Here is a 144,179-nt window from a genome sequence, read left to right on the forward strand (position 1 = left end):
GAAAATCTGTGAATTGAAATTAGTAATGAGAAAGGAATGATCCCCTTGATGGGATTGCACTACAAGCCTTCCCTTAAACATAAGGAATTTCAGACAAAAATATGTTCAGACAGCTTAGAAAATTGGACAATGCCACATTTTACCTGCATACAAGAGTCATTTTCAAGAATTGATTGGCACAGACTGTTTGCAGATAAACGTCGTCTGAGAAGTGGGGTCGTTCAGAAGTGTGACAATGAGCGTTTTGAATAATTATGTCTATGTTAGACTGAAAGGTAAACCTGGATAAGATTAGGTGATAATGAGTGAAATAAAAGATATTGAGGTTCTATACAAGGCGAAGAAAATGATCAAATATTAGACATAGAGAACTGGTGTCAAGCGAATCACTTGAACACATCAAGAATGTAGGGGCAATAAAAAGAGAGAAATCTGGAAAGCAAATAGGACATCTGAGACATCACTGGCAAGTAAGATTCAGGATAATCCAAAGAGATTCTATAAATACATTATGAGCAACAGGGCAAGTAAAGAAAGAGTATGGCCCCTTCAAGATGAAAGAGGTCACCTTTGCCTTGAATCCCATGAGTTAGGAGAGATATTTAATGATTTTTTCCCCATCAGTTCTTTTCTCACGTGGAGAAATAAATGGAAGTTAGAGACTGCCGACAAGATGTTACTGATATTTTGTAAACAGTTCACATTACAGACGAGGGACTACTGGGGGTCTCAGAAAATATAAATGTAGATAAACCTTAGCAACTGAAACATTCAGGACCCATTGCAGAAATATATGCACCATGTATAAAAGATGACTGGGTGCTGGCTTTAGTCAAGAAAGAGAAACTAAGGAATTACAGATACGAAATCGAGCCCAGGTCCCTGGCACTGTGAGGCAGCAGTGCTCATCAATTAGATACTGTGCCAACCCTTGTATAGAACCACAACATGTTCATGTGCGTATGTCCTTGGTGGTGGGTGAGTAGTTGGAGGTGTTTCTTAAAGATAGCATTCATACACATTTGGAGAGATAAGGTTTGACTATGGGAAATGAATGTGGTTTTCCGCGACGAAAATCATGTCTGACAAACTTTGTTGACTTTTTTTGAGGAAGTAGCTATATTGATTGATAAGGGCAGACTCTAGGCCTTATTTACTTGGACGTTAGTGAAGAGTTTGAAAACGTTTCATATGGTAGACTAATTCGGGAAGATAGATCATATGGGATTTCAGGTTGGCTTACCAACTGGATATAAAATTGGCTTAACAGGAGGCAGACAGTGGTGATGGAGCGTCGTCATTTCAGACTGGAGGACTGTTACCAGCGGTGTTATTTGAATGAGAATATAGAAGGCACTGTGAATACGTTTTCAGATGACACCAAAATTGCAAGCTGAGTAGACAGGAAAAATGTTATTCTCAGATCACCAAGCAGTCTTATTCAAATGGATCAATGAGCTGAAAATAACGGAGATGAACTTCAAATGGGATGAATGTGGAGTATTTTTTTTGTAAAATGAATTAGAGCAGGAATTATTCAATTAAAGTGGTGCCTGTGTGGTAATGCAGATAAGATAGGCCAGGATTTTGCTGCGTAATTCTTTGAGGTTTGCATCACATGCAGACAGCATGGTTAACAAAGAGTTGTTCATGCTTGCCTTAATTGCTCAGACGTTTGGGAATAGGAGTTGGGAAGCTTTCTTGAACTTTTACAAAACTTTGCTGAGGCCTCTTCTGGGGTATTCTTGTCCATTCCTATTCAATCTTGTTACAAGAAAGGTGTTAGTGATATAGAGAGAGTTCAGTCGATTTTTACCAAGATTTTGTATGGTATGGAATGTTTAAGGCATATGGAGTGGCTCGAAATGCGAGGCTGTATTATTTTTACCACTCTAGAGTTGGAGTTTGAAAACTGACCTTGTAGAAGTTTACAACATCGTGAGAGTTATAGATAAGGTTAACAGTAGGTATTCTTTCTGTTGAGAGGGTTATTTCAAGAATGTGGGTATAAATTTAAGATGAGAGAAAAGATTCTAAAATGGATGATGGACAACAATTTTCCACAGTGTGGTTCATGTGTCGAATGAACTGCCAAAGGAAGTCATGGGTGCTGGCTCTATTGCAACATTTCAATTGCTTTCTGTGTAATAGAAGCAGGGCAATGCATTGGCCAGAGTGTGATAAGGATGACAGGTCTACAGACAGTGATCCTTCTGAATCAGAGCATTCTCCAGATTGAATAACCATTGATAGCATTGCTAACCAATGAACCAGATAAATTAGCTCATACTGCAGTCTACATACTGCTTCCTCGTGATAAATGAAGTGACAGAATTTAATGCATCCAAGTTTCACCACCCACATACAATTCTAGTTTATTGAATTATCAGCAAAAGCAAGTGACCAATGTTTTTATTTTATTTGATTTACTATTATCACATATACCAAGATACACTGCAAAGTGTTTTGTGTGAAACACGGGCAAATCCTATCATAGAATATGCATCAAGGTTGTGGAAAGAGTGAGATCAATATGAACATTTCAGATATCCATTCAAAAGGCTGATTGCAGGTTGGAAACAGAGGGGCAGAAACAGAGTGTATAAAACAGAGGGTGAGAAACAGAGTGTGAGAAACAAAGGGAACAAAACAGAGGGGCAGAAAGAGAGTCTCTGAGAGTGCTTGTACGGATAATGAAACTGGTATCTCTTCTGCCCGACAGAAGAGGGAGAAAGCAATTATAACTAGGATGAGATTAAATTTTGATTATGCCAATTGCTTTCTCAACGTAGTGGGAAGAATGGATGGGGTCAAAAGATGGAGGGCTGGTTTGCGTGATGGCCTGGATCACGGTCACGAATCTTTCCAGTCTTGGGAACCGCAGTTGCCATACCACACTTTGGTGCATTCAACTAGGATGTTTGCATTGATGCATCAGTAATAAAATACGCTCAGAGTCTTTATAGACATGCCAAATTTCCTTAGCCACCTGAGGACTAAGGGCATTGAAGTCCTTCACCATGCAATCGACATGCGTGTACTGGGGAGATTGGTGGTGATCAACACTACGAGCACCTGGCCATCTCGACCATTTACAACTCAGCATGGTTGATGTAGACAGGGATGGGTCCTCCACTCTTTTCTCTGAATTCAATCACCATCCCCTTGATTTTCTTGACAAATATAGAGAAATTGTTGTCAATGCTGACCCCTGAGGAAAACGTTTGGAAGCAAATTTCCAATTAAGCAAATATTGTTGGTGCATTTTAATTTTGTCAGTGTATCGGTGCTACATGGCATCAGTAGCATTTAGCTCAGTTGACTGAATAGTTCGTTTGTGAAGCAATGTGATTGGAAAAAACATGTATTCAATCCTTACACCATGAAGGGCACTCATTCTCAACTTCTCACCCCTCACCTCGGATATGGTGGCCCTCTGGATATATCACCACCTGATGTCTCTCTCTACTGCCAGAACAGCTCAATAATCTGGTAAGGCTATGGTGATGACTTGAAAACCGAGCAGATTTCTTTATTCCTCTTTATTGATGAGACTGTCCTCTCACACCAGGTAATTCAAGAATGCTTACAACACAGAAAGAAGCCATTTGGTCAACTGTGTTCATAGAGGCATTAGTGGTGTTCTTTCACGGATCAGAGTGTGTCACAGAAGATGAGAAAATGGTTAATGTAACACCTCTGTTGAAGAAGGTTGGGAGGCAGAAGACAAGATGAGGGATTTCATCAGCCAGAAAGTGATGAATATATGGCACTCATTTGCCATAGTTGACCGCGAACATCAATTCATTTAGAATGTTTAAGACAGAGGTAGATGGGCTCAGAGATAAGAGGAACTGCATATGCTGGAGAATCCAAGATAACAAGATGTGGAGCTGGATGAACACAGCAGGCCAAGCAACATCTAGGAGCAGAAAAGCTGATGTTTTGAGCCTAGACCAACTACAGGCTCAATAGTCTGACATTGGTCATTGGTAAGATTTTAGCATCCACTCTGAAAGATAACATTGTGGAGTTCTTGGATACACATTCTGAGAAAATCCGTTAGATTTTGTTGAGGAGGTAACGAGCAGATTAGACAAAGCAGAAACTGTGGATATGATTTATTTGGGTTTTGGAAGCCTTTTGACAAGGTGTCACTCAGAAGACTTCTGAATAAGATATTAGAGAGCACATGGTGTTAGGGACAAGGTACGGGCAATGGAAATAGGATTAGATGGCCAACAGAGGTAGATAGTAGAGATAAAGGAGGCTTTCTCAGTTTGAATCCATTGAGTAGTGGAGTTCTGCGATGGACAGTGTTGGGACTGCAACTATTCACGTTACACATTAACAACCTGGATGAAGGAACTGATGACAGTGTTGCTCATTTTGCAGATGGCACAAACATAGGAAGAGGGACAGGTCGTGTAGAGGAAACAACATAATTGCTGAAGGACAAGGGCAATTCATGGGGGTTGAAAAGAATTTGCAGATGAAAATCAATGTGGAAAAGTGTGAAGTAATGCATTTTGGTCAAACAAATAGAGTTCAGAAATCTTCACTACAAAGGGACTTGGAAGTTGTCATTCAAAATTTTCATAAGGATAATAGGCAAATCCACTTGACAGTTCGGAAAACAAATGTATTGCTGGCATTCGTTTAAAGAGAGCTAAAATAGAAGAGGGGAGATGTGCTGTTGAGGCTGTTTAAGACTCTTGTCAAACAGTATTTGGAATATGGTAAGCAGTTTTGGTTCAAGTATCTGAATAAAGATGTGTTGGCATTGAAGTGAGCCGAGAGCACGTTTACATAAATAATCCCAGAGATTCAGGGCTTATTATATGAAGAGCTAATGAGGACTCTGTGTCTGTGCTCAATGGAATTTAAAAGGTTGAGGGAGAGATCCGATGTAAACTTCCAGAATGCTGAGAGGCCTTGAGGGTGAGGACCTGGAAAAGATGTACCCACTACGAGAGATTTGAACTTGAGGATACAGCCTCAAATGAAGGATGACAATTTAGAACTGAGATGATGAGGGATTTCATCAGCCAGAAAGTGGTGTATCTATGACACTCATTTGCCACAGTTGACTGTGAACATCAATTCATTTAGAATATTTAAGACAGAGGTAGGTGGGCTCAGAGATAAGAAGAGCTGCAGATGCTGGAGAAGCCAAGATAACAGGATGTGGAGCTGGATGAACAGAGCAGACCAAGCTGCATCTTAGGAGCAGGAAAGCTGCTGTTTCAGGCCCAGTGCCTTCATCAGAAATGAGGTATGGTAAGAGGGTTCTGAAATAAACAGGGAGAGAGGGGACGGCAGGTCGACGATGGATAGAGGAGAAGATATGTGGAGAGGAGACAGAAAAGTTAAAAAGGCGGGGATGGAGCCAGTAAATTTGAGTGTAGCTGGAGAGGTAGGGAGGAGATAGGTCAGTCCAGGGAGGATGGACAGGTCAAGGGGGCGGGTTGAGGTTAGTAGGTTGGAAATGGAGGTGCGGCTTGAGGTGAGAGTGGGGGCATAGGTGAGAGGAAGGACAGGTTACGGAGGCAGAGACGAGCTTGGCTCGATTTGGGATGCGGTAGGGGGAGGGACGATTTTGAAGCTTGTGAAATCCACATTGATACCATTGGGCTGCTGGGTTCCCAAGCGGAATATGATTTGCTCCTCTGGCAAAATTTAGTTGGCATCATTGTGACACGGCAGGAGGCCCAGGATGGACATGTCATCTGAGGAATGGGAGAGGGAGTTCAAATGGTTCGCAACCGGGAGTTGCAGTTGTTTATTGTGATCTGAGCGCAGGTGTTCTGCAAAGCAATCCCCAAGACTCCGCTTGGTATCCCCAATGGAGAGGAGGCCACAATGAGTACTGCGGCTGCAGTATAACACGTTAGCAGATGTTCAGGTGAACATCTGTTTGAAGTGGAAAGTCTTCTTGGGACCTGGAATGGACGTGAGGGAGGAGGTGTGGGGACAGGTGTAGAAATTCATGCAGTTATAGGGAAAGGCGTCGGATGTGGTGGGACTGGAGGGGAGTATGAAGCCGACAAGGGAGTCACATAGAGAGTAGTCCCTCCAGAAAGCAGACAAGGGTTGGGAAGGAAAAATGTCTTTGGTGCTGGGGTCGGTTTGCAGATGGCAGAAGTGTTGGAGGATGATGCGTTGGATCTGGAATTTGGTGGAGACGTACGTGAGGATAAGGGTGATTATTTTTTGGTTGTTGTTGCAAATACAGGGTGTCAGGGATGAGTTGCGGGAAATGCAGGAGACACAGTCAAGGGCATTCTCAACCATTGCCGGGGGCAGTTGCAGTCCTTGAACAACGAGGATATCTGAGACGTATGGGAGTGGAATGCCTCATCCTGGGAGCAGATGCAGTACATTCAAAGGAAATGGGAATGGGGATGGCATTTTTGCAGGAAGGTGGGTAGGAGGAGTTGATTTCTAGCTAGCTTTGGGAGTCAGTGGGTTTGAAATAGAAATCGATTTCTTCCGTGACTTCCAATTCCATGGTCCCCAGCACCACATTTTTAAATGATGGACATTCAGTCACCATACAGCTGCGTTCCCCATGCAGATGGCCCAAAGGCCCTCCACTTCTTCCTGTCCTGTAGGCCTGGCCAGTCCCGCACAACTCACACCCTCTTCTGCCGAGTCAAACTCATGCTTCCCCTCAACAAATTCTCTTTAAATTCCTGCCACTTCCTACAGACAATGGGGGTGGCCATGGGTAGCTGCATGGGCCCAAGCTATGCCTGAATCTTTTTAGGTTACGTGGAACATTCCCTCTTCAGTACCATACTGGCCCTAAACCCCACCTCTTCCTCCGTTACATTGATGACTCTATCGGCGCTGCCTTGTGCTCCCATGAGCAGCTTGAACAGTTCAGCCAGTTCACCAACACCTTCCACGCCAAACGTAAGATCGACTGGACTATCACCAAGACCTCTCTCACCTTCCTGGACCTCTCTGTCTCCATTTGAGGCAACCACCTAGAAACTGATATCCATTTCAAACCTACTGACTCCCACAGCTACCTAGAATACACACCTCCCACACATGGTCCTGCAAAAATGCAATCACTTATTCCCAATGCCGTCGCCTCTGCCGCTTCTGTACACAGGATGAGACATTCCACTCCAGTACATCTCAGATGTACTCGTTTTTCAAGGACAACAACTTGACCCCTGCAGTGGTCAAGAAAAACCTTGACCGTGTCTCCTGCATTTCCCACAACTAATCCCTCACACCCCAACCCGGCATTAACAACCAAAAAAGAATCCCACTCGTCCTCATGTACCACCTCACCAACATTCGGATCCAATGCATCATCCTCCAACACTTCTGCCATCTGCCATTCGACCTCACCACCTTGTCTACTTCGGGGAAACCAAGCACAGGCTTCAGGATCGCTTTGCAGAACATCTACGCTCAGTTCACAATAAACAACTGAACTTCCCAGTGGCAAACCATTTCAACTACCCCTCCCATTTCCCAGGTGACATGTCCATCCTGGGCCTCTTGCAGTGCCACAATGAAGCCAACTGAAGGTTGTGGGAACAGCAACTCATATTCCACTTGGGAACTCTGCAGCCCAATTGTTTCAATGTGAATTTCCAAGCCTCAAAATCTCCCCTCCCGCTACTGCATCCCAAAACCTGCCCAGCTCTTCCCTCCTCCCTAATCTGGTCTTCCTCTCACTATCCCCTCCTCCCACTTCAAGCCGCACCCCCTTTCCTACCTACTAACCTCATCCCGCCTCTTGACCTGTCCGTCCTCCCTGGACTGACCTATCTCCTCCCTACCTCCCCACCTAAACTCAACTTTACTAGTTCCATCCCCACCTCTTTAACTTGTCTGTCTCCTCTCCACTGATCTTCTCCTGAATCCATCTTTGATCCCCTTCCTCATCTCTCCCTATTTATTTCAGAACCCTCTGCTCCTCCCCCATTTCTGATGAAGGGTTTAGGCCAGAAACCTGCTCCTCTGATGCTGCTTGGCCTGCTGTGTTCATCCAGCCTCACACTGTGTTATCTCAGATTCTCCAGCATCGGCAGTTCCGACGATCTCTGAAGGCTAATACACATGGGTTACGACATGCATCAGTATTTGTTCCACAGGTATTCACAAGGCACATATATGATTTTTATGTGGACAATAAGTAATATTCTTCTCATTTATACTTAGTGAATGGTGGAAGGTTGGCAAGTACAGTTGTCCTAAAGGACATGTATGTCCCCTGTTATGTACAATTCATAAGAGGCAGCAAATAATATGGACAGTAAATGCTGCGTTGTCCTTCATTGCAAAGTATTTCAAGTACAGGAGTAAAAATGGCAGACTCTTACAGAAACAGCATTTGTGTTATTGATAAAACTTTCTCCTTTGTCAGGAAATACATTTTTAAAATTCTGACAACCAACTGAAACACAAGTTGATCAGTTCCAGCTCCGTATAGAGAGGAGAGGGCTCTTTCGTACCAAATATCTACTTGAATGAGTTTCAGCAGATGAATCCCTACCGTGAGGAGAGTGTAGTGAGTGTGTGGTTAATGCGTGGCACGGTGAAAGAATAACACATAATTGCAATGAAAATTAAGGGTTGCAAAAGATCAGTCAATATGCCCAAAACAAACACTGCTGATAATTTCAACGCTATTATATTCCAGGATAGATGATCCCCAATAGTCTCTGTCCCTCTACAGAGCCGACATGGTAATTGTGAGATGGGTGCAAGCTCTGAATGATCTCTTCCCATATTAATGTGCAGTTGCTGTCTGACATTGTACTGAACAGCATGTCGTTCACAATCTCCATAACAGTCGGAATACCTTCAGTCTGAAACAATTAGCCATTGGCACCAGTTTCTGTCCCTCATAAAGAACATTCGTCTGTCTTCTCGTCAATGAAGAATGCCCCTTTGGGACTTGGCACATGCCATTCACTTTCCCAACCCACTATCAGCAAATTATATGATGATAACGATAATTCATGTGTTAAGGTTAACGTGGCACTGAGGTAATGACCCTACATCTGGACCAAGGAAGCTTGGGCTTGCCTTCTCAACCTCTTTCTCCCGTTTGAATGCTGTGTCATAACATCTCAGAACACGATGATTAGAACATATACAAAGTGACACGGGTATACCACAAACAACAAAGTTATGAGAATTAAGTGAAGCAATCTATCTGTGCAGTCTCTGCTCTATTTGTTTGCCATATTGGAGAATTAATTACTTGTTCCTCCATAATTAACTTCAGGAGGCTGAATGGCCATCTCCTATTCCTATGTAGCAGCTGGAGTTGCTGAAACAGGTTTAAGGACCTGACAGGGTCCCCATTCTGTTTTAATAGTTTGCCATACTGACGAAGCACAATATTTTCCCATGTAATAGGCTGGCAGGGCTGAATGCACAATCCCTCTTCTTGTCAAGTTTTTTGAATGGGATGAAATGTGTTTCTCAGATTCCTGTAAAACCAGTTTGAGATGCTAAATTAACTCTTCTTTTTACTGTCGATATGGAGTGTCTAGCCTTGCTGTTGCATAAATATTACTCTCACTTTAACAGCACAATGTTGTTCAAATGATCCTGCACACAGGCAAAAAATGTTCCACCACTGATGGTAACACATTGTTCTGAACGCTATGTATTCCTTAGAGAAGATCCACATTTCAACATCTCAAATTAAGTCAGGGTCGGCATTAGGAAGTAGGCATGCAGCTTCCTTTTATCTGCAAAGAAAAATTTACAAAGTTGCACAAGCTAGGATGGAAAGATCAATAACAAGTTGGCCTTGATCCTTGTGAATGTGCAAAATTTCCAACTATGGTATTCAATATTCACTTTTCACATGTGCACACGCAATGAAATACACATGTCTGAAGACAAATATAGAAATAAAAACACTGCAGAATTCATCTTGAAAGTAATTTGTACAAATTATAGTTAAATCTATGAGATGAACAGTTGGGTATGGCTGAATTCCCCTTCTTACAGGAAAGGGGGTGATTCCAAGGAATTCTTCTCAGGAATCCATGCGTGGCAAAGGTGACATATGCTTTCAGCTGTCATACTTTGTTGACAGGAGAAACAAAGAAAGGAAGCAGGCTACATTTACTCCCTGAGTTGAAATGTACAATACTGCTATCCGAACAACAAACAGGACCATATGAGGTCTTCTGGAACAATCTCTAAACTGTATGACTCCAGCCCAGTTCCCTGCTCTATTTAGGTGCATCACTGCTATTGTTGTGCTTTTCTCCTCAACAAAAAAGTGTCCTCTGTTGACAATTTGAAGATATGTTTATATGTATCGACGTGTTTTCTACTTTAATCTTTACAATATCTGTTTTCCGATGAATAGATCCTATTCTTAGAATTGATGGTCACATTTCAGTCTCTCTTAAAAACGTAAACATCAATTAGGTTTGCTTCTGGCACACTTTCCTCAAAGGCTTTTACGGTTCAATTAGAACATCTCTAATTCTCAGGCCTAAACTGTTAATCCTTCATATTTGAATGCTTTAATCACAGCAACGAGCGCCGCAAAACATGTTAGAAAAGCTTCTAAAGTGAAACAAGTCTTCTCTTTTCTCAGTTTAGTAGTTCAGTTCATCAGATTTCACTTCAGCAATGTCCTCTCCAGATGAAACAAAACATACAGACGATTATACTCTGTACTGCTTGCAAGAAACAGTTTAGTTCAATTCATGTTCCTTATCAGTTGCTGTATCTGAGGCTAATTTTCTCTAATTCATGTTCCAGGGCAGGCAAATCTCTCTGTATCACTGACTTCTCAATCACTCCCGTATTTAAATAGTTTATTGTTTTATCCTTCTGCCAAAAGACAAACGCCCCATAATCGACTCTATGTGGTTTCTGTGGAAGGTTTGTTCAATACCCACCTCTGTTTGTATCCCCATACAGACTCTCTACTCCAATTTACAAATTAGTGAATGACTATCTTGTTGTATCAACTATTTCAGATCCAATCCATTCACTGTCCTCATTCAAATCAATGAATGACATTGCAAATCAGTGATGTCATAACACGGAGCCGCTCCAACAGGTACGGTTTCAGTCTGAAAATAAACATTTATCTCAATTCCATATTTGCTTTTAGCAGCCTTTCATGGCAATGAGAGAGTAAATGGAGTCTATCAAAGGGAGTTTGGTTTTGTGGTGGTCTGGGTTGTGCATACAAAGATCTGTGAGTTCTGACAGTCCTGGGCAGAGCAGTTACCCTTCAGGCCATTATGATCCCGGTTAGCATGGTTTCTATGATTTTATATCTTTAATAGTTGGCCTTGATCCTTGTGAATGTGCAAAATTTCCAAAGCTGCTTGATGAAGAAGAGGCGTAGTTGGGCCTTCTTGATGATCACTTCTATGTGGGAAGTCCAGGACAGATTGTCAGTTATTATTACAACCAGGTACGTAATAATTTCATTCCTCTCCACACAGCTCTGTTGATGTAGATGTTGGTATATCCTCCCCCTTGCTTCCTTCAGTCAATGATCAGTTCATTTGTTTTGCCAACATTGACAGACAGCTTGTTCACTTGCGACTCAAAAACAAGCCCTCCGTCTATTTTCTGTATTTTGACACATTGTTGTTTAGTATCTGTCTGACCACGGTGCTGTCATCAGCAAACATTCTTATGGGATCTGACTAGATAGTTGTGAGTGCACAGAGAGTACATTCGGGGACTGAGAACACATCTTGGGGGGATGCAGTGTTGAGGGCTATCATGGTGGAGGTGCAGTTATCTATCTTCACTGATTTTGGTCTCTGGGTCGGAAGCTGAGGATCCAGCTGAATAGGGTGTAACCAAGTCCTAAATCTGAGAGTTTTGCAATTAGGGATAATGGAGTTGAGGGCAGAGCTGTAATTGATATGTATGAGCCTGATGTTAATGTCCTTCTCGTCCAGATGTTCCAGGACTGAGTGTAGGTCCAGAGAAATTGTGTCTGCTGTCGACATGTTTCATCAGTTTGCAAATTGCATGGGCTCTGGGCATGGTGGGAGGCTAGAATTAGCGTGGGAAAGCCAACCTCCCAAAGCATTTTGTGATTATGGAGGTCTGAGCCATTGGTTGGTTGTCATTAAGGCTATACATGCTTTCTTAAAAGAAACTTTAAAGCCGCTTGATCACATGTAATTGATACCATTATGTGCTTTTTTTAAACACTTTATGCATGTCCATTCCAGTGTACTCACTGTGTTTTTCCTCTACATTCTGAGTGTTAATTACACAGAGCGTTAATGCCCAGGTGCTCCTTACAATCAGGAAGGTCCAAGAAGTGTCAGCCATCATTGCAAATGATTCGTTATCATCAATAAAGAGTTCTTGTTGTGACTGTTTTACTGAGAAAACTTCAGGAATCTTGTGAACCACTTACATCCACAGACTGTCTATAAACAGCTTTAGCAAAGAAAAAAATCACATTTTCAAGAGGACAGTTTCAATGAAAACAGCTATTGATGTGTTTCTGCAGGGGAAGCCCTGAGACCTTTCGGGATAATATCTTCAGGAGGACATCAAACTGAGAGGAACATGGAAACCACGAGCAGGAATACGACATTGGGCCCTTCCAGCCTTATTCTCAATCAGTATGTTCATTGCTGATCCTTTATCTTGACGCCATAACACTAGTCTCTCTCTGTACCCTGTGATGCCTTCAGAACTGCGCAAAATGTTCCAGCCTGTATCCTGAGGCCTGCGACCTTTGGTTCCACACGGCTTACCAGGGGGAGAAACATCTTCCTTGCATCTAGTCAGCAGCTTGGTCAGATTTGGATTCTTTTCAGTAAGTTAATATCTCCTGCTATTCTTCTAAATAGGGGCCAATGAAAACCAACTGTCCTCATGGGACAACAACGTGTAGAGCTGGATGCACAGAGCAGGCCAATCACCTTCAGAGCAGCAGGAAAGCTGACATTTCGGGTTTGGACACTTCTTCGTTTTCTGAAGAAGTGTCTCGACCTGAAATGTCTGCCTTCCTGCTCCGCTGATGCTGCTTGGCCTGCTGTGTTCATCCAACTCTGCACCGTGTTATCTCAGATTGTCAAGCATCTGCAGTTCCTACTATCTCTGAAACAATTTTGTCCTCATGGGTCAGTCATGTCACCCCTTGTTTCAGCCTGGTGAACCTCCACTCCACTCACTGTATGTCAAAGATATCCTCTGTTACGAAGGAAGGCCCAAACTGCACATAATCCTCCATGTCTGGTCTCATCAATCCTCTTGTATCACTGCAGTCAGAATCCCTACTTCTGAAATCAAATCATATTGCAATGAAGGGCACTGTTGCATTTGCCTTGTGAAATGCTTCCTGCAGCTGTCAATTTCCTTTCAGACTAGTTTACAAGGACACCCAGACTGGTGGGATGTGAGCACATTCATGGGGATCTTGGTAGTCTGATGAAATGGACAGGCACACAGCAACTCGCAGAAACATAGAGAAAGGTCCAGTGATTCATTACGGATGGGAATCTGAGGTGAGGTGGTTTCAACTGAATGGTTGAAATGGGGACATGGTCAGAGGGTCCTAGGGTTTCAACTTGTTGTTGAATTTTTAAGAGTCAGTTATGGTGTCAGGATTTTCCAGTTATCATTAAATTTTACAACCTGAAAACAAATGGAAAATTGCATGGTACTTGAATCTGGATATTATGATGTAATTCAGGAACATATTCAACTCAGTGAGCAATCACAACTCACTCTCTCACTCCCTGTCTGTGGTTTTCTGTCTCACTCTGTCCTGCTCTCTTGCTGTCTTGCACCATCCCATTTCTGATAGTTCTCTGACTGTATGTTATAACATTGTAATGTTAAGGTAGACTGTGCAAGTATTATAAAGGCATTTGTGGTGCCCTGGAGGGTTTACAATTGGCTGGTGAGCAGTAAACGGGATCATTTCCAACTTGGTGAACTGGTACTAGCGAGTGTGCTGGTAGTGTCACTGCTGAAGCCACAGTCATTTATGAATGGTATCAGGTGTTTTTTAGATGGAGGAAAGAGTTGTAATATCTGTTGTTTCACTGACAAGACCATTATCGATGGAAGGGTAAGTGGTGGGGACAACAGATATGGACAGGTTCACTGAATAGGCAAGTGATTGGCAGATGGAATACTACATGGAGAAGTTTCCATATGCAGCAGAGATTCACAAACTAACTCAGTGGCAGATTAAAATACCTGTTTCCTGCCCACTCAATACTTCCAGACCCAATAAGGATTATTCCTGTGGGAGGGCAGTTTTCTGACTTGATATTAACACATAACAGGTTTTGCTACATCTCATCACATCATTTAGTTTGCTGTCTGTATCTTTGTGAATTATATTGGAAAAATATCAGTGGAAATATAATGTGGTCAAATATGATTCACGTTTATGGGAAGAATAGAAATAGAATATTTCTGTTTAAAGGGGTGAAACATTATAAAACATTGTTGTCCTGATGGATTTATGGCATCAGAAATTTAACATGATAGTGCAGCCACTGAGGAGGGCAAATGATCCATTCCCAGTTATTTCCAGCAAGTTCTATGAGAAACATGGGGATGTCTTGCTATGAATATCTTGATGTGAAATTTTCCCTCTTACTGAAGATATTAATACCCCTTTGGAGTTCCTCCTTCAGATAGTCGTTCTGTGGCACATTTTGCATACACACCTGATGTCTCATACAAATTCAAATCCACACAGACACTGACACGCAGACACACACTCATTGAATCGCACACAAACCCTTACAGCTGAATGCAACAATACTCAGCCATGGACACACATTCTGTCAGTCACTCACAAAAGCATACACACACACATATATACTCTTAAGTAACATCTTCCCATGCTGACACATGCGCACACCCACAAACACGGGCACACACACACACACACACACACACACACACACACACACACACACACACACACACACACACACACACACACACACACACACACACACACACACACAGCTGAAGGGCGAATCATTCCACCCAGGAGGTTTGCTTGGCTGCAGTGAGTATTATTTTCATGCAACGCACAATTTGAATCACTGGTACGACAATGTCACATCTGATAAATTCTTGTGTTCAGGATCAAAATACTCAGACTCTACAGTAAAACTTACAAATTCTGAACAAAAGACAGTAGGAACTGCAGATGCTGGAGAATCTGAGATATACAAGGTGTGGAGCTGGATGAACACAGCAGGCCAAGCAGCATCAGAGGAGCAGGAAGGCTGGTGTTTCGGGCCTACACCCTTCTTCAGAAATAGGAGAGTGTTCGGGGGTTCTGAACTAAATAGGGAGAGAGGGGGAGGCGAATAGAAGATGGATAGAGGAGAAGATTGGTGGAGAGGAGACAGATAGGTCAAAGAGGCGGGGATGGAGCCAGTAAAGGTGAAAATAGGTGGTGAGGTTGGGAGGAGATAGGAGGTACCTATTCTATTTTGCAATGGTGCGACAGTCAGCAACATGTTAGTGGTCATTCGAATCCGTACATGACTGAAGTGTCAGAACAAGAGAGCCTCTGAAACTGAGAGCAGAATGAAGTCTACTATTTTGCTCTTAACAATATCTTTCATACTTTTGTGGTTCATCAACGTTACATATTTTTTCACTGCTTGTGATTTACTGGCTGCTCCATCTCTTTATGGATTTGAAATCTTTGAATACTTGCTACATAACTTAAGTTGCTGCACAAACACATTTCTTCATGTGATAACTCAACCTAAGTTCAGAAAACCACTAAAAGGGACAATAAACTATCCCCTGACATTAATTATTGCAGTGAATAATAAATTTAAAAAATTGACATCATTCCAACATAAATGAAGATAACGGGCAAAAGGTGAACAAATACAGTATATTCTGCAATATCATGCTTTCTTTTGTTCTGTCTCCTTCTCAAGCAGATATATCTCTTGCTAACGCTATAGTCTCCCCTACATCGATAAGCTCTGTCCCTGCTCCACCACAATCTAGTCCTGTTGTACAAGTGATTGCTACGTATTCCCCCTCCATCACATCTATAGATTTCTGAATCTTCTCCACAAATTTCAAGCATCCTGCCCTCTTTAAAATCTGTCACTTACACTTCCATTAACTCTACATGATTCTTCAGTCCCGACAGGTCAACATTATTCCCCAAACTATCAGGCATCTCCTGCATTTCCTCGATCATTTCTAACTCTCTCCTCCTCTGCAGGTCTAAAATTTTCCATAAATCTGTTTCATACATTTGCCCTACAACACTCCACAACCTCTAAAAACGTCTGACCGGAAAGGTTATTGACACGTGAAATGTGCTTGAAACGCCTGACCTCTCTCAACTTAATTCACACTTCTTTTTTCAATTCCCAGGTTCTCCATACATTTCCAATGATGTTGCATTGCATTTCTATACACATACATTGTACGTCCAGCAATATGGATGAGGAGAAGGCTTATACCACGTGCCCCTGGAGCCTCCTCTGCTATTCATGAAGATCATTCGTGATCTGACTATTCGACATGCCTCCCTATTCTGATAAAACAAAAATTACCATATGTTAGAAACATTCCATGTCACTGTTTTCACTTTTTTTAGAGAAGCCAATCTCCAAAAGTGCAATGTGCAAAGTACTACTATCCTTCTCGCTGTCTCCACTGGGAGAATATATATTTTTAGATAGTTTCTAGTTCCATACACTTCTCCAAAAATGTAATATGATTTCCACATTCACTCTGTCAAATCTCAAGGTTGTATACATTTTCATTTGGTCACACCTTCTAAACTTTCGCGGAACTAAACCTTGAACATACAAAATTTCCGAACACATGTTCCAGATGTTAGTTGAGTGAATCAGTTCTGAAACATCATCACATTTATAAGTTTCTTCAAGGAAGAAGTTTAATGACTTCGAAAATAACCCACATCTGATTTTATAAAGTCCTGTATAACTTAAGTATGACCTGTCTATTTTTGTTTTGAGTTCAGCACGTAATAATTGGCACAATTGTATCAGATTTCCTAATGACTTTCTGTGTTTATACATTAAATGAGATTCAACCACCAATACATTAGGGTAGAACTGTTGCACTGAGCTTCGAAATTTCGAAACAATTTAGGTAATGTCATTCTGACTCGCATGTAATCTTCTTGCACTCTCTTGCTTCACTCACACTTTCATTTTCTTCCATTAATTCTCTTGATCTTGACTTCTATTTTGCTCAGTTCAAGTGTTGCATTTTTCCCTCAGTTTTCACTGACTCCCTCTTTCTCGTTCTCCCTCAACTTCTTTCTCTCACTCAGATTTAGATCATTTAATTTGCATTCCTTGCACCTGTAAATGTCTGTTACCGTATTTTTGACTGTGATCGGACATGAGAAAATATCTGTGTTAAAATGCAGGATTGTCTAAGGGGTTACTCTATTTTTTTTAGAAGTAAAAACATAGCAAAAATAATCATTCCTTATGTGACATTCATTGCTGCTTTCTTCCAGGAATAAGACAGGTTTACTGTTGCTAGGCTGAAAGCGGCAAGCACATTCACAATGAGAACTGCTGAAACTATAGAGTTGATTGATTTGTGTCATTATGAGCAGTTGTGCGTTACTGAGACAAACAACTTTGTGGTTGTCACCAGTGCACATCTTCTGGATGTGAATGATATTTCCGAAGCATTTCCACATCAAAAAAGAGATACAAAATATGTGAATCCTCAATAAAGCCAGTTCATTCCAGACACCATTTGCTGCAGGGTGCTACATTTGACCAGTAAGTCACTCCCTTTCTAATGTTTTAACCTCTCGCTCTGTTTGGTCATTCTATTGGAAGAGTCAATAAAGAGAATTTGGGCAAGAGAGTGCTGTGGAGCAAGACTACTAATTTGAATGATAAATAAGGATGATTTTGAGATTGGCTTCTCTAAATTAATTAGTCAAGGCAGGCGAGGGAATCTCAGAGAATGAAGTATCTCAGATAAATTAAACTGCAAATTTTTTTAAACGAAAGAGGTTTTAGATGTTCGGCTGATGATCTCAGTGAATGTTGGGCAACACGGGATTGAGACCTTATAGGTATTGGAGAAACTTGGCAGAGAGATATTCAGGAGTGGAAGCTTCATTTTCCATCATTTATATACGATTGGAAGGATGCACTGGGAGGCAAGAGAAGAGGGTCAGTCGTGATTTTCATTCATGTAAACATTGCCGCTGTAATTCGAGATAATATTTCTGAAAAAGATTCAAATGAATATATGTGTTTGAAATTACTGATGAGAGAGGAATGATCACCTTGATGGGATTGCACTTCTGTAAGTATAGTAATCATAGGGAATTTTAGGAACAACTGTGCCCAGACAACTTGGATAATTGCAGAAAGGCACATTTTATTGGCATGCAAGAATAATTGTCAAGAAATGATTAGCAGAGACTATTTTCTGGTGAAAGACATCTGAGAAGCAGGGAACTTTCAAAAGTGTGATGACGAGAGTTTTGTATAATTATATTGACGTTAGGGTCAAGGGGAAATCTGGTAAGATTAGGCAACAATGAATAAATAAAGATATTGAGCTTCTATTCAAGGATAAACAAATAATGATATATTAGACATAGAGAACTGGTTTTAAGTTAATTTCTTGAATGATATAAAATGTGCAGGGACAATGTTAGGTGCAAAATTGGACAAACACAGATGGTACATGAGATAGCACTGGCAACTAAGACTAAGGATAATCCAAAGAGATTCTAAAATGCTTTATGAACAATAGAGCAAATAAAGAATTAGTATGACACTTTAAAGATCGAAGAAGTCATCATTGCCTTGAACCACAGGTCATCGTAGAGATTGTAACTTAATATTTTCCTCCAGTCCTTTTCTTCCGGTGGAGAAATAAATGTATGTTAGAGAATGCAGAGAAATGAATACTGATGTTTTATAAACAGTTCACATTACAGGCAAGGAAGTGCTGGAGGTCTCAAAAAACATAAAGGTGAATAAACCTCACTGACCTGATCTAGTGAATTCCAGAAACTTTCGGGTATTTCAGGAGAATTTGCAAGGACCCTTGCAGAAATATATCCATCATTTATAACAGATGAAAGGAGGGTGGCTTTATTCAAGAAGAGAAACCAAGGAATTACAGGTATGTGGCCTGTCTTTAGTGACGGCTGAGTGGCTGGAGGTGATGCTTAAAGATAAGATATCTGCACAATTGGAGAGATAGGAATTGATTATGGTCAGTGAACTTTGTGAGGTAAATCGTTGATTCACATTTTTTGAGGAAGTAGCCAAATGATTGATAAGGGCAGGCAGCAGATGTTGTTCACTTGGACTTTAGTAAATGGTTTATCAATGTTTCACATGGTAGACAAATTAGTAAATTTAGATCGCATTGGATGTGACTTGCCAAATGGATGAAAATTTGGCTTAACAACAGGAGACAGAGAGTCATGGCTTTGGGTTGGCTTTTCAGACTGTAGGCCTGTAAGCAGACGTGTCATACAAGGATCGCTCCTGGACACACTTTTTAACATCATTTATACAAATAATTTGGATTTGAATATAGACGCCTCTGTGAATTAGCTATCAAATGACACCAAAATATCTGGCACAGTGAACACGAGAGGTGGCTTTCTCTGATCACTAAGCAGTCTTTTTCAAATGGGTCGATGGTCTAGCAAAAAATAGCAGGTGGCCATCAACCTGGATGAATGTGAAAAAAGTATTGCATTTTTGTAAAACAAACAAGGGCAGGACTTATTTGGTCAAAATGGCGCCTGGATGGTCTTGTAGATAACATGGACCAAGGCATTTGGGTTTATAATTCAATGAAATTGGCATCACATGTAGACATGATGATTAACAAAGAGTTTTTCACGCTTGCCTTCATTCCTCTGAAGTTTGGAAATAGGAGTTTGGACGTTATCTTGAATTTTTACGGAACATTGTCGGGGCCTCTTTTGGATTATTGATGTCCATTCCTGTTCAATCTGTCATAAGATGGGTGTTATTGATTTAGAGAGCATTCATGAGATTTTTCTTTTAATCAGGATTCTGTAAGTTCTGGAAAGCTTAAATTATATGGAGAGGCTGTAAAGTCTGAATCAGTTTTCTTTTGCCACTAGAGCAGAGGAGGTTGAAACCTTATAAAGTTTTACAAAATCATGAGAGTTAAAAATAAGGTTAATGGTAGATATTCTTTCTCTTGATTGGAGGATTAAAAGACTGCAGATATAAGATGAGAGGACAGATTTAAAAAGGGATGAGGCATAACATCTTTTACATAGAGTCTGGTCCGTGTGTCGAATGAACTGCCAGAGGGAGTCATAGATGCTGGGTCCATTGCAACATTCAAAAGACACTTGGATAAGTGTACTGGTATGAAAGGTTTGGAACCATATGGCCCAGGCGTGAGATGGCAAGGCTAGTTCAGTTTGCAATTATAGATTGAGAGTAGACATTGGCAGAATTCAACTGAATTGTCCTTTTCCTTTCTCTGTCTCCTACAAGATTAGATTCCCGACAGTGTGGAAACAGGCCCTTTGGCCCAACAAGGCCACACCACACCCTGAAGCATCCCACCCACAACCATCTCACTATAACCCACACACCCCTGATCAGAACGGGCAATTTAGCACCGCCAATCCACATAGCCTGCACATCTTTGGACTGTGGGAGGAAACCAGAGCACCCGGAGGAAACCCACATAGGCACACAGAGAATGTGCAAACTCCACGCAGACAGTTACCTGAGGCTGGAATCGAACCTCGGTCCCTGGCGCTGTGAGGCTGCAGTGCTAACCACTGAGCCAGTGAGCCACCCCCAAAAGAAACAAGCAAACAAAAAGTATCTGCAGAAGACATGCTCAAGACCAGCAAAGTACTGGTACAAAAAGTCATTGTCTCAGCACGTTATGTGTATCTCCTGAGATCACAAGGTGTCGAGCTGGATGAACACAGCAAGCCAAGTATCTTCAAAGGAGCAGGAAGGCTGATGATTTGGGCCGAGACACTTATTCATTTTCTGAGGAAGTGCTTAGGCCTGAAACATCAGCCTTCCTGCTCCTCTGATGCTGCTTGGCTTGCTGTGTTCATCCAGCTCTGCTCCTTGTTTTCTCAGATTCTCTAGCATCTTCAGTTCCTACTATCTCTGAAACAATTGTATCGCCTTCCTGTTTAATTTCTCTCTGTTCCAAAATACTCACAATGCATTTTGTCTCCCTGCATCTATGTCTATGCTTATTTGGAACATTGTTTTGAAGTGGGCTCCAGAAGAACATAATATAATTACAGGCTATGATTTCGTAGTAATTTTCTTGCAGCTAGAATTTATTGCTTTGCATTAAATAGTAATCAGTTTAAGTACAGAAATGTGGTCTTGTTTTAGTACACCTCTGTCTCAACAGCGAGAAAATTTCTGAATTAATCAGCTGAAAACATTAACCAATGCTTTAACAATTTCAAAGCTCTGGCGACAGCTCTTCATGGTTTCTAACTTACTATTAGACTGAGTGCTGAAAGATTTTGTGTCCTTTTGTTGAAATTGATTTCCATGTATGGATGTGTTATGTGTGACTAATACAGCTGTAGAAAATGCCAAGTTTTGCACAACATTAAGATATATAACAGGATAGGCAATGTATATCTTATCGGCCGTGATGGCATGAAGGGGATTTTGAAAGTCCACACCAATTCACTTAGCAGCTTACCACGCCAAACCACTGCCTGACTGGGCTGTGGATACAAAAAAGAAGAATTGAGGTTTCAACACAATAGATAAAGTGAAGTTCGTAAATATTTTAAATGCACCTACATGTATTTTTTACAAAAAAAACAAAATCCAACCATCAACAAAGAAGATTGTGTTTGCAACTTCCAATGAACAACTTAGGCCTGACAACTTGACCATTTCAATTCCAGACTGAACAAAGGCACGGATGAAGGTTTCAGCAGAAGATGAGCTGAGGCACTGTTGGTGGTCAGCGAAATTCAGCATGTGGCAAATAGTGTTTTCATCTGTAAATATGCCGCCTTTAACATCAGTCAGTTTAATCGGAGACAACGGAATCAAATAAATGCAGTTACCATGATAATCATTTAAAATTAGCATGTTACTCTATCTGTATATTTGGAAAAGTACATCAGGAGACACACTTCTTGTATTTCACTGACCCAGAAGCTGAACAAATGTTACAGATTGGCATAAAGGATTGAGATCTGTTCCAGAGGAGGTTTGTCACTGAGTGAAACGCCATTTGAATCACTCCTGTGGGATATTTACTGCTTGTCAGCCTGTTGAGAAGAATCATTCCTGACATAAATTTGTACGGAGAAATGAACAGTCAGTGAACAGAACGGAGTGTCACACTTATTGCTTTCCTGACCTCCCAGCTGCTTTTTTTTAATGAGCACTTCAATACCGGAAACAAGAAAGAATGTCTCCAATTCTGGATGATTCTCAGCATTTATTCTTGGATGAACAAGTGGCTGATGATGCTCGTCTAATATTGGGTTTCTGATGAGATCACAGCTGGATGATGCCACATTTGGGGAAGCATTCATTTTTTTTACGTTTATGCTCAGTTATGCTACCGTTTCAGACCCAAAAAAGGAGTTGAAATGCTCTAATATATAGAAGAACTAAAAATAGGAGCAGGACCACGACATTCACCACATAGAAGCTAATCCAGCATTCATCATGATAATGGCCAATCACCCAGTCCAATTCCCAGTTGCAGCCATGAACTCATATCCATTGATCTGTTCAGCCAAAAGGCCTATATTTAGCCACTTCTTTCAAACATGTAACGTTTTGGCCAATCATTGGGTGAAGAAAATTCTCCTCATTTCACTCTGAACATGTTCATTCTCATGGTGGATATTTTATTGTGATCCACGTTCATTTTTCTAAACTCTAATTAATGCAATCCCTATTATCTCAATCATTTCTCATAGACCAGTCCTTCAATCCAAGGAATCAATTTGGAAAATAAAAACTTTGCTGCATTCCCTCTGTTTCAAAAATATCCGACCTCCTTTGGAGAGAAGAACTGCTCAACAGTGTCCTGTATTACTGGCGCAAGATGTCCTTGTTACTGTATTTGAATCATCTCTATGAATGTCAAAAACACACGTTGGTTATTATACTGCCTAATGCAACTGCATACCTACTTGCAGTGACTGATGTGCAGTAATACAGATCCAGGTAAATATTTGCTTCTGTTAATATGATTTGTTTGAAATAATCGGCCTTTCATTTTTTTCCCTGCCAAACTGAATAATCTCGTATTTGACACAATTTAACAAGCTTTAGCGTGGAATTGCCCTCTAAGATTGCCCAAATCACACTGGAACAAAACTCTCCTCTTCACAGCTCATCCTTCCACCCATGTTTGTATCATTGAAACCATTCAGCTATTCTGTTTCATTCATTTATTTTACGCAGGAGCATTTATTGGGAATAGCTGGGGTGCCAATACCAATCTCTGAAGTACCCCATTAATCACATTTTCACTAAATGTTTTGTGGTTATCATAAGGTTTTGAACATTCAGTCCTTCAAAAAACAAGAGAAAGATGCACAAACACGATATGGCCATTCAACCTGTCACGCCACAACATACTACTTAAAGACTGGCACATTCACTGTGGACCTGTCATCTCCCAACATCAAGTATTTACTCAAATTCACCCCCAAAATTAGAACGTAACTTTCATTAAACGCTCTTTAAGGCAACAAATTTGAGATCAACATAATTCTCTGAAAACAAAAACAATATTCTCGTTTTCCTATTAACTGATTTATCACTTCTCCATCCTTTGGTTTCCAACCTTCTCTAAAAGTATTCTATTCAAATTCATTCCAGAATTTCTTCAGCACTTTGAAGAGTTCCATAAAACTTTATCTTAACTCCACTGCCCCCGCCATAGGGACAGCATTCCAGTTTCCAGATCTTCCCATGCAATTCCATCGCCAAAGATCTGAGACCATTCTGGTCATTGTCTTCTGTGCTGTCTTTAATAATTGGTTTCTTTGTCTAAGTGTGGTGCCCAGAATAGACTGTAATTATTCATTGGGTTCGAATCAGTTATTTGGAGTAAATTATCAGATCTTTCTGGCTTCTGTTTTGCAATGCTGCTTCGAACTCGACGTGGGCCCCAATCTCTGAAGCCAGCAGTCTGAGTATTGCTGCCGAACGAGGGGCTCAGTAACTCGGATGGGAATTCCTGCAATTCGAAAAACCTCTTACAATGTGGGCAAGTAAACTTATTTTTCTCCAGACTGCAATTGAAACACAATGTGTTCACTCAGAGAAGGTTCCTCGTTATTTTCCCAATGTCCCTTCAGAAGAACCACATACAGTCTGCACTTTTTCCAGTCTCAGATTGCCTGGCTTATTCAGAATGTTCTGTGCCAGGCCATAATTTCAACATGAATGAGGCAATGCCTGATGTAAACAGAAGAATGCTTAAATTTTACTGTCTAAGTGTAGCGTGTTGAATAGTGTCCTAATTTGAAATGTAAATTTTTAAGATCCATTTCCGGCTGGAAAATGTATTGATACTCTTCAAGGAATAACATGTGCATTTGGAAGCGGGTACTCAAATTGAAATTAATTGTACAAAATTCATCATGACAAAAAAAAACACATTCCATATCGATGAAGAATGAAAGCAGTGCGTTCTCTATATATTCAGAGATCCTCGGACATACGAGCATTGTGAACTTCTATGTTGCATAATTCTGCCACTGTTTGAGTTATTCATTTTCAGAAACCTTAAAATAACCACAAAGGGTGTATCAAATCAGTTAATCAGGTTGAAATGTGAAACAATTACTGAAATCCGTGTGGAATGATTCTCAAATACTTCTCACTTGGGGCAGAATTTCTCTGTGTTCTAATCATGAACCAGACATCGGATTTTGAATTGTCAGTTGTTACTTTATCCAGGAAGAAAGAGCAGGAATCATGGGGAATCAGGCACAGCCCATCTCCCGGACACTGGGTCCTCAGTAACGGAGGGAGAGATTCAGACTCAGGAACAGAACAACTGGGAGATTCTGCCTGCTTCACTCACTCTACACCTCTATAATTTCAGTATCAGGAATTACTGACACTAATGGTTCCAAAAACAACAAATATGTCACAGGGTGGCATTGGGAGCTGAGGAGGAGGGTCAAGGTTGTGCTGGGATACATTGCCTCCCAAAAGGTAGCGAATATATACGTGGTCACGGCATGCTGGTGGAGGTGATGGAAACAGCGGCTCACAATCTATTAAACGTGGATGTTGGTGGGCTGTGAGGATGGGCTTGGGGGACATTTCCTTCTGTTGCTGTGTGTGGGAGGGAAAAGAGTGAGAGCAGAAACATGTGACATGAGTCAGACACGGCTAAGAGCCTCTGCACCACGCCAATGAAAAATCTTGAAATCACAGGGATTTTGCACCACCGTTTGATACGAAAATGATATACGACCTCAATGATTATTCAGCTATTTTGCCAGTTTTTCCAAACCTTCAATCCAGTGCTGATTAAAAATCTCTGTATTCCCTCCGTAGTATGATTCAATGTGTCTGCATCTGCCCCGGTCTACAGCAGTGAGATCCACATATTCACAATTCTTTCTCTGTTTTAAAACTACTAACAAATATTCGTTATCCTCAACACTTTTTGAAATCTGAAGAACCATACTCTGAACTTATCAAGTCCCTTTCACATTGCATCATATGAGGAAACATCGATTCTGCATCTACTTGCCAATATCCTTCAGCATCTTATATCCCCAACTTCTTACAGCTTTCATGTTTTTAACCTGCAGGCAATATGGGCCTGAACTGTTCAACCCCTCCTTAGAACATAACTCTTGATCTCTGGATCATTTCAGGTGTCCCCTCACTGAACCGCGCCCATGAAGAATATATCCTTCAACTAAGAGGAACCAAACTGCATGCAATAATCCAGGCAATTTCTCATGAATGTCTCGTAGAGTTGCCCGGAGCGTTGTGGGTTTATTAGCTGCTATAACCGCATACCTAAGAAGTGGATTTTGATGTGACATTGAGGATTTGTTATTTGACACGACTAACTTCGTGGTACCAATTAGGGCACATAGAATCGACATGAGTTTGCAGTTATTAGGCATTTTGCAGATGGAGGGAATTGAGTCATTTGTTTAATACGTTCATTCCCCAAGGAAAATCACCAAACCGGCATGTTCACAAAAGCATGCAGATTTGCGTTAGTCGGAGTTGAGGTGTGTCGTGCTGCTACATGACTCATTCATAAGGCACTTGCCTGAAGAGCGTGCCTGAAACATGTGAGTCCATGAGACGAGTACATGGAATCAGAAAACTATGCAGTGTGCATTACACGTTAGAAAACTACTCAAATGGCACAGACAAGCAGTTGATGTTTTGCCAATTATTGGATATTTAACAATGCAGAAGTCTGACCAGTTCAAGGATGACTAATGACAGAGGGAACTCAGATGAGGGAGTGGCGGGGGACGGCTTAGTTTGTACCAAGAGAAGTAGCCTTTATATGCAAGTGACATTCACTGTGAATCACAGATTTTCACCAAAAAGGAAAACCTTCAAGAAACATGTCTTATGGGGACGGTTCATGGTTTATTGATGAATCCTCAGGGAAATTGATCAAACTATGCAAATGCTGGTGAAACTGCAAGGAATACATCAATATATCTCTGGAACAGACCCATAGGGACGTATAGACTGGCTCAGTCACTAGTGTAAATCAAGCGGGAGACAGGTATTGTTGGAATGTGTCTGGATTTGCAGGAAAGTGTGGAAGAGAGCAGTGGCCAAACATTAACGTGATAAAAGGGTGTAAAGCTGCATGAAAAGAGCAGGCCAAGTAGCATCCAAGAGGCAGGAAGACTGACGTTTCGGGTCTAGACCCTTCACCGAAACATCAGCTTTCCTGCTCCTAGGATGCTGTTTGGCCTGCGGTGTTCATCCAGCTCTGCACCTTCTTATGTCGGATTCTCCAGCATCTGCAGTTCCAATTATCGCCGAACATAACATGTTGTCACCAGAGATGTGCAACTGAATTCCCTGTCCCGAACATTCCAATGTATAAATTATTCTCTGTTTTTAAAAGGGAAAAGGAAGAACAAAACAGAAGTTCATACCAACAGAGATAGTAGGAACGGCAGATGCTGGAGAATCTGAGACAACAAGGTGTAGAGCTGGATAAACACAGCAGGCCAAGCAGCATCAGAGGAGCAGGAAAGCTGACATTTCGGGCCGAGACACTACGTCAGAAACAGCTGTGTGTTTTAGGAATCGTCAGAACATCTGGCTGACTTGCTGCCTGAAAGATTAGAATAAGTCTCCTCATTATTATTTAGGCCCTTTGAGTAAATATAACAGCCAAAAAAGGAGCAATATCACCTGAAATACTGTCAGTGGCAGAATATGAAACACCTGATTAACAGAAAGAAACAACCAGAAAAAAGGGAACTCAACTGACAAAGAAAACACTTGATAATTTATCAGAAGAGAAATTGCTCGTGAAACACACCAGGCTTGGCACCACCTGTGAAGGGAAAGCACAGACAATGTTTCGACTTCACTACCCCTTCATAAAAATGACTGCCGAGCATAGGCTTGTGAAAATCAATGAAAACACTGCACAAATATCATTTGTTCCAGTATGGGGACCCAGTGAGTTGGAAGAGCTAAAGTTCATCAAACAGAATGCATGACCCAACATTTCCAGTGCAATTTAAAGCAAGCTTTAACGTCATTTTGTTTTTCGAAGGGATTTGCGTTGGCTTTCAAGAGGGCAGGGTGGTTGAGTACAATTAAGTCAGCACCAAAATTACATTTACATCTTGGAATTAACACGTCATCAGTAAATTGCTTATTCAAGGAATAATTTTAAAACACGAATCATTTTGCATCCACAAATTCCCAGTAGACGTGTGTGAATATTTAAAGACAATGTATTATGAATACATTAGCTCAGAGCTTAATTCATAATTGGTCCAGAGCAGACAAGGACAAGAAACTTCACGCAAAAACAATGCATCTTCCAATTCAAATTGTTCGGAAAATATACTATCTAATTCTTGCCGTTATTGGAGTTCTTGGTGAGTTACTGAAGCAGTTATTCACAAACTACGTATTGCTTTCTGGGTACTAATCTTACAAATTAGGGCTTGTTTGTTTAAAACAAAAAATCAGAAAGGGAGGCAATAGTACCGGTAAATACTTTTATATTTGAAGACCATGTGCACACATTATGAACTGAAGAGTCTCCTTTCGCTTCATAAAATCTCTACGCTGTTGCGATTCGATAGATGGCCGTTCTGCACAAACTGTGCGTACCACTCAATGAATAGCAATACTTTGAGTGTACGTTGAAAGTCTGTTGTACCAACTATTCCAATTTTGCATGCACCTTCAGTTGTAAAGTCGTCGCATTTTGTGAAATGTTGGTCACTGTTGAAGAGGAGCAACATTTGCTCGGAGGGAAGTGATTACTAAAATAAGAATGGACATTGCCGGATAACATCAGTAAGACTGACAGTGACTGTGGCTGTCCAGTTAACTCCATTTTCACTCCACAGATGCTCATAAGCTTGCTGAACATTTCCAGCAATGCGTATTTTTTTCTAATTCCAGTAAGCATCCGTTTTCACCGGTATGTGCTTGATGTGATGACGGGTCCGTCGCTGGTAAAATGTAGTAATAGGGGACATTGTTTATCCTGAGAATCAATGGATTTTAAACATGTCATTGCATATAATGCACATTTATTACGATTAAAAATGCATCTAAGGTAGTGCTGTTCTGCTCAAATCCCAGAATTGAGAGCACAGGAATGATATACTCGGTGCAAGTCGGTCATATGTGACTACCTGATCCACGTTAACTTTCATCTATTTCAGCTCATCTAAGGCAATTAACATATCCTGCCATTGTTGCCAAATTTACTCCCTATCACTCTAATTCGAAAACATACCTGATCACAACTATACTCTGTGTTAGCAACTCCATAAACTAACCACTCCGGATTGTCACAAGCATTATTTCACACATTGGCAGTTTTTTTTTAAGGAGAGAACTTGGGATTGGGAAAGCTGTTCTAATAAGCCAAGCTATTTTACTGACTCGAGATGGATTGGATTTCGGACATTTGAAAAGATTTTAACACCTTTGATACCATTTGGTTTAATTCTATTTCTCAATGGTGTGACAGTCAGGAACATTTTATTGGTCAGTCGAATTCGCAAACGACTCAAGTGTAACAGCAAGATAGACTCTGAAACTGAGAGCAGAAGGAAGTCTATCATTTTGCTCTTTACAATATCCGGTAGCTTCATACTTCTGTGGTTCATCTACGTTTTGTATTTTTTCGATGTTGATGATAGTCGCGCGTATCTTCTCAATAACTCCAGTTGTAGAAATCTTACATTTTCAAGGGTCCATATTGTGGATTTTCTGCATTTGTGTATCCTAGAATAGAACGAAAAATTTGTTTCTTATGACCTGAAATCTGATAATGAACGCTCAACCGTAAGAGCAGGCATAGAAGGAACATATTATTCAATCATTTTGCTTTAATTGAAAGTATGCAAAACGAAACTAAATATAGTATGTTATAGGGTCATGCCAATACTACTGGATGTGATTAATTTCCCAGGAAGGTTTAATAAAATCAATGGCTCTTTCATGCATCTTCAACATGTCGTCATACTGTTAGGAGTAATCTTTTATCGGCTGCCATCTTAAACATAAAATCTTGGAAGTGTGTCGATTTCAGTCAGACCGAGTTCATTGCTGAGTCTATTCATCCTCTCCTATTGTATTTATGCATATATATACCAGAAATAAAGTCTTTACTGTTTAGAAATGGAGAATTATAGTCAGCAATTATGAATCAAATTTCCAATCTCTCACAGTTGACTCCACCTCCTTTTCTTTAAATTTGGTGATGAAACCAAGCACATATATTGCTGGAGGTAAAATTCTTAATCATGGCTTAGGAACAGAAAATGTCTTTCAACACTTACGAAATGCATTTTGCTTATCTCGATTACAGTTAATTTAGTTGCAGTCCTCATCCTGTCACGGGGAAAATGTGGACTATCCACCTGCACCACTTGCTACCTCGTGGCCATGGCAACTGCAGATCTCCTCGTCATCATCACTGAGGTCGTACTGAATCGAATCAATGATTATTATTTCCCATTAAATTTCCTGAAAATCACTCCTGTGTGCAGTGTTCGCTATGTACTGCTCCGTGCTGCCACAGACTGTTCTGTCTGGTTCACTGTCGCTTTCACTTTTGATCGATGCATTGCCATTTGTAGCCCAAAGCTGAAATCTAAATATTGCACCAAGAAAGCTGCCACAGCGATTCTCCTAATAACCGGGATACTTCTCTGTTTGAAAAACATTCCAATATACTTTAGGTTTAAACCTCGAAGGATAATCAACAACGTACCTTGGCGCTGTTCTAATAAGCCAAGCTATTTTACTGACTCGAGATGGATCGGATTTCGGAAGTTTGAAAAGATTTTAACACCTTTGATACCATTTGGTTTAATTCTATTTCTCAATGGTGTGACAGTCAGGAACATTTTATTGGTCAGTCGAATTCGCAAACGGCTCAAGTGTAACAGCAAGAGAGACTCTGAAACTGAGAGCAGAAGGAAGTCTATCATTTTGCTCTTCACAATATCCGGCAGCTTTATACTTCTGTGGTTCACCTACATTTTATATTTTTTCAATGTTGATGATTTATTAAATCGCCAATCAGCTTATGTATTTGAAAACTTTGCATACATGCTACGTAACTTAAGTTGCTGCACAAACACATTTATTTACGTGATAACTCAGTCTATGTTCAGAAAACAACTAAAGGATACACTGAGATATCCACTGACATTAGTTATTGCATTGATTAAAAGACAAATAAATTGACATCATTCCAAAGTAAATGAAAATAATGTTCAAAAGTTGAACCAGACAGGCGATTTTCCCAATTCATCATTTTTTTTTCGATACTGTCACATCCTCTAACAGATATATCTCTCCCCAACAGCAATAAGTTGTGTCTCCACTCTGCTCCTGTTCGACAAATGATTGCTGTGAATTCCCTCATCCATCACGCCCTACAGCTTTCACAGTATCCCTACCATGTGGAAACAGGCCCTTCGGCCCAATAAGTCCACATCAAACTTCAGAGGGTCCCACGCAGGCACATTCCCCGATAACCCAACTAATGCATACCTTCCTGAACACTACAGGCAATTTAGCATAGCCAAAACAACCTAACCGGCATATCCTTGGACTGTGGGAAGAAAGCCACGCAAACATGGGGAGAACGTGCAAACCCCACACAGACATTCGCCAGAGGCTGGAAGCAAACCCACATCTGTAGCATTGTGAGTTAGCAGTGCTAACCACTGTGCTACCGTGCGGCTTCATCTTTGCCACCAATTACAGTTATCCGTCCCTCTTTAAGCGCTATCACTTTTAATTTTCCTTTACTCTGCATGTTTCTCCAAACCCTACAAGTGTAACCCCAACTTATGCCACATCTCCTGCTCGTCCTGGACCATTTCAACCTTTGTAATCTTCTCCAGATCTAAAATATTCCCTCATTCTGTAACATACATTTTCTCTACGACATTCCACAACGCTTCAAAATTCTCTGTCCAAAATCATTACATATAAGTGTAAACTGCTGGAAATATTTTAGTTGTCTTAACATTGTTAACATGTCTTTTTTTCAATTCCCAGGTTATCCACACATTTCCCGTTATGTTGTTTTACATTTTTATACACATACACGTGTACATCCAGTCATATAGCTGAGGAGCATATACCATGTGCCCTACGTTTCCTCCCCTGCTTTGAATAAGATCATGATTGATCAGACGATTCGACATGTCTACGTATCATGATTAAAAAATGCTTACCATACATTAGAAACATTCCAAGTCTCGGTTTCCACCGGTTTTAGAGAAGGAAAATTCCAATAAAAACGCCGTGCAAAACACTTCTCCTGTCACTATCACAATTGGGAAAACAGGTATATTTTTGGACAGTCTCTGATTCCATACAGTTCTCCATAAAATATGTTTTCCACATTCGCTGTGTCTAGTCTCAAGAATGCTTGCATTTACATTAGTTCACATCTTTGACATAATTGAGCCTTGTATTTAAAAAATTTCCAAACACACGTTCCAGGTGTTAATTGAGTAAATCATCTCTGATTTGTTTTCATCACATTTATAAGTTCCCTTAAGTAAGAAAGTTAATGGCTTTTACAATACTCCACGTCTGATTTTACAATGTACTACACAACTGAACCATTACCTGCCGATTTTTGCTTTGAGTTCAGCATGTAATAATTGGTACCATTTTGCCAGTTTTCTTATTTTTTAAAAAAATTATATATTAACCTGCTATTCAAACACTAATAGGTTCAGTTTAATCCACTGCGCTGAGTTTTGTAATTTCATCATATCCATAGGTGTTGCATATATGTTTCTTGCACTCTCTTGCTCGACACACTTTCATTTTCTCCTAATAATTCTCTTGATCTTGACTTATATTTTGCTCAGTTCCAACTTTGCAATGTTCCCTCAGTTTTCACTGACTCCCTCTTTCTTGCTCTCCCACGTTTGTTATCTTCTTTCTCTCACTCACTTGCATTCCTTGCCCTTGTAAATGCCAATGTGATTGCATTTTTGATTGTGAACATGAATGGGAAAGTGACTGTCTTAAAATGAAGGATTGCAAAAGAGGTTGCTGTAATGTTCAGAAATTAAATTCATCGCAAAAACGATCATTGTCGCTGGTACTTAGACTGCAGCTTTCTTCAAGAAATAGGGCAGATTTGATGTTGATAGGCTGTAATTAGCAAGTGCATTCACAATTAGAATTGCTGAAATTTTAGTGTTGATTTGTGTCAGTGTGACTAGTTGTGGGTGACAAAAGCAAACAACTCAGTGGTTGTCACCAGTGTACATTTTCTGCATGTGAACAACATTTCCGAAGTGTTATGGCATCAAGAAAGAGTTACAAAGTACACGAGGCCTCAATAAAGCAATTGTAATCCAGACATCATTTGCTGTAGGGTCTTACATTTCACCAAAAAGTCACAGACTTTTCTAATTTGTTCACCTCTCGCTCTGTTTGCTCCTTCTATGAAGGGAATCTGTAAAGTGTTTTTGGAGAGCAATGGGAGGTGGTGCAAGACTAAGTAGAAGTGTGAACTGAAAGACAAATAGCGACGGTTTTGTGTCTGAAAAGAACAAGTTAATTCGAAAAGTGAGACAAGGGACTGTCAGAGAATGACGGATCTCTGAAGAATTAAACTGCATTTTTTTTTAAACAAAAGAGGGTTTTAGAGGTTAGGCTGATGATCTCCGGGAATGTTAGGGAAGATGTGAATGGGACCTTGTAGATATTACAGAAACTTGGGTGAGAGATATTCAGGAGAGGCAGCTCAATGTTCCATTCTTTAAATACTATAGAAAGGATAGAATGGGAGGCAATAGAAGGTGAAAAGGTGTTTTTCATGAAGGAAAACATTCCTGCTGTAATTACAAAGGATATTTCTGAAAAATGTTAGTGTCAAAATATATCATTTGAAATCGGTAATAAGAAAGGAATAATCACCTTGAGGGGATTATATAATAAGCCTCCCAGTAATCATAGGGAAGCTGAGGAACAAGTATGTTCTAACATCTTGGATAATTGGACAAAGGCACATTTCAATGGGATTCGAGAATAACTTTCAAGAATTGACTGGTGTAGAATGTTTGCAGGTAAAGTATGTCTGAGAAGTGGGTGTCTTTCAAAAGTGTGATGATGAGAGTTTTGAATAATTATTTTTATGTTAGACTGAAAGATGAGCGTGGTGAGATTTGGCAACAATCAATGAATAAAGGTATTGAGTTTCTATTCAAGGATAAGAAAATAATGATATATTAGACATAGAGAATTGGTTTCAAGTTAATCTCCTGAACAATATAAAAAGTGTAGAGGCAATCTTAAGAAGGAAATTGGGAAAACAAAAAAAAGGGACAATCCAAAGAGATTATATAAATACATTACGAGCAACTGGACAAATAGAGAAAGAGTATGGGCCCCTAAATATCAAAGAGGTCGCCTTTGCCTTGAGCCTCAGAACATGGCAGAGACATAAAAGGGAATTATTCCTCCAGTTCTTTTCTTCCTGTGATGAAATAAATGGAATTTAGAGAATGCAGGGAAATAAATACTGATGATTTGTGAACGGTTCACATTACAGATGAGGAAGCTTTGGAGGTATTAGAAAATATAAAGATGGGTAAACCTCAGTGACATGATCTAGTGAATTCTAGAACTGTTAGGGAAGAAATTACAAGACCCCTTGCAGAAATAAATGAATCATTTCTAACAGATGAAGGGGGCAGCTTTATTCAAGAACGAGAAACCAAGAAATTACAGATATGAGTGTCGGTTTCTTTGGTGATGGGTGCGTTATTCACGGTGATTTTTTAAAAATGGGATATAAATGTACTTGGAGAGGTAGGGATTGATTAGGGGCAGTGAATGTGGTTTTCTGCGAGGGAAATCATGCCTGAAAAGCTTGATTGGTGTTAATGAGGAAGTAGCTAAAAAGATTGATAAGGGCAGGCAGTTGTTGTTCACTTGGACTTTAATAAAGAGGTTGACAAAAGGTTCACATGGTAGACTAATTCGTAAATTTAGATCACATGGGATTTAGGGGTGCCTTGCCAATTGGATATAAAATTGGCTTAATAACAGGAAACAGAGGTGAGGGTGTAGGATTGTTATTTCAGATTGGAGACCTGTTATCAAATGTGTTCTCCAGTGATCACTGTTGGATACACATTTTAATATCATTTGCACAAATGATTAGGATGAGAATATAGAATGCACTGTTAATAAGTTTTCAGATGATACCAAAAATTCAGGCATAATGGACAGTAAATAGAGATAATGGGAACTGCAGATGCTGCAGAATCCAAGATAATAAAGTGTGAAGCTGGATGAACACAGCAGGCCAAGCAGCATCTCAGGAGCACAAAAGCTGACGTTTCGGGCCTAGACCCTTCATCAGAGCCTCTGATGAAGGATCTAGGCCCGAAACATCAGCTTTCGTGCACCTAAGATGCTGCTTGGCCTGCTGTGTTCATCCAGCTTCACACTTTGTTATCTTTTAGTGGACAGTAAAGATGGCTTTCTGAGATCACCAAGCAGGTTCCTTCAAATTGTTAAATGGTTTTAAAAATGGCAGATGGACTTTAAACTGATGAATATGAAATATTGCCTTTTTGTAAAACTAAGAAAGGCAGGACTTAATTAATGTGTAGCCTGGATGGGAAGCACCAAAGAGATTGGGTACATAATTCTTTGAAGTTTGCATCACATGCAGACAAAACTAAACCTGATTGTGGGAGGATGCAGGGGGATGGTTGCATTCAAGGACCAGAAGTGAAGCCAAAGAAATAATATATGTTTACCAAAAAGAAGGAAGCAGAGAAAATAATCCAGAGTCTGGTAACTAAGGGAGAGCTTCAATGAGTCGCTACCACTTGTATCTCCCTAATTTTGCCAGTTAAAAAGCCAAGTGGAACCATTTACTAGAGAACGAAATATTACCAGCTTGTGAATGAGCTGTTGTAAATGATAAAGGAGCTTGGGTTGAAAGTGAACCCGAAAAAGTGCAGATAAGGAAGCAGAAAGTGAGTTACTTAAGAATGGTGTAAATACGAATATAAAGAGAGATGGACAAATGATGAATTGAAAAAGTGAATAGTTTGACTCATGAGGAAAATATCAGAATCTTTATGAGGAATGTGATAACTACACGCTGGTGAGGAATGATATAATTTGTGAGTCAAACTTGATTCAGAAAATGGAAATCATCTTTCATAAACCTGATGGAGATTGTGGAGGATGTTAATTGTGATATCGACAAATGACAGTGAGCAGTATATCTGAATTTTCAGAAGACCTTTGATATGACTGCGCCCAGGTCAGTGAAAAATGTTGGAGCCCATGGGTAAGCAGGTGGCGGGTACAGTGTGGTGGTTGACAAGGCAGAGTTTACTGCATGTTTTGAGAATTGAAATATTGAGGGAATAGACAGCAGCATAATTCTCTGAACTCAAGGCTAATATGCATGGAGTGCCATTTGCATCAGTTATTTGTTCCACAGGTTTCGCATGGCACACAGACGATTTCGATGTGGATTAAAAGTACAATCCTTCTCATTTACCGTTATTGAATCGTGGAAGGTTGGCAAGTACTGTTGTCCTAAAGGACATGTATGTCCCTTGTTATGAACAATTCATAAGAGGCAGCAAATAATTTGGACAGTAAATGCTGCGTTGTCCTTCATTGTAAAGTATTTCAAGTACAGGGATAAAAATGGTAGGCTCTTACAGAAACAGCATTTGTGTTATTGAATAAAAATTTCTCCTTTGTGAGAAAATACATTAATAAAATTGTGATGACCAATTGAAACACAAGTTGCAGAGTGAAAGCTCCATAAAAATAAATGAGGGGGCTCTTTCGTACCAAATATCTACTTGAATGAGTTTCACCAGATGAATCCCTAACATGAGGAGAGTGTAGTGAGTGTGTTTAATCTGTGGCACTGTGAAAGAATAACATATAATTGCAATGAAAATTAAGGGTTACAAAAGATCAGTCAATATGCGCAAAACAAACACTGCTGATAAGTTCAATGCTATTATTTCCCAGGATAGGTGATCCCCAATAATCTCTGTCCCTCTGCAGAGCCTACATGTCAATTGAGAGATGGGTGCAAGCTCTGAATGAACTCTCTCCACAATAATGTGCAGTTACTGTCTGACACTGTATTTCTTGACAATCATTTCTTCAGAAACATTTCTTGACATTCTCCACAGCAGGTGGAATACCTTCACTCTGAAACAGTTAACCATTTGCACCACTTTCTGCCCTTCATAAAGAACATTAGTCTGTATTCTCATGAATGAAAAATGCCCCTTTGGGACTTGGCACCTGCCACTCACTTTCCCATCTCACCACCAGCAAATTATTTCACGGTAACGTGTGTTAAGGCTAACGTGGCACTGAGGTAATGACCCTACATCTGGGCCAAGGAGGCTTGGGCTTGCCTTCCCAACCTCTTTCTCCCGTTTGAATGCTGTGTCATAACATCTCAGAACACGATGATTAGAACATATACAAAGTGACACGGGTATACCACAAACAACAAAGTTATGAGAATTAAGTGAAGCAATCTATCTGTGCAGTCTCTGCTCAATTTGGAGAATTATTTGTTCCTTCATAACTGACTTCAGGAGGTTTAATGGCCATCTCCTATTCCTACGTAGCAGCTGGAGTTGCTAAATGCCTTCCCCTAGGTCCCATGAAACAGGCTTAAGGACCTGATAGGATTCCCACTGCACTACTTTAATAGTTTGTCATGCTGACAAAACACATTCTCTTGCCGTGTAACAGGCTGGCAGGACTGAATGTACAATCCCTCTTCTTGCCAAGTAGTTTGGATGGGTGGAATGGGTTTCTCATATTCCTGTGAAACTAGTTTGAGATGCTAAATTAACTTTTTTTTAACTGTGGATATGCTGTTGCATAAATATTATCGTCACTTTAACAGCAGAATGTTGTTCAGGTCTTCCTGCACACTGCCTCATTACTTGGATGAGGGGCTAGAAAATACTATAGCTAAACTTTTAGATGACACTAAATATATATGAAAATATATTGCGAAGAAGACACAAGAAATTTACAAATGGATATGCATAACTTAGGTAAATGGGTCAACATTCGGCAGATGCAATTTAAAAAAGGATGAGTATGAAATCCATTTTAGTCAGAGGAATAGAAAGGATTTATTTTCTAGATGGAGAGAAACTTCAAAGTACTTAACTACAGAGGGATCTGGGTGTCCTCAGGTATATCACAGGAAACTCATTAAACCTGACAATCCTGCATGAGAAAGGCAAACGGAATTTTGTGTTTATTTCTGAGTATAAAAGTAAGGAAGTATGATGCAACTGTGCAAGACATTACTGAGACCACAACTGGAATACTGTGTATAGCTTCGGTGCCCTGGTGCGAGTAGGGACATAGTTGCATTGGAAGCAGTTCAGAGCTGCTTCACTACATTGATTCCACTGGAGAAGTTTGCCTTATGAAGAGAGATTGAGCAGTTCAGGTCTATACTCTTATGTAGCTCAGATGAATGAGATGAAATCGCCCTGGGGTGCATGAGATGCTAAAGGTGATTGACAATGTAGATGTGGAGTGGATATTTCCTCATGTGAGGCAACCTAGACAAATAATCATAGCTTTATGTTAAGGCGGAGCAGATTTAAAACAGGAGTGGGGAGAAATTACTTCTCTTAATGGGTTGCTAACCTGTGGAAATTACTATCACCACGTTGTGTTAAAGGAGGTAACATCTTACTGTGAACATCTCCTTTTGATTCAACGTCACTTCACCTCTGCTCCTGGGTTTAGTGTAGTGTAGTAAGCTGCTGTTGGAAAAGGCGGGTGGATATAACAGAACCCTTTCCACATGCACGCGCACACACACTTTATGTTCTTCTTCTCTCTACAGCCTCTGCTCCATTTGTTGTTCAGACTGCAGACTCAGATGCTCTGTAACTATAGGCCATGCATCATTCAGAATTGGGTTACCAAATCCTCAGTTCTCCCTAAATGTGTGCAGCAGATCACTGCACAACCTCCAGCAAATCCAGCACCTCCAACTAGCTTTTCATAACAGGAGTTGGTCAGAAACCCATTGACAAGTTATATGCCTCATCTTTTTCAGCAATACTTCTCTGGGTTCACTGATGAGGGAGGCAATGGCCTTGTGGTATTATCATGAGACTGTTAATCCAGAGACCCAGATAACGCTCTGGGGACCCGGGTTCGAATCCAGCCATTGAAGATAGTGGAATCTGAAATTCAATAAATATCTGGAATTAAGAATCTAATGACGACTGTAAATCCAATGTCAATTATCAAAAAACCAATCTGATTCACTAATGTCCTTTAGGGAAGGAAACTTCCATCTTTACCTGGTCTAGCCTACATGTGACTCCAGACCCACAGCAATGTAGCTGACTCTTAACTGCCCTCTGGGCAATTAGAGATGGGCTATAAACGCTGACTGGCCAGCAACACCATCATCTTATGAACGAATTGAAGGCTTGAGGGACTTTCTCCCGTTGCTGAACACATGATCAGCTGAAAATGAGAAACACAGCTGTTCAGTGGACAGGCACAGACCATGTTTCAAGGACATGACTTAAAGCTGCTGAAATCCCCATCCAAAAATGGTACACCACATTGGATCCAAGGAGAAAATGAATGACAGCCTGAAGGACACAATTTCACGTCAGCGCTTGACAATGCCAGCGCTTGATACACGAGGAAGCCAAACAAAACTAGAGGAATGTAAGATACTGAGGAACATAAATTCACCGCAAAAATTAGATACTTGAACAGGAACAAGTTGGAGAAATATAAGCAACAGAGGGGAATGGAACTAACTAGATGAGTGAAACATTGGAGGGTTTAATCACAAGAATGAGAATAGCCTGATAGGTTGAAATTGTTGGGTATATCACATTCTCAGTTCATGTCTCAGAATCAGCCCATACACCATAAAATGGGCAATACACCAGTTCAGCAGGGTGTCTCTAAGGTTACTATTAGCTATTCAGGCTGCATTTAGTGTACTGCTCAGTAAACTGGAGTATCTACCCAGCATTCAGAGCATTGCTCTGTTTAGCTGCACTAGATAGTTGCCTCGCATGGGGAAATTCATAACAAATGCTGACAGTGGCTGTAAGTGGCGTTCCGTACCAGAGTACATCTCCATTGCAACAATACAAGACAAAGGATTTTTTTCTGGGTGGGGTTAAGGAGTACATGAGTGTTGGTGGAGGGTTGTAGATGTGAAAATCACCGTTAGGCATAGAATTGGTTAGGGAATCAGTTTAGATACTAACAACAGCCAGGGGTCTGGGTAACAGACAGAAACAGGGGAACATGGCGTGGACAAGTGTGATCACACATTTCAGAATATTAGAGCGAAGGGATTGCCACAGCCATAGCAATGTAGGTTACTGCTTACAGGAAGGATGGGTGAAATTGATTTTGGTGAGAGTTAGGATACATGCCGAAGAAGTTTGACTGAAATTTGCAGCTTTGAAGCTGGAAGAAGCGTAGCCAGCAAATTCTTGAGATTGTTAAGACTGGATTTCACAGTTCAGGGTTTAAATAGAAGATTGGGTTGATCCACTGAATTATATTTACACTCTCTTTCAAAATGGAGTTAGGAACACAGTCAGGATGAGGTCAGAAATCAACTCAGTGTCAAAGGGATCTTCAGAGTTATGGCCACACTGACTTACCTCAGATGTTGACAAGGATTGGGATGGAGTCAGAAGTCAGTTTATGATCAGAACAGATGTTTGAACTGTGTTGCCAATATTTAAATAACAAGAGCAAAAATATAATTAATCATGTTTTGTGACAGAAACAAAGCAGCTGAACTTAAGAGCTAATAAGATGTGGAGCTGGATGAACACAGCAGGCCAAGCAGCATCTTAGGAGCAGGAAAAAGAAACCCACCAAGGATACTGCCTGAAGCAAAGGCAGAGTGAATGAACTAATTCACTATTACAGTCAGTAATGGTTTAGAGAGTGAATAATTGACTTGAGTCTGAGCTGAACTGCAGCAGCAAGAACACGTTAGATAAGGACAGTAATGAACATGATTTATAGAAATAATTGGGTGGTGAGGCTTACCAGAGATACCAATAATAGCCAGGATGGGATAGTAAGAACATTGCGTAACGTAACAAGCATATTCTATTTGATATAACGGCTTCCAATCATATGTAGAAAAAAGCCACAGATACAAGGATAAACTCCTGTCCACTGCTGGAACATTCAAGTCTGTTGCTCTCAGATTGATTCATTGTCAGAACATGGCTCTCAGATTCTAGCCCAATGTTGGAACATCCCAGTCTGTCATTCTGAGATTCTGATCTCTCCTCTCCCCTTTTTTTCCTGGAGCTGCTGATCTCTGTTAGCGTCGCACTGATGCTATGGGATAACACATTGAAAGGAGCCTATTAGGAGGCAAACCCTCTCCTAAGTCAACCATGATCTTAATCTCAGTCAATAAACAGGTTCAGGTAACCCCTTTCAAAACAGAACTTTTCAAATCACAACAGATGAGAACATTTGAGATAGCAAGGTGTAGAGCTGGACAAACACAGCAGGCCAACCATCATCATAGGAGCAGGAAAGCTGACGTTTTGGGTCTAGGCCTGAAACATCAGCTTTCCTGCCCCTCTAATGCTGCTTGGTCTGCTATGTTCGTCCAGCTCTCCAGCTCGTTATCTCAGATTCTCCAGCATCTGCAGTTCTGACTATCTCTGAAACAAATGAAAACATTTACTTTTTTTTCCTGATGAAGGGTCTAAGCCTGAAATGTCAGCTTTTGTGCTAAGATGCTGCGTAGCCTGCTGTGTTCATCCAGCTCCACACCTTATTATCTCAGAACATTTACTCTGTATGGATGGGATGAGGGTTGATGAGAGAAGAAGAGTGGAAAAGACTGAAAAGTGGCTATAATTTTTCAATCGTTGTCAACTGTGGTGCCAGATGACTGCAGGGTTGTAGAATTTCCACCTTCTTGACAGAAGGAGACAAGGGTAAAATCTGGAAACACAGATCAACTTAAGTTTGTTGGTGGGGAAATTTATATAGATCAGAATCAAGGTTAACCAATTTTATTGCTCATTGATAATGGGAACTGCAGATGCTGGAGAATCCAAGATAATGAAATGTGAGGCTGGATGAACACAGCAGGCCCAGCAGCATCTCAGGAGCACAAAAGCTGACGTTTCGGGCCGAGACCCGAAACGTCAGCTTTTGTGCTCCTGCGATGCTGCTGGGCCTGCTGTGTTCATCCAGCCTCACATTTCATTATCGCTCATTGACTTTGCGCAATACTGCTGGAAGTTTTATGTGACTTGTTATCAAATCCTTTCAGAACCTTGAAACATCATTCAGAACATTGAGACCTTGCAAAGCAACACAATGACAAGACAGAGATAGCAAAAACTGTTGATGCTACAGTCAGAAATAACACAATGTGGAGCTGGAGGAACACAGCAGGCCAGGCAGTGGAGAAGCAGGAAAGCTGGCGTTTCAGGTCAGGATCATTCTGCAGAAAAAGGGCAAAACATCTGACCCCATGTTGAAATGTTAAAGTGTTAATATCTTGTCTGTTCTCTGTAAATGTAACATCTGTAAGAAATTAGATGCTTCATGGGCACCCCTGTCTCAGACAAAATACTGCAATCTAATTATGCTCTGCTCTCTGTAAAAGGTTGAACTAAGGCTAAAAAGATTAGGAATCGTCTAGTCACACACAGTTTTTGGGCAGCTGACCTCTGCTTAACTGTTAGATTATTAAGTTACGTACTGTCACTGTTGCTAGGCATTTAAATATCAGGGAGAAAAAAATTGTATCTTGCATGCATGTCTGACTGGGCTAAAAATAAACCAATATAAAAAGGGAGGACAGTTCCCTTATAGACAGCATCACTTGACACGGTTCCGCAAGACCTCCGTAGTTGGTTGTGATCCTCCAAAAGCTTGTACTTGCCTAAATAAACTGTGCTGTTCACAGAAGTCAGCGTATTGCATTTGTATCAAGCGTATAGGAATCTCCTAAAAAGGGAACCCGACATTTGGCGGCAGCAGTGGGATTCCAACATATACGGAGCTTCAGGTGGACTGAACAAGTGATCGCAGGCCTGGCAGCAACTGTGGAGAAGAAAAAAAGTTAACGTTTCAGGAGAACTGGAAGGGTCACCGGACCAGAAACGTTAACTTTTTTTCTCCTCCACAGATGCTGCCAGACCTGCTGAGCTTTTCCAGCAACTTTGTTTTTGTTCCTAAGTTACGGCTTCCGCAGTTCTTTTGGTTCTGAATAAGTGAGTGCCTGTGAGATGGGAACGCGAGATGGATGGGCCCACAAGGTAAGATGTACCTTGATCTCTCTCATTATCCTATCACTCAGTTGACCCCTCGGCCCCTAGAACTCTGTAGAGACGAATCTGAGATAACCTACGCAGTTGTATGCTGACAGTTCACCTCAGGGAAGTTAGACTCCCCCGGGAATGCGAAGGTTAGAGTCCTCCCAACTGCAAGTATCAGGAATTCGGGGGTTAGAGTGCCCAGGTCAGGTAACCGAAAAATCCGGGAGGTTGGAGTCCCCCGGTGGCCGGGGGAAGAGTCACCAGGTCAGGTAAAATTGACTACTTATGTGCGGGGGGGGGTTAGTCTAAGATTGGTAAAGTAGAATAAGTGTTCAGATGTAGGAATAGAATAGTTACAGTGTCTGTCTGTCTGTCTCAACCACCCTGTCTTATGCCGGTTGCTAAGAGGGGAGATCCCCTACGTGAAGGTCGGGACCCTGAAGTGGGTGTTGAGACTAAGGACGCTGGTGAAGTATAAAGAAATAAGTAAAAGTGCTAAAGATGGGATAGACGTTAGGTAAGTCGGGTGTCAGACCCCCTTTATATGGGTTATGCCAGGATGACCCCGAAAATGAAGTACAGTATAGACACGCGTCGGCATGCCTAAACAAAAAACTTGGGAAATGAGAATTGGTCATTGGGGGAACATGGGTTATAGATCTATGTATTAAAGCCTAGGAGGCACTATGGACACGTAATGCAGGAACCAAAGGGAAAGGGTTAATGTCATCCTGGAGAAAGAGAGCAGAGGAGCTGACGGGGAAATCAAAGCTGGCCAGTTGGGTGGATAATGCACGGAGGAGGGGGGGAATCAGTGCCTGGGATAGTGAGGGAAAACTTAAACCTTGGGAGGTGTCCCACCAGGAACACTATCCCCTCCACAATTCTACCAGTCTCTGACCAGACTCAAAATCTTCTCCAGGCAATCCTTCTCCCTAAACAATTGGCTATTACCAAACGTGATGCCCATGCCGCCGATGGCTCTGCAGTTAGTTAGGGCAACGATCAGGCTGATCAGGCTACAAAACAGGCTTCCGCAGATCAAAAACTTTTATTGTGCCCTCTATGAGCAAGCAGGCAATAAACCGCTCGCCTTCTTCAAACACGACAGACATGCCAGATATTGTCACTGTTCAGCATTGGCAGGGGGACGCTCCTGCCTCTGAAAACATTTGAAAGGCACACGGACGTTTGTTCACATTCTGCATCATCAGGCCTTTGGGTCACCCCGGTCGGCCAAGTGTGTATACCTGCTGCTTTGTTACCAATGCTTATTGACTGTCTTCATACTGACATCCACCTTGGCAAGGAAGGAATGAGTAATATCACGTTACGTACCTTGTGGCACCCCCGATTGGCTGAGGCAGTCCAGAAGCATGTCAGGTCATGCCTAACACGTCAGCAAAATAATGCCAGCCAAGGAATGTGGTGTGTAACAGGGAAAACACCCTTGCTAGGTGGCCCATTTGAGTATGCAGCTTGATTTCATTGAATCGTCATGTGTACATTGTTATAAAGTATTGTCTTGTTATTGTTGATGTATTTAGCAGATGGGTTGAAGCCTTTCCAACCACTAATAATAAAGCCATAGTGGTGGTAAAATTACTACTGACAGGAGATCATTCCGAGGTTTGGAGAGCCTCGACAGATTAGTTCAGACAATGGCCCCCACTTTGTAGGAAAAAAATCAACAAAGGACTAAGAGAGGTGCTGCATATCCAGCAGCAATTCCATCTTACCTACCACCCTCAGGCAGCAGGAATAGTGGAAAGGGCGAACGGGATTCTTGAAACAAGAATAACTGAGTTTATGCCTGAAACAGGCCTCGACTGGTTAAAGTTCTTGTCTTTAGCCCTATCATATGAGAACTACCCCATACTCGACTACTGGACTGTCGGCAGGAGAAATGATTTATGGCCGACGCAGTAGGACCCCTTGGGATGCCGACACAGGCCCACCTGCCCACATAGACTTAAATATTATGGGAGAGGAAACGCAAAGATACTTTCAGCAGCTAACATTGTCTCTAAAGTTTCTCCAGTCACAGGTAAAGCACTCCTTCGGACCACCATCACAAACGACAGGTCAGAGCTCAGACAACCAGAATGAACTCCTCCCGCGCCCCACACTGCAAACGGGAGACCTTGTGCTGATCAAAGAGTGGGATCCCCCCAAGCTCAGACCCAGGTGGAAAGGACCATTCCAAATACTCCTTCAGACGCCAACAGCAGTCAAAGTCAGAGGACAGAATCACTGGATCCACCTAAAACGATAGGTTCCCTCACCATCTTGAAAATAGTCATTGGACTAAGTATTGTTCTGACTGTGCATGGGTTGGGGGAGGGGTGTGCAGGGTAGATGTGTAGAATTGGTCATTAACAACCCCTCCGATTATATAGGTACTAAACCCAAGTCTGGGAATGAAAGGGCCAACTGAATGGATCCTAATAGCTATCTGCTTTGTTTTAATGGTGCTGGAAGTTGTTATGTACATGCCTTAGTAAATTTCACCAACTATCCCCATGACGCTTCCCGAGCTGGAAGTTTTGCGCTGAGTGGCAGGATCCAGTAACCCTGGGCTCTCCCTTGCGATAGGACTTCCTGGGAACTGTCACGTTAGGAGGCTCCTCAGCTGTGGTGCCCACTAAAAACAGAAACTACCTTGTGCGGACTCACCACCCTAGGAAATAGCACAATGTTGGCATTAGAAGCAATAAATCAAGAATCAGCTGAACTTCGGCTCTATGGTCAGCAAACCCGGTATGCAGTGGACTATCAGCTGGCTCAACAAAGGAGGAGTTTGTACAATAGTAGGAGACAAATGCAACACCCATGTTACAGACAAAATCATACAACATAACCTACACCATCCAGTCCATTAAGAAACAATTGGATGATTTCAGACAAGGTAAAGGAGACGACTGGCTAGGGTGGCTACTGGGAGGATCCTAGGGATCTTATTTCCTGCATGGGCTAGTAGTTCTTGTTGTTATAATCATTGTATGTTGTGTGATAACTTGCTTAAATACTAGCTGTAAGATTCTTAAGCATAAGCTGGCAGCACCTATGCTTCATGGGCACCCCTGTCTCGCAGACAAAATACGGAAATCTAATTATGCTCTGCTCTCTGTAAAGGTTGAACGAAGGCTAAAAAGATAAGAACTGTCTAGTCTCAGTTTTTGGGCAGCTGACCTCTTTTACTGTTAGATTAAGTTACATACTATCACTGTTGCTAGGCATGTAAATATCAGGGGAAAAAAATTGCATCTTGCATGCATGTCTCAACTGGTTAAAGGTCTTCCCTGTGACTGTGCTTAAAAAAAAAAATCTATATAAAAAGGGAGGACAGTTCCCTTATAGACAGCATCGCTTGACACGGCTCCGCAAGCCCTGCGAAGTTTGTTAAGTAATCCTCCAAAAGCTTGTACTTGCCTAAATAAACTGTGGCTGTTCACAGAAGTCAGAGTATTGCATTTGTACCAAGTGTGTGGGAATCACCTAAAAACGAACCCGACAATGTGCCTATTACAGAGTGATAGGAGGTAATTCAGTCCCTATTACACCATTACCAGTTGAAAGACGGAAAGCCAGAACATTAGCACATATGGCAAGGGGAAACATGTATTAACATAGGGAAGTGTTCCTGCAGATGCACAGTCTTAGTGAGCGCACATCTGGGAGTACAATGTGTAGTTTTGGTTTCTATACCTGAGAAAGACACAGTTCAATGAAGTTTCATTCAACAGATCACAAAGATGATGGGTTAATATTGTCGGGAAAGATCAGACAGGTTTCAGCTAAAATATATTGGCATTTGCAAGGAACATACAAGATCATGAGAGGTCTTGACAGGGATCATGCTGAGAGCCAGTTTATACTCCCGAGTACAGTGCAAAACTTAGTCAACTACCATTTAGGAAGTGATGAGAAGGAATGCCTTCCCTCCAAGAGTGATTTGGAATTTGAGTTGCTGAAATTTTTATTCAATGAGGACCGAGGTTCGTGGGGAAGATGTGAGAGTGGAGTCGAGAACAGAGGCAGATAAACTATGATATTTTTGATTGGTGGAACAGGCTTGATGAGCAAAATAGCCGACTTGTGTTCCTAATTTAGGACTGACAGCACAATTCAGCACCATGAAACTGTTCGGTAACACCAGAAGGCCATTGATCCACTTTTATTGAAATGGAGATGCAATTCAGCTCTTTATGATTGTTACAGTGAAGCTCAAAACAGGAAAAAAGTGAGAAGGCCATTCACTACAAGAACCTGCTTCATTCCTACAGAAGGCCATTAAGCATGTCAGATCTGTTATAAAGGGACAGACACTGCAGAGGGTGTTTTGACACAACAGGCAGACAGCACAGTGGCCTTTGACAGACTAAATCAGTGCATCAGATACACTGCACAGTAGTCATTTTCAGATCAGATTGATGCCTCAGACAAAGTGCACACTGGCCTTGGACAGATGAGATCAGTGTACGAGACACCGTGTAGAAGTCCTTTGTCAGATCTGATCGGTTGCCTCAGACTACAGAGGGGCCTTGGTCAGACTAGATCAATGTCGCAGCCAGACTGCAAAAGGGCCTTTCTCAGCTCAGTGCCTCTGATGCACCACACAGGAACTTTTTGCCAGATCACATCGGTGTATAAAACACAGCACATGGGTCTTAGTCAGACCAGATCGGAGACAAAGATAGATTGCACAGGAGCCTTTGACAGACCAGATGGTGCCCCAGACATGCTGTGCAGGAACCTTTGACAGAGGAGATTGGTGCATGGGATACAGCATAGGACACAGTGTAGTCTGACCAAAACCCCTGTGCAATCAGTGCATTGAGGCACACTACAGAGGGTGCACTTGAGAAAAGATTGATGGCTCAGACACACTGCAGAATATTCAGCAGAAAAGTCCCTCAGACTGTACAGGGGCCTTCGGGAGCATTGTGTTTGATATACAGAAGAGTGGCTGCTTTTAGATCAGATCGGTGCCTCAAGACATACTGCAGAGTGGGCTTTGTCAAAGAAGATTGAAACCTCAAAGAACACACAAGGGCCTTTTCTCTGACTAGATCAATGCCTCAAACACTGCACTGGCATTTTTCAGACCAAATTGATGCCGGACACAGGACCTTTGACAGACCAGATCTGTGCCTCAGACACCTTGCACATGGGCTTTGGTCAGGCCAGTTTGGTGCTTCATGTATACTTCACAGGGCCCTTCTCAAACCAGATCAGTGCCTCAGACGTTGCACAGAGGCCTTTGTCAGACCATCAGTTTCAGAAACACAATGCAGAGTAGATTTTATTAGGCCAGATCTGTGCCTCAGACACCGTGTGGAGGGGTTTTTGTCAGAGCAGATCACTCCCTCAGACACGCTGCAGTGTGGCAAGAGACAGACCAGATAGGTGCCTCAGACACACTGAATGGAGTCTTTGTCACAGAAGATTGGTGACTCAGATATTCTACATATGGCCCTGTAGTGGAGGAGACCAGTGTCTCAGACACAATGCAGAGGAGCTATTGACAGACCAGATTGTTTCTTTGTGCATACTCCACAAGGCCTGGTCAGACCAAATTGGAGCCTCAGACTGAATGCACAGGGGCTTTTTAGAGACCAAAGCGGTGCCTCAGACAGACTGCACAAGTGTTTTTGTCAGGCCAGATCAGTGCCTCACTACACTGTTGACAGAGCTTTTTTTCTGATCAGATCAATGCTCAAGACATGCTGCACACTTGCCTTTGCCAGATAAGATCTGTGCCTCAGTTCACAGCGTCCCTTGTCAAACCAAATTAGTGCTTCAGAAACAATGCACAGGAGCCTGTCAGACAAGATCAATGCCCAAGAGACATTGAGAACGGGACAGTGACCGGCCAGATCAGAGCCTCAGACAGATGAGACTGGTGCATGAGACACACTGTAACATAGCCTTTGTCAGACCAGTACAGTGCTGCAGACAGCAGTGCCTCTGATGCACCACACAGGAGCTTTTGGCCAGATCACATCAGTGTAGAAAACACAGCACAGCCTTGAGAGCCACCTTCAGTGCTTCAAACAGACCATATTGGTGTCTCAAAGTGGCCTTTGTCATACCAGATTGAGAAACCTACAGTGCCTTTGCCACACCTGATACATGCCTCAGACACAATTCATGGGCACCTTTATCAGATCTGATCAGTGCCTCAGAAAAACTGTACAGGGGTATTTGTTAGACCAGTTCGGTGCCTCAAGTAAACTGCAGAATGGCCTTTGTCAGAACCTATCAATGTCTCAGACACACTGTACAGGGATCTTTGATGGACCTGCTTCAGTCAGACTAAAAAAGAAGAGTCTTTTACAAACTAGATGAACGTTTGAGATAGATTACAATGAGGCCGCTGACAAATCAATGTAGTACATCATGAATACTCCGCAGGGGCCTTTGTCAGATCAGCATCTCAGATGATTGCACATGAGCCATTAATGGACCAGAACAGTGCCTCAGACACACTGCACAGGTGTCCTTGCAACAAAATACTGCATAGTTCTAGTTCTCTGCTCACAAATCTTTATCATGAGATTATTAGACATTTCTCATTGCAAACCTTTGGATCTAAAATTAGCCATTCTCTTGATTGCTCCTTGATAATGCCATTACAGAAAACTACCTGGTATACAATTCAGGATTTCATCAATTAAACACATAACAGCATGGATACGCATTCGTTATCCAGTAGAGATGTAAATTACTTTCATGCACAATTATTGAGTTGCCCTCACCCAAGTAGATTCAATTTCTTGATTTTTTTTTTAGCCATTTTTACATTATCATTGAATGGTGCCTATAACAGAATTCCTGATAACGGTTGCTGCCCCTTGCTGTTTCTTAGCGCCATCCAAAACAACTCCATGTTTTGATCTCCAGATTTAATTGGTTGTCTCATTAATTCACTGACGACTTCCTTGCTTCACAACACAACTTGACCTTGTTTGGTTTTTTGCCCATCTTGCCTAAATCCCAACAACCATCAAATGTTCACTTCCCAACCATAGTCATTTTGCAGCCACATATGAAGTGACCTTTAGACCATATTTGTTCACTTCAGTTATTGTTGCCATTTCATATCCTTTATTGCAGTGCAGGGAGTGTTTCAGTGAATGTGGGGATTTAAGCGATGGATGGAGGTTACAGAGAGACTTTCAGGGGTTGGAGGATGTTACAGTTAGGGGTAGTTGCCTGTGTGAGAGAATGTTAGCAAGTGGAAGAGTTTTAGGGATTGGAGGAAGTTAGAGATGGAGGGGGCTAGGCTAGATTCCAGTGATCAGGCTGGATGTAGGACTGGAGATCATGACAGGAATTCACACAGTCCCTGTAATGATCTCCAGGCCTACATCCAGCCTGATCACTGGAATCTAGCCTAGCCCCCTCCATCTCTAACTTCCTCCAATCCCTAAAACTCTTCCACTTGCTAACATTCTCTCACACAGGCAACTACCCCTAACTGTAACATCCTCCAACCCCTGAAAGTCTCTCTGTAACCTCCATCCATCGCTTAAATCCCCACATTCACTGAAACACTCCCTGCACTGCAATAAAGGATATGAAATGGCAACAATAACTGAAGTGAACAAATATGGTCTAAAGGTCACTTCATATGTGGCTGCAAAATGACTATGGTTGGGAAGTGAACATTTGATGGTTGTTGGGATTTAGGCAAGATGGGCAAAAAACCAAACAAGGTCAAGTTGTGTTGTGAAGCAAGGAAGTCGTCAGTGAATTAATGAGACAACCAATTAAATCTGGAGATCAAAACATGGAGTTGTTTTGGATGGCGCTAAGAAACAGCAAGGGGCAGCAACCGTTATCAGGAATTCTGTTATAGGCACCATTCAATGATAATGTAAAAATGGCTAAAAAAAATCAAGAAATTGAATCTACTTTGATGAGGACAACTCAATAATTGGTGTATGAAAGTAATTTACATCTCTACTGGGTAACTAATGAGTGTCAATGCTGTAATTGATGAAATCCTGAATTGTATACGAGGTAGTTTATGAACAGGGATAAGAAAGATTGTATGGACTGCAGAATGTTGGAAATAGTGCATAAAAGCACATCTGCCTCAGAGTGAGTGAGTATTGTGCATGTTTGAGGATGTTCCGGGCCTTTTGAGACTGGAGGTGGTTACAGTCAGAGGGACAGCTGTGGGAGCTAGAGAGTGACTTGGTGCATAGGATGAGCTATAGAGAGGAGCTGTCTATATACATTGGGATACATAACAGCCTTAAAACAGTCACACTGAGGTATTTAGCAACTGAAAGAATTTACACAGATCGTGAGTGTTTTTTAAAAAGAGATTAGATTCCCTACAGTGCAGAAACAGACCCTTCAGCCCAACAAGTCCACAGCATCCCTTGCTGCATCCAACCTAGGCCCATCCCCCTATAACCCTCACACCCCTGAACACTACAGGCAATTTAGCATGGCCGATCCACCTAGTCCGCACATCTTTGGACTGTGGGAGGAAACCTGAGCATCGGGAGGAAACCCATGCAGACACGGGGAGGATGTGCAAAGTCCACATAGACAGTTGCCCAAGGCTGGAATCGAACCCAAGTCCCTGGTGCTGTGAGGCTGCAGTGTTAACCACTGAACCACCGTGCCGCCCTTGTGTTGTTGGAAATTGAGGCGTTTACACAAATAAGTATGGTTACAAGGAAAGGTGGAGTTCAAAACTAGACGGCATAGGTTTGAGATGAGAGGGGCAAGATTTGAAATGGGCCTGACAGGCAAAGTTTTCGACAGAGGATAGTGCACAAATGGAACAAACTGCCAAAGGAAGTGGTCAAGGCAAGTAATTTGTAACATTTAGAAAGGCATTTGGGCAGGTACATGGATAGGAAAGATTAGAAGTGATAGGGGCCAAACACCAGCAAACGTGATTAGAGATAGTGGGAACATTGAACATTACAGCACAGTACAGGCCCTTCGGCCCTCAATGTTGTGCCGACCTGTCATACTGATCTCAAGCCCATCTAACCTACACTATTCCATGTACATCCATATGCTTGTCCAATGACGACTTAAATGTACCTAAAGTTGGCAAATCTACTACCGTTGCAGGCAAAGCGTTCCATTCCCTTACTACTCTGAGTAAAGAAATTACCTCTGACATCTGTCCTATACCTTTCACCCCTCAATTTAAAGCTATGCCCCCTCATGCTCGCCGTCACCATGCTAGGAAAAAGGCTCTCCCTATCCACCCTATCTAACCCTCTGATTATTTTATATGTTTCAATTAAGTCACCTCTCAAGCTTCTTCTATCTAATGAAAACAGCCTCAAGTCCCTCAGCCTTTCATCATAAGACCTTCCCTCCCTACCAGGCAACATCCCAGCAAATTTCCTCTGCACCCTTTCCAAAGCTTCCACATCCTTCTTATAACGCGGTGACCAGAACTGTACACAATACTCCAAGTGCAGCCGCACCAGAGTTTTGTACAGCTTCACCATAACCGCTTGGTTCCGGAACTCTATCCCTCTATTAATAAAAGCTAAAAACAAACACTATGCCTTATTAACAGCCCTGTCAACCTGGGTGGCAACTTTCAAGAATCTGTGTACATGGACACAGATCTCTCTGCTCATCTATACTGCTAAGAATCTTACCATTAGCCCTGTACTTTGCCTTCCGGTTACTCCTACCAAAGTGCATCACCTCACACTTGTCTGCATTAAACTCCATTTGCCACCTCTCAGCCCAGCTCTGCAGCTTATCTGTGTCTCTCTGCAACCTACAGCATCCTTCGTCACTATCCACAACTCCACTGACCTTAGTGTCGTCTGCAAATTTACTAACCCATCCTTCTACGCCCTCATCCAGGTCATTTATAAAACTGACAAACAGCAGTGGACCCAACACCAACCCTTGCGGTACACCACTAGTAACTGGTCTCCAGGATGAACATTTCCCATCACCTACCACCCTCTGTCTTCTTTCAGCAAGCCAATTTCCGATCCAAACTGCTATATCTCCCACAATTCCATTCCGCCGCATTTTGTACAATAGCCTATTGTGGGGAACCTTATCAATCGCCTTGCTGAAATCCAAATACACCACAACAACTGGTTTACTCATCTACCTGTTTGGTCACCTTCTCAAAGAACTCTAAGGTTTGTGAGGCACGACCTTCCCTTCACAAAACCGTGCTGACTATCCCTAATCAATTTATTCTTTTCTAGATGATTATAAATCCTATCCCTTATAACCTTTTCCAACACTTTACCAACAACTGAGGTAAGGCTCACTGGTCTACAATTACCAGGGTTGTCTCTACTCCCCTTCTGGAACAGGGGAACCATATTTGCTATCCTCCAGTCGTCTGGCACTATTCCTGTAGACAATGACGAGTTCAAGATCAATGCCAAAGGCTCGGCAATCTCCTCCCTGGCTTCCCAGAGGATCCTAGGATTAATCCCATCTGACCCAGGGAACTTATCTGTCTTCACCCTCCATAGGGTTTCTAATACCTTTTCTTTGTGAACCTCAATCCCACTAGTCTAGTAGCCTGTATCTCAGTATTCTCCTTGACAACATTGTCGTTTTCTAGAGTGAATACTGTCGAAAAATATTCATGTAGCGCTTCCCCTATCTCCTCTGACTCCACACACAACTTATCACTACTATCCTTGATTGGCCCTAATCTTACTTTCGTTATTCTTTTATTCCTTAAATACCTGTAGAAAGCCTTAGGGTTTACCCTGATCCTATCCGCCAACAACTTCTCAAGTCTCCTCCTGGCTCTTCTGAGCTCTCTCTTTAGGTCTTTCCTGGCTACCTCGTAGCCCTCAAGCACCCCAACTGAGCCTTCACATCTCATCCTAACATAAGCCGCCTTCTTCCTCTTGAACAGAGATTCCACCTCCTTCGTAAACCACAGCTCCTGCACTCTACAGCTTCCTCCCTGCCTGACAAGCACATACTTATCTAGGACACATGAGCTTTTCCTTGAAAAAGCTCCACATTTCAAATGCGCCCATCCCCTGCAGTTTCTTTCCCCATCCTATGCTCCCTAAATCTTGCCTAATCTCATCGTAATTGCCTTTCCCCCAGCTATAACTCTTGCCCAGTGGTATACACCTATCGCTTTCCATCACTAAAGAAAACATAGCAGAATTGTGATCACTATCAAAGTGCTCACCTACTTCCAAATCTAACACCTAGCCAGGCTCATTACCCAGTACCAAATCTAATGTGGCTTGTCCCCTTGTTGGCCTGTCTACATACTGTGTCAGGAAGCCCTTCTGCACACACTGGACAGAAATTGACCCATCTATAGTACTCGAACTAGTGTTGCCAGTCAATATTTGGAAAGTTGAAGTCCCCCATGACAACTACCCTGTCTCTCTCACTCCTATCGAGAATCATCTTTGCTATCCTTTCCTCTACATCTCTGGAACTATTCGGAGGCCTATAGAAAACTCCCAACAGGTGACCTCTCTTTTCCTGTTTCTAACCTCAGCCCATACTACCTCAGTTGACAAGTCCATAAACATCCTTTCTGCAACTGTAATACTGTCCTTGACCAACAATGCCACACCTCCCCCACTTTTACCATCTTCTCTGTTCTTACTGAAACATCTAAATCCCGGAACCTGCAACACCCATTCCTGTCCCTGCTCTACCCATGTCTCCGAAATGGCCACAACATCGAAGTCCCAGGTACTAACCCATGCTGCAAGTTCACCCACCATATTCCGGACGCTCCTGGCATTGAAGGAGACACACTTCAAACCAACTTCTTGCTTGCCGGTGCCACCTTGCCTCCCTGAAACTTTATTTCGGACCACCCGACTCAACATTTTCTATAGTCGAACTACAATTTTGGTGCCCATACCGCTGCTGAATTCATTTCAGCCCACCCGAATAGACTTAGCAAATTTCCCCCCCAGGATATCGGTACCCCTCTGGTTCAGGTGAAGACCATCTTGCTTGTAGAGGTCCCACCTACTCCAGAAAGAGCCCCAATTATCCAAGAATCCAAAACCCTCCCTCCTGCACCATCCCTGCAGCCACGTGTTCAACTCCTCTCTCTCCCTATTCCTCGCCTCACTAGCATGAGGCACGGGCAACAAACCAGAGACAACTCTGTTCGCCCTAGCTCTCAGCTTCCATCCTAGCTCCTTGAATTTCTGCCTTAAAACCCCATCTCTCTTCCTACCTATGTCGTTGGTGCCAATGTAGACCACGACTTGGGGCTGCTCCCCCTCCCCCTTAAGGATCCTAAAAACACCAGAGACATCACGCACTCTGGCATCTGGGAGGCAACACACCAACCGTGAGAGTCTCTCGTCCCCACAGAACCTCCTATCTGTCCCCCTAAATATGGAGTCCCCAATGACCAATGCTCTCCTCCTCTTCCCCTTCCCTTCTGAGCAGCAGGGACAGACTGTGCCAGAAACCTGTGCCCCACTGCTTTCCCCTGGTAAGTCATCCCCCCCAACAGTGTCCAAAACAGTATACTTATTGTTGAGGGGAATGGCCACAGGGAATCTCTGCACTGCCTGCCGGTTCCCTTTCCATCCCCTGACCGTAAACCATCTGCCTTTTTCTTGTACCCGAGTGACTACCTCCCTGTAACTCCTTTCAATAACCCCCTCTGCCTCCCGAATGATCCGAAGTTCATCCAGCTCCAGTTCCCTAATGCAGTTTTCAAGGAGCTGGAGTTGGGTGCACGTCCCGCAAACGTAGTCAGCATGGACACTAGAAGTGACCCTTACCTCCCACATTCTGCAGGAAGAACATTCAACTGCCCTGACCTCCGTTCCCATTATTCTAAATTCCCAAGACTTAAAAAAAAAAGAATAAAAAAACTTGTTGCCTTACCAATCAGGCACACAGAACTTTATTGGTTAGAGGAGGAGGATGGGTGGGAGACACTACCCGGGTAGTGTTTCGGGTAACGCAACCATATAAATATATTACCTCACTCACCAGTCCAGTGTTGGCTCCTGCTCAGCGTACCTCCGCCTATTCATGAGGTAAGGAACTGCCAATGGTAAAGTCTAAGATAACAAGGAGCAGAGCTGGATGAACACAACAGGCCAGACAGCAGAGGAGCAGGAAAGCTGATGTTTCAGGCCTGGACCCTTGTTCAGAAAATGATTAGCAAACATGATTTGTTCATTTTAGGAAACCCAGTCAGTATGGATGAGTTTGGCCAAAGGGTCTGTTTCCATGCTGCATGGCTCTAAGACTGCAGGTACTAGATGAGGTGACAACTGAGACAAAACATGTTGTAGAGGCTGAAGCAACTTAGGAATTGGGATGGTACTCAAGATTGGAGTACGTTTCAAACATATGGTGGGACTGTAGGAAGAGGGGATGATGGTTGTGGAGACAGGACCTATTACAGGAATTAGAACGATTGGAGACACTGGTCCACATGAGATAATACAGATACCGAGTTGGAGAGGATACACAGAACAAAGATCCCCTGCATCATTATCATCCTCTTATGGGAGACACACATTTACCTCTGCTCTACTGACACTAAGACAGCACAGGCCTGAATTGCTAACTGTGAACTTCTACAATTGGAAAGCTCACTATAACAAAGCTTATAGTAGGTCACCTGTGAGGGTGTGGTGATCGACCCTAGGAATTTCTCCGTACCACACACTGCACTTCAGCACTGGTTCTACGTCAGGTCTTGTGGACCGAAGTTTTGAGCCGACTAATTGCTATCTGCTCTGCTCAGAGTGATCTTACCTTGCTGCAGGCTTTATCGAAGGCTCCAGATCTCGCAGTCCTGTGTCTCTCTGGCTGACCAACTATCTTCACTGAGATGATTGACGAGACATCAGTTGGGAATTTTGCCAAGTCAGGAACTCCCCGAATACCTATAGGAGACAGAGAAACGGACAGACTCAAATTGGACCGATGTAGAGACGATAGAATGTAAATTGCTGAGTCCTGCCAAGGTCTGTAAAACCACTCTCCACCCCTGGCCTGTGCTGCCTCATTTCTCTGCTATTCTCTCTAAAGTGGAGAATTCTGATGTGTCGGGATTTGAGTAGCTAAAAGAGAAAAGGCAAACAGAGGCAGCATTTAGACATGCGGTGAAGGATACCACATGGAGATACTGAGTAATTCCAGAGGGCTGGAAGATTTCAGGATCAAATAGCAGTGTAGAAAAAAATAAAGTGGCATTGATTCATGGAGGACTGATCACGGTATTCAGGAAAAGTGAGTAGTATAATAGGATGGGCTCCACTGGTATGGTGCTGGGACCAGTATCCTGGCCAATGATAAAACCAGGATTATGGACAGGGCTTTAAACTGTCAGAGGTGGCAGGGTAAGGGTTCAGGTGAAACATGATTTCCAAATCAAAAAGGCAAGGTTGAGTCATCAGAACAGCATGGTAATGTGGCTGAAGCCAAACACAAAAGCAGATTTTCATGAAAATTCCACATCTGCAAATGTTTGTGACAGGAAATACTGGTCAAAGTAAACAATGTTAGTTACTTCCAAGTATCTGTAATAAGGTATACAGACTTGTGACACAAGATAAATGATTAAGAGTAAATGAGTAATCACCACAGAGAACAAAAAGTGGAACATCAATATTCAAGGAACACAATGTTGCAGATGGATGTTCTGTATGGAAAAACAAAAGGAATAAACTAAACATTTAGGGATACCAAAGACATTATCAAGGAAGGATTTTGCCTCGGGTTATGAAGGGAAATCAGTGTGAATGCAGTTTCACAGTAGTACATGTTAGAAAACAATAGTGGGAGATCAGTTATAAGCTCCCCTAACAGCATTACATTCTAAATGCTGCATTAAATAGGAAATTATTGGAATTTGTAGTGAAGAACTGGGCTAATTGTGGGGATGGCAATCTTCACATAGGTTGGGAGACTGATCGAGTTCGAGTCTGATGAATGTTTTTGTTAGCATTTCTCAAACAATGGACTCTCAACATCCTCCTCCTTCTCACTCTACAGGTTGCAGGTGGTTAGAGAGAGGGGAGATTTTCAGTAGCTGGACAAACTTACAGTAAAGGGTGCACTGTAGGGACTGAAGTAAGTAAGAGTCTCACTATGACTCTCTTAAGGGACCTCTCTTGAGAGGGGCATAGTTGCCCACTATGACGTTTTGACGTATTTTTGGCGCATAGTGTGAGTCGTGCCTCCTCGTTGGCCTCGCCGGTAAGCCCAGCAATCCTGATTGCTGGGTGACTAAACGACCAGAAAAAGTACAAGACGGCCCTGGTCTGCGTAGACCAAACCAAAAAACCAGTATGAGTTTTCCAGAATCTCTGGAGCAGTCCGGCTGGGGAGCGTCCCGGATAAACAACCCCCCGCAGCCTCGTCCACAACCGCGAACTGTGATAAGTCACTAGGTCGTACATGCTCAAAACCCGCAACAAGGTCCATCTCGGTCCAGACCGAGACAGCGACCTTGAGACGTTACCTCCTGCCTTACATGGAGTTGAGACCAGTTACCCCTCCCAGAGGGCCGGCTCACCCTGTAATGGATGACATAGATAACGTTGCAGAAGGCACTGGAAGGGCTGCCCACTCTACGGTTGAGATAAGCATAACTACTCAAACCTTCTACAACAAAAGTTATCGAGAAACGAAGCAGGGCACAGACGGAAATACCACAAATGAGACTGGCGACGAAACAACCGATGCAACTGCCTTCATGGAAGGAGTTGTAATCGAGCCAGTATGCGACAGAACGTCCGTGTCGGAGGTAACCATCCACTATCCCGTCGATGGGTTGTTTTGCAAGGACTGCGACACCCTCTTCCCCACGGTGAGCCTATTCAAGATCCATATGACTAAAGTGCACGGTGTAAAGAACATCCAGACAAGATGTTCTCGCTGCGAGAAGGCAGGGGAATACCATTCAATAGCCTGCCACTATCCTAAATGCAAAGGAAAGATACAACCCTCAACTGGAGACTTTGCATGCAGCGCGTGTGACCAACGGTTTTCAACACAGTCAGGCCTTGGTCAACATGAGGGGCACAGGCACCCGGTTCTACGGAACGAGAAGCGCCTCAAACCGGCACCCAAAGTCAAAGGCAAACCTGGGAGAAGCGACCGTGTATGGTCACAGGAGGAGGTTGCACTCCTGGAGGAAACTGGAGGTGAGATTTGCAGGATGCAAATTTATAAACGAATCAATCGCAGGCATCCTTAAAACGAAAACACCTAAGCAAATCTCTGACAAGCGCAGGCTCCTGGCAGACACCCCGACGAGGTCCAGACGATCTGCGAGTCAGCGGCAGACTCGCATGATTGAGGCAGAGAGTGTCCAGGAGAATTCCAATGACCAAGCCCAACGTCGAAGAGCCAGCTGGAAAACACCGGCTTTGATCCCTAAACATCGGGACGTAGACGATCAGCTTACACAAGCTGAAGAGCTCTTGGACGCAAGGAAAGACCCAGACACGCTTGCCCTCGGAATCGGACTAGTGGAAAGCATTACCGACCTACTAATAAACAGTAGGAAAAGACAGGACAAAAACAAAAAGGCCTCGAAAAGATTGGGCCAGGAAAGACAATAAGCCCGGTAGCAATACCGGAGCAAAAAAACGGTGGGCAGCAGGTAAAGTGCTGTTCAGAACAACACAGCTGCTTTACAAAACCAATTGGCGCCAACTAGCTCGCGAGATCATGGGGGCGCCGACCTCATCCGCTTGTCCTCTTGCAAAAGAGGGTTTGGAGACATGTTTCCGTGAGAAACTGTCTGCACCAAACAAGAAATCCAACATCAATAAGTATGCCCCATACTCAGGCAGAGTCAATGACGGGTCCTTGATGAAACCCATAGAGGTAGAGGAGGTCGAAGCAGCCATCAAGGGGATAGACGAGAATAGTGCCGCTGGGCCAGACGGCCTGAAACTGCAGGACATAAGAGCACTCCATGAGGAGGAGGAAACTCGTCTACCCCGCCTCTTCTCCCTATGGTTAAAGTCAAGCACGATCCCAGATTCACTAAAAAAAAAAGAGTCGAACAGTCCTGATTCCTAAGTGCGAGGATAAGGAACGTCTGAAAAACATCGATAACTGGCAACCAATAACCATCGGTCCGATGCTGCCCCGGCTGTTCACGAAAATAATGGCAAAACGCCTAAGTGAAACAGTCGAAATAAACCCCAGGCAAAAAGGGTTTCTAGCAGCCACTCCCGGATGCAATGAGAACATTGTTATCCTCGAAAATATCATCAAGGGAGCAAAACACAATCGTAAGGACCTCACAGTTGTCTTTGTTGATCTAGCGAAAGTGTTCGACTCGGTTGGGCACAAATTATTAATCAAATCTCTGCAAAGAATGCAACTACCGAAAGCCTTTGTAAGTCTCATTAAAGACTTATACACTGGCAACACAACAGTGGTGGAAGGGAACGGTAACTTGACCACCCCAATAACCATAGAGAGGGGCATGAAGCAGGGCGACCCATTCTCACCAATTCTATTTAACATTGCTCTGGATCCATTGGTGCGCTCTCTGGAGAAGGCCAACTCAGGGGTCTCCATGCCCCTGGGCGGCAGAAGAGTCAACTGCTCGACCTTGGCCTCCGCGGATGACATCGCCCTTCTAAGTGACTCACACACTGGTATGGCTAGGAACCTGAAGCTGCTCCAGGCATACTGTGACCATACAGGCCTCAGTATTAACATAGTGAAAACGAAGGGATTCCACTTCACCTTTAAAAGGAAAACCTTCATGTACAACCATTTCGCAAACTGGAAGCTACGGGACAAATCCATAGCCTACATGCCCCCAGGCGACACAGAAATACCTGGGTGCCCGCATCGATCCATGGGCAGGTGTGGCAGAAGGGGAGTGGGAGGAGAAGCTTAAGTCCTGGGTTAAAGGAATACAGGCAGCACCTCTCCGACCACGGCAACGGTTGGGAATCCTAAAGGTACATGTCATCCCCAGATTGTACTTCCATCTAATCCTAACAGAAGCATCACAAACTACTCTTGTAAAGCTGGACCAAATCATCCGTAACACCAAAGAATTCCTACACCTACCACCTCATACCGCAGACGGAATGCTATATTCGAGCAACAGGAACGGTGGTCGAGGCGTCCCAAAACTCAAAGTGCAAATACCATCCGCGATTATCCGCAAACGCGAAGCACTAGACATGTCCAGTGATGTAGTCATTCGGGCCTCCTTTCAATATAAAAGGAGACAGCAACACAGAGACAGTTGCGGGACTGCGTGAACTCAAAGTCCTAAAGGAAATTGAAAATTTCCAACCCAACAGCCGCAGCAACGGTGAGGGGGAAATAGACCTGATGACTGACGTCCAGGACATGATGCCGGTACTGCAGAAGGCAAACGCGGGGCGACCGAAACCACCCAATAGGTATGCAGGCTGGAGGGAGTGGGAATTCGAAAAGTGGCAAAAGCTGGAATGTCAGGGAACGGGCATCCAGTACTTTAGAGATGACAAGATCTCTAATTCTTGGACTAAGGCCAGAGTACAACAAAAATCCTCTAGATTCATTAACAGCGTGCTCTTGCGGTGTAATCTATACCCGACAAGAACTACATTATCTACAGGTAGGCCGAACAGAAACAAATTATGCCGTAGGTGTGGGATGGCAAACGAGACCCTACCACACATCTCAGGATACTGCCCATTCGTTAAGAACGCTCGGATCAAACGCCATAACAAGATCGCTGACCAGTTGCAGAAACACGTGAGTAAGTACGGCTGGACATCATACGTGGAGCCCAGACTATTCGACAAACACGGCTCCCTATGGAAACCCGATCTCATATTTAAGACAGACCAGAAGATCGCGGTCGTAGATGTCACAGTGCGGTACGAAAATGACAGTAAAGCACTGGAAACAGCATGGCGTGAAAAAGTGGAAAAATATAAACACCTGAATGCCGAGATCACGGAATCGACGGGAGGCGTGGTGCCCAGCTACTTTGGCTTCGTGATGGGCACACGAGGCAAGTGGTCGGAAATGAATAACCGCCTCATGACATTCCTCGGCAGAGAGATATGGCACATTCGCCCAAAAGACCTCAAGACTCACTTTGTCACTGACACTCGAACTCTTGCAACTCTTCAGTGACAAGTGAGCAAAAACCACAAACGGTGAGAAAAGATCCTCCACCGAGACATAAGACCATCAAAGCGGCACGTAACATCAGTCTCCGTTAATGACAATAACAACCTGCCTCATAACACCAGTATCACCTGGGCCCTTGGTCTGTGGTGGTGCTAGAGAGGACAAAAACATCGACGAGCGATGTAAAGACTCGGAAAAGGCACTTCCGAGTGTTCCAAAGTAATAGGTTTAAAAAAAACTCTATGGCACAGCACCAAAAAGAGGAAGATCCTAACCCCCAGACCATGATTTACTGTGACAGCTGCTCTCACCAAGTCTGGTGCCTAGCCCCAAAAGACAAACGGCATGAGGTTTCTCAGCTCTTGCTGCTCAGGTCCCAGTGTACTAACCCCTGAACAGTTGAAGTAGCATTGCATAGATATTGGCACAATTAGATTGTCCAGAAATACTGCATCCTAACAGAAGTCAAGGTAAAAGCTATAAAATTCACATCTATTAAATAACAATCTGCACTCTGATGCCCTGGTTATACAGTATTATTAAAGACAGTCTGTAGAAAACTGCAGAATCCATGAAACTGTACTGCATAGGTCAGAGCCAATGCAAAAGATTTCATCTTATGCACTTTGTAAACAATTCTGAGGTCTCTCTCACTACCAGAAAAGAACTTATTCAAAATGAAGGCTTTGTTGCAGTGAGCTCTGGTCAGTCATGTAGATATGGAGGTCACAACATGCATGGACAATTTTCTGCTTGACCACCACAGGTCAGTGTCAGTCACACAAACAGAACAGGCATCTGAACTCATCTTCCAGCCTGGGAATCTGAAGCTGTACTCAGCCATTCTAGTAAGTTGAGCTTCAGAATCAATGTAGCATGATCCCAGTCTTACGCATTTGTAGCTACAAACCATTTCACTTTGGAAAGCTGAGATCTGATCAGGAAAATCCCTAATGTACCAAATTGTAACATTGTTTAGGTTCTACAGCACTTTTTAACTTGGGTAACATCCTGTTGGTTCCACAATTCCTACTACCTCCAGATAGTGAGGGTTTGGAGACTGGAGGAGATTTCACAGGTAGGGGGGAACTGTAGAGCCATAAGAAACAAACAGATATGGAGGGCTACAGCACTTCATGGAGATAGAGGGATTGGGAGAGCAGTTTACAGTGATAAGGATGTATGCTGGTTCAGGATTAGTTTACATAGACAGGAAATGTCATGACTGGAAGAGGATATTAGCAAGATAGATGTTGCTGAGATGCGCGGTGTAGAATGGACTGGAACAAAAACAGCAGTTGCTGGAAACAATCAGCAGGTCTGGCAGCATCAGTAAAGAGAGAAAAAAAAAATCAGTTAACCTTTCGGGGTCTGGTGACCCTTCCTCAGAACTCTTCACACATGCTGCCAGACCTGCTGACCATTTCCAACAACTGCTGGTTTTGTTCCTAATTTACAGCATCCACAGTTCTTTGTTTTTTTATTTAGAATAGGCTAGAGGTAGTTATACTGATAGCTATGCTTTTAACCACTGGAGGAGTTTACAGACAGAAGTGGGGGGAAATCTTGAGTCTGAAGGATGTTACAAAGATAGGGTGTATTATAGGGACAGAAAGTGGTTTCAAATATACAGAGGGTTTGTGTGGACAGCAGGAGATTACAGAGGTAAGAACTCATACAGGAGTTGGATGGATTGAAAACACTGGCTCACAAGACAGAGATATATGGTTGAAGAGGGAACACAGAACAGAAAGATTCCAGGTGTCATTACCACCTGCTGGAGGGGCCTGCTTTCCCCTTTGTAGTTACAGAGCCTCAGTAAGATACTAAGGGCCCAGATTGATAACTGGCATATTCCTTTACTGTCTTCATATGGTTCAATGCAAAAAAAAAAGAGTGAACACAGGCCTCTCACAAAAGAGTGATCATACAGCCTGGGATCTTTCTTTTCAGTGTTCCTTCTTCAACACTCATATCTGTATTATCACTTTTGGGCCTACAAAATAAATGGGGACCTTTTTGGCGAAAACTATGCAAAGTATGCATCAGACCACACAGAACGTTATGAACAGTACGAGTGCCTGAATCAAAAGATATTCTTGCACTGGAGGCAGGCCAGAGAAAATTTACTAGACTGATCTTAGGGGTGGAGAGATTCTCTACTGAGAAAAAGTTGAGATGGAGGTTGAACTCACTAGAGTTTAGAAAATTGAGAGAATTTCAATGAACCATCTGAGATTCTTAGGGGCTGTGACAAGGTAGATGCTTTGAAGTTAGAAAATAGAACACGGCACGGCAATATAACAGCGTGAAGTTGGATGAACACAGCAGGCCAAGCAGCATCTCAGGAGCACAAAAGCTGACATTTCAGGCCTAGACCCTTCATCAGAGGGGGATGGGGAGGGGGAACTGGAATAAATAGGGAGAGGGGAGGAGGCGGCAGCGGCGGACAGAAGATGGAGAGAAAAGAAGAAGATAGGTGGAGAGGAGAGTACAGGTGGGGAGGTAAGGAGGGGATAGGTCAGTCCAGGGGAGACAGACAGGTCAAGGAGGCGGGATGAGGTGTTAGGTAGGAAATGGAGGTGCGGCTTGAGGTGGGAGGAAGGGATGGGTGAGAGGAAGAATAGGTTAGGGAAGCGGAGACAGACTGGGCTGGTTTTGGGACGCAGTGGGGGGAGGAGGGGAGTTGGGCTGGTTTCGGGATGCAGTGGGGGGGGGGGGGGTAGAGAGAGGAGGGGGGGGAAATGTTGAGGCTTGTGAGGTCCACATTGATACCATTGGGCTGCAGGGTTCCCAAGCGGAATGTAGAGGAAGCCACACCAGGTGCAATAAATACAATATACCACATTGGCAGATGTGCAGGTGAACATCTGCTTAATATCGAAGGTCATCTTAGGGCCTGGGATGGGAGTGAGGGTGGAGGTGTGGGTGCTAGTGTAGCACTTCCTGCAGTTTCAGGGGAAGGTGCCGGGTGTGGTGGGGTTGGAGGGGAGTGTGGAGTGAACAAGTGAGTCCAATTATCATAGCACAGCAATAGGCTCTTTAGCCCACCATGTCTGCACCGAACATGACACTATTCCAAAGTAATACTATTTGCCTGTAGGTGGTCTATATCCCTCTATTCTCTGCTTGATCATGTCTGTCTAAATGCAACATAGAAACTTGGCTAATATTTCTGCTTCTGCCACCTTCCGACTTCTATGAATAAAAACTTGCCTCACACATCTCATTTAAAACATCTCTCAAACGCCTTGAACTGATGTGTCCTAATGTGATGTTTTCATTTTGCAAGAGAGACTCTGACTGGCTATCTACATTATTTATGTTTCTCTTAATCTTATATACCTTTACCAGATCATTCCTCATTCTCCAACCCTCCAGCAAAAACAATCCAAGTTTGCCCAATCTCTCCTTAAATTTATACATGCCCATCCTGGCAACATTCTGGTCAATCCCTTTTGCACCCTCTCCAAAGCCTCCACATCCTTCCTGTAGTGTGGTGGCAAGAACTGCACACAGCACTCCAAATATGGCTGAAATGAAGATTTATACAGATGCAAAATGGCACACAAACTTCTACAAACAATGCTGCAACCAATGAAGGGAAGCATGCCATATGCCTTCCTGATCAACTTATCCACTTGCATTGCTACTTTCAGGGAGCTGTGGATTTGTACCCAAGATCCCTCTCTATATCAATGCTCTTAAGGGTCAGACCATTTACAGTATGCTGTTCTCTTGTATTTGACCTCCAAACTTGTATCAACTCCCACTTGTCCAATTAAATTCAATTTGGTGCATCCTTCGATATCCTGCCTCACTAACAACTCCATCAATTTTCATGTCATCTACAAAATTCCTAATCAAACTGCTGACAGTTTCTTTCAAATCACTTATATAAACTACAAAGAGGTTGCAGCACAGTTCCTAGCAAGGTAGATGCTTTGAAGCTAGAAAATAGAACAGCACAGTAGAGCAATAGGCTCTTCAGCCCACCACGGCTGCACTGAACATGACACTACTCCAAAAAGTAATACTTTCCATCACTGACCTCCAGTCAAAATTACACATCTCCACCTTCTATGATAGAGATAATTTTGTATTCAACTTTCCAACTGCTATGGATTCTAAACTTCTTGACCAACTTACCATAAAGGAACCTACTAAAATGCCTTGGTAAAGTCCATGTAGACAACATGCATTGCTGTACCGACAATAATCAGCTTTGCTACTTCCTTTGGTTTCCCTTGTGCAAGTATGTGTAACCAAAGGGCATAAAATCCCAGTAAGGGCTTACTTGTTCTGGGCAGGGAGGAAGAGGAATTTCTTCAGTCAGAAGGTGGTGAAACTGTGGAATTCTTTTCTGCAGAGGGCTGGGTCAAGGCTGATTCATTGAGTACACTTACAGCAGAAATGGTCCAATTCTTATTCGTCAGGAAAAGAAGGCTAAGATGGAAGAGGTAAGAAAGTAGAGTTGAGGGCTATCAGATTACAAAGGGATCTGGGAGTGTTGGCCCAGGATTCTCTAAAAGTTAACTTGCAGGTAGAGTCCGTGATTAAGGCGGCGAATGTGATGTTGTTTATCTCAAAAGGGTTGGAGTATAAAAGCAGTGATGTGCTTCTGAGACTTTACAAATCTCTAGTTAGGCCCCATTTAGAATACTGTGCCCAATTTTGGGCCCCACACCTCAGGAAGGACATACTGGCCCTGGAGCATGTCCAGCAGAGATTCACATGGATGATCCTTGGAAAGGCAGGTTTAACACACGATGAATGGCTAAGAGTCCTGGGATTGTATTCATTGGAGTTTAGAAGGTTAAGGAGAGATCTAATAGAAACTTACAAGATAACGTATGGCTTAGAAAGGGTGGATGCTGGCAAGTTGCTTCTGTTAGGCAGGGAGACTAGGACCCGTGGGCACAGCCTTAGAATTAGAGGGGGTAAATTTAAAATGGAAATGAGGAGACATTTCTTCAGCTAGAGTGTGGTGGGACTATGGAATTCATTGCCACGGAGTGCAGCGGAGGCTGGGACATTAAATGCCTTCAAGGCAGAGATTGATAAATTCTTGATCTCAAGGAATCAAGGGCTATGGAGAGTGCAGGGAAGTGGCGTTGAAATGTACATCAGCCATGATTTAAACGGCAGAGTGGATTCGATGGGCCGAATGGCCTTACTTCCACTCCTATGTCTTATGGTCTTACTATCTATGATTTCATTGAAGAGCAGAGCATACAGAATGGGCCAAAGAGCCTAATTCCACTCCTAAATGCATGGTTTTCATTAAATATATGTTTCAAACTCAATAAAAGATTGCATAATATTGTGGTTCTCGGCCCAAAAAGCTCCTTTTTAATTAGATTATTAGACAGTTCTACTGACAACATTTAATCTAGAACAGACCATCTCCTGATGTCTCCTTGACATGCCATACAGAAAACCATTTCATACACAAATTACAGCACTGATACTCATTACTTATCCAGTACAGACAAGCTATTTTCAGTTACTGTACTTGCCCTAGCTATAAGTCAACTCAATTTCCTGATTTTAACCGTATTTACATTATCTCTGCTGGCACCTATAAAAGAATTCCTGCAAATTGCTGCTGCCCTGGGTGTTTCTCAACTCCACCCAAAACGACTCTACATTTTGATTCAGCAATAGCAGAAACTGCAGATGGAGAATCTGAGATAATAAGGCGTAGAGCTGGATGAACACAGCAGGCCAAGAGCAGAGGAGCAGGAAGGCTGACTTTTCGGGCCTAGACCTCTGAAGAAGGGTCTAGGCCCGAAAAGTCAGTCTTCCTGCTCGGCCTGCTGTGTTCATCCAGCTCTACACCTTATTATCTACATTTTGATCTCCAGATTCAATTGGTTGTCTCATTATTGCACTGATCGCTTCTTTGCTTCACCACACAACTTGACCAAGTTTGGCTTTCTGCTTATCCTACCTAAATCTTCACAACCCTTGAACATTCACTTCCCAGCCACGGTCATTCTGCAGCCACATTTCTGAAGTGACAGTTACATCATAACTGTTCACTGTAATTAAAAATGCAGGGAATATTTGAGTGAGAGTGCAGGTTAAGGAATAGGTAAAAGGTTACAGACATAGGTAGGCTTTCACGGACTGAATGATGTTACTAAGTTAAAGATAGTTGCAAGCAATAGAAAATGCTACCAGGAGAAGGACTTTATGAGTTGCAGGAATAGAGAGATAGAGGGGGCTGAATTAGATTGCAGAGATAGGGTTGGGTGTAGGACTGAAGAATGTTGTAGAGATAGACATGATCTTATGCAATATTTGAGAGAGAATGAGGGTTTTGCACACTGCAAGATATGACAGTGATAGGGAGTCTTGTTGAGGCTGGAGGTGGTTACAGGCATAGGGAGGGTTGCGGGGACTATAGTCACTTACGACTGTAGGATGGGAGCTGTTTACAGATACACGGAAGCTATAATGGCCTCAAAGCAATGACACCAATAAAGAGGTTATACACAGATAGGGATGGTTACAGGAACTGTAGAATGTTAAGAAACAGGGAGGATTGCAATGGCAAGAGGAGAGTTCACCATGTTGGAGATTTCAGAGCTGAAGGAGGTTACAAAGGTTCTGGAGGGACCAAGTCAGAAAAGGAGGTTGTAGTGATTGGACTACACATTTAGGGAGAGTACTAGCAGCAGGCAGAATTTTCCAGAAATGGGGATTGCAGGGACTGCAGGAGATTACAGAAGTGTGGAGACTTGTATCACTGGATGGCATGCACAAGTAGGAAAGGTTTTAGGAACTGGAGCACCTCATGATCAGCTGGGGCATGAGGACTATAAGATGTTTACAGAACTGGGGAGATTTGAAATCACTGAAGCAAGTCAGAGATCACAAGAGAGTTCTAAGATCTGGAGGAGGTTCCACAGACTGGGATGGTTGTAGGGACTTGACATTATGTACATGTAAGTAGGCCAGTTGCAACTGGAAGTGGTAACAGAGAATAAGGTGGCTGTAGGAGTTTACAGACATAGGGAGAATTGTAGAGTCTGGAGGAAGTTAAACCGGTAGGGATGGTTGATGGATCTGCAAGTCCTTCCAGAGTCAAGGAGGTTTGAAGGGGCTGGAGCAGTTTACAGGAACAGTGCAAAGTGTAGCACCTGGAGGATACAGATACAGAGATGGTCACGGCTGTGGGAAATACTAGAAATTGGGAGCACTAAGGTTGGGAGGAGTTCACATTGTTGAGGATGATTGTAGGAGTGTAATGAGTTCAGAGGTCGGTAGATTTCAGAATTAGGGAGGGGTAGAATAACAGGCAATTGTAGCAACATAGAAGGAGGGGAACTTGGACACTTTGGTCCTGTGCCACCGAGGGTCAAGATAACAGGTGACTATTAAAACAGAGATCAAGGAAATTGATAGGGTGGATACTGAAAGGGTGCCTGTGTTCTTATGGAGAGATAAACTAGGTTGCTCAGTTTAAGTGACAAGCCTCCCATAAGATGAAGATGCAAAGAAGTTATTTTCCTCAATGGCCCAAACTCACTTCAAGTTTGTTTCGTCACAGCTCACAGGAATTTGCAAGATAAAGAACAAGGTCACTTGGGACTGCAGGAGGTGGCAGACAAAGGCCATTTTGTAAAGGGCTGGAGGATAGTGGAGATGTTCAGCAGCTGTAGAGGATTACCATGAGGGTGAACTGTAGAGATTAGGGAACATGAGACTCACTTAATGAAAATGAGATAATTATATTGTTCAAGAATAGACAATAGGAATATCCCAAGCTCCTTACCTGTCATTTACTCAGCAAATGATTCTCTCCCAGTCTGGTGCCAAATTCTATGTATAAAGAAGGTTCCCAGCTCTTGCTGCTCAAGACTCAGTGTACTAACATCTAGACCAGTGAGATACCATCAGATAGGTATTGATAATATTACTGACTGCCCACAGACACACCATCACTGAAATTCTTATAATCACTAAGCAAAGAAAAAAATTTCACTCCGATTCCCTGCTTCTACAATCCTCTGAATGACAATCTGTAGAAAATAACAGAATCCATAAAACAGCGCACTGTGTCAGGGTCACTCAAACAATTCCTGCATCGCACAAAACTGCCACTTAAAAATAATAATAAAAAGAATATTCCAAATGAAGGCTTTGATGAAGTGAGTTCTAGTCAATCATGTAGACCCAAAAGTCACCAGATGAATGAAGAGTGCTTTCTAGCAAAGCAGCTCAGGTTAGTGTCAGGTACACAGAATGAACAAAGATTCACATCTGAACTCTCATCTCTCAGCCTTGGAATCTGAAGCTATGTTCAGCCATTCTAGCAAAGATCTCCAAAATCAGTTCATAACATTTTAGTCTTGTGCATTTGAAGCCACAAACTATTTCGCTGTTGAATTCCATGGTCCAATTAGGAAAAATCTGTGATTCAAATTGTAACGTTCTTCAGGTTCCACAATCCACTCTGCCTTGGTCACATCCTGAAAGTTCTGGGATTCCTGCTACATTTAATGTCCAGAAGGATCCTATTCTATATTTATACAAGCCTCTAGGTTCTGCAACCCTTTCCACTTCTGTAACTTGTCCTGGATTCTACAATTCTTCCTTCCTCTGCAAAGTTTCCAGAAGTGCACTTAAGGATGGTAGAAGTTACAGAAATAGGAAGGAATATCACGACTGGTGGATTTTGCTGATATTAGGACGGTTGCAATGGTTTTTTTAAAAGAGGCTTCAGTTATTGTGAGGGTTCCTGGTGAAGGAGGTTATTACAGGAGGTAGGGACTTGAAGAGGTTTCATAGGTTGGGAATGTTGGAGGGACTGGAAGACGTTACCTGGATAGGGAGATTTTAAACACTGGAGAATGTTGCAAAAATAGGGAAAAACGAATGGTAGGTAGTTGTTTCAGGACCAGGACAGTAATGTTGTCTTAAGGGATTGACACAAATAGGAAGGGTTGTCAGGCGTGGAGGAGATTACAGAGACAGCAATCGTCTCATCTGGAGCAGATGACCCAGATTGGGAGAGTTGCAAGGATTGGAGGTGGTTTCACAGGTAGGGAGCATCACTGGGCCACAGGGAGGTTAGGGAGAGCTGTAGGAGTTCATGAAGAAGCGGACGCTGGGAGGGTTAGAACAGCTTACAAGGATGATGATTATTGTAGGGTGGGGTTGGTTTACACAGACATGAAGTGTTTTAGGAAATGGAACAGATTAGAGGCAAAGACAGTTGCATCAACAGGAAGATCGAGATATGGAGGACCGTAGCGACCTGAAGACTTTTATAGATATAGGAAGGGTTAGCTTCTGGAAGGCATTTAGAAATGGAGGCTATGGAGTCAGGCAGATTTTCTGGAGATAGAAACAGCAATTGGGGTTCGAGACAGTTTCGCAGAGAAGGGAGCATTAAACAAACTAGAGTAGGCTCCTGAGATAGGGAGTGCTGTAGGGGAGGGTGAAGGTTCCATAGATAGGGTTCTAAGAGCTGGGAAAGATTAGAGAGATAATTGGATGATGCAGAAACTGGAGGAGGTTACAGTGACAGGGTGGGTGATAGTTTGGAGCAATTTAGAGATGGGGGAAACAGGAGCAGGTTACAGATAGTGGGGGTCGTGGGTCTTCAGAAAGTTAAAGATAGGGAGATTTTTTGGGTCTGGAAGAGATTACACAGATAGAGACAGCTCAAGAGACCAGAGTACTCTGGAGAAGGTTACACAGATAGATAGGGATGTAAGGACTGACGGCAAATGCACAGGCACGGAGAGTTGTATTGGTTGAAGGAGCTATCAGAGGTAGGCAGTGCTGTAGGGGTTTACATAAATAGGGAAGGCTGTATTTACTGAGGAGTAAAAAAATACAAACAGCGTTTGGGATTCGAGATGCTAACGGAGGAACGGAGTGTTTGATGGATTAGAGGTAGTTACAGGCTGAGGAACAATTATAGGGAGTGGAGGAGATTACAGAGAGGGAAGGCTGTAGGGTTGGGAACAGGTTAGAGAGACAGTCCGTGTTGTAGGGCTGGAAGGAGGTCACAGTGATCATCAGCGTTGTAAAGACTTAATTACTACACTGATGTAGAGGGGGACTGAGGAGGTTACAGTCAAGGAGAAGTTCATACAATCTCGATGAGCTCACAGAGACAGGAGTGGGTCTAGCAGTTGCAGCAGGCAAGAGTGATAGGGTGTGCTATAAGGAATTGTAAAGGTTAAACTCATAAGGAGAATTCCAAGGGCAGGAAGAGGTGACAGTCAGAACTGGAAAAGCTTATATGTGCAGTGAGTGTTTTAGAGACCATGGGTATTTACAAAAATAAGGAGAATAGTGTGAACTAGGCAAGGTTCAAGAGAGAAGGATGGGTGACGGGACTGATCTGATAACAGAGCATTGCAGACATTGGATGAGGTCACAAAATTCACTAGGGTTACAGGAACTGGAGGAGGATACAGTCAGCATGTAGCATAGGAACAAGAGAAGATTACATGGTGTGCATTTGAAGGACTGGATGAGAAAACAGCAATAGGGAGAGCTGTGGTGGCTCTGGACAATCACAGAGTTAGAGACAGTTCTTGCGACTAGATGAAGTTAGTGAGACTGAAGAGTTGTAGACAATGAATAAGGTTACAGATTAGGCAGGGTACTTCAGACTGGCAGAGGTTACAGACGGAGGCAGCTGCAAGGATGGGAAGTGGTGACAGCAATTAAGATGTTGTTACAGATACACGAATGTTTCTAGTGTCTGCAAGATGTTAGAGATAGGGAGCATTGTAGTGACAGGGGAAAGTCAGAGATAGAGGAGATTTGGGAGCCTGGCAATGTTACAAAACATAGGGAAGATTAAAATAAAACACACAAAGAACTGGTCAGAGGTAATGATGTACTGTAGAACAGGGTGGACGAGTTCTGTAGGATCTGGAGAAGGTTGTAGTGGTATCACGTGCTGCAGAGAATGGAGGAAGGCAAACAGGTGGGGAGGTTGATAAGGGTTGGAAAAACATTATAGAGATGTAGCCAGAGATTTCAGTGGGGATGGGGAGGTTCCAGAACATTTTAATCAATAAAGGAGGAGGTATTAGAGATAATGGGAACTGCAGATGCCAGAGAATCCAAGACAAAGTATGGAGCTGGATGAACACAGCAGGCCAAGCAGCATCTCAGGAGCACAAAAGCTGACATTTCAGGCCTAGACCCTTCATTAAATGCTTTTGCAGGAATAAAGGTGGATAAGTTACCCGTGCCCAAAGAAATGTATCCCAGGCTGCCGTGAGAGGCACACGAGGGGATTGCTGAGGTCTGAGCAGATATATGTAATACTTTAAAGTTTGAGGGGATTTATAGCTCAGGTTGTGGGTGAGGTCGTAGACTCTCTCACTGAGCTGGCGTGTATGATTGCAGACTTTTCGTCACCGAGCCTCCAGTGAAACGCTGGTGTTCACAACACCAACGCTTCACCAGAGGTGTACTGACTACATTACCTAGCAGGGTGATGAAATGTCTGCATTCAAACACACTGGCTCAACAAGCAAGTCTACAGCCTCATTTAATACTTTGCAGGCCACACGTGAAATACCGAATAACTGGAGGATAGCTAATAAGGTTGCTTCATTTAAAAGGAGGACAGCAGGGTTAGACGAGATAATTATGTAGTAGATAGTTTGACATCAGTGGTAGAAAAGTTCTTGGGGGAAAAAACAAATCCAGTTTTGAGGCACAGGATGAATCAACACTATTAAGGCAGGCATCAATTACAAATAGTAGGCATCGATTTGGTAGTGGGAAATCCTGTCTGATGAATTCAGTTGAGTTTTAAAAATGGTGTTAAAAATACTGATAAAGGCAGTGCAGATGTGGTTTACATGGACTCCAGTAAAGCATTTGACAGGTTCTACATGGAAGACAGGTCCAGAAGGCAGGAGGCCATGGGATCCAAGGCATGTTGTCAAACTGGATCCAAAAATCGGTGACAGGCTGGTTTTGTTTTTCAGAGGGTTTGCTTGCTGGTGTACCACAGGGATCTGGGGTTGGACCATTGCTGTTTACTATGTATGTTAATGACTTGGATGCAAAAGCAGAAGGTATACTTAGTAGGTTTGCAAGTGACACAAAAGTTGGGCATGTTGCTCACAGCGAGGTGGACGGTCTCGAGCTGATATCAGCTAATCAACTGAGCAGATTAATGGCAGATGAAATTTACTTCTGATACAAGTGCAAGGTAATGCCTTTTGGGAGGTCTAATGAATGATGGATGTACATATCGAACAGTGAGTCTTTGCGGAGGTCTGAAGAACAAAGGGATCTTGGCGTACAAGTCCAAGATCCCTGAAGGTGTCAGTACAGGTACACAAGGTGGTGAAGACAGAAATTGGGAGAGGGGGAGCAAATTTCCTTCACCAGGATAATTACTCGAGCTGCATGACACTATTTAAATTAATCTGGCAGGTGTGTGGTATCCTAAACAGTAATGAGGTAAGGAAGAAGGTTGAAGCTGGTACAGAGTAGCAGGAATGACATTTCTGGATAGGGGAAAATATCATATCAGTACTTAGACAGGACATTACTGGGGGATCATCCAGTAAAACTATGACAAGAAATAAGTAGTCAGAATCGGAGATCACTGATACAATTGTACCAAAGACTCCCAGTAATCAAAAGGTAATTGAGGAGCAAATATGTATGGAGAGCTCAGATATTTGGAAGAATAATAGGGGTGTAATGATAGCAGACATTGACTTTCCAAATCTCAGGGACTGCCTCAGTGCTACGTCTTGGATGGGATGAATTTGTTACATGTGTTCAAGAAAATATTTTCTATCAATATGTAGATGACCCTACTGGAAAACAGACAAAACTTGACCTCCACTTGGGAAACAAGGTATGGCAACTCACTGAAGTTTTAGTAGGGACTTCTTAAAGATCAATGAAGCTATCCGTGTGGGGGGCCACAGGAGATGGACGAGACCCTAAACGAATATTTCACGTCAGAACTTACTGTGGAGAAAGACTAGGAAACTCAGGGAAATAAATAGTGACATCTCAGAGATTCTACATAACAGAGGTGGTGGTGGTGATCTTAAAATGCAGTTGGGCAGACAAATCCCCAGGACCAAATGAAGTCCATTCCAGGACATTGTGGGAAACAGCGAAGAAGTCACCCAAAGAACCCTGGCAGGGATATTTTCATCATTGTTCTCTGTATTTCCCTCGAGCATAGGAGGCTCAAGGGTTACATTACAGAGGTTTATAAAATTGTGAAGGGCATAGATAAAGTTAATAAGCAAGGTCTTCCACCCAGGGTTGGGGAGTTCAAAGCTAGAGGGCATAGGTTTGAGGAGGAAGGGGAAAGATGTAAAAAGTGACCTGACAGACAACAGTTTCCATGCAGAGGATAGTGCATATATGGAATGAACTGCTGGACGAAGAAGCAGAGGCAAGAACCATAATATTTGAAAGACATTTGGGCAGGCAAGATTTCAAGGGATGTAGGCTAAATGCAAATGTGACTAGCTTAGTTTAGGAAATCTGATTGGGATACACAAGTTGGACTGAAGGGTCTATTTCTGTGTTGAATGACTGACTGACTGCAGTTTCTGGAGGAGGAGACTGTAGTATAGGTACATTGTAGAGACTGAAGCAAGTTAGAGATAGAGATGGTAATCAGGATTGGAGCATCTTTCAAATATATGGAGGGATTGTTGGGAGGGGAGGAGGTTACAGAGACAGTAATAGTAGTTTATAGGAGTCAGAATGATTGAACACACTGGTCCACGAGACATGACATAAATGCAGTGCTAGAGAAGTCACAAAATAGGACGTTCCCCAACTTTGTTACCACTATCATGGGGACATGCTTGCATCTCAGTTGTATTGGTCCTCACCAAGACAGCACACACCTGGATTGATAACTGCCAACTTCCTATACTGTCATAGGAAGGCTCAGAACAAAGCATAAAGTAGATCTTCTGAGAGGGGATGGTGGTTGAGTCTGAATCTTTTGTACTCCCCCTTCAGCACCGTATCTACATGTCCTGTAGGTTTTTGTTTCAAGCCTCCTAGTTGCTCTCTGCTCTGTCCAAAGTGATCTTACCTGGTTGCAGGACTTAATGAAGACTCCAGATCTTGATTCCCTTTATTTTTCTGGTTGACCAACATGTGTCTCTTTCATCACTTTACTGAACGAGTTGAGAATTTTGCAGAGTCAGGAATTCCCCATGAATCTGCTGGAGACAGAGTAATATACAGGCTCAGGAACTGGACTGATTCAGTGAGGAATACAGATGTAGAATGTTATTGAGTCCCACAGGGATCTGGCAAACCCCATTCTCCATCATTGGCCTGTGCTGCTTCATTGTCCATGGAGTGGAAAATTCAGCTGTCTCAGAATCTGAGTGGTTACATGTCAGAGGCAGCATAGTGAGGGATACAATGTGCAGAGATACTGAGTGATACTGCCTGAGGGCAGGAAGATTTCAGGAACAATCAATGGTGCAAGAGGGAAAAAAGTGGTATTGATTCATAGAGCAATGGCCACTCAGGCAAAGTGAGACTACACTGGGATGGGCTCCACTGGTGTGGCATTGACACCAGTGTCCTGGCCAATCTCATAACTAGGATTATAGACAGGGCTTTAAACTGAGAGAAGGCAGTGTTCAAATGAAGCAGAATTTTCAAATCCAAAGCACAATGATGAATCATCATAACAGCATTATGACATGGCTGATGACAAGCAGAAAAGGAGCAGATTTTAATGAAAATTCTACATCTGAAAATAAACAAGATAGGAAACAGTGGTCAAAGTAAATAAAAACACTATTTACCTCAACATACAAAGTATCTACAACAAGATAGACTGACCTGTGACACAGGTCAACGATTAAGAGTGAATCACTAGTAGGGAGACATGGTTACAAGGGGGGAAAAAAGATGTGAAATCAATATTTGAGGAACACAACATTGCAGATAGACAAATAGTATGGGAAAGCAAAAGGAATAAGCCTGATAACTAGAGATAACAAAATCATTCCCAATGAGTTGGTCACAGATTATGAAGTGGATTCAACGTGAACACAACGTAGCTGTTAAGTATTGGAAAACAAACAGAAGAGCTGTTTACAGGCCCAATGCCATTGCACTGTTAAATGCTGCATTAATTAGGAAATTATTGGAAGTTGTAACAAAAGAACTGAGCTAATTAAGGGGACTTCAATCTTGGCATAGTCTGGTACAATCATGCAGGAAAGATTGCCCTTGAGTTGGGAGTTTGTAGAAAGTATTTTGTCAGCATTTCTCAAACAGTAAGTCCCTCATCAGCACCACCCTCTTCCCTTGCATTGTACGGGCTGGAGTGGTTAGAGAGAGGAATGATGTTCAGTAGCTAGAGGGGCTTACAGCAAGGGTATATTGTAGGGACTGGAGAATTAGAGAGTTTCACTTAGGGAGAGATAGGAGAGTCTTTGGCACAGAGCAATACGGAAATGGATGATCCCAAGCCCCCTATTCGTCACTCACTCTGAGCTGCTCTCATCCAGTCTGGTATCAAGCCCCATATACAAAGGCCTTGAAGTTTCCCTGCTGTGACTGCTCAGGTCCTGCTTCACTAACCTCTGAACAAGTTGATGAGGTAACATCAGACAGATATTTATATTCCTACAGACGATCTAGAAATACTATATCATACATAGCAGAGGTATTATCAAATAAAAATCAGCACCCAGATGCCCTGGTTTAACAATCACATTAATGACAGCATGTAGAAAACAGAAGAATCCATGAAATTTCACTGCATGGGTCAAAGTCAATGCAGAAGTTTCACGCTCCCCGCTTGGTAAACAATTCTGAGGTCCCTCAAACTATCTGAAAGAAAAGAACTTATTCTAAATTTCCCGCGACACATCCCTCACACCCCGCCCCCACCACAACCGCCCCAAGAGGATCCCCCTCGTTCTCACACACCACCCTACCAACCTCCGGATACAACGCATTATCCTCCGACACTTCCGCCATTTACAATCCGACCCCACCACCCAAGACATTTTTCCATTCCATCCCCTCCCCTGTCTGCTTTCCGGAGAGACCACTCTCTCCGTGACTCCCTTGTTCGCTCCACACTGCCCTCCAACCCCACCACACCCGACACCTTCCCCTGCAACCGCAGGAAATGCTACACTTGCCCCCACACCACCTCCCTCACCCCCATCCCAGGCCCCAAGATGACATTCCACATTAAGCAGAGGTTCACCTGCACATCTGCCAATGTGGTATACTGCATCCACTGTACCCGGTGCGGCTTCCTCTACATTGGGGAAACCAAGCGGAGGCTTGGGGACCGCTTTGCAGAACACCTCCGCTCAGTTCGCAACAAACAACTGCACCTCCCAGTCGCAAACCATTTCCACTCCCCCTCCCATTCTCTTGATGACATGTCCATCATGGGCCTCCTGCACTGCCACAATGATGCCACCCGAAGGTTGCAGGAACAGCAACTCATATTCCGCCTGGGAACCCTGCAGCCATATGGTATCAATGTGGACTTCACCAGTTTCAAAATCTCCCCTTCCCCTACTACATCCCTAAACCAGCCCAGTTCATCCCCTCCCCCCACTGCACCACACAACCAGCCCAGCTCTTCCTCCCCCACCCACTGCATCCCAAAACCAGTCCAACCTGTCTCTGCCTCCCTAACCGGTTCTTCCTCTCACCCATCCCTTCCTCCCACCCCAAGCCGCACCCCCAGCTACCTACTAACCTCATCCCACCTCCTTGACCTGTCCGTGTTCCCTGGACTGACCTATCCCCTCCCCACCTACACTCTCTCCACCTATCTTCTTTACTCTCCATCTTTGGTCCGCCTCCCCCTCTCTCCCTATTTATTCCAGTTCCCTCCCCCAATCCCCCTCTCTGATGAAGGGTCTAGGCCCGAAACGTCAGCTTTTGTGCTCCTGAGATGCTGCTTGGCCTGCTGTGTTCATCCAGCCTCACATTTTATTATCTTGGAATCTCCAGCATCTGCAGTTCCCATTATCTCTGAACTTATTCTAAATGACAGCTTTGTTGAGGTGAGCTCTGGTCAGTCATTTTGATCTGGAAGTCACGAGATGCATGGAGAGTTTTCTACCAAAGAAATATCAGGCCAATATCAGGCACACAAACAGAATGGGCAAATAGATTCACATCTGAACGCATCTCACAGCCTGTGATCCTGAAGCTGTGCTCAGCCATTCTAGTAATGAGCTTCAAAATCAACTCGGCAAGATCCCAGGCTTGTGCATTTGCAACTGCAAACTATTTTGCTTTGGAAATCTGTGGTCTGATCAGGAAAATCCGTGATTCAACTTTGTGACCCAGTGTATGAAATTGTGACATCCCCTAGATTCCACAGCACTTTCTACCTCTAACACCCTGCAGGTACTACAATTCCTCCTACCTTCAGGAAAGGAGGTTTGTATTGACTGCAGCAGGGTTCACAGATCGGGAGGATTGTAGCAACAGAGATTACAGGAACACAAAGAGTAGTGAGGCTTGCAGCAGTTCATTGTGATAGGGAGGCTTGGACAGCTGAAGATATTTGTTGGGACAGGAGTGGTTCACATGGGAAAGGAGTGTCATGACTGGAGAAGAAAAGTGAGATAGCACATGGTACTGGCGATGGGAAGGGTATGCACTGGAGGTGGCTATACAGATAGTGAGGCTTTGAATGGCTAAGGGACTTACAGAGAGGTGGCTTTGAGTCTGAAAGATGTTACAAAGATAGGAGAGTTGTAGGTTTTAAATATGCAAAGGGTTTATAGGGATGGTAGGTCATTACAGATACAAGAACTGTTGTAGAAGTTAGAGGGATTGAAAACACTGGCCCACAAGGCATATTCGAGACACAGCATTGAAGAGGGAACACAGAACAGAAATATCCCACGTGTCCTTATCACCTGGAGAGAGGTACTACTGACCCTAAGATAGCACGGGCCCAGATTTATAATCTAGGTCTTCCTTTGCTGTCGTCATTTGGTTCAGTACAGAAGAGGTGAACACAGACCTTTCACACTAGAATTGTCAGAGCCTGGGATCTTTCTGTTCTCCACTCCCTCTTCAACACCATATCTATGTCATGACTTACAGGTCTACAAATTCAAGGCCTCAGACTCCTCCCTACAGTGTTTGCTGTTCTCTTACTTCACTCAGGATTTAAAGGCTCCCAAATGTGTCTCCATTTACTCTCTGGCTGACCAACCATCTTCAATGAGGTGATGGACGAGACATGAGTTGAGAATTCTATTGCACCAGGAGCTCCATAAATAGCGATAGATGACAGTGAAAGAGACAAACTCAAGTTAGACTGGTGCAGTGAGCATTACACATGGAGAATGGTACTGAATCGCACAGAGATCAGGAAAAAATCCCAGTCTCCAACCCTGGTGTGCTGCTTTACCTCTCTGGAGTGCGGAAATCAGTTGGCTGATGATCTGGTGAAGTTGCAGAAGCAGCAATTAGACCCACATAGTGAGGGATACCACCAGAGTGCAGGAAGATTTCAGGATCAAACAACTGTGTAGGAAAAATGGATTTTGACTCATGCTGCACTGGTATCAGTGCTCAGAGATGAGAACACTATTAGCGGGACAGGCAATGTCCTGGCGGCATCATTGCTAGACTTAATCTTGAAACTCAGCAAACGTGGACCCTGGTTCAAATTTCAATATGGCAGATAGTGGAATTTGAACTCAATCATTTTGCAAAATGTGGATTTAAGAATCGACAGAATGACATGAAACCACTGCTGATCTGGATGTGAGTTTGCTCGCTGAGCTGGAAGGTTAGTTTTCAGACGTTTCGTCGCCATTCTAGGTAACATCAGTGAGCCTCCAAAGTGCTGGTGTTATGTCCCGCTTTCTATTTATTTGGTTAGGTTTCCTTGGGTTGGAGATGTCATTTCCTGTTCTTTGTCCAATGTAGTGTTTGTCACAGTTCTTGCACCTATACAGCGTATTCAAAAAGAATGGGTACCTTATGAACACAGTCCGCCGATTCCTCAGCAATAAACCCAAGCAAACAGACAAAACTGGCTCAGAAACCATAACCACTCTCCCCTACAAAGACATTTCCGAAATGACTGCCCGACTACTCGGACCTCTTGGCATCAGGGTATCCCACAAGCCCACCAACACACTAAAACAGCAGCTAATGAACTTAAAAGACCCTATACAGACAACAAGCAAAACGAGCGTCATCTACAAAATACCTTGCAAGAACTGTGACAAACACTACATTGGACAAACAGGCAGAAAGCTAGCCACCAGGATACATGAACATCAACTAGCCACAAAACAACATGACCCACTATCACTCATATCCTTACATACAGATGAGGAAGGACACCACTTTGATTGGGACAACACATCCATCCTAGGACAAGCCAAACAGAGACACCCACGAGAATTCCTAGAAGCATGGCTTTCCAACTGGAACTCCATCAACAAACACATTGGCTCCAAATCCATCTACCATCCCCTGAGAAAAAGAACAGGAAATGACATCTCCAACCCAAAGAAACCTAACCAGATAAATAGAAAGCGGGACATAACACCAGCGCTTTGTTGGAGGCTCACTGACGTTACCTAGAATGGTGACGAAACGTCTGAAAACTAACCTTCCAGCTCAGTGAGCAAACACATCCAGAACCTCAACCTGAGCTACAAATCTTCTCAAAACTCGCTACCACTGCTGATGTTATGAAAACCCATCTGACTGACTAATATCCTTTAGGAATGGAAATTTGCTGTCCTCACCCAGACTGGCCTAATGGACTCCAGACACACGGCAATGTGATTGCCCTCTTAAAATGTCATAGCAAGCCACTCAGTCCCAGGGCAGCTAGGGGTGGGCAATAAGTGCTGGCTAGCCAGAGACACAATAATCCAAGAGTGAGTTAAAAATAAAATCCATTGGGAGGGCCTCCACTGGGACCATGCTGCGACCAGTGTCCTGGTCAATCACGTAATAAGGTTTATAGATGGGACTTTAAACTGACACAGGGGAGGCAGGAGCAGGGTTCAGGTGAAAGGAGCTTTCCAAATCCAAAAGAAAAAAGGTGTAGCATCAGAACAGCATGGTGATACGGCTGAAGACAAAACAGAAAGGAACAGGAAAGGGCATGTTTTAATTAAATCTGTACATCAGTGAATAGGTTTATAACAGGAAAGTGTGGTAAAAAGTAAATTAGAATTTTTTTGAATGGAAAGCATATTTACAATAAGATAGATGGACTTGTGACACAAACATAAATTGTACGGATTTAGTCGCCAAAGAGAATTGCTTAAATGACAAAAGTTGACAAATTAGTATTCAATGGTACACAACCTTGCTGATATTCAGGCAGAACAGGAAGCAGGATGGGTACCTTGACAGTAATGGATAACAAAGGCATTACAAAGAAAGCATTTGTTCTTAAAATGTGAAGAATCAGTTTGAATGCAAATTCTGGGTAAGAAGTCACAAAAACATAAGGAGAACAGATTTTAGGTCCCCTAACAACATTTCACTGCTCATTAGTGCATTAAACAGGAATTCAATGGAATTTGTAAGAAACGGAAGTGTGATAATTTTGGGAGACGTCAATCTTCATATCATCTGGAACAATCACACTGGCAAGAATAATATGCACAGATGAGTTTGGGGAATGTTACATCAGTGTTTCTTTGCACAACACATTGCACAACTAACTAGGGACGTAACTAAGATAAAAAACTGATGAAGCTGAGAATGAGTGAGTGATGTCACACTAAGAGATCCTGCCATAATTCAAAGGCATTATGAAGTTTTAAAGTGACAACACAAAGAACAAACAACAATCGAAAACAGAAACAAAGTCAATTACATGAGTTTAGGTGCGGAACTGACCAGGGTAAACAGACTGAAATGTACAGTTGAAAATGAACAATAGAAGACATTTGAAGGAACAATGTACAACATTCAAAGGGACATTCCATTGAAGCATACAAAACTTCAGCAAGAATTCCCTGCTTGTGCCTCATTCAGGACAAAAGAACATATCCAATTAATGAAAGGTTTAGAAGGGCACCTAAAAAAAGTTAATACTGAGCCTCGGTGGTGGACTGCCTGCATGTTCGAGGATGTGGTGCCAATACTGTGGGCTGTTTGTCCTGCACTGCGTTAAACTTAGTGTTGTTGGAGTTGCACTTATCCAGCCAAGTGGGGAGTTTTTCATCACTGTCTCAACTTGTGCCTTGTGAACAGGCATTGGAGAGTCAAGAGGTGAGTTGAGAGATTCAGGATACCTACTATTTGACCAACCTTTCTAGCCACTGTTTTATATGTCTCTTGTAGTTCAGTTTCTAGTCAATAGTAGCCCTAAAGTGTTGACAATAGGGCTAGTGATGGTAACAAATATCAAAGGGCAGTAGTTAGATTGTTTCCTTCTTGGAGATGGTCATTGCCTGACATCTGTTTGGGACAAAATGTTATTTAACACTTCAGTATAAGCCTGGATATTGCCTAGGTTTTGTTGCATTTGACATGGACTGCTTCAGTAGAAGCTGTGAATGATACTGAATTGCATGTAACCATTGGTGGACATCCCTGCTTACAACCTTATCACGTAAGGGAGGTCACTGACAAAATAGCTAAAAATGGCTGGACCTGGGAGACTACTCTGGTGAACTAGGGCTTCTGTGGTATTATTGTGCTGTCTCTACTTGAGATACAATGCAGGGTGCATTATAACTTCTCTCACCATGTTGATTAAAAATACTTACCTTGGAGGAGCTGAGATGATTGGCCTCCAACAACCATAACTGTCTTTCTATGTGCATCATCCTCCATAACCTGGGGCTCACAAGATGGAGAACAGATTGGATTCAAATACACCAATTCTCAAATTACACAATGAATATTGATTAAAAAGTCACACCAAACCCAGGCTTGAGTCTTGAAGAGCTATCATCGACAAACATTCCCTCTGGTTTTCTCTGCATAGATGCAGCCAGACCTTTTTGAGTATGTCCATTATTTACTCCACAATTTTTCCAGAACTATTTCCAGCTGAGGAGAAATGTAACAAATTCATGGTGACTAATTATTCACCTGTAGCAGTCCACGAGGAATTAAACAAAACGGGTGCAGGAGGAAGCTATTTAGGTCCTCAAGCATACCCAGCCATTTGATATGATCATGGCCGATCATCCAACTCAGTACTTTGTTTTTTATTTCTTCACATACTCTTCGATCCTTTTAATCCCAAGAACTGTATCTGTCTCCCTTCTGAAAACATTCAATTGTGGCAGTGAATTCCACAAGCTCACCACTCTCTGGGGTGAAGAGATTTCTCCACATCTCAGTTGTAAATCACCTTGTAAATGTAAAGACTATGATCCTGGCTTCCAGACTGGCCAGTGATCGGAAACATCCTGTGTTTATTCTATCTCATCCAGTCAGGATTTTGTAGGCTCTAAAATCTTCCTTCAACCTTTTAAACTCCAGTGAATATCATCCTAACCAATCTGATGTCTCTTTGTATCTGTGTCTGTCACATAGAAGCCCGACTGTGTGGAAGGAGGCCATTCAGCCCATTGAGTCCACACCAACTCCCAAAGAACATCCCGAGCAGCCCCACTCCAAACCCGTACCTCTATACGTCCCATGGCTAAATTCATCTACTTTGCTCATCCCTGGACACTGTGGGGAATTTAGCATGGTCAATCCACCTAATGGGCACATCTTTCGACTGTGGAAGGAAACCAGAGTAGACAGGGAGAATGTGCAGACTCCACACATTGTCACCCAAAAGTGGAACTGAATCCAGAGTCCCTGGTACTGACAGGCAACACTGCTAACCACTGAGCCATCGTGCCACCCACTGCTGGCTCCCCCCTTCCTCTATGCATCTGTTTCCATTTCTATGGATAGGCTGGCCACCAATATCCACTACAAACCAAGTGGCTCCCAGTTACCTTGACCATTAATCCTCATACTTTGCTTCCTGTAAAGACTCTCTTCCATTCTCCCAGTTCCTCCATCTCCATCGCAGCTATTCTGATGATACAAAGATTGACAAAGGGGCCTCCAAAATGTCCACTTTCCTGCATTGACAATTCCCCACTGGAGTCGATAGGTCCCTCAGTCAGGTCTGACCTCTCTCTGGTACTTCAGCTGTCAACCCTTGTTCCCTCCCAAAGAAACAATAGCCTCCCCCTTGTCCTTACCATCCCATCAGCATCCACGTCTGGAGGATCATTAGCTGCCACATCCATCACCTCCAGTTGGATGCCACCAACGTGTAGCCCCTCCTCTCCTTCGTCAGCCTTCCATCAGGGACGTTCGCTCTAGAACAGCCTGGTCCATGCCTCCTTCACTCCCAAGATGCCCACAGCACCTTCTCCTGCAACAGATGTAACACCTATCCAATTATTTCCTCCCTTCTCAGTATCTGTAGCCCAAACACCTCCCAGATGAAGCAGCGCTTTTCCTGCATTTCACTCAATCTAGCCTATGACGCTTGCTGCTCACAGTGTGGTCTCTTCTAAATTGGGGAAACAAAGCGTAGGCTGGGTGACGACTTCACAGAATGCATCCATTCTGTCTGCAAGATCGATCCTTAGGCACCACTATCACGGGGTAAGAGGATGTAGCAGAAGATGGAGATTACGTTGGTACGCAACCAGTTTAGTCGTAAAATGAGGAGAAAAGGAAAAGCTTTGAGAAGCATCCAGTTGCTTGCCACTTCAACGCATCACCTTGCTCAATATTCATCTGCCTCAGGTTTGCTGCAGTGCTCCAGTTGGCTCAGCACAGTTTGGAAGAACAGCAGCTTATTTTCTCCTTGGTAACTCTACAGCTCTATGGGCTCAATAAAGTTCAACAATTTTAGAGCTTCAGGCACTTTCTTTCATGTCTTCACCCCAATCCCAACATACCAGACCTTGTTATCATATGATTTGTTATTATACACAAGTCATTGTTAGCCACTAATTGTCCATATTACTAACTATCCATTCTCCTTGGCGGATATTTATCCATTCTTTTATCTGACCAACTATTCTTCTGTCTTTGGGCTTTATTTCCACCTATCCTTTACTCCTTACCCCATTTTCTCCCACCCTATCTTATGCAAAATAATCTTTTTCTTAGGTTTTGGAGTAGATTTGTAGCTCGGGTTGTGGCCTATCGCAAGCATGAGAATTCCAGGGGGCAGGCTATTAATAAACACATTGAACTCGATCCTAATTACATTCCATTATGGAGGAAATCCAGAAGTGAGGCAATCCATTGCAACAGACTCCAGAGTTTAAAAACCAGGCGGGAAAACAGACTGACCCGTCAGAGGATGTTACCAAGTACGGTAACAAAACGTCCGCAGAACAAACCAGCTCGGCATGCCAACTAACCTCAGCAATCTTTTTCTTAGCTACCAGTTCTAAGAAAGGGGCACTGGACCCAAAACACTAATTCTGTTTTCTCTTCAACTATGCTGCCATACCACTGAGTTTTACCAACAATTTCCATTGTTTCTGGTATCCAGCATCCATGGTTCTTTTGGTTTTCTAATCACACCAAATGCTAGCTTCAATTAATCAAAGATATACTGCAAAAAGAGAGTCACTGAAGATCCTTAGACACTACCTCCCAAACCCATGACTACTTTCACAGTCACTATCCTGACTTAGAACTATATTACTGTTCCTGGGTCAAAAATCCTAGAATTCCCTTTCTAAGACCATTGTGGATCAAAGTATACTATGTCAACTGCAGCAGGCTAAGAAGGCAGTTGTCAAGCGCACTTGCAATAAGTGCTGGCCTGCCAGGGATATCCACATTCCTGGAATGAATGACTGAAAATCTTGTTGGTGACATAATAAAATAACAGCATTATACCACTTAAAGGGTAAACTGGCTCTCCATACATTCTGCATCCCAATCAAACAGGAAACTGAATGTTTGGTCAATTCCCACCCGCACACATTAATCACTTAATCAATTACAGTTTCTAATCCAGATGTTTTCTATTGCTTCTACCTGGTCCATCCTGAGAACTTCTGCAGAGGTTGTTCAAACCCCTGCTCTCACCGTGCTAACGTCTTTGGTCTACATAGTTTCAGAGCCCCTTGAGGCCCTGGTAAAGACTGATCTACTTCTACTTGCCGAGGACTAGGCACCACTATCACAGGATAAGGTGAGAGATAGAGATTGCATTGGTACTCAGTTGGTTTGGTCATAAAGTGATGAGAAAAGGAAGAACTTCAAGAAGAGTTTCCACTTCCCTGTATCTTTTATCATTCCTCTCTGGAGCTGAGTCGCATCACTACACCTAATCTGCTGCAAGCAAATTTGGTCAAGATCAGCCTTACAAAATATCACCATCGATACAGAATCCTGCTAAAGGTAGCAGATACCTCCTGTAGAGCAGTGGTACGCTCTGTGACAAACAGTATCTGGAATCTCCTCCAAGTTTCAGTCTTTCAGAGCTTGTTGTACACCTCCAATTTCCCCTTCCTAAACACATTTCCAAATCCTCTCTCAAGCACAACACTCACCTTTGATGACTGTGGTGTCGAGCTTTGGAATTCACTTTTTCAACCTCTACAACCTTCTTTAAGATATAAAATAGACTTATTTACGTAATTTAAAAAAACAAAAAGAACTGCGGATGCTGTAAACCAGGAACAAAACCAAAGTTGCTGGAAAAGCTCAGCAGGTCTGGCAGTATCTTTGAAGGAAAGAAACGTTTCGGGTCCAGTGGCCCTTCCCCCGAATTTGTTAACTGTTTCAATCATCTGCAAAAATGCAACCTGTTGCTGTTAATACCTTACACTGAGAGGAACAGGAATATCACACCAACCTTTTAAGTTCTCGAACCAAAACGTCCAGAGTCTCTTTCGGACTGGAAACTTAAAAAGTTGCCGTTTCACTTTCAGTCAGGAACAGGTCCTAGTCTGACCCGAATCCCTGCCTTCACAGGGTGAGATAACAAGGTGGACAGCTGGATGAACACAGCAGGCCCAGCAGCATCATAGGGGCAGGAAGGCTTACGTTTCGGGCCTGGACCCTTCATCAGAAATCCCTGACTTAACAGCACTTTTGCAGTATTCACTGTTCTTCTCGCTGACCCTAAACCCAGCTGTAAAGAAACTTGTGTTCCGTGTCTAGGAGCTGTGAACAAGGGAAGAGCAGCTGAGACACATTTGCACATCACGACGGGAGAAACAGAAAACAGTGCGCGTCACAAAGAGCCAAAGTGATTGAATGCAGGTGGGATCTAATAGGGAGACAGAGGCGGGTCCGGAGGACCGGGCTGGAAAGGTTGGTCCTCCAACTAATCGGAGTCTGTGAGGGTGGGGCTAAAGGCAACACGTGAACAAATCCCGTTGCTGTTCAAGCGCAGGCGCGATGTTGCTGTTGCTGCTTGCCGGAAGCGTGGAATCGGTAAAGTAGGGGAAAGCAATGTAGTTAATGTGGACTGGGAGGTTTCATAAACGACTGGCGTACAATTGTAGATCTGAATTTCAAGCTTCAGGTCCTGGTAGCAAATCGGAAAAGGGCTGCGGACCGTGAGTCACCGTCGCTCTCTTTCTTGGGGACGATGGATGAGAGTTGATTTGATAGAGGTTACAAGATGATGAGAGGCATAGATGGAGTGAAAGCCAAAGACTTTTTCCCAGGGCGGAAATTACTATTTCGAGGGGGCATAATTTTAAGGCGATTGGAGGAAGTCGTGAGATGTCAGAGGTAGGTTCTTTACACAGAGAGTGGTGGGCGTGTGGAATGCGCAAGACGGCAGCGGTAGTGGAGTCAGATACTTTAGAGACTTTTAATTGACTCTTGGATAGGCACATGGATGATAGTATAATGTAGATTATGCAGGGTAGATTGATTTTAGTAGGATAATAGTTCGGTACAACATTGTGGACCGAAGGACCTGTACTGTGCTGTACCGTCCTATGTTCTAGAATATCCCTTATTGTCACAGATACTCCAGTACAGGAATACAGTGAACAGTTTTTACAGTGGTTGCCTTCAGTGGTGCCATTTAGGTACAAGTACCTAGGTACAAATCCTGCAGAGTAAAAAAAAAATTAGCATGAAACAGTGAAAGTATCCAGAATGATAATAAGTGACCTTCAGCACTTAAGTTCCAGTCCTTTCCTGCAGGGTCCCAAAGCACTACGCCACTCTGCCGCCAGTCTGGGAGATGCCCATTCACCCAACTGCGGGACTCAGTCCATGCTTGCCCTGCCCCTTGACTCCACTGTCCAGGTAGGGTAGGGGAAGAAAAGAAAAGCTGCAAAGAGGTTAAAAAATGAAGGGAAAGAGACTGGTGAGCAGAAGAACTCCAACCAGAGTGTCCTACTCTGCCATCATCTTGACTTGTTATCCAGGAAAAAACAGAGTTAATGTTTTGGGTCCAGTGACCCTTCCTCAGAAGACTTCTGCAGAGGCTGAGGAAGGGTCACCGGACCCAAAACATTAACTCTGTTTTTTTTTCCCTTCACAAATACTGCCAGACCTTCTCCAGCAACTTTATTTTTATTCCTGATTTACAACATCCGCAGTTTTTCTTTTAAATTTTGACTTGTTATCCTGTGGGTCTGGGGGATATGATCACTGTTTTATGGGGCTCTGAATGTTGAGGGGTGGATGTGTTTGCTGATTTATTTTGCCCCTGGGGGAAGAGTGTTAAAGGCTCTTATGAATCTCACGTATTTCAATGGGATCAACTCATATTTATTGACAGGATGCAGAAATGGGCTGAGAGGTGGCAGATGGAGTTCAACCTGGATAAATGTGAGGTGATGCATTTTGGAAGGTCGAATTTGAAAGCTGAGTACAGGATTAAGGATAGGATTCTTGGCAGTGTGGAGGAACAGAGGGATCTTGGTGTGCAGATACATAGATCCCTTAAAATGGCCACCCAAGCGGACAGGGTTGTTAAGAAAGCATATGGTGTTTTGGCTTTCATTAACAGGGGGATTGAGTTTAAGAGTCATGAGATCTTGTTGCAGCTCTATAAAACTTTGGTTAGACCGCACTTGGAATACTGCGTCCAGTTCTGGTCGCCCTATTATAGGAAAGATGTGGATGCTTTGGAGAGGGTTCAGAGGAGGTTTACCAGGATGCTGCCTGGACTGGAGGGCTTATCTTATGAAGAGAGGTTGACTGAGCTCGGACTCTTTTCATTGGAGAAAAGGAGGAGGAGAGGGGATCTAATTGAGGTATACAAGATAATGAGAGGCGTAGATAGAGTTGATAGCCAGAGACTATTTCCCAGGGCAGAAAAGGCTAACACGAGGGGTCATAGTTTTAAGCTGGTTGGAGGAAAGTATAGAGGGGATGTCAGAGGCAGGTTCTTTACACAGAGAGTTGTGAGAGCATGGAATGTGTTGCCAGCAGCAGTTGTGGAAGCAAGGTCATTGGGGACATTTAAGAGACTGCTGGACATGCATATGGTCACAGAAATTTGAGGGTGCATACATGAGGATCAATGGTCGGCACATCGTGGGCTGAAGGGCCTATTCTGTGCTGTACTGTTCTATGTTCTATATTCTACTAAAATGCAGTAAGTAGAGTCCCAACCTGCTTAGCTTTTGTTCATAAAGCAATCCTTCCATGAGCAGGCATCATTCAAGTGGATCTTATTTGAACTTCCTCCAATGAATTGATATCTCTCTTTAATGAGATTAAAACTGCTCACAATATTCCAGATGTGGTCTCAACAGCACTTAGTACAGTTGCAGAAAGACTTCCCTACTCTGACACTCCAACTCCCTTGAAGTAAAAGTCAACATTTTATTCCACTTTCTGATTACCTGCTGCACCTGTGTCTTAGTTTTCATAGTTCATACATAAGTACCCCAAATCCCTTTGCATTGTAGTTTTAAAAAGTCTGTTTTTTTGTTGGAGCAAATTGCTGCAGTTGCTGGAATCTCTCTGGAAAACGACAAATGCTGGTGATCAAGACAAGTCATGGAGAGAGAGTAAGCTAATGTTTTGCATCTAGATAACTCTTCATCAGAGGTGAAGTGAAATGTGGAGATGGCAACATTTATACTATACTTGGGGAAGGATGCGGGAATGGTCGGGTGTCGAGTACAGGGGCAGAAAACATGTTAATAGTTCGGATTAAGTTATCAGAATGTAAGAATGACAGAATAATTGTGTGTCTAACTGCCAGACTTGAAAGTACAGACAGTTCTGTTAGGCTGGGGGCAGGGGGGAGAGGACATGGTGACCGAGAATGTAACAAGTAAAGTGTAAAATGAAGAAATGGCAGTTGGTTCACAATTTGAAAGTGTGAATTCTAATATTAAGTCCAGAGGGCTGTAAACTGAAAGTGAGATATTGTTCCTCTAACATGCCAAGGACAGAACAAGTTCACATTTTTCCGCATAATTCTCAATTTCTCCTGCCAAATTAAACTATCAATTTCTATGTGTAGATTGACCTTGTCTAAGATTCCTTTCTCTGAGATTCTCTATGTTCTTCTAAACGCTGGTGAAAAGTTCTGTCTGCACAAGCCTCTCTTAGTACGTCAGTCTGGTGAACCTTCTTTGTGATTCTTCCTCAGAAAAGGAGATCAAAAGTGCACAGAACAACAGGGTTGAGTTGTAAATCTATGAAATGCCTCTATTCACCTTCCTGTCTCTGCTGCTCCCTCCCAGCCATCTGTGGCAACTCTCCCTCGCCTCCACTGCTCTCCATTGTCAGAGTCATACCACATGGAAATGGTCTAACCAGTCGGTGCCGACCATAACCCCAAGCTAACCTAGTCTCACCTGACTGCACTTGGCCCATATCCCTCCAAAATTTTCTTATTCATGTACTTATTATTTTTTGAAGAAGTGAAAGAGGACTGATAAAAGCAGGGTGATGGACATTGTCTATATTGAATTCAATAAGGTGTTTGATAAGGTTCCATATGGTAGACTGGCGAACAAGGTTAGATCTCACGGAATACTGGGAGATCTAACCATTTCGATACAACATTGGCTGGATGGTAGAAGACAGAGGATGGGGTTGGAGGGTTGCTTCTCAGACTGAAGGCCTGTGACTTGCGATGTGTTGCAGGGATCGGTTCTGGGCTCACTACTTTTTGTCAGGTATAGAAATTGGATGTAAATTTTCAGTTTACACCATAATTGGTGATGTAGTGGACAGTGAAGCCGGTAGCCTCAGAGTACAATGGGACCTTGATCTGATGGGCCAAGGAGCGGCAGATGGAACTTAATCTTGATAACTGTGAAGTGTTACATTTTGGTCAGGCAAATCGGGGCAGGACTTGGACATTTGATGGTAACATTCCAGGAAGTGTTGCTGATCAAAAAGACCTCGGAGTACAAGTTAACAGTTCCTTGAAAGTGGAGTTGCATGTGGATAGGGTAGTGAAGACAGCGTTTAGTATGGTTGCCTTTATTGGCCAGTGCATTGAGTATTGGAATTGAGAGGCTCTTGAAGTTCCCCAGCCTAGGGAAAAGACATATGCCATTCACTTAACTGTATTCCTCATGATTTTATAAACCTCTAAAGTCATCCATCAATCTATGCTCCAGTGAATAAAGTCCCAGCCTACCCAGCCTCTCCTTGGGTCTCAAACCCACCTTTCTTGGCAGCATCCTGGTAATTCTCTTCTGAACCCTCTCTAGTTTAAAAATATCCTTCCCATTATAGGATGACTGGATTTGTACACAGTACTTCAGAAAGACTTCACCAATGTGCCGTACAACTTCAATATAACGACCCAACTCCTATATTTAAAGGTTTGAGCAGTGAAGGCAAGCATGCTAAACATCTACATGTGATGCAAACTTCAAAGAACTGCGAACTTGAACCCCTAAGTATCTCTGTTCTATAACACCTCCCAAGGCCCTACTTTTAATAGTGTAAATCTTGCCCTTGTGTTTTACCAAAATGCAATACCCCACATTTATCCCAATTAAACACCATCTGCCACTCTTCAGTCCATTGGCCCAATTAATCAAGATCCGTCTGTAATCTTAGGTAAACTTTTTTGCTGTCCACTGTACCACCAATTTTGGTGTCATCTGCAGGCTTACTAACCATACCGTCTGTATTCACATCTAAAACACTTGTACAAATGACAAACAAAAGTGGACCCCTCACCCGTCCCTGTAGAACACTGCTGGTCACGGTCATCCAGTCCAAAAAAAACACCCTCCAACGTTGCTGTGTCTACTGCCATTAAGCCAATTTTTATATCTAATCGACAAGCTAATCTTGAATCCCCTGGGATTAAACTTTATTAGTCTCCCATACCATAATCTGTGTGAACACTGATTCAGACCCTTTCTTTAAGTATGTTTATAGTTGTCGTGTTGATCCAGCAGTTCCCCAAGTGACAGCTCCATAAAAGACCACACTAATTTCTCTTAGTTTCACAACCTTTGTGTTCACTTCTGGTATCTCCTCTCCATATTTGTTTTCTGTTTGAAAGGTTGATTCACGGTTAGAGAATTCAAACAATGCCACATCCAGATCTGACAGTCACTCTGTTTCTCAAACTATAAATATCTCAGGATTTTGGACCATAAAGGAAAAAGCACCAGTCACACAGAGGAGAAAGAGCTTATCTGTATGTGGAGGGAAGTTTTTGTGAAGATTTATCTGAAATGTCAAAACACTGGTGCAGTCTGAACAGAGAGACTGATGAAATGCAGGGATTATGGGAAGGCATTACTTTAACCTTCCCAAATTCATCAGCGCCATCACACTGGAGAGAGACCATTCACCTGCTCTGATTGTGGGAAGGGATTCACTGCATCATCCAACCCACTGAAACACCAGCAAATTCACACTGGGAAGAAATTATTCACTAGTTCTGAATATGGGAAAGGATTCACTCGCTCATCTAAACTGCTGACACACCAACAAGTTCACACTGGAGAGAGAGCATTTGCCTGCTCCAATTGTGAGAAAGCCTTCATTCACTTATCCCACCTGTTGATACAGCACCATGTTCACACTGGGGAGAAACCGTTCACCTGCTCCCAGCATGGGAAGAGATTCACTTTGTCACCTAAACCGGTGAAACACCAACAGGTTTACACTGGAGTGAAATCATTTACATGCTCTGATTGTGGGAAACGATTCAGTCAGTCATCCAGCATACTGAGACACCAACGAGTTCACGCTGGGGAGAAACTGAGCTGACTGTGGGAAGGGATTTATGAAGTCAAACCATTTGCTGAAACACCAGCAAATTCACACTAGAGAAAGATTATTCACCTGCGATGTATGTTGAAAGAGATTCACTCTGTCAAACTGTTAACACCAGTTAATTTATTCTGGATTGATACTGTTCACCTGCATTTTGTGAAAAAGGCCCTGCTGTTTGCTAACACCAGCGAATTCACAAAGAAGCACTCTTGAAGAATTTCACTCTTACTCACACCATGTAATGAAATGTAGTCATTTGTACTAATGTTATTAAATTCTGCTGTATTAAGTGCTTAGATTAAATGTATTAAATTAATGTAGATTAAAAAGTAAATATAACTGTGTATCTGCAGGGCACATTTTGGAATTGATCATAACATTGTTGTACTTCCAGTTCATGCTGAGTAAAGATTCTCTGACTGCACTGTGCGTGAACAGGGATTTTTTTGGTCATCAGGACTGGGTATCTACTAGTGAGTTGCCAAATAACTTCAGGTGTTGGATTTTAATGCTACTGTTATCGATGTCCACACTGTTATCTGTGGTCTGTTTCTGATGAAGTTTGTACAAATTGTCATCATTGGTGGTCCTTTGCAGATGAGGCTGACTCTCTTCAGGATGGATCCCTAGGTGGTTGTACATATCTATTCTGCTACCACAGGCTCTGTTACACTTGGGGCAGAAGGTGAGTCAGGCTTGACTTGACTTGACACCTTCCAAAATGCTGTTCATCCACTTTGGAGGTCTGGGTCCAGAGATTCCCAGGTGTCAATTGAAATGCCACATTTCGCCACAGAGGCCTTGAAGGTATCACTGTTGTGCTTCCTCTGCCCACCTGAGGTTCACCTGCCATTTCAAAGCTGGGAGTCGAGCACCTGCTCGGGGTATCCCTCGGCAGTCATGCGGACAACATTCCTAGCCCATCGTAACCAATCAAAGGTAGTTAGTGCGTTGATGCAGGGAATGTTGGCCTGATTAAGGATGCTGGTGTTTCTTCCCAGTGGATTCAGTGGAACTTGTGCATGCAGCATTGGTGCTATTGCTCCAGCACCTTGAGGAGTCTGATGTAGCTAATCCATGTCTCAGAACCATTTGGGTGGACAGGAACCACCACAGCTCTCTTGGTGTCAATCTAATGTTGTTGCCCTTGAACACTCTTTTCCCTGGACAGCAACAGGCTCCACTAACAGTCCTGGATGTCGTCATCAGCTGTTTTGGCCAATAGGGCACTCCTGAGGTATTTGAATTGGGATAGGCAGTAATTGCTGGCCAGCCAGCAATGCCCCGCAAGTGATTTTTTTTTTAAAAAGTGGTCAGCGTTCTTGAAGGCCTCCCCATGGTCCTTGATGATCAAGGGTTTGCTTCGCCAGGCCGGGTCAGGTTAGGATAGTGGAGAACCTTCATCTTGGGGATATTCAAAGTGAGACCCATGTGCTCATATGCTTATGTAAACATGCTGATGATGGTTTGCAATACATCCTGAGAGATTGCACATCTCAAGCATCATCTGTGTACTGCAGTTTGTAAACATCATATGCATCAAATGGCCGTGTGATTGGAAACCTTAGGCTTGTTTTGATGTTTTGGCAACTAGCTTAAATCAACTATTTAATGTAAACCAAGCATTTTGCAATTGAAAGCCAATTGAATTTAAATCTGATGGTTTTGACAACATCAGACCCATGCTATTGTAAGAAAATTGAATGTCGTCCAAGAGATATATGGAGAGGGTTGTTGAAAATCAATGTGAGAGGGAACCACAGTCTGAGAAATAAGCATATAGCGCTCACAAGAAATCACTAAGCTTTCTAACAAAACACCATCTATCCACTAAAAGCACTTCTAGCTAAGAACCCTCACAGAGAAGACATCCCTGACAGCTGGATCAACGGGAGAAAGGTGTTCATGACTGGAGAGGCAGTGGACTTGGCAGAGCATACATCCTGTCTGGACTTTGAGAGATCAAATTTTAATTTATTTTCTTGTTAGTTTGGTTTATATAAGTGGGACTTGTGTTTGCTGCAACAGCATACCAGTAAAATTTTTAATTCAGTTCAGGAACAGTTAGGAGTTGGGGGGAATTTGGTTTGTTGGTAACTCTGTTATTTTGCTCACTGTTAAGATTAGATAAATAAATTGTTACTTAGAATGTGAATATCAGGGATTTTCTTTCATTTAACTTTCTCATCTTCATAACACTCCCACAATCCAAAGATGTGCAAATAAGTAGACTGGCCATGCTAAATTGTCCATCGTGTTCAAGGATGTGTCAGTTAAGTGCATTAGCCATGAGAAATGCAAGGATAGGGTAGGGGAATGAGCCTGGATGAGACTCTCTTCAGGGGTCTGTGTGAGCATTTTGAGCTGAGTAGCTGGTTTCCATATTGTGTGGATTCAATGATTTTAAATACAAATGTGGTTTCATCCTGCTACTTCTATGGGTTTTGAATTCCAAACTTTATGAAGGTAATCTCACAAAATCTCAAGGTTCCACTTTATTCCTCTTGACCTCAGAAACAACTCTTGAACTTCTCAGCTGTAGCTCCTTCAAAACATTGCAAGTCAATTTCAGCACTTAAAGTCAAATTAAGCACTGAAAGCGCCAGGATTTAAAATGTAGTATTCCAATTTCAATGTTGGTATCTGCTTCTTTAAAGAACATATATTACACCCAGTCACTCTATGAGAGAGAGAGAATAAATTTGTGAATCTGCCCCTTTGTCTGCTAAATCTCACTTGTCACTTTCATCACCCTTATCTGCCTTCCGGAGGAACCCCTGTCTCTATGACTCCCTTGTCCGCTCCACGCTCCCCTCCAGCCCCACCACACCCGGCACTTTTCCCTGCAACCGCAGGAAGTGCTACACCTGCCCCCTCACCCCCATCCCAGGCCCCAGAAAGACTTTCCACATAAAGCAGATGTTCACCTGCACATCTGCTAATGTGGTATACTGTATCACTCTTCCCATTGTGGCCTCCTCTACGTCAGGAAAAGCGGAGACTTGGGGACTGCTTTGCAGAACACCTATGCTCAGTTTGCACTAAACAACCGCACTTCCCCGTTGCGAACCGTTTCAATTCCCCCTCCCATTCCAAAGATGACATGTCCATCCTGGGCCTCATGCAGTGCCACAACCATGCTACCCGAAGGTTGCAGGAACAGAAACTCATATTCCGCTTGGGAACCCTGCAGCCCAATTGTATTAATGTGGACTTAACAAGCTTCAAAAATTTCCCCTCCCCCCTACCGCATTCCAAAACTAGCCCAGCTCGTTCCTGCCTCTCCAACCTGTCCTTCCTCCCACCTCAAACCCACCCCCATCTCCTACCTACTAACCGCATCCTGCCTCCTTGACCTGAGATAATGGGAACTGCAGATTCTGGAGAATCGAGATAACAAAGTGTGAAGCTGGATGAACACAGCAGGCCAAGCAGTATCTTGGGAGAAAAACTGCTGACGTTTTGGGCCTAGACCCTTCATCAAAGAGGGGGATGGGAAGAGGGTTCTGAAATAAATAGGGAGAGAGGGGGAGGCAGACCAAAGATGGATAGAGGAGAAGATAGGTGGAGAGGAGAGTATAGGTGGGGACAGGAGAGGTCAGCCTGGGGTGGTCAGACAGGTCAAGGAGGTGGGATGAGGTTAGTAGGTAGGAAATGGAGGTGTGGCTTGAGGTGGGAGGAGGGGATAGGTGAGGGGAAGAACAGGTTAGGGAGGCGGGGATGAGCTGGGCTGGTTTTGGGATGCAGTGGGGGGGGCGGGGACAAGCTGGGCTGGTTTTCGGATGCAAGTGGGGGAAGGGGAGATTTTGAAGCTTGTGAAGTCTACATTGATACCATTGGGCTGTAGGGTTCCCAAGCGGAATATGAGCTGCTGTTCCTGAAACCATTGGGTGGCATCTCTATGGCACTGCTGGAGGCACAGGATGGACATGTCATCGAAGGAATGGGAGGGGGAGTTAAAATGGTTCGCAGCTGGGAGGTGCAGTTGTTTATTGTGAGCTGAGTGGAGGTGTTCTGCAAAGCAGTCCCCAAGCTTCCACTTGGTTTCCCCAATGTAGAGGAAGCCACAATGGGTACAGTGGATGCAGTATACCACATTGGCAGATGTGCAGGTGAACATCTGCTTGATATGGAAAGTCATCTTGGGGCCTGGGATGGGGGTGAGGGAGGAGGTATGGGGGCGAGGGTAGCACTTCCTGCGGTTGCAGAGGAAGGTGCTGGGTGTGACGGGATTGGAGGGGAGTGTGGAGCAGACAAGGGAGTCCCGGAGAGAGTGGTCTCTCCGGAAGGCAGACAAGGGTGGGGATGGAAAATATCTTGAGTGGTGGGGTCGGATTGTAGATGGCGGAAGTGTCGGAGGATGATGCATTGTATCCGGAGGTTGGTGGGGTGGTATGTCAGGACTAGGGGGGATTCTCTTTGAGCGGTTATTGCGGGGGCAGTGTGTGATGGATGTGTTGTGGGACATGCGGGAGACACTGTCGAGGGCGTTCTTGACCACTGTGGGGTGTAAGTTACGGACCTTGCAGAACGCGACATCTAGGATGTGCGGGAGTGGATTGCGTCATCCTGGGAGCAGATGCGGTGGAGGCGAAGGAATTGGGAATAGGGAATGGAATTTTTTCAGGAGGGTGGGTGGGAGGAGGTGTATTCTAGGTAGCTGTGGGAGTCCGTGGGCTTGAAATGGACATCAGTTTGGAGCTGGTTGCCTGAGATGTAGATAGAGAGGCCCAGAAAGGTGAGGGATGTGTTGGAGATGGCCCAGGTGAACTTGACGTTGGGGTGGAAGGTGTTGGTGAAGTGGATGAACTGTTCAAGCTCCTCTTGGGAGCAAGAGGCGACGCTGATACAGTCATCAATGTAACAGAGGAAGAGGTGGGGTTTGGCACCAGTGCAGGTCCGGAAGAGGGACTGTTCCACGTGACCTACAGAGAGACAAGCATAGCTTGGGCTAAAGCGGGTAGCCGTGGCCACCTCCTTTGTAGGAAGTGGGAGGAATTGAAAGAGAAGTTGTTGAGGGTGAGAACGAGTTCGGCTCCGTGGATGAGGATGCTGCTTGGCCTGCTGTGTTCATCCAGCTTCACACTTGGTTATCCCGCCTCCTGGACCTATCTGTCCTCCCTGGACTGACCTATCTCCTTCCATCCTCCCCACTCACACTCACCTTTACTGGCTCCATCCCTGCCTCTTTTACTTGTCTGTCTCTTCCCCACCTATCTTCTCCTCTATCCATCTTCTATCCGCCTCCCCCTCTCTCCATATTTATTTCAGAACCCCCTTCCCCTCCCCCATTTCTGAACAAGGGCCTAGGCCCGAAACATCAGCTCTCCATCTCCTCTGATGCTACTTAACTTATTGTGTTCATCCAGCTCTACACCTTGTTATCTCAGATTCTCCAGCATCTGCAGTTCCTACTATCTTGATACTTTCATCAATTTCTTTTTTCTGTGTGTTAACAACTTTTGCGGCTCATTAATTTGTGGGCTGGTTTTTCATTATTTGGCTAAAAGGTTTCTAAGGACAGTTGTTGGTAAAGTGTTGGAAAAGGTTATAAGGGATAGGATTTATAATCATCTAGAAAAGAATAAATTGATTAGGGATAGTCAGCATGGTTGTGTGAAGGGAAGGTCGTGCCTCACAAACCTTATTGAGCTCTTTGAGAATGTGACCAAACAGGTAGATGAGTAAACCGGTTGATGTGGTGTATATGGATTTCAGCAAGGCGCTCGATAAGGTTCCCCACAGTAGGCTATTGTACAAAATGCGGAGGAATGGAATTGTGGGAGATAAAGCAGATTGGATCAGAAATTGGCTTGCTGAAAGAAGACAGAGGGTGGTAGTTGAGGGGAAATGTTCATCCTGGAGACCAGTTACTAGTGGTGTACCGCAAGGGTCGGTGTTGGGTCCACTGCTGTTTGTCATTTTTATAAATGACCTGGAAGAGGGCATAGAAGGATGGGTTAGTAAATTTGCAGACGACACTAAGGTCAGTGGAGTTGTGGATAGTGACAAAGGATGCTGTAGTTTGCAGAGAGACATAGATAAGCTGCAGAGCTGAGCTGAGAGGAGGCAAATGGAGTTTGATGCAGACAAGTGTGAGGTGATGCACTTTGGTAGGAGTAACCGGAAGGCAAAGTACTGGGCTAATGGTAAGATTCTTGGCAGTGTAGATGAGCAGAGAGATATCGGTGTCCATGTACACAGATCCTTGAAAGTTGCCACCCAGGTTGACAGGGCTGTTAACAAGGCATACAGTGTTTTAGCTTTTATTAATAGAGGGATCGAGTTCCGGAACCAAGAGGTTATGCTGCAGCTGTAACAAAACTCTGGTGTGGCCGCACTTGGAGTATTGCGCACAGTTCTGGTCACCGCATTATAAGAAGGATGTGGAAACTTTGGAAAGGGGGCAGAGGAAATTTGCTAGGATGTTGCCTGGTATGGAGGGATGGTCTTACGAGGAAAGGCTGAGGGACTTGAGGCTGTTTTCGTTAGAGAGAAGAAGCTTGAGAGGTGACTTAATTGAAACATATAAAATAATCAGAGGATTAGATAGGGTGGATAGGGAGAGCCTTTTTCCTAGGATGGTGATGGCGAGCACGAGGTGGCATAGCTTTAAACTGAGGGGTGAAAGATATAGGACAGATGTCGGAGGTGGTTTCTTTACTCAGAGAGTAGTAAGGGAATGGAACGCTTTGCCTGCAACGGTAGTAGATTCGCCAACTTTAGGTACATTTAAATCGTCATTGGATAAGCATATGGACGTACGTGGAATAGTGTAGGTTAGATGGGCTTGAGATCGGTATGACAGGTCGGCACAACCTCGAGGGCCGAAGGGCCTGTACTGTGCTGTTATGTTCTATGTTCTATGTTCTATGACAGGAGAATCAGTCGCAACCATTACCAAATGAAAAAGGCCCTTTCGTAAGAAAAGAAATGTTCATGAAGAGGAAGATTCCCTCAATTGTACAGGTTGATCTTTCCTGATTGAAACTCAGAGAAAACATCATTCTTTCTGCGTTGCATAACTACTGATCTGAGTGCTACTATTCACTAGTTTTATCGAATGTCCCCCTATTCACTACTGACACCATACCTAGCCATCATTGGTGAATGAATTCCTTCTCTTCGGGGACAACTGAAAGAGTGAAGCTTTCTGATGAAGGGTCTTGGCCAGAAACGTCAGCTTTCCTGCTCCTAAGATGCTGCTTGGCCTGCTGTGTTCATCCAGCTCCACACCTTCTTATCTCTAAAAAGTGAAGATTTGTGTCATAAAATCGCAAAGTCATGTGGATGCTGTCAATCAGAAAATTTGTGTCAAGTTATGGCATTGGTCTCTGACTCAGTAGAATTTATTTCCTACAAGCATTATTTCGCCATTTTAATAACCAAATCCTAAGAGAAAATTTTGTATTTACTATGGTAGTTCAGTTACCCAGCAGTCTCCGCGGTCTCGACAGCTCTTCGTTCACAGGAACCACATCAGTACGCAAGAGCGGACGCCATGGTGAATAGAGCATGCGCGGAGTGGGTGAAGATTGTGGTTGGTGTTTCCTTTCTCTGCCCAGAAACGTTCCAAATAATGCGAGAAGAAGGGAACGATGAATTGAGCGAATACATTGAAGGACTTCATGAACGTTTTCTGTGAGGTACGTAGCCCAGAAAGTGACGTTTGGTCGGACCGTTTGTCCGAAGCGAGGGCGGTTTATACTTTCGCGCTCAGGCAGGGCCTCGGGTAATGGCCGCCATCTTTGTTAGGGATTCAGGACAGCAGAGCAATGTGCGACAGCCATCTTTGTAGGGGGTCATCTTTGGAATGAGTGGAAGGAGCTTGCTGTCCTTTCTTCGTTTTGGAAACAGCCTATCTGTCAAGATTAATTAGCTTTTCATACCCGATGTGTTATTGATGAGGCAGATCAGTAGCACAGAGGGAGAGAAAGGAAGCAAATCCTGCTACCCATGGGAAGATTTACTTCATTGTTCAAACTCTGCTCAGTCACACGAAGACTCAGGACAGAAAATCCTGACCCTGAGTAGACTTCATCCCCAAATCAAGGGACTATCAACCATTAGGAGAGGCAATGACAGCAGGAAATTTATGAAGTCATCCTGGGACACAAGCAGAGCAATGTTGTGAATTTGTATCCTGAACTGACAAGGATGGTGTTTTGGGATTAGAAAGGGAGGATTTATATACAGTGAAATCAAACCAAGAGAAATGTTTGCCTCTTCTGAATGTTTTTCCCTGACTGTCATTGATAGATTTTGTAAACATTCTTTACAGGATTTTCACTGAAGATGCTGTCACATCTCCTATCGCCTAGCTATTTCCTCAACTGTGAGACTTTTTGCTGACTCCATGTTTCTGACATCTTTCCAGACACAGCATGAGATATTAAAACTGGAAATTGAACTTGTTCCAAAGTGAGTATTTTCAAATGTTTGCTGTTTTCTAGTTGAGTCTGAAGAAGAATGGGATTAACAAACTACATCAGGGGTTCGGCAAAGTAGGTACCCCAAGGATGCTCCTCCGTGGAGGTAACTAGAACAAGACTAGTTTTAGGATCAGGGCTATCAGATTTAAAACGGAGATGAGGAATAATTACTTTTATCAAAAGGTTGAGGATCTGTGGAATTCATCACCCCAGGGTCTGGTGAATGCTGTGACATTGAGTAAATTTAAGGAAGAGATAGGCAGAGCTTATTAGCAATGGGTTGAGGAATTCTCGGGAGTTGGCAGGAAAGTAGAATTGAGGCCAAGGTGAGATCAGCCATGATTGTATCAAAGGTGGAGCAACTCAGGTGCTGAATTGCCTACTCCTGCCCTTGATTCTTATGCTCTCTAACTCAATGTAAAACCTTAAGAATTCCACCTTGGCATCTTTCCTATTTTGCATTCTATTTCCTACTTATCTACGATACTGCAAAGGTAAGATGATAATGACATTTGATGTCGGCTTCTAATAGTCATAGATTCATACAGATATACAGCATGGAAACAGACCCATCAGTGCAACTCATCCCTGCCTACCAGATAGCCTAAATTAATCTAATCTCATTTGCCAGCATTTGGTCCATATTCCGCTAAACCCTTCCCAAATGTTGTAATTGTACCAGCCTCCACCACTTCCTCTGGCAGTTCATTCTGTACACATACCACTCTCTGCATGAAAATTGTTCCCCTGTCATCTCAAACCTATGCCCTCTTGTTTTGGGCTCCCCTACCCTGGGGAAAAGACCTTGACTACTCACCCTATCAATGTCCCTCATGATTTTATAACCTCTAACCCCCAGCCTCCAATTCTTCAGGGAAAATAGCCCCAGCCTGTTCCGAGAGCTCAAAGCCTCCAGCCCTGGCTACATTCTTGTAAATCCTTTTCAAGTTTAACAGAATCTTATCTCTCACAAAGAGACCAGAATTAAACATTCTACTCTAAAAAGGGCCTAGCCAATGTACTGTACAGCTGCAACATGACCTCCCAGTCCAATACAAAAAGCACTGACAAATAAGGGCAAGTCTGTCAAACACTTTCTTCACAACCCTGTCTACATGCTCTCATATGCTAGACTCTCCTAATGAGCGGAAACATCTCCATATCCACTCTGTCCAGGCCTCTCACTGTCCTATAAGTTTCAAGGAGATCCCATCCCTAATTCTTCAACGCTGAGTCCAGGTGCAGAATCCTCAACTGCACATCATGTGACGAGCCCTTCATCGCCGGGATCATTCTTATACGCCTTCCCAGGTCCTCTTCCAAGGCCAGCGCATGCTTCCTTAGATACAGGTGCAAAACTGCTCACAATGCATCAAATGCAGTCTAATCTGAGCCTGACAGTCTCAGTAGTACAACTCTGCTCTTGTATTCTTGCCCTTTTGGAATGAATCATAACATTATATTTGCCTTCTAATTGCCAAGCGAACCGCCATGTTAAGTTGAAAAGAACCCTGAACTAGAATCCAAAGTCCCTTTGTGTTTCAGATTTGTGAAGGCTTTCCCCATTTAAACAATAGTGTATGCCCTTTATTCCTATCAAAGTGCATAACCTCATGCTTTCTCACATTGTATTCCAACTGCCACTTCTTTGACCTCTCTTCAGCCTGTCCAACTCTTTCTGCAGCCTCCCCATTTCCTCATCACTACCTATCCCTCCTCCTATCTTTGTGTCATTGGTAAACTTAGCAACAGTGCCTTCAGTTCCTTTGTCCAAATCGTGAATGTATAACATGAATAGTTGTGGTCCCAACATTGACCCATATGAAACTCCTCTAGTCAGTGCCTGCCAGCTTGAAAAATACCCCTTTATTCCTACTGCGTACCTTCTACCTGTCATCCAATCCTGTATCTATGCTTGTTCCTGACATCATGGACATTTAACTTATTTAGCAACCTTCGCCCCTTGTCAAATGCATTCTGGAAATTCATAAAAGGTCATGTCCACTGGCTCTCCTTTGTCAAACTTGCTTCTTATCTCCTCAAAGAATTCTGCAGATTTCTCTGGTATGACCTCCCCTTTACAAAGCAGTGCTGACTCAACCCTATCTTGCTATGCATTTCCAAATACGCCACAATCTCATATTTAATAATAGACTCTAAAATTTTGTGAACAACTGAGGTCAACTTAACTGGCCTGTGATATATAAGGGACTTTGGATTCTATTGCCAGATCCTTTTAAGCTTAATGTGGACGTTCACTTGCCTATTAGGAAGGCAATATAATGTTAGGATTCATTGCAAGAGGACAAGAATACAAGAGCAGAGTTGTATTGCTGCATTTTGTCTCCATCCCGCCTTAAACAGGGGTGTTACATTCACAATTTTCCAATCCCCTGGGACCCAACCTGATTCCAGTGACTCCTGAAGGATCAGTATAAACCTCCATATTCTCCTTAGCTATCTTTTTCAGTACCCTGGGGTGTGGTTTCTCCACATTCTGATCTTTTAGCTTCCCCAGCACCTTCTCCTTAGTGATGGCTGCTGCACTCACCTCTGCCCCCGACTGTCAAAATTCTGGAATGCTGCTGGTGTCTTCCAGCATGAAGGCTCATTCCAAGTACCTAATCAATTCCTGTATAATTTCTTTGTTTCTCATTTCTATTTTGCCAGCCTCGTTTGCCATTGGTTCACTATCCCTCTGACCTCAGTGCCGATACAGTGTGGAGCTGGAGGAACACAGGTCAGGCAGCATCAGAGGATCAGGAAAGGTGCCTCTCTGATATAGAGGAGACTACATCGGGAGCAATGGATGCAATAGACCCAGGTTAGAAAATGTACAGGTGAATCCATGTAAGATATGACTGATTGCTTGGGGCCTTGGACAGAGGTTGAGAGGAGGTAGGGGCAGATGAGCAGGAAAAGGCACATGGCCTGGTGGGTTTGGTAGGGAGTGTGGACCAGGCAGAGAGAGCAGTTCCTATGTAAAGCAGAAGTTGAGGGGGAGGGGGTGCAGGGGTTTGATTGTTGGTGGCCAATGTAGCAGAGGATGAAGCATTGGATTCCGAGGTTGGTGGAGTGGTATGTGAGGACTAGGGGGATTGTATCCTTGTTGTTGGGTGGAGGGGGTTTGAGGACACGAGTGCAGGAGTTGCGGTTGAGGGCATTATGAATCACAGGAGAGGGGAAATTATGGTCCTTGACGTAGGAGGATACCTGTGATGTCCGGGAATGGAATGCGTCATCCCGGACACAGATGCGACAGATGTGAAGGAATGGGGAGTATGGGATCGCATTTTTGCAAGAGGGTGGATCAGTGTAGGCATCGTCAAGGTAACTGTCGGAGTTTGTGAGTTTGAAATTGATATCAGTGTTGAGTCGATTACAGGAGATGACAATAGAGAGGCCCAGGAAGGGGAGGGAAGTGTCGAAGGTAGTGCTGGTGAAGTTGAGATCAGAGTGAAAGGTGTGGGTGAAGTGGTTGAACTGTTCAAGATCCTCAAAGGAGCATGAGACAGACCCCTTCTCCAACCTCTGACAAATTTCCTTTCCCTGGAAACTACCTGCTGGCCTCCTACCCTCCCTCGAGCTCTTCATCTCCAACTGCCATTGCGACATCAATCCCGTAATTCTGTCCACCCTTCTCAGCTACTCCCATCTGTATCCAGCTGAACATGCAGCCCCCCGTTCCCTCCACTCCAACCCAACTTGCTACTAAATCTACTGATAGGGGTGGTAGTATGGTGTACTGACCTCGACATCGCTGAGGCCAGGCTTCAACTCTTTGACACCTCAACCTACTTTCCCCTCAATCATGACCCCACCCCCCTGATCACCATGCTGGCGGGTGGTCTTCAGGGAGATGAAGTTTGTCGGAGGAGGGAGAAGGGGTCTATATGACTATTGGTGCTGCCTTGTGCTCATCCACTTCACCAATGCCATTCACCCTGACCTCAAATTCACCTGGACCATCTCTGGCACCTCCCTCCCCTTTCTGGACCTCTCAGTTTCCATCTCCAGCAACCGATTCAGCACTGACATCTATTTCAAACCCACCAACTCCCATAGCTACCTTGACTACACCCTCTTTCACCCACCCTCCTCCTTTGTCTCGACCGCATCTGCTGTCTGGATGAAGCATTCCACTCTTGGACATCACAGATGTCCTTCTACTTCAAGGACTGCAACTTTGCTTCTCTTGTGATTCATAATGCCGTCAACTGCTGTATCCTGCATTTCTCACACCTCCATCCTCAAACGCCCTGCCCCGAATAACAACAAGAATAGAGTCCCCCGGTCCCCTCGTACCACCCCACCAACATCCAAGTGCAACTCATCATCCTCCGTCACTTTCACCACCTGCAATCAGACACCATCAGCAAAGAGATATTCCCTTCCCCATCCTATCTGCTTTCCTCCGCCCAAGGCCCCAAACAATCATTCCGCATCTGACAGGAATTCAACTGTACGTTTTCTAACCTAGTTTACTGCATCTGTTGCTCCCGATGTGACCTCCTATTTTAGAGAGACCAAGCACAGACCGATTCGCGGAACATCTGCACTCTGTATGCTCAAATCAACCTTCCAACTGCCAGCCATTTCAACTCCCCTCCCAATCCCTTTGCAACATGTGCATCCTGGGCTGGGTCCAATGTCACAATGAAGCCACACAATAATTGGAGAAACACCTTGCATTTCACCTCAGAAGCTTACAGCCTAATGGCATCAATATAGAATTCACGGGTTTCTAAATCTCCCCACCACTGACCTCATCCATGTCCAGCCCACCCTCTCATCCCCTCCTCCTTGACCTGACACAACCTGTCCATCTTTCTCACTTATCTGCCCACCCTTCCTGTTGAACAATCTCCAGAACCCCCGACCTGCATCCACCTATCTCCAACCCATCAACTTGCGCCCAGCCCCACCTCCCTACCATTTTTGAGCTCCCTTCCCTCTTCCTGTCCTGATGAAAGGACCTAACCCAAAACATTGACTTTCCTGTTTCCCTGATGCTGCATTCCTCCAGCTCCACATTGTTTTGATGCTGATTTACAGCATCTGCAGGTCTTGCTGTCTCCTATCCAACCTTACCTATCTCTTGCATACGTGTAAAAAAAAAATCCCTTGCAATTTTTTTTTTCTAGCTAGCATACTGCCATTTCATTTTCTGCCCTCCATCTTATAACTTTTTTCCTTGTCCTCCGCTAGCTTTTAAAGGCTTCCCAATCCTCTGACTTCCCATTAATCTTCACCACATTGTATGCTTTTGCTTTTATGCTGCCCCTGAGTTCCCTTGATAGCCGTTGTTAGATTAGATTAGATTCCTTACAGTGTGGAAACAGGTCCTTTGGCCCAACAAGTCCACACCGCTCCTTGAAGCATCCCACCCAGACTGATCCCCCTATAACCCACACACCCCTGAACACTACGGGCAATTTAGCATGGCCGATCCACCTAACCTGCACATCTTTGGACTGTTGGAGGAAACCCAAGCAGACACGGGGAGAATGTGCAAACTCCACACAGGCAGTCGCCCGAGGCAGGAATCGAACCCGGGTTCCTGGCACTGTGAGACTGCACTGCTAACCACTGAGCCACCGTGCCTCCCTCCCCTTGATACATCGCTTCTTCTTTGGAATGGATTTCTGTTATGTCTTCTGAATTACCCCAGAAACTCCTGTCACAGTCTTCCCTGCTAGGATGCTGTCCTAATTGACTCTGGCCAGTTCCTCCCTCATGTGAGTAGTCACCTTTGCTCAATTGTAATGTGCTTACATCTGATTACCAGCTTCTGTGCTTCAAACTGCAGGGTCACTTCTTCCGTTGCACAGGTTGGGGGGGGTGGGGGTGGGGGTGGGCACGGTGGCTCAGTGCTTAGCACTGCTGCCTCACAGCACCAGGGACCCAGGTTCAATTCCAGCCTGGGGTGACTGTCTGTGTGGAGTTTGCACATCCTCCCTGTGTCTGCGTGGGCTTCCTCTGGGTGCTCTGGTTTCCTCCCATAGTCCAAAGATGTGCAGGCTAGGTGGATTGGCCATGCTAAATTGCCCATAGTGTTCAGGGGTGTGTGGGTTATAGGGGAATGAGTCTGGGTCTGGGTGGGATGTTTCAAGGGACAGTGTGGACTTGCTGAGCTGAAGGGCCTGTTTCCACACTGTAGGGAATCTAATCTAATCTAAAAAAATTTGTGAGCACTGCGCCCTGGAATTTCCTTCACCTTCATCTCCTGAATCAAGTCTGCCTCGCAACACTACACCAAGTCTTGAATTGCCTGATATGTTGTAGGCTCTATAAGCTGTTGCAAGAAAGAAATCTTGTCATCATTCCACAAATTCCTTTTCTCTGTATCCACTGCCAACCTGATTTTCCAAATCCACGTACATAATGAAGTTTCCCATGGTAATTGTAATAGTGCCTTTCCTACTACGTTTTCTGTGCCCTGATTGACTCTCTCTCCCACAACCTGTCTGCCTCTAGGAAGCACGTACAGAACTTCCCTCAGGGTCCCTTTACTTGGCGATTCTTTACCTTTACCCACACAGATTCTATGCCTTCTGACCCTATATCACTTGATAACAATGTAATTTCTTACTAACAAAACAACCTGCCCATCTACCAGTCTTTCAATAAGACACGTAACCTTCATATTTAGTTCCCTGCCCCGTTCGCCTTGCAGCCACATCTTTGTCATGCACACACCTTTGAAATTGCCAATTTCAATCTGCATCTTTTGTATGTTTACCTTTTTTTAATATATTACATGCACCTTCAGTCCTGCATGACAGCAACCCCTTTTTCGTAGTTGTCCTTTCATCTGCTGTGCCTGAAGTTAGATTCCTAACCTTTTCCATACTCTTTGTTCTAATAGTTGTTCTGGGAATTTTATTAACCTCTCCTGAGCTCACATTGCATCAGGTCACAGGCAGATAAATTTCCTGCCGATCATCACATACCATAAGGCTGCTTGCCACACACCCTTGGCTGATGAATCGGTATTCCTCGATGTTGAACATTTGGAGGAAGCACTGTGGATGCCAATGGCACAGAATGTACTTTTGATGAGAGTTAAATGATGACCGTGATGTTCTTACGAACCATTGTAAAAACCTATCTGGTTCACTGTTGTCCTTTCGGAAATGAAAACTACCATCCTTACCCTATCCGGCCTAAACATAATTCCAGATTAATGTGAACGTTCTTGATTCTTAATTGCCCTCAGAAATGGTCCAGTAAGCACCTAAACATCTGTAAGGTATTAAAATGGATGAATCACCTGTCGTTGTGTAGGGCGCTGGAAACTATTGAGGCAAACGCAGTCTGGTCGACTCTCCGAATTCTTCCTTCCCAACGTCTGGGGTTTAATGCCAATATTATCTCACCGATTAGCCAAACAACAGCCTAAGGTATTCATACTCACAGAATCATGCTTTACACACAACATCCCAGACAACACCCTGCCTATCCTTCTGTATGTCCTGTCAGACCCGGCACAAGCAGTGGGAGAGTAGTATATAAATTGGAGGATATCCTCCTGGTAACTGGTTGACTCCAGATCTCATGATGTCTTGTGGTAGTTTGAGGTCAAACATGGACAAGGAAACGTCCTGCTAATTACCGTGCCCCCCACTCCATATCCTAAACACAATTTGGCAGAAGTACTGTGGGTGGCAAAGACATAGAATATTTTGTGGATTTGAGGTGACAACATCACTACTGACTTGGTTGAAACGTGAGGTAACTACTGCACAGTCCTTGAGAAAAGAAAGTTCTGTGTTTGCACGGAGCCTCCTACCATGCTCTCTGCATTGTGCTAAATGTGAGAGCCCGTCAACAAATCTAACAATTCCAGATTGGGCAACCATGATGCACTGTGGGCCTTTAACAGTAACAGACTTGTTCTCAACCAGAATCTGTAACCACATGGCCCAACAAATCCCCTCCTAGCAATGTAATTGTAACCTTTTTGTTCCTTACGTCTAGCCAAATTGATTCTATCCTTGAACCCGCCGAGCTATCCTCTTTCTCCAGCACTGCATTGGTCTCCTTAACCAGTAGTTCCACTCACGTCCTTTTCTATCTTTTCTGAACACCTTATACAGGGGTATATTTAACACCCGTTCATGCCCTCCTTTGAGCCAGTTCTCTCTCATAACTACATCAGAACCAGTAGTTCTCGGCAATCTTTCGGCTTTATGTATAAATAAAAACTTCAGTGATTTACCAGTTTCCTGGCTTGTATCTACTGGAATTGCTGCTGTTCCTGACATACATACTTTTTGTTCTCAGTCCATGGAGTTGGTGGATTTAGTTGAATTTTAACTGAAAATGGTCAAATTACAGGACAGGCATTTATTGCGCTTTAACAGAGCCTTTTAGAATAACAGAATCACAGGAGTGTTCTGGCACAGAAGAATGCCATTCTCTTGCTTTTGCTTTCCTTAGCAGTAACTCTACAAATTCTTACGTTAAATATCCAATGCCAATTTCCTTTGCATATTAAAATCTAGACCATTAATAAAAGTCAAGAAAAGTGAGGGGCTCAATATGGGAGCTTGGGGAAATCCGTTACAAATCTTTCTCTAACCTGAGACATGTCCAATGACAATTACCATATGTTTCCTCTGACTCAGTCAAGTTCACATCCAGATTCTTACTGTTTGCTTTATTCCACGCCCAATAATACTCCTCACAAGCCTGTTCAATGGGACTGTATGGAATAATTTTGGGGAAGAAAAGAATGACAGAAAGTTAGGTACACACCTTATTAATGGAATAAATCCTGCCCTACAGATCCTGCTACTTTATTGGATGGCCTACGCCTTTTGCTAATAGATCTATGGTTGTGTTCAGTCATATGAACAAATTAAGCTCTGACTCATTACCATGAGTACACAATATCCTCAAATCAAGAGACTGCAGACCACAACAAGGGACGATATCCAGCAGGACATATGTACAGTCATCCCTTTATCAGAAGGAGGGGTGTTGTAAGTTTCTGTCCTGTTTTGACAGTGATGAACTTCATAAACTACTTTTACAGAATGTTACAACACTTTGGTCCAAAAAAGCCTATGCTGTATGTAATCTTAAAACTAAACTAGTCCCACTTGCCTGTTCCTGACCCATATCCCTCCAAACCTTTCCTATTCATACATTTATCCAAATGTCTGTGTTAAATGTTATCATTGTGCCCACATTCACCACTTCCTCAGAAAGCTGATTCCACACACTTGCTAACCTCTGTGTAAAACAAATTGCCCCTCGTATCTTTTTCTAAATCTCACTCCTTTCACCTTAAAAATGTATCCCCCAGTCTTGAAAGTCCCCCATTCAAGGGAAAGACACCTAACATTAGCCCTGTGTGTACCTTTCATGATTTTATAAACTTCCATAAGGTCAGCTATCAACCTCCTAGGCTCCAGAAAAAAAGTTTCAGGCTATCCAGTCTTTCTTTGTAATTCAAACCTTTCAATCATGACAATATCCTGGTAAATGTCTGGACCCTCTCCAGCTTAAATCATATCCTTCCTGTAACTGGGCGATTAGAACTGTACGCAGTTCTAAAGAAGAGGCCTCACCAACGTCTTGTATAAATTCAACATGATTTCCCAATCCTATATTCAAAGGACTGACCAATGAAGGGAAATGTGCTAAACAGCTTTTTAACTACACTGTCTATATCTGACACAAAATTCAAAGAATTATGTACGTGAACCCCTAGGTCTCTCTGCTCTACAACATTATCCAAGGCTCTACCATTAATTGTGTAAGTCCTACCTTTGCCTGTTGTACCTCACATTTATCCAGATTGAACTCCAGCTGCCAGTTTTCAGCCCGTTGGGAAATTCAAACCAAACATGACATCAGAATCAGAGAATCACTTGATTGAGCAGAACATGGACATTATCAGCCTTTGAACAATTTATTTGGAGATCACGATCCAGTTCTATTTTGGAAGTCACGATCAGGTCTGGCTCCGTAACATTTATAGGCAGTGTGTCTTTTAAACATTGTAATTGTGCCCACATCCACCACTTCCTCAGAAAGTTCATTTCTCAGGCAAACCAGCCTCTGTGTAAAAAAAAATTTGCCCCTTAAGTTTTTTTCTAATCTCTCTCCTGTTATCTTAAAAAATGCCCCCTATCTTAAAATACCCCATCCCCCCGAGAGAAATGAAACCAACAATAAACACTATCTATACCTGTCATGATTTTATAACCCACTATAAGGTCACGTTTCAACCTTCTTTGTTTCAGTGAAAAATGTCCCAGCTTATCCAGTGTTTCTTTATATTTCAGACATTCCGAACCCAACAACATCCTGGTAAAGAAGGGTCTAGACCCGAAACGTCAGGTTTCCTCTGATGTGGTGTTCATCCCACTCTACAGCTTGTTATCTAAATCCTGGTAAATCTCGTTTGAACCCTGTCTAGCTTAATAATTTCCTTCCAATAACTGGGTGAACAGAATTAGACACAGCACTCCAGACGTAGCCTCACCAATGCTCTGTACAACCTCAGTATAACTTCCCAACTCCTGTATTCAAAGGACTGAACAATGAATGCCAGCATGTTAAATGCCTTTTCATCACCCTGTCTATATGTGTCGCAGACTTCAAAGAATTATGTAATTGAACCCCGGGTCCCTCTGTTCAACTAAGCTACCCAAGGCCCTATTATTAATTGTATAAGTCCTGTCCCTGTTTGTTGTATCAAAATGCAGTATCTCACATTTATCTGGACTGAACTCCATCTACCATTTTTCAGCCCATTGATACATTCAATCGAGATTTCTTTGTAATCTTAGCCTCCTTCACTATTTACAATGTCATCAATTTTGTGTCAACTGCTAACTTACTAACCATGCCTTCTATATTTTCATCCAAATCATTTATATTAACTTTCAGAACAAAAAGGGCCCAGAACTCAATCCTGTGGAACACCATTGATGACAGGCCTCCAGTCTGAAAAACAACCCTCCACCATTAATCTCTGTCACCTGCCATTAAGCCAATTATGTGTCCAGTTGGCAAGCTGCCTCTGAATCCTATGTGACCTAACTTTACTAACTAAATTACCATGTGGAACCTGGTTTGAAGAAACTCACTTCACAATTGTTCATAAACTCTCTCCACAGTCAGTTCAGAACAACAGTTTGGAATCCCTCCTATCTGGCCAGTCAAGGTATTTCATGTTAGTGTTTCAGAACTATAGCGATATCTCCTATTGTTTGAGTTTGTTAGAAGGTTTGGAAACAATTATCCAACACTTTGGGATTTCAGTGCAGGAAGGAGTAAGAGTCAGTAAGATGGATTTACAGTTTTGGGGGAACAAGAGAGAAATGTAATTTATAGAATCTGGAATTCTCTAAATTTTTATCCAGCTCTGGCAGTGATGAAATTTGTTGATTCCTTTTACAGATTATTTGAAGACAAAGATTTACAATGCAATACTCAAACAAGGCATCATGTTGATATCACACGGAATCACTTGATAAATATCAACAGCCCTTGAATATGGAAGGAAACAAGTTTACCTGTTATTAAAGATTTCAAACATCAATATACTTGGAAAGTCATCGAGCCACAGACACACCTGAGGGAGAACGCTCCAGTGAGCTGACTATGTAAAAGAGCTTTGACCGGTATCACAGACTGGAAAAAAAAATACTGTGCACAGCGGGCACAGACTATCCACTTTTTTTATTTGTGTGAGGCTTCAACCAATTACCCAATCTATAGATTCACAGGGACAGCTGCACTATGGAGAAACCATGGGAATGTGGAGATTGTGGCAAGGGATTCAGATTCCAATCCGAGCTGGAAATACATCAACGCAGCCACACCGGTGAGAGACCATTCACCTGCTCAGAATGTGGGAAGGGATTCACTGCCTCATTCAAACTTCTAGCACATCAGCAAGTTCACAGCAATGAGAGACCTTTTAAATGTACAGACTGTGGAAAGCACTATAAAAATGCCTGGGAATTGGCATCCCATAAACTTGTTCACACCGATGAGAGACCATTCAGGTGCCCTGAATGTGGGATTAGGTTCAAGCATTCATCTCACCTGCGGGGGCATCAACGAGTTCACACTGTGGAGAGGCCATTCATCTGCTCTGAGTGTGGGATGGGATTCGCTCAATCATCCCACTTACTGAAACACCAGCAGGTTCATACTAATGAGAGACCTTTTACATGTTCAGATTGTGAGAAGAGCTTTAAAAGCAGCAATGATCTTCGGGTACATCAACGAATTCACACTGGGGAGAGACCATTTATCTGCTCAGTGTGTGGGAAGGGATTTACTCAGTCAACTCACCTCTTAAAACACCAGCGAGTTCACAGTGAAGAAAGACCCTTTAAATGCCCAGATTGTGGACAGCAGTATAAAAGTGCATGGATACTGACAGTCCATCAACGTGTCCACACTGATGAGAGACCATTCAGGTGCTCTCACTGTGGGACTGGGTTCAAGCGTTCATCTGAGCTCACTGCCCACCAGCGACTTCACACGGGGGAGAGGCCATTCATCTGCTCAGTGTGTGGGAAGGGGTTTACTCAGTCAACACACCTGCTAACACACCAGCGAGTACATACTACAGAGAAACCTTTCAAATGTTCTGACTGTGAGAAGAGCTTTAAAAGCAGCAATGGCCTTCAGTTGCATCAGCGAATTCACACTGGGGAGAGGCCATTCGTCTGCTCAGTGTGTGGGAAGGGATTTACTCAGTCAACCCATCTGCTTACTCATCAGCGAGTTCACAGTGAAGAGAGACCTTTTAAATGCCCAGACTGTGAGAAGAGCTTTAAAAGCAGTAATGATCTTCAAGTACACCAACGAATTCACACTGGGGAAAGACCATTCATCTGCTCATTGTGCGGGAAGGGATTTATTCAGTCAACTCATCTGCTGACACACCAACGAGTTCACAGTGAAGAGAGACCTTTTAAATGCCCAGACTGTGAGAAGCAGTATAAAAGTGCATGGGAACTGACAGTCCATCAACGTGTTCACACTGGTGAGAAACCATTCAAGTGCTCTCACTGCGGGACTGGGTTCAGCAGGTCGTCGCATCTGCTGCGACACCAACGGCTTCACACTGGGGAGAGACCATTCAGCTGCTCTGAGTGTGGGAGGAAATTTTCTTGCTCATCCAACTTGCAATCACACAAGAGCGTTCATGTTGTTGTGAGACCCTTTAAATGTTCTCAATGTGAGAAGAATTTTAAAAACAAACAGACTTTGCTGAGACATCAGCGAGTTCATACTGAAGAGAGACCTTTTAAATGCCCAGACTGTGGGAAATGCTTTAAAATGGCCAGGGACCTGATGTCTCATCAACGTGTTCATACAGAGGAGAAACCATTCCAATGTTCTCACTGCGAAACTGGGTTCAAACGGTCATCTGACCTGGTGAGACACCAGCGAGTTCACAGTCTGTAGGGGTTGATTGTTATTTTATTACTATTGTTAATCACATCCAGCATTGAACATATGGGTTAGTGCTGAAGTGTGTAAGGTGTATCATATTTCAAACCTATCACTGATCTCCACCGAACTAGTGAATAACAGAGTAGGAGCAATGCCGGGATGATGGAGAAAGGAGACAGGGAAATGGGAACTCCATCCAGTGTACTCCTATTTCTCACCCTTAAACCCCCAAACCCAGGCAGTGCCCGACACACTACCCTCCATCTCCTGACATGTCAGCTTGTCCCGTGTTGCTGAATGTGTCCCCACATGGGTGCCAGTGGAATAGTCTTTAACAGGACCCTCAAGGTCTCAGGTGGAAAGCAAAAGCATTCAGGCAGGGATTTGAGCCGCTGATCTCTACGTCTGGTGAAACCACATGGGAAACATCAGGTAGAATGACAGGGAAGCTCTGGGGTCGAAATTGGGACTTGATCAGATATTGTTATCTTTTTAAATAGTGACAAAATGCATGGGTTGGAATCACTTCCAACCCTTGTCCACACTCACATCCGGAGGGCCTGCTCACCAATTCACTGATTTCTTACTTTAAGTTTATTTGCTGTTTTAATCACCCTGTTTTGATACATCATGACACACCTTGGGTAGACAGGATTTAAACATGGATCTTCTGTTGAAGTAGGGACAATTCTTCTGCATCACAAGAGCCTTTGGGCTTGTTAGATTATTAGGTCACTAACAGGATGAAAGTCAATATATTTAGCTTGACTCATTGCTGACATCTAGCTTAATTAGAAACTCACCTTTCTATATTGGCGACAGAATATTTCAGAAATAAGATATATTCTGGAAAAAGGTATCAAGGTGGAAGAATCCTAGCAGCTAAAAGCCAGCAAGAATGTAAAACTTTATGAAAGCTGTTGTACAGACATCAGTGTGATAAATGACAACAGATTGCAGTAATCTTGAGATTAGAGGAAAACAACAACAATGAATTCACAATCACATGAATCAGTGAGATGAGAATTGCTCTCATGAGTTGTGACTGGCCACAGCGAGGTATTTGTCAGATAAGAACTAGGATAAAAGAGAGTCCACTCAGACAAGGTTGTGTCTGTGCAGTGAAGAAGAAACAAAGTTCCTGATTTCTACTTTCTTAAATATCAAAGCCTGTTTTTATTTTATCATTGAAACATGGTGGATATTAATTGTGCACAAGTTTAATTTCCATGCTTACAAAGGAATCAACTGGTCCTCACATTTTATGGTATCAATAAACTAACTTATCCAAGATGTTTATCCTTGGAATTGTATTTCTCTGGGACCAAGGAAGGTCAAACTGCAACCTAACATTTAGATTGAATCCTGAATCTGGGCTATCAGAGCCACATACATGGGAACACGAACAGTATTACCAGATGCTTTTCATCCTCAATTCTAAGCATTGAACTCTATGGCTGTGCTTTTGGCTGCCTGGACCCTAAGGTCTGGCATTTCCTGTTTGAATCTCTCCACCTTTCAACTTCATTTTCCTCCGTTCCTACATTTTTATAATCTATTCTTTGTTCAAGATTTTGGTCTCCTGACTTACCACATCCTCAGTAACCTGTGAAACTCCTTGGAACACTTTATATGAAGATCTCTGGAAGTTTAAGTTGTTTTTCAGTGGACCCAATCAATGACTGAGTGAGTGGATTTGTATGAGTGTAACTTAGATAGACACAGCTTGTACCATCTTGCAGTGAAATCTGTTCATTGACCGAGTGAGTGTCTATAAATGTAAAACAGACGAACACAGCTTGTTAGAACAGATCCAGGAAGGAGGAAACTCTGAACTAACAACTAGAATTTCTGTTCTCCACATTTTGGCAAAGGTGATTCTTTCCAATCATTTGCATTACTAACAAAAGTAATGAAAGATGATTAGTTTTTGATGTGAGCTGTTTCACTAGGTAGAATTAGAGTTGTACACTTCCACAGCTAGCAAACTTTTTTTTGTTTGTGTGATTTTGTTTTGTCATTTATGTTTGCTTTTTATTTGTTGCTTGAAACCTGAGATTGTGCTTTAGTCTGAGGTCATCAACTACAATCACTCAATATGATGAATTATCAACTTATGATGTATTAAAAATGATCTTTTCTGTGTCATATGTACAACTGTTGTTTTGACTGAATGCTGTTTACTCCCATTGATGTTTCCTTGAAAGTTGTTCCGCCATTGTTTAAAGAGTAATTGTCCCTACTTTATTGAGCAATGACTGTTGAGGTACGCTCCTGGACATGACCTTGCATTGGGTGATCAATGAAATGGAGCTTGAGTGATGGTCAGGTTACATTGGAAACACCATCAGGGATGGTCAACAGCTGAGTTCTGCTCAATGTAGACATTACCAAAACCAAGACAGAGAAGAACGTCAACAGGAAAATGCAACCCTCTGCCCTCGCTATGTGACAGCAGAGAGGTAGTGGAACAGAATGATGTGGTCACCCTTTCTTGCAGACAGGTTGAGAAGAGACGGTTTACTTCAGTCACAGTCACACAGGATGTTAATTTTTGTGTTGATAAAATGGCATAAACTAGATGGAAGGTTTACAAATCTGGAGCTTTTGGATTTGGGATGATTTGGAATGTGGCATAATGTTGGACATTGGAAGGGAGGGAGGTTCGAGAGAGAGCAGTCATTTGCAAAGTCTGTGACATATAGGTTTGTTTATTCAGAAAGTGATGATGGTGGATGTGAAGAAGAATAGGACGATACTTAAAGTGAGACAAGAGTCACAAAAACATACATTTATACAGCACAATAACAGACCATTTGGTCCAAGTCATTCCCACCAACCGGGTATCCTATAGTGGCCTAGTTCCATTTGCTAGCATTTGGTCCATAGCCCTCTTCACGTTTCCTGTTCATGTACTATGGAGACTCCTTTTGTATGTTGTAATTTTGCCCGTGTTAGCCACCGCCTCTGGCAGATCATTCTGTACACATGCCACCCTCTTGAGTAAAACAGTTGCTCCTCAGGCAACTTTAAATCTTTCCTCCTCACTTTAAACCTATGCCCTCCAGTTTTGGACTCCCCTTATCTGGGAAAAAGACCTGGGCAATACACCGTATCCATGCCCTTCATGATTTTATAAACATATTTAAGGTCGCCCCTCAGCCTCTGAAGTTCCAGGGAAAATAGCCCCAGCCTATTCAGCCTCTCCCATAGTTCAAACCTGTCAACATCCTGACTTTTTAAAACTCCTTCAAGAGCATCTTTCCTATAGCAGGGACACCAGAATTAAACGTTGATTCCAAAACTGGTCTCATTGATGCCCTGTACAGCCACAGCATGACATCCCAACTCCAATATTTAATGCACTGACCAGTGAAAGCAAGCACACCAAATGCCTTCTTCATTACCCTATATACCTTTGCTTTCAAGGGACTATGCATCTGCATCTCCAGATCTGTGTTCAGCAGAACTCTCCACGGCCCTACTGTTAACTGTGTAAATCCAGCCCTGGTTTGTCTTCCAGAAATGCAACACCTCAGATTCATTTAATGAAACTCCAAGAGCCATTCCTCAGCACATTGACTCATCTGATCAAAGTTTGGCTCAACTGCGAGAGAATCTTGTTCAGTGTCTACTACACCACCAGTTTTGGTGTCATCCGCAAACTTACTAACTGTACATCCTACATTTGCATCCAAATCAGTCATATAAAATGACAAAAAAACAATGGACTTTGCACTAATACTTGTGGCACACCGCTGGTCACAGCCCTCCAGTCTGAAAAACAACCCTGTACTCTTTGAAACAAAAGAAGCAAACTGAGAAGTCAATCATCCCCCTGCCCCCACTCCAACACTGTCCCACTGTACACTCTAGGAAGGATAAAGCTCACTCGACTGCTGTAAAACAGACAAGGAAAAGTTTCCCCAACTCTCGAAATGAAATGAAGTTTCAATGATTGGGGAAGTAAAAAAAAAACCAAAAAAAATGGCTTCCTTGAACTCTGTTTCCATCAACCAATCTTGGGGTAAGGACAAATGTCAAATGCAAAGGAACAAAATCAAACCCTCTCAGCTCTGACCCCATGGAACACTTCCAGAGTAAGGGCAACAATGGTCTGAAAGTCAGAGGAAAGTGTTCATCCATTGTAAATGAAAATAAAGTAGTCCTTACAACGACCCCATGAAGCACTTCTGAAACAGGGACAGAACAGGGTTAAAATAAAAGCACAGTTACATTATACAGGTCCTCTGTTTACTGAATCGTCACTTGAAACATGTTTGGCTGATTTGCTACATCTCATAGGATAGAATCATAGGATCCCCATAGTGTTGGAACAGGCCGTTTGGCCCAAGTCTGCCCCGGCCGTCCAAAGACCATCCTACTCTATCCCTGCATTTTCTGTGACTAATGCATCCAACGTACACATCACTGAACACTATGGGCAATTTAGCATGGTCTATCCACCCAACTTCCATATATTATACTTGTGGGAGGAAACCGGAGCATCCGGCAGAAGCCCACGCAGACGCAGGGAGACTGTGCAAACTCCACACTGACAGTTGCCTGAGGGTGGAATTGAACTCAGATCCCTGGCACTGTGAGTCAATTACAGTTTAAAAATCTGTTCATCACAGCTTTGAATAGGGATGGACATTCTGTTCATATGTCCATCCTGGCCTCCTGCAGTGCCACAACGACGCCACCCGAAGATTGCAGGAACAGCACCTCATATTTCGCTTGGGAAGCCTGCAGCCCAATGGTATCGATGCGGACATCACAAGCTTCAAAAGCTCCCCCTACTGCTTCCCAAAACCAGCCCAGTTTGTCCATCGTTTCTCCTGCTTATCCACTCCACCCATCTTAGCCCCCACCCCCACTGCCTACCTACCAGCCTCATTCCGGCCTCCTTGACATTTCCATCTTCCGTTGACTGACCTTCCGCCATCCTAACTCCCCGCCTACACTCCCTTTGCTGGCTCCATCCCGCCTCCTTGACCAGTCCGTCTTCTCTCCACCTATCTGCTCCTTTATCCATCTTCCATCTGCCTCCCCCTCTCTCTCCATTTATTTCAGAATCCCCTTCCCCTCACCCATTTCTGAAAAAGAGTCCAGACCCGAAACATCAGCTTTCCTGATGCTCTGATGATGATTGGCCTGCTGTGTTCATCCAGCTCTACACCTTGTTACCTTTAAAAGAAGAAATGTCTCATCATCATCTTAAATGAACGACCTGTGAACCTTTAATGCTGTACAAGATAATGTATGGTTTAGAAGGAGTGGATGCTAGGAAGTTGTTTCCATTAGGCCTGGAGACTAGGACCCGTGGGCACAGCCTTAAAATTAGAGGGGGTAAATTTGAAACTGAAAGGAGACGACATTTCTTCAGCCAGAGAGTGGTGGGCTTGTGGAATTCATTGCTGCAGAGTGCAGTGGAGGCCGGGACGTTGGATGCCTTCAAGGCAGAGATTGACAAATTCTTGATCTCAGAAGGAATCAAGGGCTATGGGGAGAGTGCAGGGAAGTGGTGTTGAAATGCCCATCAGCCATGATTTAAATGGCAGAGTGGACTTGATGGGCCGAATGGCCTTACTTCCACTCCTATGTCTTATGGTCTCATGGACTATCCCGCAGTGGGAAACCACCGCTCAGTATCCTAATAATCTTACATGTTTCAATAACGTTGCCTCTCATTCTTTTAAAGTCCAGTAATTATTTCCCAACTGACGGGATAAATGCATGATATAGACAAAGTATTACCTATTGCAAATGCTAAAATTAGAAATGAGGCCCTTAAATATACAACCACTACCGCTCCCACCACCACCGCCCCCCCAGCTCCCAGCCATCCCTGTATTTATTCCAGTGATAATGGGAACTGCAGATGCTGGAGAATCCAAGATAATGAAATGTGAGGCTGGATGAACACAGCAGGCCCAGCAGCATCTCAGGAGCACAAAAGCTGACGTTTCGGGCCTAGGCCCTTCATCAGAGAGGGGGATGGGGTGAGGGTTCTGGAATAAATAGGGAGGGAGGGGGAGGCGGACCGAAGATGGAGAGAAAAGAAGATAGGTAGAGAGGAGAGTACAGGTGGGGAGGTAGGGAGGGGATAGGTCAGCCCAGGGAAGACGGACAGGTCAAGGAGGTGGGAAGAGGTTAGTAGGTAGGAGATGGAGGTGCGGCTTGGGGTGGGAAGAAGGGATGGGTGAGAGGAAGAACAGGTTAGGGAGGCAGAGACAGGTTGGACTGGTTTTGGGATGCAGTGGGTGGCGGGGAAGAGCTGGGCTGGTTGTGTGGTGCAGTGGGGGGAGGGGAGGAACTGGGCTGGTTTTGGGATGCGGTGGGGGAAGGGGAGATTTTGAAGCTGGTGAAGTCCACATTGATACCATTGGGCTGCAGGGTTCCCAAGCGGAATATGAGTTGCTGTTCCTGCAACCTTCGGGTGGCATCATTGTGGCACTGCAGGAGGCCCATGATGGACATGTCATCTAAAGAATGGGAGGGGGAGTGGAAATGGTTTGCGACTGGGAGGTGCAGTTGTTTATTGCGAACCGAGCGGAGGTGTTCTGCAAAGCGGTCCCCAAGCCTCCCGCTTGGTTTCCCCAATGTAGAGGAAGCCACACTGGGTACAGTGGATGCAGTATACCACATTGGCAGATGTGCAGGTGAACCTCTGCTTAATGTGGAAAGTCATCTTGGGGCCTGGGATAGGGGTGAGGGAGGAGGTGTGGGGGCAAGTGTAGCATTTCCTGTGGTTGCAGGGGAAGGTGCCGGGTGTGGTGGGGCCGGAGGGCAGTGTGGAGCGAACAAGGGAGTCACGGAGAGAGTGGTCTCTCCAGAAAGCAGACAAGGGTGGGGATGGAAAAATATCTTGGGTGGTGGGGTCGGATTGTAGGTGGCGGAAGTACCGGAGGATGATGCGTTGTATCCGGAGGTTGGTGGGGTGGTGTGTGAGAACGAGGGGGATCCTCTTTGGGCGGTTGTGGCGGGGACAGGGTGTGAGGGATGTGTTGCGGGAAATGCGGGAGACACGGTCAAGGGCATTCTCGACCACTGTGGGGGGAAAGTTGCGGTCCTTGAAGAACTTGGACATCTGGGATGTGCGGGAGTGGAATGCCTCATCATGGGAGCAGATGCAGCAGAGGCGGAGGAATTGGGAATAGGGGATGGAATTTTTGCAGGAGGGTGGGTGGGAGGAGGTGTATTCTGGATAGCTGTGGGAGTCGGTGGGCTTGAAATGGACATCAGTTACAAGCTGGTTGCCTGAGATGGAGACTGAGAGGTCCAGGAAGGTGAGGGATGTGCTGGAGATGGCCCAGGTGAACTGAAGTTTGGGGTGGAAGGTGTTGGTGAAGTGGATGAGCTGTTCGAGCTCCTCTGGGGAGCAAGAGGCGGCGCCGATACAGTCATCAATGTAATGGAGGAAGAGGTGGGGTTTGGGGCCTGTGTAGGTGCGGAAGAGGGACTGTTCCACGTAACCTACAAAGAGGCAGGCATAGCTGGGGCCCATGCAGGTGCCCATGGCCACCCCCTTAGTCTGTAGGAAGTGGGAGGAATCGAAAGAGAAGTTGTTGAGGGTGAGGACGAGTTCAGCTAGGCGGATGAGGGTGTCGGTGGAGGGGGACTGGTCGGGGCTGTGGGACCAGAAGAAGCGGAGGGCCTTGAGGCGGCTTTTGATGGAACTGAGTTGCTAGCTGAGATGCATCAAAGAATCATAAATGTCAAATTGTTGAAATTTAGTTACAAACATAATAAGAATGGATCAGTACTTCCCCTGAAAGACATTACGATTTGTTCTTATGACGGTAATTTCCTTCCTCGAGAATTAATTAGTTGGTGTTAGCTTCGAACTAACGTGAAATTAACGTAATTTCCTGATGTCAAACTCCACACTTATATAGAATCATTGAGATATACAGCATGAGAACAGATCCTTCGGTCCAATAAGTCCACATTGACCAGATGTCCTTTGTAAATATCCTGCATACTTAGTCACACCGTCGTCACAAAAACACCAGCTTTCTTTCTATTGCCTCGTTCCAGGTTTTGTGCCTTTGTTTAAATAATAGAAGTATAATGTAGTGGTAAACTGCAGATGTCAAATTTATGGAACACTTAATGGAAATAACGCATAGATATCTGACAAAACATGAATTGGCTGTGTCCTGCTAGTTGTTACGGAATGGTCAGAAAACATTGGGATTTGACAGTCAAAGTTTTTATTCAGGAAGTTGTCAATGTTCGATGCAGGAACAGCAAGTCATATTCCGCTTGAGAACCCTGCAGCCCAATGGTATCAATGTGGACTTCACAAGTTTCAAAATCTCCCCATCCCCCACTGCATCACAAAACCAGCCCAGCTTGTCCCCGCCTCCCTAACCTGTTCTTCCTCTCACCTATCCTCTCCTCCCACCTCAAGCCACTCCTCCATTTCCCACCTACCAACCTCATCCCGCCTCCTTGACCTGTCCGTCCTCCCTGGATTGACCTATCCCCTCCCTACCTCCCTACCTATACTCTCCTTTCCACCTGTCTTCTCTATCCATCTTCGGTCCGCCTCCCCCTCTCTCCCTATTTATTTCAGAACCTTCTCCCCATCCCCCTCTCTGATGAAGGGTCGAGGCCCGTAACGTCAGCTTTTGTGCTCCTGAGATGCTGCTTGGCCTGTTGTGTTCATCCAGCTTCGCACTTTGTTATCTTGGATTCTCCAGCATCTGCAATTCCCATTATCTCTAATAATAAAGGATTATGTTTTTGTAACCAGGTCAGTGTCTTGCTCTTGCATCAAGTCCGTGAGGGTCTCTGAAAAATGAACCTAACAACAGAAGACCTATTTTGGTTTGACTTTCCAAAGTGCAACATCTCACAATTATCTGTATTGAATTGTATTTGCCAGTCCTCAGCCCACTTACCCATCTGGCCAAGATCCCCCTATAATTTCTGATAACCTTCCTTGCTCTCAGCGATACATCCTAATTTTGTATCATCCACAAACTCAGTAATCAGGACTTGTTAATTCACATCCTGATCATTTATGTAAATAAGAAATAATAAAGGTCCCAGCACCAACTCAAGTGGCATACCTCTAGTCAAAGGCTTCCAGTCCAAGAAACAACCTTTCACCATCACCCTCTGCTTTCTACCATCAAGCCAATTTTGAATCCCGTTAGTTAGCTCTCCCTGGATCCCATGCAGCCTCACCTTCATGACTGGTGTGCCATGTGGAACCTTGTCAAATGCCTTTTTAAAGTCCATATAGACAATATTCATTGCCTTACTATTGTCTATAATCTTAGTTACCTCTTCAAAAAAAACTACAAAATGGTTTATCAGACATGATTTCTTCCCCACAAATCCAAGCTGACTATCCCTAATCAGACCTTGATTATTCAAATATTGGTTGAACTGCTCCCTCAGTAACCTCTGCAATAATTGCCTGCTATTGATGTCAGGCTGACTGGCCTGTAGTTCGCTGGCTTGTCTTTGCAACCTTTCTTAAACAATGGAACAACATTAGATACACTCCAGTCATCCAGAACATCACCAGTAGCTAAAGATTAAGCAAAAACCTTTTCAAGGGCCTCGGCAATTTTTTTCTTAGCTTCCCACAATTGTCAACAATGGACTTGATCAGGCCCAGGGGATTTATCAACTATAATGTGCTTTGAGGCTGAAAACTCCACTTTGTTAATATATATGTGGTCTAAAACATCCCCACTTGTTTCCCTAATTTCCTTAGCATCCATGATTCTCTCCTCAGTAAACACTGAGGAGAAATATTCATTAAAATTTTCCCCTATCTCCTGTGGCTCCAGACATAGATTACCAAGCTGATCTTTAAAGGGAGCTATTCTCTGCCGAGCCACCCTTTTGTTCTTAATATAGTTGTTGAACCTTTTGGAATTTTCTTTAACCTTGTCTGCCAGATCTATCTCATTTTTTTTTCTCCTGATTTCTTTCTTAAGTATGCTCCTACACATTTTATAGTCATCTGTGGATTCACTTGAGCGAGATAGCTTAAAACAAATGTTCGTATCCTTTTTTTTTCCTGAGCAGAGCCTCAATATCCCTTGTCATCCAGGGGTTCTTAAACCTGTCAGCTTTTCCCTTCACCCTAACAGGAATATATTGTCCCTGGATTCTTGATATCACATTTTAAAAGCCTCCAATTTTCCAGTCAATCCTTTGCCTTCAAACAGACTCACCCAATTGATTTCTGCTAGCTCCTGTCTAATGGCTCCAAAATTGGCCCTGCTTCAATTCAGCACCTTACTCTGTAGACCCGTCCAATGATTTTTCATAACTGTGCAAAAACTGAGACAGTTATGATCACTGAACCCAAAGTGGTTTCTAATGGACAATTCAGTCACTTGCTCAATCTCATTTCCTAAGACGAGGTCCAGCGTTGCACACTCTTGACAGGGGAATGTGCCCTCTACATTTTGCTTTCGGAAACTTTCTTGGACACGTTTAGCAAATTTGACAAAAACCTGCCCTGGCCTTTTAGCACTCCGGGTGGTCCAGTCAATACAGGGGAAATTAAAATTTCCAACCAATGTTACTCTGTTGTTCCTACAGGTATCTGCAATCTCTCTACACATCTGCTTCCCTAGTACCTGCTGGTTGTTTGGAGGTCTATAATTCAGTCCCAACAGAGTAACCATATCCTTGGTGTTTCTAAATTCTAATCTTATGGCCTCATTTGATGACCCTTAAGAGTATAATCTCTAATCACTGTTGTTATGTCCTCCCTTATCAAAAGGGCAACTCCCGTCCTCATTTACTTGTACTTTTGTCATACCAGTAACTTGTACCCTGAAACATTGAGTTGCCAGTGTTACCTTTCTCTCATCTATGTTCCTGTTACAGCTATAATATCCCAGAGCTTATCCATGCTCTGAGTTCATCTGCCTTACCAATCAGGCTTTGTGCATCAAACTAAATGCACTTTAAACCTGAAGTATTTTCCCTCCCCTTACTGTGCCGCTGGCTATCCTAAATATACACTTGCTCTCGATGGGTAATGTATTTTTCCTGACTTCTCAATGGCCACTCTATTATTCAGAATCGCACACCTCACCGTCAAACTATTTTAAACCCTCCCGAGTAGCACTAGCAAATCTCTCTATGAGGATATTGGACCTCGTCCGTTTGAAGTGCAATCCGACTCTCTTGTCCAAGTGAACTCCAGAAGAAATCCCAATGATCCAAGATCTGAAAACCCTGTCCCCTACACCAGCTCCTCAACCACGCATTCATCTGGCCTATTCTTTTACTTGTATCATCACTAGCACGTGGCAATGGGAGTAATCTGGAGATCACTACCCTTAAGCTCCTGCTTTTAAACGTTTTACCTAACTCCCTATATTCATTTTTCAGGACTCCATCCCTTTGCTATCTGTGTCATTTGCACTGATGTGCACGATGGCCTCTGGCTGTTCACACTCCCCCTTCAGAATGTTTGCAGCAGCTCAGAGATATCCTTGACCCTGGCACCCAGAAGACAACACAGCATCCTGGTGTCTCATCCGCGGCGACAGCTTCTCCAGTCTGTCCCCTTCACAACTGAGTCTCCTATCAGTATCACTCTGTATGACTGCACCCTTTCCCTCTGAGCCTTAGAGACTGCCACAGTGCCACTGACCTGACAGCTGCCGCTAGACCCTTGAAAGGTCATTCCCCAACAGTATCCAAAGCGGTATTCCTATTATTAAAGGGAACAGCCACAAGGGATTTCTGCGCTATCCGCCTTGCCATTAACTTCCTCTCGTGCTGAGGCACCGACCTGCAGGCTGAGCCTGAGGGGTGACCACCTCACTATAGCTCTTATCAGAGAGCTAGATGATCCTGTGCGCATCCAACTCCAGTTTCGTAACGCAATCTGTCAGGAGCTGCAGCTAAGCTGGCTGTATCCACCGGGAACGCTGGAAGTTTCCCTGATCTACCATACACTGCAAGGGGAGTATGCCACTGCCCTAACCCCCACCCACACTGCCTTCGATCTGGACACAAAGAAGGTAGTGTTAAGGGGCCCTTACTTGTACCCCTGCTCAGCCTTCTCACACCAAAGGCCTCAACACTTACACTCTAACGCTGGCCCACTCTCTCAATGGCGGCTCCCTTTTACACTTTTAGCCGGCCAGTCATCCTCTTCATCCTTAGTCAGAGGAGAAGGGAGGGTGGGAAACACTAATGTAGTGTTTCAGGTTTAGCTACACTTTGACAACAGTTTCTTTCCGACCTACTGTACTGTCGCGATGACTGTGGCGATGTCTTCTAGAATTGCTGTGCGACTCTCGGCAGCCCTCTGATTCCTTCTGACGTTTTGTTTCCCTCTGCCATTTTCAGTTAAATTACTGGGATGAATTAGCTTTGGAATCATATTTATTGGAGAACAAACCAAATGTGGAGAATTGCGCGATAATAGTGCTAAGTGATGTATGGATGAAGAAACTCTGAAAGGTATTCGAGAGAATCTTGTTCATCTGTATTGCCGCACTATCGAGGAAGTAAACCGTAGTCCTCGCACGGAAAGTCATTTCGTCGTCAAAATGCATGCTTGGGCACTTTGGATCATTGTATTTCATGATTATGATAGTTTTCGAGGACATGGCACAATCTATCGTGAAAGACGTTAAGTGGCGAGATCCTGCTTGGATAAATCGAAAGAGACGATCAAGAAGCATTAAACAAATTAGGCGCTGTAGTAATATCTTCTCTGCTTAGTTTTACTCCTAAAACTAATTGAGAAATTGAATGCTTTCCTAGGCTGATGAAGAACGAACACATTACTGTGACCCTAACATCCGCTTTCGGCAATTATGCACAATTTGCTCAATAACTGAAGAATATCTGCGAAGCCTTGAGTTGTCGGATGAATTCCTGATCATGATGACGCGCGTATATTATTTTTACCTTAAACATTGCTGAAATAGGCTAATGTAGAAGCATTTTTGCTCTCCCCAGCCCTAGGATAGAACAATTAAAATTTGAAAGAGAACACCAAGTGGTACAGGATGAGATGAGTGTGCTGGTCAATTAAACAACAGCTGACATGTCGGATCCGTTAATGTTCAATTAGTCAACTCCTTAAGTGAAACTGGCCGTAGTGATATGAAGCACAACGCGGATTGCCAGTCTCCTTACCAATTCTGAAGGAAAGAAATGCAGCACACATCCAATTTCAATTTGCTTAGAGTGCATTGGATTCTGTGTATGAACATATGTAGTTTCCACTACACGCAAATCAAATGCATTGCGATCCCGATTAATAAGCCTACATTATTTCAATATGCATTATTTAGCTTAGTTTTGATTTCTCAATATACGTTGTCTAATGGTCGAATCATACCTAGCCCTTCATGTTCTTGTTTGAGTTCGGCGAGTATGCATGAGCACAATCAGCTTACTGCCCACTGGAGATTACCTACTAAGTGGATGGTATCTCAAATATTTGAACAAGATAACAGTTTCATGCTGTTGCTTTGGACTAAACACATGGGTTGAGTTCTCCACTCATACTCCATTCATAATCTTTACTGGGGAGAACAAGACACAAAAAAACTTCTACATTAGTCTTTTTCATCAACGTTTAACAATTTGCCTTTGCCAAGCCCAGAAGTTGTCCTTCTAGCCATAAATGATGGTGTAGATGTCTCAATGACAGCTGAGCCACATCAAACAGCAAGTCCATTTAACTGCACTCAGAAGAGCAGGTCCAAAGGAGACATACCAGACAGTGCCGTAAAAGCCGAGACTCTTAGTTATAATAATAAACTGAAGGAAATGCTTTTTAATTCCATTGGAACTGAGGATATTACCTAACAAAAGTGGAGCAGTTCTTTTCATGCTGTTTGTAACAATAATTTACACGGTCGTTTACAAGGCAGATCACGGAGCAAATTCAAGTGGACATTACACTCGCGCCGTAGAGAGTAATAAGGGGCAACTTTGTTATTTATTGCGTAATTTCTTTTCCAGTCCCCTTGTCAATAGAGTTTCATCTTCAACTGCATGTTCGCTTTTTGTTTTCTTTCTTCTATTGTCTCTTACCAAATGGTGCAATGGTTTGTAACAAATGCGCCCAAATGACTTTACGGTTAATTGGTACCTGGCTCGTATCTGTTGGATAATAACACCCGTGCTGGAGATTCTCCAGCTCGTTTTCTTTTCATTTAATCATTCATGAAAAGCTGTTATTGCCATCTTTAGCTGCACTTGCGAAGATATTGATGGACTGCACTCTTAAACCACTGCACTTGATTTCGTTTTTATGTAGTTGAAGCATATTGGTGTTATGATGAGATTTAGAGGATTTTCAGATACCGAACATGCCCATTTACTCTGAGGAAGGGTCACCGGACCTGAAATGTTAAATCTGTTTTCTCCTTCACAGATGCTGCCAGACCTGCTGAGCTTTTCCAGCAACTCTGTTTTTGTTCCTAATTTACAGCATCCGCACTTCTTTTGTGTTTTTTAATGAAATTTACTCTGTTGAATAGCCACAAGTTTCTGTATTGAGCTCGCAAAGCCTGGGAGTTAACGATTTGGCAACGAGCTCAGTGGAGTACAATATTCTTGCAACTCAGTCACAGACACACGGAAAATTGATGTTGCTCATTTGGTCATCTTCTGAGCCACACACAATATTAAGTGGTGTTAAAGGTGTAGCATTTGCCTTCCTGATCGCGACCTGAATCCACATGTTAACCTTAAGATAATCCTGAACTGGGGCTCCTGAGTCCTTTTATGCTTCAGAATCCTGAAGCCTTTCCCAAATTAGAAAATACTCCATTCTTACCAACTAAGTGGAAATCAGGACCGAGAATACGCTCGGATTGCATGGTGCTGGTCAGAATGGGAAATCCTGAGCTTTTCCTGTTCACTCTTGGGATTTGAGCTTCGCTGGCTTTACCCATCCTTGCTTGAGAGCTTCGAGTGCCGCTGTGTTGTGGAAAGTGGAATCGCAGGTAGATAGGTTAGTGAAGAAGGCATTTGATACGCCTGTCTTTATTCGTGGACATTGCAATCACCCATCCGGGGTGCACTCTGCTTCTGATCACATAGACCAGGACAAACGCCTAAAATAGAAGGTCTTGCAAACTTACAGCCTTTCTGTTCATCAGCCTAGCAATTCAAACTCCAATTTTAGCAAAGTTGAGGTGAAATCACTTTTTGCATATCATAGAGATTGCGGAAAATCGCATTTCAGACATAGACACCTGAAATTAGTGCATTGTCTCATGGAATGGTTTGGACAACTGGATTTGTTTCCATTGCATGCGAATCGAAAGAACTGCGGATGTTGTAAAACAGGAACAAAAACAAAGTTGCTGGAAAAGCTCAGCAGGTCTGGCAACATCTGGGAAGGAAAAAAAAACGAAGTTACTTTTTCGAGCCCGGTGACCTTCCTCAGGTCAGGTTCTGAGTTCGTCAAAAACGGCAGTCCCTGTGCTGTAGTTAGACCCACAACATAATTAAGGAGTGAATTCCTGGGCTGTGAAAACAGGAACAGAGAAATAATTACAAGTAAGGGGAGTGAATAGTTGGAGAGGATCTTCCATTTTTGTGTTCCTTATCCTTCTAGATGGAGGGGATCATGCATTTGAAAAGTGCTGTCTAACTATTTTTGGTAAATTTCAGCAGTGAGTTATGTAAATAGCTCAGTTGCTGCTACTGAAAGTCAGTGGTGGACGGAATGGATGCCAGTGAATGTGTTGCCAGTCAAGTGGGCCTGGGGTAGTATCTGGGATAGTATCAAGCTTCTTGATGTTGTGGGAGATGCATCCAACCAGGCAAGTGGGAAGTATTCCATCAGTCTCCTACTTTCACTTTATAGATTGAGGGGAGGCTTCAGGGAGTCACGAACTGAATTATTCCTACTCTCTAACTTATTCTTGAGATCATTGTATTTATACGGCGAGTCCCATTTCTGGTCAATGGTAATACCAGGATATTGACCGTGGGGGATTCAGAGATGGTAATGCCACAGCATGTGATGCAGTGGTGGTTCGATTGTCTCCTGTTGGAGATGGTCATTGACTGCCATATCTGTGGTGTGAATGTTACCGGCTAATTTTCAGCACAAGCCTGAATATTGCTGTATTTGAACATTGACTGCTTGTGTCTGAGGAGTCACGAATGGTTCTGAACATTGTGCAATCGTCGACAAACATCCCCATTACTGACATTAGCATAGAACAAAGGTGAAGAGGGGGAAGATGGTTGGGCTTGTGAAACTATCCCAAGGGGCTACTGCAGAATCTTCCGGAGCTGAGATAATTGACGTCCTATGTGCTAAATATCGCTACATAGCCTTCCTATGTGCTATTTAGTAGTACTCTTGATGGTAATTTGCTGATGATCTAAAGTAAACTGATGGGGCATTAATGGTACAGTGTGGAAGCAAGCCATGCGGCCCAATAAGCCCACACTGCCCCTCCAAAGAGCATCCACCCAGACCCATTCCCCTACTCCTAACCCTGCATTTCCCATGTCTAACACACCTAACCTAAACATTCCTGGGCACTATGGGCAAATTAGCATGGCCAGTCCACCCACCATGCATATCTTTGGAATGTGGTGGAGACGCGGGGAGAATGCGCAAACTCCCCACAGACAGTCGCCCGCGGCTGGAATCGAAGCCGGGTGCTGATTTTGGGAGGCAGCAGTACTAACCACTGAGCCACCGTGCTTCAAGCTTCAAGAGTTTTCCTTGCGTAGTTTTGATCCTCCTTCTTCACGGGGCTTGCATTCACCTTTAAAGCAACATCATCTTCTCATCTCTAGCCATGGCTACTCTTTGGCCCTTTGCCAAATTGGCATGCTTCAGTTAACTCGTCATGGCTCTCTTTTTCATCAAGACCGTTCAATACTCGACTACTCAGAACGAGCATCTAGAAAGTTTTTTTTAGGGAGGAGATAGATCAGTCCAGGGAGAACGGACAGGTCAAGGGGGTGGGATGAGGTTAGTAGGAAGGAGATGGGGGTGGGGCTTGAGGTAGGTGGAGGAGATAGGTGGGAGGAAGGACTGGTTAGGGAGGCGGGGTCGAGCTGGGCTGGTTTTGGGATGCGGTAGGGGGAGGGGTGATTTTGAAGCTTGTGAAGTCCACATTGATACCATTCGCTGAGATGAGCAAGTTGTCCAAGATTTTAGTTTTAAAAAAATGCAGCCCCAGAGTCCTCAGCCACTTCTCATATGATGACCCTTTCATCCCCAGGATCATTCTTGCAAAGCTGCTCTGGACCCCCTCCAACGCTAGCACGTGTTTCCTTCCATACCGTGACAAAACGAGGATGATGACTTCAGCTTGTACAAGGGGGCATAGCTACAAATTGAGGGGTGATAGATTTAGGACAGATGTCAGAGGCAGGTTCTTTACTCAGAGAGTGGTATGGGCGTGGATCGCCCTGCCTGCCAAAGTAGTTACCCCAGCCACATTTAGGGGCATTTAAACAGTTCTTGGATAAGCATATGGATAATGATGGGATAGTGCAAGGGAGGGCCTTAGATTAGTTCACAGGTCGGCGCAACATCGAGGGCCGAAGGGCCTGTTCTGCAGTGTTGTTCTATGTTCTATGTTCTAAAACTGTTTACAAGAATTCCAAATGCGGTCTGGCCAGAGCCCATATAGCCTCAGCGGTGAATCCTGTTTCAATTTTGAATTCTGTTTGTCTGCATTTGCCTTCCTGATTGCGACCTGAATCTACATGTTAACCTTAAGATAATCCTGAACTAGGGCTCCTGAGTCCTTTTATGCTTCAGAATCCTGAAGCCTTTCCCAAATTAGAAAATACTCCATTCTTTCAGTTGTGGAAGCAAGGTCATTGGGGTCATTTAAGAGACTGCTGGACATGTATATGGTCACAGAAATTTGAGGGTGCATACATGAGGATCAATGGTCGGCACAACATTGTGGGCTGAAGGGCCTGTTCTGTGCTGCACTGTTCTATGTTCTATGTTCTACCACCAAAGTGCGTGACCTCACACTTTCCCATATTGTATTCCATCTTCGATTTCTTTGCTAATCCTCCTGCAGCTTCCTTGCCTCTTCAACACAAATTGTCCCTTAATCTGTTTGCATCATCTTCAAACATTGCAACGATGCCCTCATTTTCTTCATCCATATTATTAACATAAAATGAGAATTGTTATGCTCCCGACACTGACACCTGTGGATCTCTACTTGTAACCGGCTGCCATCCTAAAAAAGTCCCCTTTATCCGTACGCTCTGCATTCTGCCAGTCAGTATATTCTCTATCCATGCCATACTTTGCCAGCCCATGAAAATAATTCTGACTGCTATGATAGTAGACATGCCTCATCAAGTACATGTTACTGTCCAGTCCAAAATGGTACACCCACCCGTGCAAACACACGCATCACCCATACTTCTCAAACCGTAACTCATCAGCTCAAGTACGTCATGCTCCGATATACGCCCTGTGGCCACGCCAGATAATTAAAGGCCTGTCATTGCTATTGGTAATATCCCGTCTAATGTCACCAGATAAAGCACCCTTTTAGGGCCAATGAGTTGTGGGATTTCATTCACTTGGATGTAATTTTAGAAAACGGCTCAATTAACTCATGAGAAATTTTGTAGCCATGGTCGTTGGACCGAATGGTCTGTATCCACGCTGCTTGGCTATATGACTGTGAGTCCAGCATTCAACTAGCCTTCATCCTCACTGCAGCACGATAGTGTCCATGTGACATATGAAGACGGCTAAGAGAGTCGGAGTTTCCACAGCGTGAGTGCTGATTCATTCATTACTTTTGCATCTCGAATTGATCACGCATCCACTGAAGTTGAAAGCCTTTCATTTCTTCCAAGCCCAACAGTAGATTCAATGATTTCTTACATACGCTGAACCACTGGCAAAGCCATAATCAGCAATCTGGCAGAGTTGCATCTGCTGCTACTTCCACGTCAGGTGTCTCGCGGTCTGGGTGTCATGACCATGCTATGTTATGCGTCTGGGGTTTCAAGACGCTGGCTACAACCGGAAAACTGACTCTCTTATGTTCTTCTGCAGTAACATTCTATACGTTTGTTGATGAAGTACGGGTGGAGAACCATGCTTCTAGGATGTCCCGTGCGTGTCTATGTTTGGCTTTGTTTACTATGGTTATTTTGTCCCGGTTAAACTGACGGCCTTCGTTGTCTGAGTGTACCGATATTAAGGAGAGTTCGTCATGCCATTTTGCTGGTAGGTAATGTTTGAGTATTCTGACGGCTAGTTTCCTTCCTGTCTGTCCGTTGCAATGTTTGTGGTTGGCGTTGCATGGTATTTTGTAAACCCACATTCGTTCTGCATGTTGTGGGAATGGGGTCGTTAATCCTTGTAAGTGTTTGAGTAGAGTGGCTGTGGTTTTGTGGACCACCATGATTCCTTTTGGCCTTAGGAGTCTTGTTGTCAGCTCTGATATATTCTTGATTAGGACAGAATGGTCGGTGTGTTAAGTAAACTGTGTCCTGTTGTTATCTGTTTTGTAGGCATCTGGGGATGAAGGTGCGGGGATAGCCGTTTAAAGCGAGAATCTTGTATGTGTTCTTCCTATTTCCGGCGTAGCTCTAGAGTGTTGCTGTGTGTCCTGGCCTATTTAAATAGTGTCCTAACATAGCTTTGTTTGTTGGTGGTTGTATGGAAGTTGAGGATGTGAGCTGTATGGGTTGATTTTCTGTATATTGAGGTTCGGAACTCACCCTTTGTCAATCGCACTACTTTAATATTCGGAAACAGAATTTGATTCATTTTCTTCTTCCCTTGTGAATTTAATCCTTGTGAATACGCTGTTGATGAAGTGGTAGGTCTCTTCTAATTTGATGTGTTTAATAATCACAAATGTGTCGTCTACTCACCTGATCCACAGTTTAGGTTGAGTAATGGGGAGGGTGGTCTGTTTTAGTCTTGCATGACTGCTTCTGCGATAAGCCCTGAAATGGGTGAACCGTTGATCTGTTTGTATATTTGCCCATTAAAGACGACGTGTGTGGTGAGACAGAGGTCTAGTCACCACACACTTCAAGTTCATTGCCACAATCATATCAAGCCCCTAGTGGAACATCTGCTTTCTTGGCATTAAATGTACCTCAGGGTATTTCGAGTGAACGCTACTCATGAGATGTTTTGTGACTGACTCCAAAAGGAAACTGGTGCAAAGATGTATTCAGTGCCTGAAATCTAGAGCTTCTAAGCATGTAGCAACAAAACAAAACAAGAACTGACATTTCTACTCGCTTTTTACTATTATATGTTCATGCATCTATATCATTAATTTTGTTAGGCTGTCACTGCATGGACACATATGTGGATCTCAACTCTAGTCAGGCAAATAAAGATTAAGGAATAAGTTGGGTAATTGAGGATGTCATTTTGAAATTTATGAACACCTGGTGTACACAACAGATATTTGAACGTGTTGAACATCTGTTTTCTTAAATACTTCGTCTAAAGTCCGAGGGCTGAATGGGGGAATATGTTGTTTTCAACTGAATATAAACTTGAGCTGTTGAGGAAGGGCTCCAGAGCTGTGACTGGATATAATTGATAGTATTATCATCCTGTTTACTGTGAATTGTGCCAAGCCTTGTCCTCCGCATGTATAATTCATAGATATAGGTTGTATTTCTAGAATTTGCTATCTGCTGTAAAAGTAATCAAAATAAGAATTGTTAATATTGACTGAAGAATAAAACCTGTCTGACATTTTCTTTAAATAATCAAAACGCTCGATTACCTTTGGACATAGATATTTTAGCATTTTTAAAAACGATAACAGAAATATAATTTGCTGACCCAGACTCAAACCTCGGCCGCAAAGGTGAAAACACCAAATTCTAACTCTTGGACCACCAAGGAAGGAGGCCTGATCTATTACAACTTGTCGTATGGATGTTGCTGTTGATGCAATCCCCAAACCTTGGGAAGACAACTGTATGCGCCTGGGCGTCTATGAGACGCACTTGTTTGTGACTTCTCCAGGCAATTATTTTTACTATTTTTATAATTAATACTGCCAGCTGTTTCTTTCGTCCCACTGCTTTTATCTTGTAAACAAACCTATAACATGATACCTCATCAAGTATCTTATAAAAGATCCCTTCACCGTTCCATTCCTATTCCTTCATCAAAATACTTAATTATATTTGCCAGTTGCAATTTTCCCTGTGCAGCTCCGAAGTGGACATTAATTGTAAAGTAAATTTCTTCAGGTTTTTGTGCTGCAATTCACTGTGATATCTTTTCTGTCTACCATTGTTAGATTGACTGACTCGACTTTTTAACGGATTTAATATCTTCTCCATCTTCGAACACTGCCTTGACCTAACTAAATCCATAATCTAATATCCACTCCATTGTATTCAGGGGGTTTCAAAATATTTAGAGAGCTGTTACATTGTGTACCACTACTATTCTGCTCGATACATTCAGGGCCCATCCATTTCATGAGTTGACATTTCGATATTGAATATTTGTTATTCAGTTAATGTATGATTGTCCAATCCGATTGTTTTATGCTAATTTCGATCATATCAAATGAGGAGCTTTCTGCGTCCCTTGTATGAAACGTAACTGCATGTTGTGTCAATTTGATAACAGATTTATTTTTTAATTTTTTAAGCCACAAGGTCATGGATGGTTGACAATGGATTAAAGTTAGTTTTACAATCATCAGGCGTTACGGATGGAATGCTTCAAGATCCAAAAAAAACCTTTCCCGCAGGTTGCCCATTGCTGAGATCAGACGATTTGTTTCAAGAGTTTCAATGTCAAATACAAAATGCACTTCGTTGATGAAGGAATTTTCCACAAAATTAAAAGCATTTCAGTGAAAAATAACATACTAAAATAAAACGTACATGACTTGTTTAGCAATGTTGATTCCTTCATTTCTTCATTTTAAAAAAATGGCAGAGCATGAAAGGCGTTGGTGGCATTCAGTGCGAAGAAGGCAGTAAATGTGAAAGATTGCAGGAAGGCCAAGAATGAACGAGAATTGATAGGAAGCCAAATTCCTTAGAATTGAAACTAAATATATTAGAGCTTTCTGTTTTCGATTAATTAATGTCACTAGAACGAATATACTTAGCCAACGCTGAATGTATTAATAAAATAGGTCCACAATGAAACGCTATGCTGAGATAATGCTGCCACTTTACAAACCATTGATGCAACTGCGTGGAGATAATTGTGTAGAGTTCAGCACACCGTTCAAACTATGGACGCGCAAGGAAGGAAGTTACAAAATGACGGAAGACAGGAATTGGTTGGAATTTAGTTAATGACCAATGAATAGAGCAAGTTTATAGGCGAAAATAGCGTCATATGTCGCCTGTTATCTAATTCCAAAGTAACTACATTTTCCTGCTAATCCTCGTTAAATCTACCGTGTCCAATAAACCTGTGTACCCCTAACACTAGCCTTGTGAGTCTCATTTCCAGAAAAAAAATGAAGGGGTTTTCTTTTCCTACATTTTAGATCCTAATGTGGTGAATGATAAAAAAAAACAGTCGATTGCCATTTCAGATTCTTCAGATTAGGATCAAAAAAAGGGCACGCGAAATTCTTATAAGAACTGTCACTTGATTGAACAATAATTTACCAAGACTACGTTTAATCCATAATAAAAATTCCCTAAAAACTTGATGTATCTGTACTCCCACAATGACAACTAAAGAGTTTGCAATCAAGGTAAATTGCTTCCAGCTTACTCGCCTATGTGATGGTGACGTCACTGGGTCGGCCACTTTTCAACCCATCCCAAATTATCTTTCCAAATGTGGTGGTTGTTCAATTCGCTGAACTGCGACGGTGTAGGTGGCTTGATTCCATCCACAGTGCCATGAGGAGACGGGATAGAATGTAATCAGGCCCGCCTGGAATGTGCTAAGTGAACAGGCTTGATTAAGCATGAGGAATAGACGGGAAACCAGCAGAGAATGATTGCTACAGGAATGTCATTTTTTATAAAAATCACACAATAGCTAAGTATATCAAAGTGGCTATACACCTGTGAAGAGAGGTCAAATGCATGGACAGCAATAACAAGGCATCGTTTTTATACACAACTCCCTTTGCATTTTTCTGCTTCAATCATTTAAAACAATTTAATAATTTCCTGAGGGGATATTTAAATGCTTTCATTAACTCCATTCTCAACTTGCTCTGAGTCCCAGCGTAAATAAATGGATTGATGCAGGAACACAAAAACTGAAGGAGCAGACCGGTTTCCTCCAGAATAAAGCTTGATTCCTTGGAATTAGCACCTGAAAAATAAGTAGCACCTGCAATTTGTACGTAAAGGAATGTTACAATATCTAGCAAATATAACAAGAAAAAACTTCCAGAGATACTAAACAACAAAACCATGGACCGTCTCCTCTTCTCCATCTCTGGGTCACTCTGATTGTTTCCATTGTTGTGTGTTTGAAGTCTCTTTCGGGCTCTACTAGTTACCAGAATATGCCTGACGGTCAGAGAATTCAGCAGTAAAATCAAAGCAATTGGTAGTAAAGGACTTAAGATGCGAAGAATCCAGTCATAGGCAACCCAAACAGGTGATGTGTAAAATATAGGCTTAATGCTGCAGAACCAGGCTACATTGTTAATTATGTATAATGGCTCATAAATAAAATATAAGAAACTTGCTTTTGAGCAGCTCAATGCACATATGATGCATACAACCAACGATGCGATTTTTTTAGTGCAATATTTTGCCTTGAACTTCTGACAACATATTGCTATAAAACGATCAAAAGTGAAGGAAACGGTCAGCCAGACAGAACTGTCCATGGTTGCATAGATTAGGACAGAACGAAAACTGCATATCGGTGTGATGGACAGAAAACTGACCGGAAAATATATCCCAGGAATCCGGTTTAACACCACCGCAGTGATCATGACCAGGAAGTCTGTTGCTGCCATTGACACCAGATAATTTGTGATACATCTGGAAAGACCACATTGTTCTCGGGACAGAATCGCAATTACCACCAAATTAGCTGTAAGAAAGAGAGAGGGAAGCTGAGAGAGAGTTGGAGCAACATGCATGTGAAACATATTAGGCAGAACATTGCTTTATCAAATTTTGAGCAAAATCATGAATTTTACAGCACTTTGAATGAAATTTATACCTTAGATAAGTAATCCTGAGTTGGACTAAATTGTCACATGCAAGTATTTCTGTACTTGTAATATTTACCTACGTTAGAAACAATGCAGAACGTTCGAATAAAATGAAAAAAAAAGAATAATTGAGAACAATGTGCTGGTTAAAGTAGTTGGCAAAACAAAAATGGTGAAGAAACTTGAAGGCAGTGACAGATCTGTGAGGTGGTTTAAAATGCAACAGATTACAAATAAAGCACAAATTAACAGTTGAGAACGAAAAATGTTAAGGTAAATTGAATTGTATCACGTTAGGTATCAAATGCATTGAATCCATTGCATTGATCCATTGAATCACCTTCCATTGGAAAAACCTACTAATACAGATTTTCTTGGACAGAAGCCGACAGTTAGTGGCTCAGCAGTTAGCACTGCAGCCTCACAGCACCAGGGATCCAGGTTCAATTCCAGCCTCGGGTAACTGTCTGTGTGGAGTTTGCATATTCTCCCCGTGTCTGCGTGGGTTTCCTCCGGTTTCCTCCCACAGTCCAAAGATGTGCAGGCCAGGTGGATCGGCCATGCTAAATTGTCCATAGTGTTCAGGGGTGTGTGAGTAAAAGGGGGATGGGTGTGGGTAGGATGCTCCAAGGGGTGGTGTGGGCTTGTTGGGCCGAAGGGCCTGTTTCCACACTGTAGGGAATCTAATAAATAATCAGAATCTAACTAACATAGAGGATATTGGAAAAGATATATTGTTAACTAATATGTGTATCTCAAGAAGATATGCTTGTTAGCAAGAGCTAACTCAGACCCACAGATCACGCTTAAAAAATTGCCTCCTGCAAAGGAAGGAGAAGCACCTTGAATACCACCATCCCACTTTACAATGGTATTGTCACGATGGTAGAACAAGTTACACGAATCAAGTAACTACAAGAAGCTGCAAGTGATAAGTCACTGATACATTGAGTTCCTTCTGAAATCCCTAGCCTCATAACTATCTGCATATAGTCAATTAATCTCATTTCACGAAAATCATGAAAGTGTTGTAGACATTGGACACAATGATGACTTTGAGCCATAAAGCCATTCCTGAAAATACTGTAGATGTACTAAGCACAAACCACAAAAGGAGCTGGCCATATCCTTAACTGAACTAACCAGGAAAAAAAAACAATGTCGACAAGAGTAGATCTGATGCTGGGAGTTGTGTAACGAGTTGTTCACTCCTCTGTCCTCCCTAGTGTAAGACAATATTCAACACTTGCCTGGATAAATACAGCTCCAAGAACACACAAGTGTATCTGTGCAATATTGGACAAGGCAAACAAAATGAATTCGATCCAGCACATGAATATTCAATTCCTCAACTGCCGATGCATGTCGAGGGCAGTGTGCGCATTGAAATATCGACTGTGACAAGTTGCTCAGAGTCCTTTCTCAGTCCCTCCCAAACCCGTGACCTCAGCCTCCTTGAACCAAAGCTACAGTTGCACAGGAACACTATTCCGTGAAAGGTTCATTCCCAGCTACACAAATGCTGATTTTGAAGCATATCGATATTCTTTCACTCTGACGTCATTGAAACGCTGGAAACCTTTTACATGTCCAAAATACAGAGTGGTTTCTAAAAATAAGTTTACCAGGGCTTTCACAAGGACATCATTTAATGAGCACTGCAGTGAGCAACAAATTCTGGCCTTGCCAACAACACTGGAACACGGTCAAACAAGAGAAATAAAACACAACTGTTACAACTAATTACCTGGAATGCCAATAGCCGCAAGGACTGGATAGCAAATGGCAAACGCCAGTTCCGTCGTTGACCCATGCATCCCTAACTGAAATCTTCGCTGAGTTTAAGATGGCATTCAAGGATTGTTGCACTTAAACCCAATCTTAGTCTCTAGAGAGAAAATTAAAGCACATTTAAACCAGACCCTGGCCTCTAGAGAGAAAATTAAAGTGCATTTTGATTTAAGTTAATTGAATACTAATTGAAGAAGAGCGGCCTGCGCATCTGCTCACGAATTTCTGACAACATTTAGACATAATAAATTATTTTAAAGGTACTAAAATGCTGCAAATTGAAATACATTGAGACGACAACAGAGTAGCATTTATGAGTTTCTTAAAGTTTAAAGATTAAGAAATATTGGTATGCTTTAGAAAGTTCCCGGATCGGTTTTCTCAATAGCGTACAGAATAGCGTCAGAAAAATGTATTAGTGAACTACGATGTTACGATGTTCCGATGCTCTGGAAGATAACATAACATTCTCATTCCATTTCTTTTCATATGTTGACCTATGCAACCTCTGACAACATGATCCTGGATTCCAATACCTCCATACATGTCCACAATGGCTTACCAGGGCTGTCTGTCTATCCAGTTTTCAGCTACCTAATTAAACATCATGCTCTTTAGTGTGACCGACTAACGTTCAGAACCATTATAGTCAATAAATTCAACTAAGTTAAATTCAAGTTAAATTCAGTGTGGACAAGACATATCTTGTCTCATTTTCATCCAGTACAAGGACTTACTACTTGTGTGCTGGGAAACTAAATCAAAGAAAAATTAAAAAAAGGAATACAATACAATACAACACGATACTTCACTGATTCCTCATCGTGCCAGGAACCCAGGTTCGATTCTAGCCTTGGGTGATCTTCTCCATGCAGTTTACGCGTTCTCCCCACGTCCGCATGCGTTAGCGCCCGGTTTCATCCCACAGTGAAAAGGTGTGCAATTGGAGTGGATTGTCCACAGTGTGCAGGGTCGTGCAGGCTCAGTGAATTAGCCACGGGAGACGTGGGGTTACAGGGATCGGATAGTGGGCAGAGTCCGCGGGTGCTGCTCTTCAGAACGTCGGTGCAGATTCGATGGGCCTAATGGCGTATTTCCACATTGTAGGAAACCTATGATTCTTTAATTTTATGAACGCCTGTGGAGACACAAATGGAGTAAATTCTGAACTGTGACAACCTTCCAACAAAATCTAGAAACGTTTACAATGTACTGCTGCCTATTAACCCCAGGCGTAGACGAGTGTAAAAAAAAATGACTAGTGTATGTGGCAAAATAACTGAATTCACAAAAGCTTTCACGTTTCAAGGGAAACAGAATTTGGATTATACGGGATGTGTGTGTATATATATATATATATAAAACTACTGCAGGTCTCAATTACAGATAAGTTAGTCAATGAAGATGTCATAAAGGTGTCATCCATCAAAAGGAGGGACAAAAATGGAATTGCCAAAATGCTATTTCCAGCTGACTACAGTCGTAAATTGTACGACGTTGTATTGATTGCTAATAAACTTGAGGAGAACAGACTCGGATTTTGACATTTCTGTTCGAGATGGAGAGCATTGTCACGTGATATCAGTCTTCTGCAACTTTCATTCTCGACTTTCTCCTCACGGTGAACTCGCCATATCAGTCTACTGCTTTAATCCAATAAATGCAACATCCACTAAATTCAGCTTACCTTTTGAATTGGCTTTGGACAATCTTCCAGATCAGACTTGAAGGAATTGTGATTTAGGAATGTTATTTTCTTTATTCCTTTCCTTTTTTCCGTTAAATTATCATTATCCAGGATCATTGGCACCACTTCACCAGGTGTTTGACACATTTTCACTTCATAGCCAAGGCATCAAGACGTAGGTAAATTTCTTTAGAGCGCAGTAACTGACATCAAATAAAGTTCAGAACGGCTACATACAAATTATGAAAACATGTTTGAAAGTCAGTCAAATCTCAGTCACGCCATTGAAGCTGCAAAGCTTTAACCAGTCAAGTCTGTCGACATGTTTAGCCAATTAATTCTGAGAGGTGGCA

At 43.2% G+C, this 144,179-nt stretch overlaps 1 protein-coding gene and 2 long non-coding RNA genes across 15 annotated transcripts; 2 read left to right on the top strand and 1 right to left on the bottom strand.

Annotated features, from left to right (window-relative positions):
* Window positions 1–27,054: 27,054 nt before the first annotated feature.
* LOC125449042 (uncharacterized) lies at window positions 27,055–88,373 on the bottom strand. Of its 4 annotated transcripts, none has more exons than XR_007246801.2 (5): window positions 88,020–88,373; window positions 85,387–85,562; window positions 76,263–76,392; window positions 56,831–56,961; window positions 27,055–29,480 (listed from the first exon to the last, which is right to left on the bottom strand). It is a non-coding gene; the product is annotated as an uncharacterized LOC125449042 (long non-coding RNA). The 4 variants fall into 4 exon arrangements; XR_007246800.2 differs by having other exon boundaries at window positions 76,263–76,395; XR_009443145.1 differs by lacking the exon at window positions 85,387–85,562 and having other exon boundaries at window positions 27,056–29,480.
* A 188-nt stretch (window positions 88,374–88,561) lies between these two features.
* LOC125449041 (uncharacterized) lies at window positions 88,562–94,772 on the top strand. Of its 3 annotated transcripts, none has more exons than XR_007246798.2 (3): window positions 88,562–88,906; window positions 91,079–91,152; window positions 93,627–94,772. It is a non-coding gene; the product is annotated as an uncharacterized LOC125449041 (long non-coding RNA). The 3 variants fall into 3 exon arrangements; XR_007246799.2 differs by having other exon boundaries at window positions 93,709–94,772; XR_009443146.1 differs by lacking the exon at window positions 91,079–91,152.
* Window positions 94,773–101,849: 7,077 nt separating this feature from the next.
* Window positions 101,850–118,359, top strand: LOC125449027 (zinc finger protein 271-like). 8 transcript variants are annotated; one of them, XM_048524592.2, is made up of 5 exons: window positions 101,850–101,994; window positions 102,630–102,769; window positions 105,451–105,620; window positions 113,079–113,186; window positions 114,199–118,359. In XM_048524592.2, the coding sequence occupies exon 5, from the start codon at window positions 114,541–114,543 to the stop codon at window positions 116,224–116,226; it is 1,686 nt and encodes a 561-aa protein (XP_048380549.1). In that variant the 5' UTR covers window positions 101,850–101,994; window positions 102,630–102,769; window positions 105,451–105,620; window positions 113,079–113,186; window positions 114,199–114,540; the 3' UTR covers window positions 116,227–118,359. The 8 variants fall into 8 exon arrangements, with proteins under 8 accessions (XP_048380549.1, XP_048380548.1, XP_048380550.1 ...); XM_048524591.2 differs by having other exon boundaries at window positions 105,451–105,604; XM_048524593.2 differs by lacking the exon at window positions 113,079–113,186.
* The last annotated feature ends 25,820 nt before the right edge of the window (window positions 118,360–144,179 follow it).

Source organism: Stegostoma tigrinum, chromosome 43, assembly GCF_030684315.1.
Source record: "Stegostoma tigrinum isolate sSteTig4 chromosome 43, sSteTig4.hap1, whole genome shotgun sequence".
In the NCBI taxonomy this organism is placed as follows: Eukaryota; Metazoa; Chordata; class Chondrichthyes; order Orectolobiformes; family Stegostomatidae; genus Stegostoma; species Stegostoma tigrinum.

Bases quoted from the DNA above. Each gene is read 5' to 3' on its own strand.
- LOC125449027 (XM_048524592.2), top strand. From the start codon at position 114,541: ATGGAGAAACCATGGGAATGTGGAGATTGTGGCAAGGGATTCAGATTC.